At 42.5% G+C, this 144,179-nt stretch overlaps 1 protein-coding gene across 1 annotated transcript; it reads left to right on the top strand.

The window, feature by feature from the left end:
* Window positions 1–48,711: 48,711 nt before the first annotated feature.
* LOC126161937 (SPRY domain-containing protein 7-like) lies at window positions 48,712–139,124 on the top strand. Its single transcript, XM_049918110.1, has 5 exons — window positions 48,712–49,096; window positions 49,174–49,290; window positions 110,776–110,936; window positions 111,017–111,119; window positions 138,761–139,124. The coding sequence occupies exons 1-5, from the start codon at window positions 48,985–48,987 to the stop codon at window positions 138,856–138,858; spliced, it is 591 nt and encodes a 196-aa protein (XP_049774067.1). The 5' UTR covers window positions 48,712–48,984; the 3' UTR covers window positions 138,859–139,124.
* Window positions 139,125–144,179: the final 5,055 nt, after the last annotated feature.

Below are 144,179 nucleotides of genomic sequence, written 5' to 3'. Positions count from 1 at the left end.
CTAGGCCAGACCCAGTGTATAAATACAAATAATATTCACAAAACAAACCAACATAAATGCATAAATATATATACAAACAGTAAAACAATTACAATATATAAAGAGACAGAAATGTCATATCTTCAGGTGACAAAATAAGGCAAAAAATTTGCAGTGCAATAGATGGAAACAGGAGGACATGCATTTCCGGCGTTACACAGCCACATTCTGTTGTGGTGTCCTACTTTGGCTGCCGTGTGACATAATCTTATTTACCGTACTTGTTACCATTAGTTTCAGCTGAACTAGTTTTACGTTTTATACGTGAGGGTGGTTTTATCTTTCTATTTAAGTTTTTGCGCAAGTCCTTTGTCACCCTGTGTTCTCTACCCTAGTGCTTTTAGGCCGGAGGTTTTAATGTGTTGCAGAATGGCGTATCCTTTTTTATTCTCGTGATCAGCCAGCCACGGTCATCTGTTCTCTTGTTTTAATCCTTTCTACCTGTTACTTGCCTCTCTGTGGTTTTCTTGTCCTATTTTGTCCATTGTAGTGTTTGCTGCCCTTCTGTCGTTCTTGTGGTTTTCTTTTCTTGCGGTTTTGTGCAGAATGTCTCATTTGTTTTATTCTTTCCGCTCGTGGACTTGTTTTAGAGGAACAAGGGACTGATGACCAAGCAGTTCGATCCCTCCCCTCTACTCCTTAAAACAACCGACCCCCCGACCGAGTGTGAATTATAGCACAAGAGCTGAAACCTCTGGCAGCAACCATGGCTCTAACCTACCTGGGCATCTAGTTGAACTGAGCTTTTATCACCTCGTTTACATGCGACACATCTTCCGAAAGACAAAAACCGAATTTCAGAAACCGTTTTTCGGTGTTGTGTTTACATGTTACAAGTCTCAAGCAGATTTGCTAGCCCAATTAAATATTGCACCTGGAAAATAGCGGTTACTGTTTTTCATTTGGTCGGCACAATCGCTATTTGTGTTCAGTTAGACGATGTGTAAACAGCTTCTGTCTAATATTTCTACTTATCCTTCACTGTACGAAAAGGCTCTCTGCCCATATTAAGCAATTTTTTTTATAAACAGGTCGAAATCTGACAGCCCATCCATATTTCAAAACCGATTTCATTTACATGGGAGCGAAAATCGATTGCGGAATAGGAAAACCAACAACCAGAGGCGGATTTGCAGAATCGATTTTGAAGTGTTTACGGGACCAATCAGAAGCGGCATTGGGAAACCGACTTACGAAATACAGTTTTGGGAGCTCCATGTAAATGGGGTGTATAACATACAGATTTGGTAAACCTATTTCCCAATACTGCTTCTGGGTGCTCAAGTAAACACTTAAAAATTGGTTCTGGAAATCCGTTTCTAGTTGCCCATGCATTTTCCAATTCCACAATCGATTTTCTTTCCCATGTAAACGCAACCAGTTTTGAAATATGCTTGGATTGCCAAGTTACATCTTGTTTTCAGACTTTTCGTTTAATATGAACTTATTGTGCAGGGAAGAAAAAGCAGAAACATTAGAGTCAGCATGTAGCTATATGTAATATTGAAGTGAAGAGAAAAAACGATTGTGTTGCCTGAAGCAGAAACTGTATCAGCTGTTTTCCAGACGCCGACAGCAATATGTGTCAAAGGTTTTAGGACGAAGACTAGGCAATACTACATGACAAGAAGCTGCTTTCAATGAACAAATGTCACAACTGTTTACATTTCTAACAGGTCACAGAAAAATATTGCAAATGATGGTTTGAGAAGTGTTACTTTCAAAGTAAATTTCCCGTTACGCAAGATGATAATGTTACATGTGAGAATGTGCAATAAATTTCGTAAATCATGGAGCCATTGAATCTCATTCAGAAGTTATTACACTTTGAGGACCAGCCTGTTAGAAAAAGTTTGGGCCCAAAAGCCCAGCCTTTACGCTATTATTTAAATATTTACTGGCACATTTGTGTCTGATATGTCTTAAAGGGTAACACACTCTAAAAAATAACAAGTTTAGTTTTTCATATTTATTTTAGTCGTTTCAAGGATTATAAAGTGTAAACCACGCAATGTTTGGCACACAGCAGTGAGGTTTATAACATTACTTGTTAGAAATATTCAGTGCTGGAATTTGAACCGTCCCTTTGCACCCTGCCTAACCACACCCTCAGATATTTTTTTTTTTTGCGACCAATATTACACGTGAAAGCTTAGCTTTGTTTTGTAGCTGTACTGTATGCTTACTAATTTAAACCACTAACTTTTCCTATGTGTGTGTTCGTGCTACTTAACAATGATGTTGCTGTTTGCTGACTACATCAGTCATATGCTCTGAATATCTGCTGTCATTGGCTGATGAGATCACAACATGAGCTATGATTGGCTGACGAAAGCGTCTCGATTTCAATGCTTCAGAATCTACCATCCTGTATTTGGTGTAATTTGTATTTATACTTTCGCAATATACAAATATTCAGTGTTCATTTTGCAGTGCCTCAAAGATGTTTTCAAAATGCGGTGTTTCTTACTGGGTTTCGTTTTAAAGTACTGGGAAGTTCTTCACTGGTGTGTAAAATATTTACCATTCAAAGGATAGGTAAGTTTCACAGCTCCAAGGGAAAATACACTCCTGGAAATTGAAATAAGAACACCGTGAATTCATTGTCCCAGGAAGGGGAAACTTTATTGACACATTCCTGGGGTCAGATACATTACATGATCACACTGACAGAACCACAGGCACATAGACACAACCAACAGAGCATGCACAATGTCGGCACTAGTACAGTGTATATCCACCTTTCGCAGCAATGCAGGCTGCTATTCTCCCATGGAGACGATCGTAGAGATGCTGGATGTAGTCCTGTGGAATGGCTTGCTATGCCATTTCCACCTGGCGCCTCAGTTGGACCAGCGTTCGTTCTGGACGTGCAGACCGCGTGAGACGACGCTTCATCCAGTCCCAAACATGCTCAATGGGGGACAGATCCGGAGATCTTGCTGGCCAGGGTAGTTGACTTACACCTTCTAGAGCACGTTGGGTGGCACGGGATACATGCGGACGTGCATTGTCCTGTTGGAACAGCAAGTTCCCTTGCCGGTCTAGGATTGGTAGAACGATGGGTTCGATGACGGTTTGGATGTACCGTGCACTATTCAGTGTCCCCTCGACGATCACCAGTGGTGTACGGCCAGTGTAGGAGATCGCTCCCCACACCATGATGCCGGGTGTTGGCCCTGTGTGCCTTGGTCGTATGCAGTCCTGATTGTGGCGCTCACCTGCACGGCGCCAGACACGCATACGACCATCATTGGCACCTAGGCAGAAGCGACTCTCATCGCTGAAGACGACACGTCTCCATTCGTCCCTCCATTCACGCCTGTCGCGACACCACTGGAGGCGGGCTGCACGATGTTGGGGCGTGAGCGGAAGACGGCCTAACGGTGTGCGGGACCGTAGCCCAGCTTCATGGAGACGGTTGCGAATGGTCCTCGCCGATACCCCAGGAGCAACAGTGTCCCTAATTTGCTGGGAAGTGGCGGTGCGGTCCCCTACGGCACTGCGTAGGATCCTATGGTCTTGGCGTGCATCCGTGCGTCGCTGCGGTCCGGTCCCAGGTCGACGGGCACGTGCACCTTCCGCCGACCACTGGCGAAAACATCGATGTACTGTGGAGACCTCACGCCCCACGTGTTGAGCAATTCGGCGGTACGTCCACCCGGCCTCCCGCATGCCCACTATACGCCCTCGCTGAAAGTCCGTCAACTGCACATACGGTTCACGTCCACGCTGTCGCAGCATGCTACCAGTGTTAAAGACTGCGATGGAGCTCCATATGCCACGGCAAACCGGCTGACACTGACGGCGGCGGTGCACAAATGCTGCGCAGCTAGCGCCATTCGACGGCCAACACCGCGGTTCCTGGTGTGTCCGCTGTGCCGTGCGTGTGATCATTGCTTGTACAGCCCTCTCGCAGTGTCCGGAGCAAGTATGGTGGGTCTGACACACCGGTGTCAATGTGTTCTTTTTTCCATTTCCAGGAGTGTATATTGTCACTTAACACGGGAAAAAACGTACTTTTACTCGGGGTATAGTGTGTTTTATACCTAGGAAAAAGTGTATTGCCAACCAGGAAAACATGTAACTTTTAACAGGGAAATCTGGGCAAAATGCGGGATTTTTTTCCTTGCCCATATATACACTCTGTAGTGACGAGTGAGTGGTGGTGTGCCAGTCATTTGACAACATATGGGCAGATATTTTCAGTGGATAAGAGATCAGGACAACATGGTGACTAGGGCAACAGTCAAACATTTGCTTTAACGAGGTATGTCAGGACCCCACAGGAAACGTGCTGTCTTGTGTTATTTTGTTGACAATTAAAACTATGCAGACCTAGAAGACACAGCACAGCCACTGGCCCAGACACACCAGAAATGTAATTCCTGCTGTTGAAAGCACTTCGTTATAGAGACTGAATCAGGAGGAAAGGTACATGCTTTGGGAGGGATGGGGGGGGGGGGGTGATAATATTGGCGATTCTGAACAAAAGTCTTTAAATGAACGTATGTCCTTTTCTTAACTGTATCCAGCATACTGAAAATCACAGGTGTCAGTTGTATGTCCTTTTTCACCAGCAGTTACATGCAAATACAACCAAAAGTGACATAATGCTACATAATGGTGGCTTTAGTTACCTTGATGTAGTCCCTGAACATTTATATGGTTTGCGACTCGATACTTCACTGAAATGTATCCTGGGCATTTGTTAGGTCACCATGGAGTCATTTCTAGGTCACCCAATCTTACTCCATTAGATTACTGTTTGTGTGGTTGGCTTAACAACGAAGATTACAAGTGCAGAGTGGATACAAAAGAGGAACATCTCACTTTTATTTTACAAGTGTGCACTTAATTAAAGGACTGTATGGATTAGCTCAGATCAGCAACAAAGCAGCTGTCTACAAGAGCAGGAAAATGCATTGCAGTTGGCAGTGAACTTTTGTAAATACACTGTGAAGAAATGTACACAAACAAACAAAACTTTGGAGTATTGGGGCAAGGGGGTTTCTGGCACACTGCATTGTTGCCAGATGTATCCAAGATGCCAGCTGTGACATCATCCAAGATGGCAGATTTTGGTGGGAGGTTTGAATTTTGGTGGGAAGGTGGAGCAATTGGGCAGTTGGCCAGTTGCATCTCGTTTTGAGGCTATGTTTGTCTATAGCCATCATAAAGGTCCGAAATTGAGTCATGTTGTGGGGTCTGAATACATGGGGCTATCACAGACATTTGTACAAAAGAGAGTAACACATTATATATATTGGTTAAAAACATGGGTGACTTTGAAAAACATGGCTGCATTGTGTGTTATAATAAAAAACGTAATAATAATACATATGAATGGAAAAAGATTTAAAGGAGCATACAATTGCATTATTAGAAATGTTGTGCTTGTACGAGTTTCGGCTAATCGGACTTCCTCTCTTAAATTTCAATTGTAGATCCAGACAGCAGACTTCCAGGACACCTGTGCATGTCAAAAATAAGAAAATACTCCTTACTTGGTCCCATTTCACTTCAATAAAACATACTTAATGCTGATATAAAATCATCTCTTATTTCCCAACATATATGATACAAAACACTCGTAGCCTGTCATTCTACGAGCCACACATCTTACCTGAAACTTCTACATACAAGAGAGTCAGAAAATAAAACCATGTAAAAAAATGAATGATGTTTTTTTTCATTTGTCTGCACCTTACCACACATTCATAACTAACGTCTTTGCCATCGCTTATGGTCGATTGGTGTTTCATTTTTTGTTTTTAATAAATTTTAACTATATGATATCCTGGAGGTCTTTCACCATGTACCTACACAATTGCCCCCACACTGTACTTTGACATGGTATGGAGATGTACAATGTTTTCTGCTTGTACATGTTTACATTTGCCGATAGGGGTCAATGCCATTTATTCGTCAGCTTATGGATATGCCAGCTTATCCTATGTATTTTAAAGTTCTTCAAGAACATATACATAATATGATAGTCCATTACATACTTCAATTTAGCCCACTGACAATAATGTTCAGCTTGCTTCGCCCTCACTGCCAGGTTTTGCACTTGCACACTATCAGATTTGGCGGCTAAGAACTAGTCGCTAACGGTCAACATGTTAGATGCTACTGTCGCACTTGCGTGCATTCGCATTCTGGTGTTGATTTCACATTGAGTGCCACACTTTCACCTGCATATTACATACTGAAGAATTGTTGTGGCGTTTGTCTTCATTCTGGGTGCAATGAGTGTTTGTTTATTTTTATTGCACAAAAATCCGACGCTATGGCAGAAGATCTCCATTTTTACGGAATGGGCGTCATTATTACCTGTCATATTCGCAATTTCAAAAGAGAGAACCCTGGCCAACAGCATCCATTGACGAGGAAAGTACTGGCTCGAACAACTATAGTTCACTTATTAATGTGTCAAGTGTTGTGAGCCACGATACTCAGAAATTATTGCGTTGCACACGCATGTTAATGTTACCACACTTGACCATCCACTTGTAGAAAGACATATATAGCCATCCTAAACATTGAATGACTTGCTTGTCTTTAAAGTTCATTTCTTCACATGTAGTTTGGTTTCCAGTGCATATGCATACAAGTATTGAGTTACAACAATATACATAACATGATAGCTTATATCTACCGCTGACATTCCACCCATCACTTATAGTACAAACATAAATTTCTGAAGTTTTAAAATGTCTTAAAATTTTCATTAACTAGGTTCTGTTACTACAGTGTTTGTTAGTTTCCTCGTTCACATCAAATATACAAATTAATTACATAACACATTATTATGATACAATACAAGAATATGATACATTTATGCTTCATTTTATAAATAGGCTTCTATCACCTATGGGAGCTCATTTCTTCCTTACGTAGAGTAGGAAGAAAAACAGTGGAAATAGGACTAAAACACTACGCATTGCTGGCCTAACTACGCTTGGTGCCGCCTCCTTTGTCTAGAAGAGAAGAAGGATTATGAGAAAATGTTACTCGTACAGCCATGGACTAGTTGTGAAGGAACTATTATTTCATGGAAATAATGTGTACTGACTAATCATTCTCGTAGTATCTTGTTGTTTCTTCATGAGCTAGTGCTGTTTACTTCAATTCACGTGCAGATTAGTGTGAAATATGAAGTTTTAACAATCGAAGACTTATCTTTCTCGAATACCGTACCTGGAATTTCATTGTTCAAGCTTTCATGTGGCTCGATAAAAATTAACTCGTGTTCGTAAAATAATGTTTATGTGCACTCTGCAGCAAATAGGTGTTGGTAAATGCCACAGAGATATACTGCGACAACGCATATTTTTATTTGTCTTATGACCTTTGTATAAATATCGTTATAACTACTCGAGGTGCGGCCTGTTTCTTCATTTGTTACCTACTACTCTCGACATAATTCTCTTCTTCTGCGTCGTGACGGTGCACTGGTCGCTGAAAGAACAGAACTTAAAACTAATTGCATTACGTAGCTCAGTGGCCACTGATACATTTGGCAATTTCATCCATCCGCAGATATTTCCATACTTCGTTTAAATTCATAGACATTCGCTTATTCTGTTACCCATATGATTATTCACCCTGCAAAGAAAATTATTTGACATTTCTTACAGTATTTTGTTGTTTCTCCTTAGCTTACACGTCTCGTATATTTTTTCGTAATGCATCCTTCTGCTAATAAATATGTTGTATAGAACTTAGTATTTAATTAAATCTCTACGTACATATATCAATCGGTTCCTTAGTTCTTAGACAGTAGATGCAATTGTGAAGTATTTCCGTTTACTTTGTATTGGAGTTAAGTACATGTACATATCGCATTCCTAATTCGTTGCGCTTTCTGCTAGACTGTAGCGCGTGTGCACAGGTCAATGCCTCCTCTCCTCCTACAGACGTCAGCGCATATTGTTGAGTGAGGACAGCTGAGTCATAAGCTAATTTTGTTTATACTTTCGCTTCACATGAGGCGGTGTATTACTTCTCATTGCTGTTAATTTTGTGCTTACGTGTACAAATCATAAGATTTACTTATGCCTATACACATTAATTTATCTTAAAATACACTCCAGAAGAAAAATTACACTTAGAGTTATGTACACTATGTACAATTATCTTGTGATAGAAAGAAAAAATGCTAACTAGCTTCATCAAAAGCTTTTATATCTTTGTGAGGGTGGAGACCCTTGTCTCTCCCTGTTTTCTCGTAGATTAACCTGTATGTCCCAGGATATGGTATTTTGGAAATTATGTACAGGTTGTACATAAAGTCCGGAAACACTTTCAATTATTTATTGCACAAGAACCGATATTTGGGAGCTCCAACGTTAGGCGCGTTATGGGGCCCTGTAGGACTTGGCTGACAAGAAAACCAATGTGCACTCCGTGTGCACACCGGGTGGAGTCATTCCGGATGTGGAAAGGGTCGTCCCGGATGCCATGAAGAGCACAGGGCGCAGCCAACTGCAGGTGGTTGCTCACGTCGGTACCAATGATGTGTGTCACTTTGGATCAGAAGAGATTCTCTCTGGTTTTGAGCGGCTAATAGAAGTGGTAAAGACTGCCAGTCTTGCTTGCAAGATGAAAGCAGAACTGACCATTTGCATGCATACTCGACAGGACCAATTGCTGACCTCTTGTACTCAACCGAGTGGAGAGTCTGAATCAGAGGCTCAGAGTGTTCTGCGACCGTGTAGGCTGCAGATTCCTCGACTTGCGCCAAAAGGTGATTGGGCTTCGGGTTCTGCTGAATAGGTCACGTGTCCACAATACGCAGGAGGCAGCTACACGGGTAGCAGGGGCTGTGTGGCGTGGACTGGGCGGTTTTTTAGGTTAGAAGTTCTCAGGAAAACACAAGAAGGGCTTCATTCACAAAGGGTGCAGGCTGAACACAGGAAGAACGTAGATACAGGAACCGTTGGTATGTTGTTGTTGTTGTGGTCTTCAGTCCTGAGACTGGTTTGATGCAGCTCTCCATGCTACTCTATCCTGTGCAAGCTTCTTCATCTCCCAGTACCTACTGCAACCTACATCTTTCTGAATCTGCTTAATGTATTCATCTCTTGGTCTCCCCCTACGATTTTTACCCTCCACGCTGCCCTCCAATACTAAATTGGTGATCCCTTGATGCCTCAGAACATGTCCTACCAACCGATCCCTTCTTCTGGTCAAGTTGTGCCACAAACTTCTCTTCTCCCCAATCCTATTCAATACTTCCTCATTAGTTATGTGATCTACCCATCTAATCTTCAGCATTCTTCTGTAGCACCACATTTCGAAAGCTTCTATTCTCTTCTTGTCCAAACTATTTACTGTCCATGTTTCACTTCCATACATGGCTACACTCCATACAAATACTTTCAGAAATGACTTCCTGACACTTAAATCTATACTCGATGTTAACAAATTTCTCTTCTTGAGAAACGCTTTCCTTGCCATTGCCAGTCTACATTTTATATCCTCTCTACTTCGACCATCATCAGTTATTTTGCTCCCCAAATAGCAAAACTCCTTTACTACTTTAAGTGTCTCATTTCCTAACCTAATACCCTCAACATCACCTGACTTAATTCGACTACATTCCATTATCCTCGTTTTGCTTTTGTTGATGTTCATCTTATATCCTCCCTTCAAGACCCTATCCATTCCCTTCAACTGCTCTTCAAAGTCCTTTGCTGTCTCTGACAGAATTACAATGTCATCGGCGAACCTCAACGTTTTTATTTCTTCTCCATGGATTTTAATACCTACACCGAATTTTTCTTTTGTTTCCTTTACTGCTTGCTCAATATACAGATTGAATAGCATCAGGGAGAGGCTACAACCCTGTCTTACTCCCTTCCCAACCACTGCTTCTCTTTCATGCCCCTCGACTCTTATAACTGCCATCTGGTTTCTATACAAATTGTAAATAGCCTTTCGCTCCCTGTATTTTACCCCTGCCACCTTTAGAATTTGAAAGAGAGTATTCCAGTCAACATTCTCAAAAGCTTTCTCTAAGTCTACAAATGCTAGGAACGTAGGTTTGCCTTTCCTTAATCTTTCTTCTAAGATAAGTCGTAAGGTCAGTATTGCCTCACGTGTTCCAGTATTTCTACGGAATCCAAACTGATCTTCCCCGAGGTCGGCTTCTACTAGTTTTTCCATTCGTCTGTAAAGAATTCGTGTTAGTATTTTGCAGCTGTGGCTTATTAAACTGATTGTTCGGTAATTTTCACATCTGTCCACACCTGCTTTCTTTGGGATTGGAATTATTATATTCTTCTTGAAGTCTGAGGATATTTCGCCTGTTTCATACATCTTGCTCACCAGATGGTAGAGTTTTGTCAGGACTGGCTCTCCCAAGGCTGTCAGTAGTTCCAATGGAATGTTGTCTACTCCGGGGGCCTTGTTTCGACTCAGGTCTTTCAGTGCTCTGTGAAACTCTACACGCAGTATCGTATCTCCCATTTCATCTTCATCTACATCCTCTTCCATTTCCATTTTCATAATATTGTCCTCAAGTGCATCGCCCTTGTATAGACCCTCTATATACTCCTTCCACCTTTCTGCTTTCCCTTCTTTGCTTAGAACTGGGTTTCCATCTGAGCTCTTGATGTTCATACAAGTGGTTCTCTTATCTCCAAAGGTCTCTTTAATTTTCCTGTAAGCAGTATCTATCTTACCCCTAGTGAGATAAGCCTCCACATCCTTACATTTGTCCTCTAGCCATGCCTGCTTAGCCATTTTGCACTTCCTGTCGATCTCATTTTTGAGACGTTTGTATTCCTTTTTGTCTGCTTCACTTACTGCATTTTTATATTCTCTCCTTTCATCAATTAAATTCAATATTTCTTCTGTTACCCAAGGATTTCTACTAGCCCTCTTCTTTTTACCTACTTGATCCTCTGCTGCCTTCACTACTTCATCCCTCAAAGCTACCCATTCTTCTTCTACTGTATTTCTTTCCCCCATTCCTGTCAATTGTTCCCTTACGCTCTCCCTGAAACTCTGTACAACCTCTGGTTCTTTCAGTTTATCCAGGTCCCATCTCCTTAAATTGCCACCTTTTTGCAGTTTCTTCAGTTTTAATCTACAGGTCATAACCAATAAATGGTGGTCAGAGTCCACATTTGCCCCTGGAAATGTCTTACAATTTAAAACCTGGTTCCTAAATCTCTGTCTTACCATTATATAATCTATCTGATACCTTTTAGTATCTCCAGGGTTCTTCCATGTATACAACCTTCTATCATGATTCTTAAACCAAGTATTAGCTATGATTAAGTTGTGCTCCGTGCAAAGTTCTACCAGGCGGCTTCCTCTTTCATTTCTTAGCCTCAGTCCATATTCACCTACTACGTTTCCTTCTCTCCCTTTTCCTACACTCGAATTCCAGTCACCCATGACTATTAAATTTTCGTCTCCCTTCACTATCTGAATAATTTCTTTTATTTCATCATACATTTCTTCAATGTCTTCGTCATCTGCAGAGCTAGTTGGCATATAAACTTGTGCTACTGTAGTAGGTGTGGGCTTCGTATCTATCTTGGCCACAATAATGCGTTCACTATGCTGTTTGTAGTAGCTTACCCGCATTCCTATTTTCCTATTCATTATTAAACCTACTCCTGCATTACCCCTATTTGACTTTGTGTTTATAACCCTGTAGTCACCTGACCAGAAGTCTTGTTCCTCCTGCCACCGAACTTCACTAATTCCCACTATATCTAACTTTAACCTATCCATTTCCCTTTTTAAATTTTCTAACCTACCTGCCCGATTAAGGGATCTGACATTCCACGCTCCGATCCGTAGAATGCCAGTTTTCTTTCTCCTGATAACGGCATCCTCTTGAGTAGTCCCCGCCCGGAGATCCGAATGGGGGACTATTTTACCTCCGGAATATTTTACCCAAGAGGACGGCATCATCATTTAATCATACAGTAAAGCTGCATGCCCTCGGGAAAAATTACGGCCGTAGTTTCCCCTTGCTTTCAGCCGTTCGCAGTACCATCACAGCAAGGCCGTTGGTATAACAGTTGTAAACTCTCGTAGCTGTGTTGGGAAAGTACCAGAGCTCCTAGCGCTGATAGAAAGCACTGATGCTCAAATCGTTATAGGCACTGAAAGCTGGCTAAAGCCGGATATAAGCTCAGCCGAAATTTTTGCGAAGAACCTAACGGTGTCCCAAAAGAATAGGCTAAACAGGATTGGTGGTGGCGTGTTTGTTGCTGTCAGAGAGGTCACAGTCCGTTTAATTGACAGAAAGTCATCGAGTAAAACAGAAGTGATTTCTGGGTTCCCCAAGGCAGAGTTATAGGCCCTTTGCTGTTCCTTATCTACATAAACGATTTGGGAGACAAACTGAGCAGCCGTCTTCGGTTTTTTGCAGATGACGCTGTCGTTTATCGACTAATAAAGTCATCGGAAGAACAAAACAAACTGCAAAACGATTTAGAAGAAATATCGGAATGGAGCGAAAAGTGGCAGTTGAACCTAAATAACGAAAAGTGTGAGGTCATCCACATGAGTGCTAAAAGGTACTCGTTAAACTTAGGTTACACGATAAATCAGTCTAATCTAAAAGCTGTAAATTCAACTAAGTACCTAGGTATTACAATTACGAACAACTTAAATTGGAAGGACTACATAGAAAATGTTGTGGGAAAGGCTAACCAAAGACTGAGTTTTATTAGTAGGACACTTAGAAAATGTAACAGACCTACTAAGGAGACTGCCTGCACTACGCTTGTCCGTCCTCTTCTAGAATACTGCTGTGTGGTGTAGGATCCTTACCAGGTAGGACTGACAGAGTACATCGAAGAAGTTCAAAGAAAGGCAGCACAGCACGTTTTGTTTGGTTCAGATGCCTCTGAGCACTATGGGAATTAACATCCGAGGTCATCAGTCCCCTAGAACTTAGAACTACGTAAACCTAACTAACCTAAGGACGCACACACATCCATGCCCGAGGCAGGATTCAAACCTGCGACCGTAGCGGTCGCGCGGTTCCAGACTGAAGCGCCTAGAAACGCTCGCTCACACTGGCCGGCAGCACGTTTTGTATTATCGCGAAATATGGGAGAGAGTGTCACAGAAACGATACCGGAATTGGCCTGGAACTTATTAAAAGGAAGGCGTTTTTCGTTGCGACGAAATCTTCTCACGAAATTCCAATCACCAACTTTTTCCTCGGAATTCGAAAATATTTTGTTGACACCAACCTGCATAGGGAGGAACGATCACCACGATAAAATAAGGGAAATCAGAGCTCGTACGGAAACATATATGTGTTCATTCTTTCCGCGCGCTATACGAGACTGGAATAATAGAGAATTGTGAATGTGGTTCGATGAACCCTCTGCCAGGCACTTAAATGTGATTTGCAGAGTATCCATGCAGATGTAGATCATACATATGTCATTTTGAAGAGAAACGCTGAAAGTTTTTTGTCATGTGTACCGCCACAGTGTAGTTCGGTAATTTGCCGATAGTCAGCGCTAGTCACAAACATGACGAGTTCAAGTGCGGAGTGAGCTTTCTGTGTGTTGGGAGTTCGACAAAAACAAGTGTGCTATGGCTGTTCAACGAATATTTAGAACCAAGTACGGTAAGAAGCCACCAGCAAGGAAGACCATTTACCACTGGTTCAAAATGGCTCTGAGCACTATGGGACTTAACATCTATGGTCATCAGTCCCCTAGAACTTAGAACTACTTAAACCTAACTAATCTAAGAACAGCACACAACACCCAGCCATCACGAGGCAGAGAAAATCCCTGACCCCGCCGGGAATCGAACCCGGGAACCCGGGCGTGGGAAGCGAGAACGCTACTGCACGACCACGAGATGCGGGCATTTACCACTGGCACAACAAATTCGTTATGACGGGTTGCTTGTGCCCGGCAAAGAGAAATGGACGTCCCAGGATGAGTGTAGTGAATATGAAGCATGTACGAGAGACATTCATAAGGCGTCCAAAGCAATCGGTGTGTCATGCATCCTGTGAACTCGAAATGGCTCCAGTGACAGTGTTGAAAGTCCTGCAACAGAAGCTGTCTATGAAACCATTCAAATTGGAGTTAGTGCAGAAGCTCAATCACGACAACAAAGAGAAGCATTTTGAGTTTTGTTGGTAGTTGCAACAATTGAATGAAGATGGGGATGGCATTGTTGATCGCTTAATTTTTAGCGACGAAGCCACTTTTCACACTAATGGGAAAGTGAACAGGCATAATTGTTGAATCTGGGGTACAAAGCATCCACACGAATGCATTGAATTTGAGCGTGATTACCCAAAGGTAAATGTTTCTTGTGCCTTGTCACGTCGAAAATTGCACAGGCCATTCGTCTTCGCTGAGAGCACTGTCACTAGATATTCCTACTTGAACATGTTGCAGCAATGGCTGATGTCTCAAATGCAATCCGACTCTTCGTTCATCTTTCAGCAGGATGAGGCTCCACCCCATTTTCATTGTGAAGTTCGCGGGTACCTGAACACGGAGATGCTGCATCGATGGATCGGCCGTGCTACAGAATGGGACAACTGTTTCATGAAATAGACTCCCCGGTCATCACATTTCACTCCGTGAGACTTTTTTCTGTGGGGACACATTAAAGATCTGATGTATGTACCGTCTCTACCACGTGATGTAACAGAGCTCCGGGAGCGAATACAGGAAGCGACTGCCACAGTCGACGATACCATGCTGGGATGGGTATGGCAAGAATTCGATTACCATATTGACGTCTGCCACGTCACCCATGGTTCACAAATCGAATGTTTGTAAAAAAAACTTTCAGAATTTCTCTTCAAAATGCAATATGTATGACATCTGCACAATGTTTACTTCTTGTGCAATGAATAATTAAGGGTGTTCCCGGACTTTATGTACACCCTATATGGCCCTGAATAGAGTAATTGCCATTTTTTATTCTGTTTGCTAAATTTTGTCGATTTAGGGTGCGTCCTTAAGAGGACTCGTTGCCCTTCAAATTGTCTTGTAGTGTCATATCTGTGTCCGCAGCTCGTGGTCGTGCGGTAGCGTTCTCGCTTCCCACGCCCGGGTTCCCGGGTTCGATTCCCGGCAGGGTCAGGGATTTTCTCTGCCTCGTGATGACTGGGTGTTGTGTGATGTCCTTAGGTTAGCTAGGTTTAAGTAGTTCTAAGTTGTAGGGAACTGATGACCATAGATGTTAAGTCCCATAGTGCTCAGAGCCATTTGAACCATTTGTCATATCTGTAGTGGATACCTTTGGTAAGGGCAATTGCCACTCTTTCATTTGTTTTGTCCAGAACATCAATTCGTTAGGTGGGAAACCTGTTGAAAAATGTGGAAGGTTATTGACAACTTGCATGAAACGAGTTACGTATTCTATCCATGGGGTGTGTTTGTGAGGGGTGTATATCCTAATGAACCGGTTAAATTCCTCAAAAACTCGTTCTACTGGGCCTGCTTCTGGGTGAAAAAAGCTTTATGCCCTGTGAGGTCATAAATTGTTTCCACTTTTACCCAACGAAATAAGAAGCATTATGAGTTAGTAGTACCTTTGGTTTGCCTACTCTTGTCAAATAGTCTCCCTCAATTCTTTTTCTGATATTTGAAGCTGTTGCATTTTTAATGGCATACATTTTGACATGTTTCGAGAAAATATCGTGTAGTGCTACTACGTATCTTACTCCTGCTTTACTTCTTGGATATGGACCAGCTATGTCCAGGGATACTACATCTAGAGGGTTTTTTGTGAGAATTCGGTGTAGCTCAGTATATTTTGACACATTGGACTGTTTTGATTTTTGACATATTGCACGTTTTTTTAATACCTGCAGGACTCACCTTCTCAAATTTGGAAAAAAACGAAGTGTTGCAATTTTTTCAGTACATTTGCTTACTCCTTAATGTCCTCATACTTCAAGTGTTTGTCTTATAAATTCGTTGATATAGTCTTCAGGAATACACACACACCATTGATGAGATTTTTCATGTTTCCTATGAAAAAAAAAAGACCTTGTACTCCTGATAGCATTTACTTACCTTTCCACTTTAATTTTGCTTAAGGTTTTGCATGAGTTTACTTCATCTGCAATCTTGTTGTTGTGTAATTTTCATTTGCTTCAAAACTTATGGTAATCAGACTGTTTTGTTGTACCTTGCATTAACAACGTTTTGATTTCTGCATCTTGCTCTATAAATTCACCAAATTACTCTAAACCTTGTGGTATCCTAGACAAGGCGTCTGCAATAACATTATGACTTCGTTTAGTATAAATGCTCTCGCAATTGAATTCTTGTAAATATAGACACCACCTAACTAATCTACAGTCCAATAGTTTACATGTTAAAAGAAATGGCATTGACTGATGGTCACAGTAAACTTTGGAATTCTTACTCCACAAAAAATTTTCAGACTTTTTAAGTGTCCATATTACAGCTGAACTTCCCCATTCTGAATAGAGTAAGATCTTTCTGCTTCTGGTAATGTGCGACTAGTACTTGGATACTTCTTTACCTCCTTCTCGCAACTGTCCCCAGGCCTTGAGATGAGATATCACTGCATACACAAGAATCTTTGGACATATGAGGCTGGCCAAGAATGTTTGCATTGACTAATGCCTGCTTAATGTTATTAAAGTCCTCCTGACACTTATCGTCCGAAAACCAAGACCTATTTTTTTGTAACAAGTTGAGCTATGCATCATTGTTCATCAGTTACTGTGTTACGAATTTACGAAAAAAAAAATGGTAGTCCTAAAACAGCTTTTAGTTGTTTTGTATTCCTTGGCGCTGGACAGTTGAGTATGGCATCAAGTTTTTTCGGTTCAAGTAACATACCTTCTTCTGACACATGTCCTAAAAATTTGACCTGCTCCCTACCAAAAGCAGACTTTTTAAAATTGGCTGTTACTCCATAATCTGCAAGTCGTTGAAGCACCTGTTCAATTAGCCTGATATGTTCTAACAAAATGGGTGTGGCCATTAGCATGTTATCTACGTAAGCAGTGACTTTGCTAAGCAATTCTGATCCTAAAACCTTGTCCAATGCAGCTATAAACATGCCTGAGCTAATGTTCAGTCCAAAAGGCAGAACAAGGAATTCGCAACTTCTGCCACTACAAACAAATGCTGTGTATTTTCGACTTTCTTCATGGAGCTTTATTTGCCAGTAGGACATCTTCAGACTACTGAAATATTTTGTATTGTAAAGCTTTAGAAGCTGTTCGTCCTACTTGTCTGGTCTTATGCATACTGGTACAATAATCATATTGATACATCTAGCATCGAGAACTAATCTTTCAGAACCATCCAGTTTACTTACGGTAATATAGGACTACAACAGGGTGAAAATGAAAGTTGTATAATTCTCCATTTAATCATATGATTGATCTCTTCCCTTACCGCCTCTCGTTTTGCCCATGGAATAGGATATGACATTACACAAAATGTTTCGTGTGTATAGACTTAAAATTTATATTGATACTCTTTGATTACTTCTGGCTCCTTACTGAAAACATTTTCATACTTAAATAATAAATTAGAAAGTTCTTGTCATTGCCTATCATTTAGTATGTGTGATTCACTTAGTTTCTGCTCTACCATTTAGTAACTAACCTCAGTGGTTGCTTCTTGTTCAGTATCCTATTTGTTTGTGAAATATACAGTTGGAAATGAATATTGTACTATTGCATTTGACTCAGGTTCGTATTTATTACTTTCATCAGGTGTTTTGACCAAATCAATAGAAAAAAATCTGCTCCTTTACATAAAAGTGACATTTACCATTCGCTATGTCAATCTGTGTTTCGTATGTTCCAAACGTGTCCATGCCAATAAGACAATTAACAATAAGTTTGTCAATTATAAGAAAAATACACTTCACTGTAAAATGTTCAGTTTGTAATGGAATAAATTCCTGATGCTTAACCAATTTAGTCTTACTGCCTGTAGCAATTTGCATCTTGCAATTTTGGACAGGAAATGTTGGGAATTTGCCTCACTTATTCAATTCACAGAAAAATGCATTTGACATTACGTTGGTAGTTGAACCTGTATCTAAAATTAACTGCATGCCAATATTAAATATTTTCGCGTTAATGATTGCTTGTATTTGCTCCTCCTGGATATCATTTGTTGTATCTAACTCATATGGATACAGATCATCCTTGCTGTCACTTTGTTTATCAAACCTTATGAAACATGTTTGTAGTTTTGCCTTGCCCCCACGCCCAGAGAGGTCAATAGCTTGGGGCTTAACTACGACCGGTTGGTGTTTTCCGACGGCGTAGTATGACTTAATTCATTACCTGGAGCAATTTCAGTTAGTTGCACTGTGAGGGTACTTCGCCAATTTGTGTCGTTAGCTGCTGTGTCGTTATTTGGCTGTCGAAAGGTCGGCTGCAGTACAGCGTAAGGCATGGCATTGTTGCTGTGGCTGACTGTTTCTGTTTATGTTCGGCACAGGGCCTTTTGAGTGTGGATTGTAATTCGCTCTTGCATTGAAATTGCCCCTGTTGTTTTGGAAATTTCTTTTAAATCGTTTTTTTTTTCGTTCCCGTTACCGTACTCGTTACCTCTGGGTAAGTAGTATTGCTGTTGTGTGTACCATCCTTGCTGTGTGTTTAGATCACGTTTTACTGACTGATTTACGTTACTGTGTTGTTGCTGTGCCTGATTTTCTGTTGCTATATTGGGTACAGGACTTTCCTCATAGATTAAGTCGATAGAATCAAGCACTGACAGAAAATATTCATTGTCATTCTCTGGCGTTGTGATTAATTTTTCTCTAATGTGCAATGGTAAACGACTTTTCAAAATTTTTAACACGTTTACTTGTGATATTGGGTTCGTTTAGCAGCGTGTCTTGTTCAGGTATTTTTCAAAGTATCCACGTAGTCTACCGTATTTGCTTGCCAATGAATGCTGCGGGGTTGAAAACCTCGCTTCTGAGTTTTTCTTGCACTGCCTCAGACCAGTATTTGTCGAGGAAAGCTCGTTCACAGTGGCTATAAGTGCGGCAACGTTCGGGCACTTCGGTTGCCCATAAAAGAAAGTTACCTTGTATATATCCCACGACAAATCTGATTTTCTGTGCTTCCGTCCAGTTGCGTGGAAATACATGACGAAAAGCACCGATAAATACTACTGGATTCATTCTTTTACCTTCGCTAGTGATATAGGAAACTGTCGATGTAGATGATAGACACGTGGCATTTTCGTTCGTATTTATGTTGTTATTGTAGTTATCTGTAATTCCTGTTGGTAATTGCTCAGTTACTGGCGTTGTGGGAATGTTTACATTTTGCACTCAAGAACTGTCACCGGTACCTGCTGTGGGACTCGTGACAATTTAGGGATAAATACCAACAGGTTGTGGTTTGTTCACTGTAGCCTATGTATTATTTACGTACATATTTCGAGATCCGGTAATATTTTCTTCTAAAAGATTGCGGATCCTATTTTCCGCGACTTGTAGGTTAATGTTTACCTTGTTCACTATTTCACTGTATTTTTTCTGACTAGCCTTTTGTACTACATCTGTGTATCACTTACAATCTGTTACTAACTTCTCTGCAATGGTATTACCCTTATCTAACGTACCTATACTCCATTCACCGAAACAAGAGACGTACTGTAAACACGGCAAGGCGCGTGACCACAGCGCTGCCGTCGAGGGGTGTACAAGGCAGGAGCGTCACAAATGAAAAAAATGAAAGTCCAGTTTTTGATAATTTGTCACCTGAACGTGATAAAGTGATCCAAGAACTACCTTCTGACACATATTTTTCATTACATTAAAATTTATTGTCACTTAAAAAGAGAAATATTTAAGCTTTCAGGAAAAGTTGTTTTTCGCATTACTCTATATTTATCACGTCGTAACTCCTAAACTGTGTGTCGTGCAGCAAAATGATTTTATAATTGCCTTCAGTACAATATGTTGATGACGTCTGCAAATTGTCTACCCAATAGAGTCACTAATAGTGAAGTAATAAATTAAAATCTCACATCTGATGCAGAACTTTTACCAAATCGTCATCCGAAATATAGTAAGCGACTAACTTTTCCCCTTTAAATTTTTTTGTGGGGGTGTACGCGAGAAAAGTTTCAGAAAGGTTTGAATTTAATTTTGTAGTTTGTTCGAATGCGATGGGTGCAACCGTTTGCCCTTTATGAGGGATGCATTGTGCGGTTCGCAGGCGCGGCGCTCAGTCAGTGTGGCCGTCTCAGTTGCAGGTGTGAGCTCGTTAGCGGGTGTTGTACAGTGTCGATTTCAGGATATCCTAACTTCATCTGTAAAGACGCTTGAAAGACTATTTGTTGATTATTAGAGTAAGTATATGTGTTTGTAGTTACGCTGAACATTCACTGTTTATGTGCGCATCCAATAGCATCGCATGGTTTCTTATTTTATATATTCACTTATTTCATTAGCATCACATACGGCTGTCCTCATTATGTCAGCCACGGATTCAGCAAGCGAGGTCGACGTGTCAGTTCTGAGTCCACCAAAGAAGCGAGCACAGAAGAAATCATTAAGTTCTTCTGAGAAGCACATGGTGCTTAATGTGTATAAAACGGAACTGTTACATCCAGAGCAGTCGATGAGTGACATTCTTTCGAAAACAGATGCAGCTACAGGTGTTGGACGTTGTTCAGTGTATCGTGTGATAAGTGAGTACAAGGCCACACTCTTTGAAGTCTCCCAAGAAAGGATTATTACGACAGAAACTTTCTGAAAGTGTTGATGACTTCGATAGAAATGCGATACGAAGGAAAGTACAGGAATTTTTTTCGTAACGAATTGCCAACAATTGACAAAGTGCTTACAGTCGTGAACGAAGATGCAGATCTGGGCAATTTTCGGAGAACTACATTTTGTAAGTTATTGAGAGAAATGAATTTCAAATATGTCCGGCGTTGGTGCGATAGCATGCTAATAGACAGGGATGACATCGTTTTATGGAGGTGGTGTTATCTTCGAACCATTAAATGGTTGAGAGATAAAGACAGACCCATTTACTATTTGGACGAGACGTGGGTGAACGCAGGACATACCCGAAGTTACGTCTGGGTAAATGACTATAAATTCCTCAAAACAAGCGTCTCCGTCCGGATTATCCACCGGAAGCAAGGGCCCATCAGGTAAAGGGAAACGTCTGATTATCGCACACATTGGCAGCAAAGAAGGGTTCGTTGAAGGATGTTTGTGGACTTTCGAATCCAAGAAAAGTGAATATTATCATGAGGAGATGTGCGCCGAAACCTTCGAGATGTGTTTTCAAGATGTTCTTCTTCGGCTTCAGGAAAATGCAGTTATTGTTCTTGATAACGCGCCGTACCATTCTCAGAGAAAAGAAAAAGTTCCCAATGCGAATTCCGATAAGCACGAAATATTAGAGTGGCTAAAATTTAAAAACATTGATTTTGAAGACGGTATGTCGAAGAAAGTACTTTAAGATATAGTTAAAAATCACAGAACAGCGCACAACGAATACGCAATAGATGTAATGGCGAAGAATGCAGGGAAAACTGTTCTCAGAATTCCTCCGTACCACTGTAAATTAAACGCCATCGAGTTAGTGTGGGTCAGAATCAAAGGCTACGTTGCAGCGAAAAACAAAACATACAAAATGCCGGAAGTTAAAGTACTGCTAGAAGTAGCAGTAAGAACAGTGACTGCAGAGGATTGGAACAAGTGCATCCTCCACGTCGTAGAAAAAGTGGAAACTCAAATGTGGAAATTAGACTGCATTATAGAGGAGAGAGAGGAGCGGTTTGTTATAAACATCAATGAAAACAGTTCAGGTTCGACAGTGTGAACCTTGTTTCGTCCTTTATCATTGTTATTATTACTGGTATTATTGTTAAAATTAACAATTAATGATGTTTGAATGGAGCGTTTTGTTAGCAACCTGAATGAAAGAAATCTGCTTCGACAGAATGAACTCAGTTTAACATTATTTTAACATTATTGTTAAATTTATTTCGTACATTGTTGCCCAGGTTTCTCAAGGTCCGCTGTCACAGCTCGGCAGCCAGCCGAACGCCGCCAGCTGCAAAACGTGCGCCAAGGATTTTCCACACCCCTACGTATCACGTGAACACCGAATGCTTTCTCTGGAAACGAGCGTAGTCGCTCACGTGACATTGTTTATATTTCGTCCCAGCTCTCGGTGAATAGACTATACTTCAGCTTGACTAATGATATCACTCAGATTTTCTTTGATCTTCCCTCTCTCCTTCTAGGCATATACTGAGTCAACTACCTTTAAGTAAGCTATTCTGCAGCTAGAGGTACACCTTCATAATCTTTATTTAGTTTGTTAACGACAGTGGTTACCTTTTTTACTGTTTTGTGTGGCTTCAATATTTGTGTTTGCTTCTGTGATTTTTTTTATCTGTTGATCTACTAGATCATGATGGTCGTTAAAAGAATCTAACTTCTGTTTTAACTCTGTAATGTTACTGTTCTCTTCAGAAAGTACTTCATGCTTTACTTGTTTTTTCATATCATTTAAATTTTCGTCAATTTTAGTGCGAAAATTTTTGGCTAAACCATCGAACTTCTGTGAGACCGTCTTTTGCAAATCCTAGAATACTTGTTTTTGTTCTTGTTTCATTGTATTAAGATCTTGTGTACCAGTTTTTTCTTGCTGTCTTATTTCATACCATGTTCATATCTTGTTTCTTATCAGTGAAATTTGTGTTGATACTATCTATTTTCGTGTTTATGTTAGATAATAACTGCCATAGCAGTGTGTCAGTTGTACTACAGTGGTTGCTGTCAGCTATACTTTAGAAGTTAAAGTTTGTGTTGCGCCCAAATGGTGATCGTAACGTCTTGTCGAAATTCATATTGGAATCGCTCTCCAATGAGCGGTATGTCACTCTGAAAGATGCGTGACATTGTATCGTCAATTGTAAACATTGTGTCATCAAGATTATTCTGCTGTGGACCATCACTTTCATTTGTCACACCTGCGACACTTCTCTCTGACCTACTTTTTCTGCAGTTGGTATGCATGGCGCTTTGAACTTCTATTGTTCGATCGTGCAATTTTACGCCATTCTGGCTGATTGCTTTTCGCTATCGCTGTCAACAATGGATATTTTTTTTCGGCCATGTTGTATGAATAGGCAAAAATAAAAATTTCACAAAAATGTTAAAATTTCATACGCTAATTATTACACTTGATAACTGTAATTTACATGATGGCAAAGCCTGTTTTACGTCTATTACTATGCGCAAACTATTGTGTTACAGTTTTTGATGTTTTACTGATCATGCATATCACAAAGAAAATGTCCTGTAATTTTCCACCATAAATTTCAAGGAAGGGAATAATGAGGAAAAGGTTTCTATCTACATCAAAAGAGACGCTATCAAGTGTAACTATGCAAACAACTTGCGTAGCCGTCCTACCTTTGCTGCACCGAGCAAAACAGTTTACTGTGGAAACTTTTAGGTAACTTGTGTCCAATTCTTATTCCTTTCAAAATTTTCTCCTCAATTTTTTTTCTTTTTGCGTTACTTGCTCCTGCTGTGATTCATACAAACAGAAAATAACGATAATTAGTTTTTATGAGTAATAACAATGTCATATAAATTTCTTACTATAGCAATAGTTAACAAACCCTACTCACAACTGGTGCCCAGAAGTCCTGGCACTCAGGTCGCCAGTTGTGTTACAATAATAAAAAATAATAATAAATACATATGACTGAAAAAATTAAGTTTAAGTATAACACAATTGCATTATTAGAAATGTTGTGCTTGTAACGATTTTCGGCTAATCTGACTTCGTCTCTTACATTTCAATTGTAGATGTAGGCAGCAGACTTCCAGGGCAGCAGTGCATGTCAAAAATAAGAAAATCCTCCTTACTTGGTCCCATTTCACTTCAATAAAAAATACTTAATGCTGATATGAAATCATCTCTTATTTCCCAACATATATGATACAAAACACTCGTAGCCTGTCATTCTATGAGCCACACATCTTACCTGAAACTTCTACATACAAGAGAGTCAGAAAATAAAACCATGTACAAAGAAAAATGAATGATGTTTTTTTTCATTTGTCTGCACCTTACCGCACATTCATAACTAACGTCTTTGCCATCGCTTATGGCCGATCAGTGTCTCATTATTTGGTTTCAATAAATTTTTACTTTACGATAACCTGGGGGTCTTTCACCATGTACCTACACAACTGGTAAAGTGACTCCAAAGGAGAAAAAAATTATTATTAACCCTTTTTTTCGGAAACCTATTGTTAACATTATATCAAGTGCATGCAAAATTAACTTTTAAATAGCTGTCAATGCAAATTTGACGCATTTGTAGATCTCTTCCAGATGACTACATGGAAAGTTTGGCTTCAAGCGTGTCTCGGAAATGCCACACAATTATCAACACTGCTGGTGACTGGACATAGGTCATATATGATGTATGTGTATGTTTTAGTTTTTTTGTCAAATACTTTTTTCTGCTGATTAGCCTGCCCATGAGCTAATCTTAGGAGATTGTATGTGTCCCATCTGCATGATCTTCAACAGCTGTGTGCACAGTATGTGTCCCATGCAGCCATTGAGAACCTGCAAGACATTAAATATGGGCCTTGTGCATGTATCGGTCCCGTATTTGCAAGACAGTCATGGGATACCAATACGAGTAGCAATATCATGGAATGATACACTTGGTAGGTGATGATTATGTTGCTGTTGAATTCAAACATGCTGGCGGACATTTCTCCATTCACAAATAGTAACCCAATTGTCTCACAAATGACCAATGTCCAAAAGCAGTTTTTAAATGCGAAAAACACTGTGTGATATTCCCTTATATATAGAATGTAGGGGGCATTACTCTTCCCTACATTGCACAATGGTCCTGAAATACTACAATTTGCATATGCATAGCAAAACTTATTCTCCTGCAATGTATCTCAAGTTACTTGTGCACCCTGTTGTAACCTGGTTGGTGGCAGCCAGGAGGTGCAAGCATAAGGCCATCCTTGTTGTTCATATTGTCAGGATATTTAAGTGGCTTTTCTGAATTTGTGTTGCAGATCATCAGGTTTCGTCAGATTTTATTTTCTTACTGCAATCTTTCTGATGTTTCCCCACTAGCTACTTTGTGCCCTCCAAATCTTATGTTGTATTGTTGATTCTGGATGTCTGTTGATACCATTCTGCCAGTTTCACCAATTTTGACTTTCTGACACTCACAATCCACCTTGCACACATTAGCAGCATTTACAGCAGTGGTCTTTAAACTTGTTCAACATCCAACACTGACACCTCGGGATGCATATGCACCAATCTTATTATTGATTGGTAACCTACATAAATTAGTATGAGCAGCAGATAGACTAGCTGTAGAATGGACTTGATAAGTTGGTGGCCAGGATCCAAGTACTGATCATCTGAAGTCGGCACAATTCGGAAGACTTCTCTGTTACAGAATGCTGCCACTGTCAGAGGCCCCAAAGTGGCCTGTTGAAGTGCTGTTGTGTTGTGGGAGCAGATAATTAACTGATTAATAATATTAATTGAACTTACATATGGGCTAGTGTTAAAATCTGGAGAGTTTGGTGGCCAGGGGTGTGTGGTAAACTCATCCTGGTGTTCTTCAAACCAAACACATGCAGTATGAGCTGTGTGATATGTTGCGTTGTACTGTTGATAAATGCCATTGTGTCGAGGGAAAAAAATACTGCATGTAGGGATGGAAGTGGTCCACAAATAAAGGTAGATGCATACTTGTGTCGATCCATTGTACCTTCCAGAATGTCAGGATCACCCAGATCAGCGACAAAAACATTTCCCAGTCCATAACTCTCCCTCCTCTGGCCTGTACCCTTCTGACAATTGTTGCAGGGCCTTACACTCAAAGGCTATCTATCCAATGGAGCACAAAACGTGATTAATCTGAAAAGGCCACATGTCACCACTCATTGGGCATCTAGTTGTTGTATTAGCGTGCAGATTCCAGCCTTTGTAGCCAATGAACAACAGTCAGCATGGCTGCATAAAATAGGTGCCTACTGCAGATTCCCATATGCAGGAACTTTTGCTGAACAGTCCTTGAGGAGACGCTGTTGGTAGACCCTTGGTCCATCTAGGCAGTCACTTGCTCAATAGTTTCACGTCTTTTCATCCACACACATCTCCGCAGCCATCGTTAACCATTGTTAACTATAGCCTGTAGTGCAACACAATCACCTCAGCATCAGTTTTGGTAAGCATCATTTTGCCATGTGCAGATACTTTAGCCACAGCGGCTTGCGAACAGCTTACAAATTGTGCCATGTTGGAAATGCTTCCACTCATGGCCAAAAAGCCAGTGATAATTCCCTTTTGGATGTCAGATAATCTCTGTGTGTCTGCATTACTACAATTGCACTGTTTGCCATGTCTCCCAACACGTTTTATATACAGGGTGATTCACGAAGATATGCATATATTTTTATATGTTATTCTACAAGTAAAACTAAAGAAAAAAGTTCATATACACATAGGTCCGCAGATGTTTAGTTATGGAGTTACGGCTAATAAAAGATTTTGCCTGAAATTTAGCAACTTCACTAATATGAAGACATCGCAAAACTGTACGAGGTTAATGTAAAGCACGATTTCCATGTATTTTGTTGTTATTGGTCTGATGAATTTAATAAAACATGTCCCAGACGTGATCTGCAGTAGTTTTCCAGAACATCCAGAGAAACAAAGATTATTACACAAGTTAAATTTGTTTACTTTCCGTTAACAATGTAGAAACGTTTATGTCGTTGTTGTCAACCGTTAGTGAGTTGTTTCAATCGTTTCTTTACATTGAAGCAAGTTAGTTTTCTGCATTGTTCAGTGAACGAACATAATAACAACAGTGTATTTAAGTGAAACCACATAGTAGCTGTTGTAGTTTGCATATAATTTATGAAATAGGGATGCCTTTCAAATTTACGACAGAGGAATACACCGATATGGTGCTTATTTATGACAAATGTGATGGTAATGCTACGGCTGCAGTTAATGAATATTGCATATGTTGTTCAACTTTGAGAATTCCAAATGTACAATAGATTAGTGGAGTGTTTCGAATGTTATGGGATACACATGCTCTACCTAGCGTTCGTAACTAGTAAGAGTGCTCAATACGTAAAGAAGTTGATGAGGATATAATGGGTGGTATTCAACATAGCTCATGTACCATTACATGACGTATCTCTCAACGATTAGGCGTTTCACAATATATGTTATGGCGTACACTGAAGTACAATAAACTGTTCCTTACCATAAACAGAAGGTGCACCACGTACATCTGTGATATCCTGCCCTTTCTCTTGGAGTTGTGCAACTGGTTAAATACTAATCGGCAATGAAGCAAATACATTTTATTTACTGATAAGGCACAGTTTACTCGAGATGGTATAAACAATTTACATAACAAACATGTGTGGCCTGAAGTAAACCCACATGCAACAGTGCAACGCAATTTCCAGCAGCGACTTTGCATAAATGTGTGGTGTGGTATAATCAACACACACTTTATTGGATCATTCAGTTTCCCAGAATGTCTAACTGGTGAGACCTACTTACAGTTCCTTAAAATCAAAACGCCCCACTTGCTGAAAGATGTTCCACTTGCTACATGATTGCAGATGTATTTTCAACATGACAGCGCGCCTCCACATTTCACCAACGCCGTTACTACACATTTAAATTAACATTTTCCCCAAAAATGGATTGGCCGTGGTGCTACATGTCTGTGGCCACCCAGAATCCCCACTTTAACACCAGTGGATTTTTGTGTATGGGGATGGATGAACAATATAGTTTTTGATCACAAAGTCAATACAGGAGAGGCATTACTTGCTCGCATTATGAATGCAACAGACGAAATTAAGAACAACCCTGTGAAACTGAAACGAGCAACAAAATCTGTTCATGCACATTCTGCTAAATGCATTGAACTTGGAGGACACATTTTTAAACATTTATTGTGAATGTATTGTGAAATTGTATGTACACTGTACAACTTCCTTAACACTGAGCTTTGTTTTTTTTTCAAAATTAAATTGCCAACAACTTCTGTTGAAAACTTTGTGGATTTGTCTGGAATTTTAAAAAACAAATTGGGCCAAGTAGTTAGTAAATTAAAAATATTACGATATTACTTCTTTGTTTCTCTGGATGTTCTAGAAAACTGCTGCAGATACATGTCTGGGACATAATTTAGTAGATTCATCAGATCAGTAGCAACAAAATAAATCGAAATGGTGCTTTACTTTAGCCTCATACAGTTTGGTAATGCTTCATATTAGCAAAGTTGCTAAATTTCAGGCAAAATCTTTTACTAGCCTTAACTCCGTAACTAAACTTTTGCGGATCTATTTTTATATGAACTTTTTTCTTTAGTTTTACTTGTACAGTAACATATTAAAATAATTTCATGAATCATCCTGTATACATGCAACACTCCTAGTGCTGTGCCTGCCATCTTTGAGTGGTTATTGACATGAAACATAGGCCATGATATGTGGGACCAATCCAATGGGGCTGTTCATGCCATGGAACCTTCACTTACTGCAGCTGGCCATGCCCATGAGTTGTCAGCAGTGAAAGATAAACAATAAAACATCCCGCTCTCTTATACTCTAACCCCACAGTGAGCACACTACATATCTCTCTGGCCATGATGTAAGTGGCCAAATTGACATGGCTCATGGCTGAATTCACCGGCATCAATTAAAATTAAGCACAGCTTAAACTATGTGGGGGGTGCAGTCAAATAGAAAACGAATGTCCACCACACTGGGACTGTTGATTGGTTCCATTCAAAAGACATGTGTTAAGACATTTATTCCACTGGGAGACAATACGAGGACTTCTTCTTGTATAGAACACAGTCAACCACTGATGGATCCACAACCACACACACTCTTGCTCTTCCTCATGTGACCGAAACAAACATGATGCATGTATTTTTTTCCTATCAATAAAGATATGAATATGACACAGTGAAAGATCAAAGCTGTAGGGAGGATGCTGCAGTGTTTCCCAACCCAGCTGCTGAAGTATACCCTTCATCCAATGGGCAGTGGGAGGTGGGGGTGGGGGATTGGGGCAGGTGTTATCGTGCAACTGGATGATTCTGACCTATGGCATTCCTGGGCATTTTGAATTTAGAATGCATCATAGTTTGTGGTGCTACAGAAGAATGTTGAAGATTAGGTGGGTAGATAGCGTAACTAATGAGGAGGTATTGAATAGGATTGGGGAGAAGAGAAGTTTGTGGCACAACTTGACTATAAGAAGGGATCGGTTGGTAGGACATGTCCTGAGGCATCGAGGGATCACAAATTTAGCATTGGAGGGCAGTGTGGAGGGTAAAAATCGTAGAGGGAGACCAAGAGATGAATATACTAAACAGATTCAGAAGGATGTAGGTTACAGTAGGTACTGGGAGATGAAGGAGCTTGCACAGGATAGATTAGCATGGAGAGCTGCATCAAACCAGTCTCAAGACTGAAGACCACAACAACAACAACATAGTTTGTGCAAAGTGCCTTCTTCATAGAACTGTGCATTGACTGTGGTTCCAAATTCAAGCAATTCAGCGAGCAGAGGGACCCTTCAGTCAAAAAAGAAGGTCATCATGACCCTACATGGTGCTACAATTTCAAACCCAAGGGCAAATGGCAGAGACAACAGTGGAAACATCTGATATCTCCCCCAAGAAAGCAATCCAAAGCTGTTCGCACAAGTTTTGGTAAGTTTCATGATAACACCAATCACCACACCGCCAATTGGATGAAGGTTACACTGTAGCAATTTGGGTGGGAAACACTGCAACATCCTATGTACAGCCAAGATCTTTCACCATGTGATTATTGCATCTTTGGTGCCCTGAAAAAGATGTGCATGAATGTCGGTTTCATTCGGATAAGTGAGTGCAAGAGTGGGTCCATCAATGGCTAGCAGTGTTCTACAAAACTGTAATTGATCATCTCATCTCCCAGAGGAATAAATATTTTAATGTGTGGTGGTACTCTTCAATCGACCCATTCCATGGTCCCTAATGTTTTTTGGATTTGACTGGTAATTGCTAGATGCATAGTATTGTAAAACATGGAGCTGAGAGCAAAGAGGCAACACAGATACTTGATCCAAAAGAAGGCCCCAGTAACCAGAGTCGAAACTTTGGTTCTATCCAGTGGTACTAAATGCACACTTAACAATGAGCAACTAGAGACTGTTGCATCCTTCGCCTACCTAGAGAGTAAAATTACAGAAGGTGGAAGATCAAAGAAGGACATTGTAAGCCAAATCTACCAGGCAAAGGCTGCTTTTAACAAGCAAAGAAAACTTTTCTTATCCAGTTGCATACACAAACATTTCCAGAAAACTCTCATAAAGACAGTTTTTTGAGGTCTGCTGCTGAGGTGTACAGTGCAAAAATTAATTGCACAGAAAAACGCAAAATAAAAGCATTTGAGATGTGGTGCTACTGTAGAAAAAATTGTACAGCTAGACAAGGTATCAAATGAAGAGGTGCTCCACAGAGAGGAGGATGAGAAGGCCTTTCTTTGGAAACTTGTCCAATAGAGAGACACATGGGTTGGCAATCTGTTGAAACGTGATGGTGCCATTAAAATACTGAAAGGACTATAGATGGGAGGAACACGAGAGGCAGACTGAAACTGAAACACATCAGCCACATCATGAAAGATATCAGCTACAAAAAAAGGTTCAAATGGCTCTGAGCACTATGGGACTCAACATCTTAGGTCATAAGTCCCCTAGAACTTAGAACTACTTAAACCTAACTAACCTAAGGACATCATACACACCCATGCCCGAGGCAGGATTCGAACCTGCGACCGTAGCAGTCCCGCGGTTCCGGACTGCAGCGCCAGAACCGCTAGACCACCGCGGCCGGCTATCAGCTACACCATCTGTACCCAAGGCCAGTCTGTGAACATACACTGATAAAAAAAAATTGCAATTCCAAATAGGAGTTGTGTGACATAACAAAAGATTCCATTTCAATTTCACATCACGTGAAAGGTGATGTCCATTCAAATGTTGCATCAGTCGCATAAGAGTTGCGCAAGTAGCGCCATTATGAGGATGTAAATCAAGCTTGCTTTGAATAGACGCTGTAACGGTCGTGAGCATTAGTTACCTTTGAGATTGGATGTGGTGAGTCGATGTTAGTCAAGAATGCCTTTAAAGTGACAAAGATACCATTATCAGCACCTCACTGAGATTGAACAAGGTCATGTAGTATGTCTATGAGAAGCTGGATGTTCCTTGCAAAAAAGACTTGACAGGGAAGTAGCCACTGTACATGACTGCTGGCAGTGGTGGTCACGAGAATTTACAGTTGCAAGAATACCAGGCTCCAGATGGCCATGTGGCAGTACTGAGAGGGAAGACCATCGTATTTGGCATATGGCTCTGGCGTATCATATTGCGTCTGCAGCAGCAACTGTAGCAGCAGTTGGCACCACAGTGACATCACTAACTGGTACAAATCAGCTGTTTCAAGGACAGCCTGAGCCACACTCTCAGTAGCATGCATTCCAGTGACTCCAAACCTCCGCCACTTGTGACTCAGTGGTGTAAAGCGAGAGCTCATTGGAGGGCGAGGAGGAGGTCTGTTGCGTTTTTTTTTTTACTGATGAAAGCTGATTCTGCCTTGGTGCCAGTGCTAGCCATTTGTTAGTTAGGAGGAGGTCAATTGAAAAGCTGCAGCCAACCTGTCTGCATTCTAGACATTCTGTACGATCACCTGGAGTTATGGTCTGGGGTGTGATTTCATATGTTAGCAGGAGCTTCTTGACTGCAAATTTGTATGACAGCCTCGTTATTCTGTTGTGCTGCCATTCATGAACAGCATTCCAGACAGTGTTCTCCAACAGGATAACACTCCCCCAAATACTGCTGTTATAACCCAATGTGCTTTACAGAGTGTTGACATATTGCCTTGGCCTTCTTGATCATCAGACCTGTCTCCAATCAAGCACATATGGGACATCATCGGATGACAGCTCGAGTATCATCCATAATCATCATTAACTGTCCCTGTATTGCCTGACTAAGCACATTAGGCATGGAACTCCATCCCACAAACAGACATCTGGCATCTGTACAGCACAATGTGTGCATCTTTGGATGTTTGTATTCAACATTCTGGTGCTTACTCTGGTTATTAATATAAGAGCCTTTCACACTTGTAATGGCTTATCTCGTGCTTACATTAACCTGTGATCTTGCAATGTTAAGCACTGAACTATGTTACCTAGACAAACGTATTCTCAAAATTTCATTTAACACCTCTCCATTTTTCCATGAAACTGACAAATCATCTGGCATCTCCTTCCCTCATTAATTAATTACCATTCCATCAGGTATTGATAGTACCTTTAAAAATAAACCTAAATCAGGCAAGTGTGGAAATGTTCGTTTCACTACTAATTATGATACAACCTGTGTAAAAATTTGGCACTATGGACGATTTTGGAGCCTCTCTCAGCTTCGCTCGCCAAGCGACCACTTAAGTTGCTTGGGCCTTAAGGCATCCCTATCTATACCGCTCCCAAGAAGAAGGCCACAGACTAGCATGGTTTGCCAATCGCCATATTCGTTAAGAACCTAAGAAGAAGAAGAAGTTAAATTACACCCTATGACATAGTGTGATCCACAGAAAATTTTTATGTAAGCTGATTCTGGCCACCAAAGCCTACACAATTATATCAGCAAGCTATGTGGGCATGAATCGTTCGAAAAAATAAATTGTTCACAATACCTTTCAAACTAATCTACCTGGTGTAGTGTCAGTACAATATCATATATAAATACCTGCAGCTTAAACTGAACATAGACGCCAGCAGAGTAAGAAGAACTTACAGTGTAGCTCCTTTGAAGGAGTGAATTCAGCAGGTGTGAAGAGAATTCGATATCTACAATAGAAGGTTTGTGGGTTTTACGTGGCGTAGAACCATAATAACACACTTTTAGAGTCAAAACGGACATTTATCTCGGCGGTGAATAGATGGCTGTCGAACATAGCGCTAGAACACAGATAAGTGGCAAAGTAAAAAAAATAGCCCAAAGAGATGGCGCTTCGCGCCAGAGACGCGACAGAGCCCCCCACTCCCGGCAGTGTGGAGCACGGCGGAGCGAGCTAGCTTACGTCGACAAAAAATTCCTAGTGCCAGCATGGCGGGCAAAGGTGGCATCCAGTGCGCGAATTGTGCGCCTCGGAAGTGGCGCTGTCAGAGTCCCGCGAATCAGCAGTGGTGTGTCGAAGGAGGCCACGATGGTGGCATCAGTGGGTGAGATGTCGGTGGAGGCAGGCCAGCCGGGGGCGACGGGAAATGGCTCTGTGAGTGACCAAGCAGGCTTCAATCGTTGAACCAAAACCGTACTCACTCGTAGCAATTTCGAAGCATTAAGACATTGAGCTTTGCAATGTACGGGGTTGCTGTCTGTGGTGCGGATTCGGTGACAGGTGCTGTTGCTGATTGCTGAGACCTGTGAAGAGAGGCACGTGTGAGAGGGCGAGAGGGAGTGCACAAGCGGTGGTGGTTGAGTTGACTGACCATGGCGTGCCAGGATGACGTGTGCAGAGCGTCAACAGCATGCAGCAACTGAGGACGCGGCGTGGTAGCCACAAAATGCGAGGGATCCAGCGAAGCGAGAACATGAGCGTCTGTGTTGGACCGGAGTGAACTGGGCAGGGCGTCGGCGGCAGACGACGACAGAGGGCGTGGCGCAGTGGCCACACGATGTGAAGGGTCCTGCGAAGTGAGAACAGGAGCATCCTGCAGGTCCATCTGCATCCGCGTGGAACCGGCAGCAGGGAAAAGGCAGCTCGACACAGGAGTGAAGCAGAGTGAAGACGAGGTTGGAGAGGAAGGTGGTGTCAATAGAAGTGGCTCTGTAGAGAGGCTGCTTAAGGTATTCTGTGTGTGAGCCAATTCAGTGGAGGCGATAGCAATGTGGGAGTGTAACTGCGCATTATGTGTGTGGAGCCCGTCAATCTGTTTGTGGACATCCATAAATAGGAGAGATGTGGCGTAATACATCTGAGCTGAGATGTACATGTGGAAAGCATAGCCAAGGAGGCGGGAGCAGAGACGTGCCGAGTTCGTTTGAGCATGGAATGGTAGAAGCAGACGCGTGGCGGAACATAGTGGCCTGCAGGTCTAGCGAAAGTTCGTAATGGTGTAGAAAGTCTAACCCAATTACAGGTTCGTCCACGTCGGCGACGTGGAAATCCAAGGAAAGATGGCGACTGGTGATAGGCGAAGCGACGTCTTGATGGAGCCAAGGACCGCGATAGGAGAGTGATCTGCAGCGATCAAACCGAGTTTAGCAGGAAAAAACATGTTGCCCACGTGCTTCGCCGGAATAACGTTAACGTCGGAGCTAGTATCGACGAGAAAGCGGTTGCCTGATGACAAGTCAGTGACATAGAGGCGTCGCACCAGTGTGGCAAGTGGTGCGGCATCTGACGTTAGGCGCTGTGAAGGATCGTGGCGGGACATTGCTTAAGTGTGCCCGCCGGTCTCAGTTGCGAAAGGCGTGAGACATGCGTCAGTTGCGGGCGGCATCCCCATATGCAACGTGGAAGCAGCACAGCACAGCTGACTGTATCGTGGCCAGAAGCCGATTGGGTTGTAGCTTGGGTGAGATCGGCAGCTGTTGGGGGGGGGGGGGGGGGGCACAGGCAGAATCTTCTGTAGGCCGCTAGGTGGCAGCTCCTGATAGGCAGCTACGCTGCTGAGGCATGCGCGCTGGTCTCTGTTGGCAGAGCATGGAACTGCAGGTGCAGGCATGTCAGCTGATGACGACGGGGATGTCATCTGTGACAGGCGATGTCAGTGACGAATGACTGCATATGTCCAATTGGCCAAGTGTAGGCGAACCTCAAGAGGGTCAGTGATGTGAGATAGCAGGTGAAGTTGCAGGTCCAAAGGCAGTTTGACCAACCACAAAGTCCAAAGAATGGCATCTGGTAGTGTATGATCATCAATCGATGCACAAAGGCATTGACAAAGCTGCAAAAGTGTGTGGTCGTCGAGGTGCTCTCATTGATGGTGTGGTGGATAGCCTCTGCTGAAGGGAGACAAAGGCCTTCGATAAATAATGTTTTTGCCATTAAATACTTGGGCAAGGAGGGCAGTGAGAGTAGCAGATCACTGATGAGGTCTGGATGAGCATGCAGGTGGTTCACCATGCAGACAAAACGTGCGTCATCGTCCGAAATCCTGTGGATATCCAGTATGTGATCCACCAACGCGAACTAAGTCCTATGGATGTCCATTTGCAAACCAGGCAGCTTAGTAAACCTGCTGGGTGACACATGTTGATGCAGCACTGGGAGGCGAAGATCTGAGTGTGTGGGCTAGGAAGCCCACGACGCTGGGAGTGCAGTAGCGGCGGGCGGTGCGTCGCCCGAGGTCTATGTGAGGGCGTGGCCGCAAACAGCACACAATGTAGAGTGAGCCAGTGCAACTGACAGTGCGATATGTCCCAATTGCAGACTTGAAGGCGAACGCAGCAGGGGTGTGACGGCTGGTGCCATTCCAACAGCGGGCGGAAGGCCGTCATGGAGCAGCCATATGGGAGCTGATCTGGTAACCAGCGCGGGTGGAATGTCCAGTGCCGTTACGAAAGCGGGTGAAAGACGATCATGGTGCGACCATGGAGCGATGGGCGCGGAAACCGGCGCTGTCGAGGCGACCAGCATCGCCAAGACGACGTATGGGAGGGTGTTGTGACGTTACACATATAAGAATGTGCGACCCTGAGCACTTGATTGTTCGAGTTACGATTCTCGAACGTCGGCACCACATCAAACCAAACCGAAGGAGACTGCATGCCGAGGGGTGAAACACAACGTTCTTCACTTGATTATCGTTCACACTGTCACTAAGCGGCGTGCACTGTCCATGAAACAGCCCTTGTTGCGTAGTTGCACTCGATGGTGGCCATGTTGGGCTGGTAATGGTTATGTGGCCTCCAGAATAGCTGGGCATAGGTAATTGTTCTCTTTTAAGCAGACACACATTAGTTACACTTGTATATTTGTCATCCGAAGTAAAGTCAATTAGGTCTGCTACGCTTGCACTGGAAGACACTGGTAGATCCATTGTTCCGAAGACAAGGTGGACTGGTACACGAAGTTCTATAATGATGAAAAGAAGCAAAAAATAATTCCTGAACGCACGATGATGATGTCGGTGTCACCACTGTGGGTTTTATGTGGTGTAGAACCATAATAACACAATTTTAGAGTCAACACGAACATTTATTTCGGCACTGAACAGAGCAAATACAGAAAGATGGCTGTCAAACATAGCGCTAGAACACAAAGACAAGTTTCAAAGTAAAAAAAATAGTCAAAAGAGATGGCGCTTCACTCGAGAGACGCCACAAGTTGTTATAAACACATTGTCTACTGTCATCTACCCAGTCATCGACAAATTGAGAAATGTCGACAGAATCATTTACTTTTTTCTGTTAGAAGTATGGGAAATGCATTGAATGTCATTGTCGCACCTGAGCAGAGCCCCAAAGAAGAAATCATCAGGTCCATGGAGGCAGCACTGCATCACACATCTATGATTGAAACTGAGAAAATAGGCAGAAACTGTTCAAATTTCACTGTGTGTCAAGCCACCAAAGTACAGACTTAGCTGTGAGGAAAGGAGAGCTATTACAGAACTAAAGAAGCACAATGAACTTATGGTATAACAAGCAGATGAAGCAACGCTAATGTCATGTTGGATACCGTGCATTATGAAGATAAGATGAACCCTACAGCTAAGATAGTCTGAAAGATACAGGACTTTATCAAAGCTCATGTCCATAACTCCAGTTCTACTCAGGAGTTATGGAGTGCCAAAAATACACAAAGAAAGTGATCCTTCGAAGTCGATAGTAAATGGGATCAATTCGCCTACATACAACTTGTCAAATTATCTAGACTACAAGTCAGTTGCTGCTATGCTGAATGCCTGAACACCTACAACCATCAAAAAGAAATGCAAGGTATATCTATTTTAAAAAGCTGATAATAATGCTGTTAACGCAGTTTTAAGGGACAGTCTTCACTCCTTCCGATCTGATCATGTGAGTGTAGAAAAGTTGTGGAATGATTTCAAAGACGTAGTATCGACAGCAATTGAGAGACATATACCACATAAATTAATAAGTGATAGTACTGATCCCCCATGGCATATAAAACGGGTCAGATCGCTGTTGCAGAAGCCGCGAAAAAAGCATGCCAAATTTAAAAAAACGCAAAATTCCCAAGACTGGCCAAGTTCTACAGAAGTTCGAAATATAGCGCTTAGTTCAATGCGAGATGCTTTTAATAATTTCTATAACGAAACTCTGTCTCGAAATCTGGCATAAACCCAAAGAGATTCTGGTCATGCATAAAGCACACCAGTGGCAAGACGCAATCAATACCTTCACTGCGTGATAACAATGATGAAGTCACTGATGACAGTGCCACTAAAGCAGAGTTATTAAACACGGTTCTCCGAAACTCCTTCACCAAAGAAGACGAAGTAAATATTCCTGAATTCCAATCAAGAACCACTGCCAAGACGAATAACATAGAAGTAGATATCCGCGGTGTCGCAAAGCAGCTTAAATCACTTAATAAAGGCAAGGATTCTGGTTCAGATTGTATACCAGTCACTTTCCTCTCAGGGTATGCTGATATAATAGCTCCATATTTAAAAATTATATACAACCGCTCGCTCACAGAAAGATCCGTACCTAAAGACTGGGAAATTGCTCAAGTCACAAACGTCGATTTGCAGTAGAGTTTTGCAGCATATACTGTATTCGAACAGAATGCAGTACCTCGAAGAAAATGATCTATTAACACATTGCATGGTTTCAGAAAACACAACTAGCTCTTTATACTCATGAAGTAATGAGTGCTATCGACAGGGGAAGTCAAAGTGATCCCACATTTTTAGATTTTCAGATGGCTTTCGATACCGTTCCTCACAAGCGCCTTTTAACCAAACAGCATGCCTATGGAATATCGCCTCAGTTGTGCTACTGGATTCGTGATTTCTGTCAGAAAGGTCACAGTTCGTAGTAATAGACGGAAAGTCATCGAGTGAAAGAGAAGTAATATCCGGCTTTCCCCCAGAAAGTGATATAGGTCCTATATTGTTCCTGATTTATATTAATGATATAGGAGACAATCTTAGTAGCCATCTTAGCTTGTTTGAAGATGATGCTGTCATTTATCGTCTTGTAAAGTCATCAGATGACCAAAACAAATTGCAAAATGTTTTAGATAAGATATCTGTATGGTGCGAAAAGTGGCAATTGACCCTGAGTAAAGAAAAGTGTGAAGTTATTCACGTGAGTACTAAAAGAAATCCACTAAATTTCGATTACTTGATAAGTCCCACAAATCTGAAGGCTGTAAATTCAACTAAATAAATTACAATTGCAAATAACCTAAATTGGAACGATCACATAGATAATGTTGTGGGTAGAGCAAATCAAAGACTGTGATTCATTGGCAGAACACTTAGAAGGTGCAACAGGTCTACTAAAGAGACTGCCTACACCACGCTTGTCCTCCCTATTCTGGAGTATTGCTGTGCAGTGTGGGATCCACATCAGGTGGGACTGGTGGATGACATCGAAAAAGTACAAAGAAGGGAGGCTCGTTTTGTACTAACGCGAAATAGGGGAAATAGTGCCATAGACATGATATGTGAATTGGAGTGCCAATCATTAAAAAAAAGGCGTTTTTCGTTGCAACGGGATCTTCTCATGAAATTTCAATCGCCAGTTTTCTCCTCCAATTGCGAAAACATTCTGTTGGCGCCCACCTACATAGGGAGAAATGATCATCACAATAAAATAAGAGAAATCAGGAGTTGCACAGAAAAATTTAAGTGTTCGAATTTTCCCCCACGAGAGTGGAACAGTAGAGAGACAGCTTGAAGGTGGTTCATTGAAACCTCTGCCAGGCACTTTATTGTGAGTACCAGTGTAATCACGTAGATGTAGATGTAGATGCAGAATCCTCCATCTGCAAGTAATGTTGATAAACACGCCTTGACAAACACGCCGCGCTGTCAGTGACAGGCCGGCCGGAGTGGCCGTGCGGTTCTAGGCGCTACAGTCTGGAACCGGGCGACCGCTACAGTAGCAGGTTCGAATCCTGCCTCGGGCATGGATGTGTGTGATGTCCTTAGGTTAGTTAGGTTTAATTAGTTCTAAGTTCCAGGCGACTGATGACCTCAGAAGTTAAGTCGCATAGTGCTCAGAGCCATTTGAACCATTTTTTGTCAGTGACAGGGAGGGGTGTTCATGTTCATATGTGGCATAGCGCTTGCTTGACGGGTACAGCTGCCGGCAAATGTTATTGCGTTCTGCAACCGTCGTTATTTTCCTTTGACAGGCTAGCCACGTACTGTGGATAACCAGTGAATGTATCTAACTTCTCTAAAAGATGGGATTGTTTTCTGTCAAATGTTGTTTTGGAATGTCAGTAGTTTTAGCAATACTGCCTAGTAACCTTTCCACTGCTTACTTTAAACCTGAATTTATTTTAGCTATACATTGACTTTCTTTTTCTTTTAAAGCTTCTTCTACTGTATCTACATAAATCTTGCACTCTAATACTACCTTTTCACTTAGGGTGCTGCCCTTATCCAGCATCCCGGTTTAAGCTTTTTTCAGTCTTTTCCTTTCCATCTGCACATATCTTATATCTCTGTTTTATGGCAAATTTTGATTCTAAACATAACTGGTCTACTCTTATACTTAACTTTTTTACTCCTGAAGGTAAGTTTTTGCAGACGTCTTGCAGCTCGCTGCCTGTGTCCGTCACATTTTTTACTGATGCATCCACTTGGGATTTCATCTCCTGAATTTGAGGATATGCTTCACTAAGGTTTTGTAGCTCACCTGCAAGTTGTTCCTGTTTATCGTCTACAGATGGTACTTTTTCCGTTAAAGTATTTATATTGCGGGATATGTCGGTAATTATCTCTTGTTTTAGTTGTTTACTTAGCTTTGTCAACTTCCCAGATAATCCAGTGTGTATAGTATTGCTCACCTCACTGAACTATTGACTAATACCATTCTTCAAATCGTTGAATGCCTGTTGTAAACTGTTGTCCTATATTTTCCTGATGTTTTCTGAACTGCTGTGTCATACCCTTTGTTCAGGCGCAAAATCAAGTGCTGGCACGCTGGGCGGGAAAGTTAGAGCAGAGAGGGCTGTGAGACAACGTCAGCCAATTGCACACTGACCGACCCCGCTCCAGTGCACCTCCAACCTTCGCCAAAAAATGTGCTTAATAACTTATGGCATTACCACAGTCTAATATAACAGTCGCAACACTCACTGCTGTAAAAGAATATGTGAATTATTTTTTTGCTTCCAAGAGTGTGTGTAATAACAGAAGAAATAGATGTTTCTAAAAATGATTCTAAAATGAACCATGGACCTTGCTGTTGGTGGGGAGGCTTGCATGCCTAAATGATACAGATAGCCATACCGTAGGTGCAACCACAATGGAGGGGTATCTGTTGAGAGGCCAGACAAACATGTGGTTCCTGAACAGGGACAGCAGCCTTTTCAGTAGTTGCAGGGGCAACAGTCTGGGTGATTGACTGATCTGGCCCTGTAACACTAACCAAAACGGCCTTATTGTTGTGGTACTGTGAACGGCTGAAAGCAAGGGGAAATTACAGCCGTAATTTTTCCCGAGGGCATGCAGCTTTACTGTATGATTAAATGATGATGGCGTCCTCTTGGATAAAATATTCTGGAGGTAAAATAGTCCCCCATTCGGATCTCCGGGCGGGGACTACTAAGAGGATGTCGTTATCAGGAGAAAGAAAACTGGCGTTCTACGGGTCGGAGTGTGGAATGTCAGATCCCTTAATCGGGCAGGTAGGTTAGAAAATTTAAAAAGGGAAATGGATAGGTTAAAATTAGATATTTCACTAGAAGAAGGGATCGGTTGGTAGGATATGTTCTGAGGCATCAAGGGATAACCAATGTAGTACTGGAGGGCAGCGTGGAGGTTAAAAATCGTAGAGGGAGACCAAGAGATGAATACACTAAGCAGATTCAGAAGGATGTAGGCTGCAGTAGGTACTGGGAGATGATGAAGCTTGCACAGGATAGAGTAACATGGAGAGTTGCATCAAACCAGTCTCAGGACTGAAGACCACAACAAACAACAAACAACATAACAGTCACAACACTCACTGCCGCTAAAGAATATGTGAATTATTTTTTTGCTTCCAAGAGTGTGTGTAATAACAGAAGACATAGATGTTTCTAAAAATGATTCTAAAATAAGCGCAAGTAGGGATAAAAATCATGAATCCAGTGGCAAAGTACAGCACATTCATGGAGAAACACTTGCGGCATTGGATAGAACTGCAGCTTACTGCGTTGGTATCAAAAGAATATAAACACACAGATTCACACATAAGAAGCACAGACATGTACCTCTATCTGCAAAAGGGATGACGCCCCATTTGTCATTCCATAGGCCTACTGTGTCATTTTAGTCATTGTTGTCTGTTGTCAAATTTATATTATTCTAAGTGGGACAAGCAACTGCCAAATAGTGGGAGAAGTATACTGTGGGTGTTATCCCCAACTCCTCAAAGCCAATAACACTTCAGAATTGCTGTCAAGTTAAATTTGCCATTAGAGACATTTTATCCAATGACATATTCAAATGGTTTAAATGGCTCTGAGCACTATGGGACTTAACATCTATGGTCATCAGTCCCCTAGAACTTAGAACTACTTAAACCTAACTAACCTAAGGACAGCACACAACACCCAGTCATCACGAGGCAGAGAAAATCCCTGACCCCGCCGGGAATCGAACCCGGGAACCTGGGCGTGGGAAGCGAGAACGCTACCGCACGACCACGAGCTGCAGGCAATGACATATTCACTAGCTCATCAGTAGCAGAGAAATGCTGTAACTTCTGTTTTAAAAGGTGGAATATATTGTCAGATATCCCACATTTTATTTGTATGCCTGCCACATCCATCTGTAATGTACGCACTGATGGAAGCATAAAACATTCTGACAAAACCTGTACGCTTGAGTGCTGCAATACGGGGTGTACAAAAAGGATGGCGCAAACTTACACAGCTGAAAGTACACGATAATAGAAGCACAAATGTCCCAGTAAACATGGGTCCACAAACGAGCCACTTGCGAGATAATCACGACTGTATGGTTTCACGCCACCACTGTTGTAAACATCATCTTAGTTAGTACACATTAGCCTGCCCAGTTAGCCATGTGGTGTAACACACTGCTTTCCAGGTTGGAAGGCAAGCTGTTCCCCAGCACGAATCCGCCTGGCGGATTAGTGTCAAGGTCCAGTGTGCCAGCCAGTCTGTGGATGGTTTTTATGGCATTCTTCCACTTGCCTCAGTGAATGCGGGCTGGTTCGCCTTATTCCGCCTCAGTTACACTATGTCGGCGATTGCTGCGCAGACACTTTATCCATGTCCTCGTACACCATCATTACTGTGATGGGGACGAGGCCTCTCCGTCGTTTCTAGGTTCCCAGTTCCATACACTAGAATAGTACACATTAATTTGAAATTTAGACTTTACTATTGCATTGTACATCGCAATTAGTTCACATTTCATGTATGGGGTACCTGTTAAAAGAGGTGTTTGAAGTGTTTTCCTTGCATCTGGATGCAATGCTGTGTTTGTCTCTGCAATGAATTTTGAATCCTTTTGAAAACCCCTGGATCATTCCGGAATTCTTGACGAGCATCTACGACTCTCTGCACCAGTTCTTCAACCGTGTTAACAGTTGTCCTGTACACATTGCTTTTGAGGTTACCCCAGACACAAAAATCCGAAGAATTTAGATCAGCTGATCTTGGACCATATCAGCGTGTTAGATGCCGTCTCACACTAACACGAAATGTGCCGGAGCTCCATCATTCATGTACCACATACGCTGATGTTGCTGAAGGGGAACATCCTCAAGCAATCCTGGAAGACGACACTGCAGAAAGCTAAGGATCTCTGTCCATTAAGTTGTGGTGGAAGAATGTGTAGCCAAATGAGTTGATCGCCTAGTACTCCTAACCACACATTTGGTGAGAAACGTTGCTGATGTGGTGACTCATGAACAGCTTGTAGGTTTATTTCACACCACAAATGTGTATTATGATAGTTAAACACACCACTGCATGTGAATCCTGCTCGGTCTGTAAATAAAATGTTGCATGCAAAACGAGGGTCGACTACAGCCTGCTGTTGCAGCCACTGATAAAACATCACTCTAGGAACAAAGTCCGCATCATTGAGACACTGAGCTCATTGGAGGTGGTAAGGGTATAGTAAATTGTAATGTAAAATTGTTCATACACTACTGTGGCTTAGTAAGGGCACTTGTGTGGCAATTCTTCTCATCAAGGTTCCTGGAGAGCACAGTACTGTTTCTAACACCATATAGTCAACCTCAGGCGGAATGCGAGCAGGCCTACCTCCTGGTCTGTCATGTGCAAAAACCCTGTGTTCTCTCAGGCGCTGATGGACCCTTGTAAATATATAACTTTTGGGATGTCTTCGATCAGGATATGTTTCTTGGTACAAGCATGCAGCCTCCCATGCATTGCCATTAGCCCTGCCATACATGAAATGCATATCCGCATTCTCTTTGTTACTGTGTGGTTCCATTGTAACTACAACACAGCACATATGCACCCCTCAGATGCGACCAATGCCCTTTGAGACTGTGTACTGCATCCGTCCTGTAAATTCTGCATGTATGGTGTGATCCCAACTCAACCTCTCGGCAATGTTCCGTTGTGTAAACAGCTAACATAGGATGGCCTCTAGTGCACAAGGGGGAAACTGGACGATGTTACAAACAATGCCGTCAGTGGCGGTGTGGAATCATACAGTCATGATTCTCTCGCAGGTGGCTCGTTTGTGGACCCATGTTTACTGGGATATTTGTGCTTCTATTATCGTGTACTTTCAGCTCTGTAAGTTTGCGCCATCCTTTTTGATACACCCTGTATAATAAATTTAGAGCAAACAGCTTATTTTCGTCTTTCCATCTTGCAGCACGTTTCTCCTTCAATGGCATTCTAATCTGACTTAACAAGTCAAGGGCATCTTTTTTTTAATATCGGGATTCTATCATCTTCAAAATTTGTTTGCCTTTCTTCACTTGATCCTTCTGATACAGTTTCTGTTGCTATTTGCACCTAATATGATAGGCACTTTCCTTGTCCCATAACAGTTCTGCACGAAGTCGAGCAATCTGCACGATCTGACACTTCACTGTCAAAGCAGGTCCGTGTTGACGATTCAGATGAATCTGGCACTGATATATGGAGACTTGACCTAGCTGCTTCTGTGCCATACGATTGTTTTACAACTTTAGACGAAATATCGAAACTTTCTGGCAGTATCCCCTTCATCATCAGTTCTGGATGTCAAACAGTGTAGGTACTGCATTCCATATGAGTTTATTATTGTCGCATTCATGAACTGGTTTGGTTCGAAGTGTAGTGAACAAAAGTTTATTATAAAGGTAAATAGGGTCTTTTTCTCGTCTGCTATTCACTAGCCATTTTCTGCTCCTAAAATAAAACATTAATCATTTATGCACATGTAGTTTGCAATCCTGAGGCTACAGTTTAGTAATATTATGGTATATACCTCTCAGGGTCCTTACAAAACGTAAAAAAAGATATTTGAAATCTTTTTCCTGTTTTTGCTGCAATTTATTACGCTACAGACTCTCCTGTTTGTAAAATCCATTGTAGAAACCAAAATAAAGAACTATCATTCGCTTTCGCTTTCACGATAACGCTGAATTCGACAGTTTTACCTACCGGCCGCTTGACGCGCTGCTGGCGCAGTGTGTCCCGACCGTGACGTCAGAATGTGGCATTACTGTGAGACAAAACACTGTGATTTATCTCGTGTATAGTACAGAAAGGCATGAAGTATTGTAAAGAATATGCAACATTTTAAGTTTTTTAGAGATTTTACACTCACTGAAGTATTTGAATATTATAGGTGGTCTGAAATGGAAAGTAGTTGAATGAGTGCAAAGAACTTGTGTGATTTGGTGATACTTTGCTTTTGGCATTACTAAGCGAAAAACGAGTTTTCTCAATTTAGACACACCCATTACACAAGGGATTTTTTTACGTAATTAGTCTTTGGCCACTGACTTCGAAACATTTTCTACAAAGTATTAAGCACATGAGTTTTATACAGGAAAATTGTACAATGGAATATTTACAAATTAGACATTTCATGAAGGCGTATTTGGAATGAATACAAGTATTTACAATAATAATCATGTCAGATATTTGTCAGTGGTATTTAAATAAAAGTATAGATTTACTTGCATTAGGGCCTACTAATGCTTGCTCATACTGCAAACATACTTGAATAATATATGCTTTTTTGCTTTCAAAGAGCTCAAGACAGTTCACTTTCTACTATTTTATCTAACACTGAAAAATTTTTTGCCAGTTGCGCTCATTAATATGTTGAGGTTTCATTGTATACAAAACTTAGCCCTTTATTTTGAGTGCTCATCTGTCTTATTCATGAAATAACCTGTTATATATTTAGACAGTCAACTGTCACGATATTAAACTACAAAAAGAAAGAAAATAATCAAAGCAGGCAGGTGACATTGAAAGATGATGCATATTGGAAAGGGTGGATGTTATTGCCTTATATATTTGATCAAATGTGTAGTCTACCATCAATTTAAGTTAAAGAAAATGCAAAACATGAAATCGAGAGGTGCAGTATTCCTCAGGAGAGGAAATTTTGTTGTTGAGAAATTTCTGAGAACTTGCTGCAAATTTGTATTCCCCACATCAACAGTATTAATTCAGAATCTCACAGTCTGGATACCCAAGGAAGAATTAGATGGTAAAAGGATATAGTAATGACACATGGCGTGTTAAAATACGTTACTCATATGATGTTAACACAACCAATCATCCACCGGAATTCTGCATGCAATAAGAGATAGACAACAAGTTGAAGACATGAAGAAATTCAATTAGTCATTCTCCCACCAAACAATTAAGACCATCTCGGAAGCTGAAGAAATCGAGCAGTTTTCCAGGTCTCATAAAGCTTACATCAAATGGATCATCTTGCACAGGAGTAAATGAATGTCACATTGCATATACTTTTGTGTTGGATTACAAGGCAGTACACTTATTCCATTAGGTGACCAGTACCAGAAACGAAGCTTCGAATTTTACTTACAATATTCAGTTTACATATTAGTTCATACTTGAAAAAGCGCGTTTTTAACATTTCCCTTTAACAATGCTGTAGCAAAGTTCTGTGTAGTTTCTGTTGAGCTGCGAGGATAATATTTCTAATAGCGACTGGTAACCTGTATACATACTATATGAAACACTAGTAACTGTTCGAACATCAGTTGAAATGTACTGGAGGTTATGGCTATAATTATGCCATTTCGCACTACTCACAATTATACTAACAAACAAAACTGCTGGATTCCACCTAGTTATTTAAATGTAACCACGTCTGGAGAATTTGGCAGTGAAAAATAACTGACGTCGTTTGTAATGGTTAAAAATAACCATGGAGATAAAGAAGAGGGACAGTGATGCTACAGTTTTACGCTGTACATTTTTTTCAAGCCAGAGTGGGTGAGGTAAGCGCCATTTTAAGTAGCTCAAAAAATTGGCAGACAACTATTTACGTGTGCTTCTTGTTCATTACTTCTGTTTTGTGCACGCAATGCCAAATATTATAGAGCTTACATGAATAACATAATGTCAAGAAGGCAGTTTTAAACGTGTGGCACCTTAACTTCAGGGTTTTACCTGCCTGCCTCCCTGGTTGCTCCAGCATCCTTTTAGACTTGTCAGAGTACCGGAGGAGCTGCACTCCTGTGTTTGTTTTTACCTCCTTATTTTACGATATTTTAAACCAGTATCCCGACCATGTACCAGTATTTATGGATGGCTCTAAACAAGGGGACTCTGTTGGTTGTGCTGTTGTTTTCTCTGATCGAGTCGTCAACTTACAGCTTCCTGCAGCGTTTACCGTCTTTGATGCCAAACTGTTTGCGATCTTGCGGGCATTGTAACAGATGAGATGTGTTCCCAGTCTTAAGTTTCTCATCTGTTCTGACTCCCTGAGTGCCCTTCAGACCATGCAACACTTGTACCCAGCGGATACGGTCGTCCAGAACATCCATGATGCCCTACTCCACCTGCAACGGCAGGGGAAGGAGGTTTCTTTCTGCTGGGTGCCGGGGCACGTTGGTATTAGGGGAAACGAACTGGCGGATGTGGCTGCCACAGATGCATGTTCCCTCCCTCACGTTGTTGAATGTGCCGTCCCCCTCCATGCTGTTACCTCCCTTCTGCGTTTTCGTGTTATGCGTCAATGGGAAGAGAAGTGACTGGCAGTCGGTGAAAATAAGCTGCGTCTGGTCAAGGCCACCACGCGGCCATGGCGTATGTCCTACCAGTCATGTAGGCGGGATAAGGTTCTCCTCACTCGCCTCTGCATCGGGCACAGTCCCTTAACGCATGGTTTTTTACTCCGGCGGGAGGACCCCCCAATCCGCAGTGCTTGTGGCATCCAGATTACTGTCTGCCACATTTTACTTGACTGTCTTTTATTCTCTGACCAGAGGGCGGTGGTTTCCTTGCCACCGGATTTGCCCTCTATTTTGCAAGACGACCCAACGACTGTGATTAAGGTCTTACGGTTTTGTGTCCTGTCCAATTTGTTGCCTCGGATTTTAGGGAGAGGATTTTAATGTGCTGCTGGGTGACTGGCTCACCCAGGTTTTAGGTAAGAGGTCCACCAGTCACGATTACCTACTTGTTTCACTTCGATTTCTGTTCTCTTTTCCTTGTGTTTCTTTTCCTTTTTAGTGCGTTTCTTCTCCTCTTGTTTTGCCTCTGTATGTGAGGATTTGGAACTGCGTCATGTCTGTGTCTTTTAGCCATTCTCCTTGTTCGCTGTCCGTCTTCGTCCCTTCATCGAATGTGTTCCTGTTTCTATGCGTTTGGGCGCTGATGACCACGCTGTTTAGCGCCCGAAAACCTCAAACCACACACACACACACACACACACACACACACATATATATATATATATATATATATATATATATATATATATATATATATACACCTAAACGTTTTTTATGTTCTTGAATGCATATTTGCAGTAGTAATACGACACAGTCAGAGTGACGTCACGGTGAGTGTCACCACGGTGAACTGTGGGGCCATGGGGATATGAATAAGCGGAACGTAATGTTTTAGTGTAGTTGAGATGGCGGACATCGGCTTCAAGTTTGTGATGTATGCCATCTCGCTTCTTTTTTCACTTCCATGAAAATAACTGATGTAAAAAATAACTGGAATCCTGATGACTGAAACTTCAAAATAACCGTTTGGCGCATCCCTACGCAACTCCAGTGTTAGTCAAAGTTCTTCCTTACAGTCTCATCAGAGGAATTCCCATCGTGGTTGAGGTCGATATCACCACTTATGTATATCTGTGGATAGCCACTCTTGAAATGTAAACTCGTTGTATGAAATGTTTTCACGAGTAACAACTTTGACAGGAGAGCTGTGCTGACAGTTATTGCTTATTGGCGACGAGGTTGGGATGTGATGGTGATGTGAGCAATTGGGTCGTAGAGCTAAACCTATGTTGTTTACTTAAATCGTTGATGAGTTTGCGTAATAATGTTTAGAAAAGTGTTAAGTTATACTGAATTAATGCAGCTACAGCTTTCCTAGACCCATTTCAATCAAGGAATGTGCTCAAAAGTCGCGTTGAAACGATGACAATGTTGATAGCCTGAAAGCGAGGATGGCGATTGTGTTCTGCTGTGTGAAAAACTGTTTTGATGGGATGGGATTTTCAGCAACACCAGCGCCTAGGCGAGAAACTAATCCCATCACGCTAGATACTAATCACATTGGTTAGTATTATAGCTGTAAAGATTGTTGCGACTGTTCCCAGCTGTAGAAACGATAAAATCTTGTTTCTTTCTTGTAGGTCATGAAGTTGTGATTGTTAAAAACGGTTTGCGAATATGTGGGAGTGGCGGTGCTATCACAAATGCACCACTAGTACAGAGCAAATCATACTTTGAAGTGAAAATTCAGCAGTCTGGTAACTATACTGTGCACATATTGATAGTTTATCATTTTATTGGAAAAGTACAGATTGCCACAGTACCAGTATTAACGGTACAAAATTGGATAATTTTATTATGTTCTGTTCATAGGTTGCGCGTTTTTCCATATCCTCCGTGTATATTTGTTTTTGATGTTACTGTTTTGTAGGATAGATTCGGTTTACGCTTCTCAGTGTTATTTGTTGCCCCAGTGGAAAGTCGCAATTTTTTTAAAATACCAAACTACTCCGTTACGTAATACAGAATTTCTGAATTTACTTTTTAGTTTATTTGCAGTGAACCGCACACAAAATTCTTTAAAAACTGCTTAATGGTGCTAGCCGTGCAATAAGCTGCATAACAGAAATTGCTAGCGGAGAGTCTTGATGGGAATGTCAGATACGGAAAACATGCTGCTTCCTCTGAGCAACAGTGGTGCCCAGGGTGGGGGAATACTGTGACTATTAAAAATGCTGACTAGTCTTCTAAGACATCTGTGTTTTTACGTTTATACATCAATTTCGAAATTTCCCAGTAAAGTTATGGAGAATAGAGTAGAATGAAAACTAGTCTTGAAACGGTCAAATATACTAGTAAATTAAAAGCCATGTCTAACACGGGATATTACCCAATATTATCCATTAGTTTGCCTGAGAGACTGTTCATGACATAGACTTGCCGCCTGACTGTCTCTGAAATATAGTTAATTTTTGTCCACTGATCAGTTTTACAATGATTTGACATATTATATCGCAAATTTGTACAGAAATAAACATTTCTTTTAAATTTGTAATTTGATACAATAAATAAGTCTATAGTAATGTTTGCTGATATTTTTACTCAGTGATATATCATAGCCTGTGTTGATTTATGTAGCAGTCTAGCGCGCGCGCACACACACACACACACACACACACACACACACACACACACACACACAGGGAAAGTCAACAATCTAATTGCCATACTGCTAATAATAATAATATAATACATGTAGAAGAACTGAAGACAATTTTTTTTTTAGTTTGTGTGTGTTAAACTCGCTGCATAGAAATATTAAGACATTTATACATTACTGCATCTTAGTCTGTATGTTTTCTTCTGTATTTTCATCACCATACTTTGTTTCCCTTTTCCTTCTTTCAAGAAAACTTGACATTCCAACTTACATTTGTCCTATGAATTTGCCAACAAGTACTACTTCACCTTATACCAGTATCCAGAGACGAGGTGTTTGTTTTTGTTTGAAGGTGCTCAGTTCCTTTATGCTCTTGATGCTAGATGGTAGTCTATTACAAAGTAAGCTTCCTGCAATTGTAGTGTCCTTGTCTGTCACTTTCAATCTTCTGCTGCAGATGTGGTAATTTTCTCTGGTTCGTGTGTAGTGGGGGGATTCCATTGTCACGGGTGGGACAGTTGCACTAAGTTTTTCAACAGTCAGATGCTGATATAACATAAAGTATAAATAGAAATAAAGTAAAAATTGACTGGTTGCCTTACAAATAATTGTTTTACCTTCCCTTTAAATCTGAATGTCAGAAGTTTACAAATTGAGCTGTTATTCATCTTTAAAACTTTGTCACGGGTGGGACAGCAAATAGACGTAGCATTGAATAACCACCAACATTTTAGAAGAATTCTGTGATTTATGCACTTATTTTCTTTTGAAAATATTGAATTCACATTAATAAAACAATTCTCTACATGACATAATATTAATAAATATTAGATTAGTAATACTTACTTACAATAATTGCAATCAAAGACTGTCACGGGTGGGACAAGGAATTGTCACGGGTGGGACTCGTGTGAAATACAATTTTTTTTTTTTTTTTGAAACTGATTTTATTATGTCAGTTAGCTATGAGTCAGTAGGTAACATATACTTAGAGGGCACTTTAAGTTTTAATAACTTTGTAGAACATTTTTGTTGCTTATAAATAATATAAATTTTGATATAGTATTAGTTTACAGTTCTGAGTACTTAATTATTTCACTTGACTAATGTACCACTTTGAAAAAATACACTTGACCTATCGCCCACTTTCAAAAATGTCTAAATTGCCGGGAAACTCATAATATAAGGTGTCCCTAACATGTTTGACATTTGGATTCGGGAGAATAGCAAGAACTTGTTTAAACTCTATGTAGGATACATCCTCCTCATCAGCTTTAAATACCTTTGCTGAGTCCCCAACAGATCGCATACACATAATCTGTATTTCCCCATTGTCTTCTACACTTCTCTGTGCAATTGCAGCATATCTGTATGTAGTGGATTTCTTTCTTGCAGTTTAGAACTCAACTAAAATAAATGTTCCTGACATGATTTGTTCCACAGCTGGTTCTGAACCTGTAACTTCTTGGGAATTGGGTGTCAACAGGACATCAGGATATGATTCCTCATCACTAATCTCAGAATCTGTGTAGATTAGTGAATATATGTTGGGTGAAAGTGGGAAAACCTCAACTTTCTCTAAATCTGATTTTAGGAAAGTTCTACCACATACTAGGTTACAGGTATTGTAACCGTTGAAGTAATGCTTGCTGTGAATATCTTTTATTTTTTTAACAGCTTTCCAGCGGCCATCCAGAAGGTCTGTTTTCATCAATATGATCTTTTGTCAGAAGAAGAAAGTTTATTCCAGAAACAGATGATTTGGCACAGTCTAAAAATTCCTGTGCATTGCTGATGATGACTTTTCCTTTGCTTAACTTTATTCCAAACAACCCTTTTTGTTACAGCTCCAATGCCATCCACTGCACCTTTCCCATGTGATGTTGCAAAGAAAAACCATTCTCCAGACACTCCAAAGTCTTGCATCATGTAGCAGAGGTTAGAAATGGTGAATTTGTTCTTCAATTGACCTGTGCAACCATCAGAAAAAATTTGTATAGAGGTCAAATTGGGGAGCTCTTGTTTCAGCTTCCTTATTATACTCCTCAAACATGTATAAACTGAGTACTTGTCGTGGCACAGTTCATCGCTCAAAATTGCAAATGACTGTAGCCCTGTTTTCATCCCAAACACAAATAGTGATCACTGTAATCTGTGTATGACTCCAGTGGGCACTTTGTGTCTCATCTTGTGCCAGTGCTACATAGTTTTCTGCAAAATCTATTTGCAATATCACTTCATCATCATTAACTGATGCTTTCATAGTCTTGAAAGCTCCAGATTGCATCCTTTTGACAAAGAAGTGCTCCTTGAATGTTTTTAGTTGAGACTGAAGTTCAGAGAGAGCTTCACAAAGTGTTCCACTGGTAGCAGTCTGTTTAGGGTGACACTCATGTTCGGTCCATTTTCTCCAAGATATTATGTCACACAAATCAAACTTTCCATCTATTAATGTGTGTAAATTCATGATGTATTTCTTGCATTGACTTGTCATGCATATTTCACTTTCTACATCACAGCAAACAAGATTCATAAGGTGAGTGTTAGTAGCAGGGAAACTAGCTATTTCTTTGTGAATGGCTTCAATGATGAAGCTGATGTTAGCATGATATCTGCACACACTACATTGTGAGGCATTTAAGACGTTAGAACAACATTTTTAGGCCGCAACTCGTAGAATTTTGAAATCTTGATATCAGTATCTGGATTGTCTTGCTTAAAAAGAAAAATGCTTCCTTAACTGTCATATTCATGTGACGTTTCTGCAAGCTAACTCTTTTCCCAGTTTCATGGTCTACAATATACTTTACATCCTTTATACCAGATGTCTGCCTGCTGATTTCATCATTTGTGAAAAAATTTTGTATTTTGAGCCGATTATCACCTGTAAGTTTATGAGATGTTTTCTTCACTACTGGGAAAATCTGCTTTACTACCTTTTTAGGTAAGCTTTCACTTACAAGCTTTTTTATTACTGCTGATTTTTTTGAGGGGCTTGAAGGAAGCACCTTCATTACCCAAGAAACAGCTTTGCCAAGGGACTGAGGACATTTATATGATCCTAACTGGGAAATACAGGTCTCAGACTGATCTTCAATTAAAATGGATTTTAGTTTAAGTCTGTACTTCCTTTTTCTTTCAGCTTCCTTCTTTTGATATTCCAATAAAGATTTTTCACTGGAGGATACCTTCATCTTCATATTTTCCCTTCTTTTATCCCGCTCCTTTTTCTTTATGGACATTGTACTTGCTGGTATCTTTCTTCAGTTTTTCTCGAAGTTTTCTCATACGCTCTGCTGATGTTGTTTTCCCCATTTTCAGAATAAACAGTAAGTTTTTATTTAGTGTAAACCATCAAAGCACTTGTTATATCAGCCAATTTAACTTAACAATAACAAGAAGTGTTAAATGGTTTAGATTTGAGTAACATCCAAAAAACTGTCACGGGTGGGACACAATTTCTTTTAACATTTATAGATGATCATTTACAACTTGGAAGGTGCCTTATGGTTCATTGGATGTTTTTATTTGTTTTTCTTACTTCTAACCTAAAATATATAGAATTACTATAATTGCTGAATTAGAAGGTAAACTTTTTCATGTTTTTTGTCACGGGTGGGACACTAAATACATAGTGACTTTTGTGCATTAGCTGCATACTTAATAACTTACCTTTCTTTAAAAACTGAAGTTTGTCAGAAAGATAAGATTCTGCTCTTGAAATTTAACAATTAAAACATCAACAATTGCTGCAACCCAAATTTAAACAGCAGCCAACACAAAAAGCAAACCTTTTGTTTTCCATCCTCATCTGTAGAATCGCCAACTTTAACTGTATTTCCTCAGCTAATTATGTAATTTTTATAATTTTTTCAGGACAATAAAATTCAACTTTTGTAGATTCGAAAAACTATAACATTGTTAAATTTGGCATTTTTTCCAAAAATAAGCCTCAGGCTCAGTTTGGCATGGAATGACCCAGTGGCTATGAAAGAATCTAAGAGGTGCTGTACAATTTACCATTAGAAGCAGTATTGTCTCATATATGTACAGACTTGGTACAGTTAGTGTTTTAAATTCCTTGAATTTGTTTTAGTAGGATTCCCAAAGTGTTAGTTTAGTTATGCATCTAATGGCTTTCTTTTCAAGTTTTAGGATTCTTTGTACATGTACATCTGCTGCACGATTCCCTGTTGGGATACAGTACAATATGCCGGAAAATGTCTGTAGTACATTTTAAACAAGGTTTCTGTGTTCACTGTATAGCACATTTTTTCATTAAAAATATATTTCTTATTTTGGAACATATCCTGTCAATGTGGTTTCCTCATGTTACAAATTTGTCCGTGTCTATACCCAGAAACCTATTACAGTCAACTGGTTCAAAGTGCACATCCCAATACAGAGAGTAAATATCTCCACTCGGTTGGTTCTGTTTTTCAAAATTTGTACACAATGTTCTTCATGTTGATCAATGTTATTTGCTGTAAAATACCTTTCTGCCATTTGCAAGTTCTCACTGCCTCTTTTTTCCAACTTGTTCATTGAGTCAGTATATACTAGTAAAGTTATCAGCATACACGATCATTTTTTCATTTACAGCAGTGGGCATATCATTTATATACAAGCTAAAGAGCAGAGGTCCTAGTACTGAACCCTGAGCAACTCCATATTTTACCTGCATACAGTGAGTAGACATTTTTGTATTACAGGTTTGTTTTATTTCAAAACCCTGTTGTCTGCTTTCAACAAAGATTTTTATAATATCAGCAGCTTTCCATCTTACGCCACAGTAGTCCCATTTCTGTAGAAAGGTTTTATGGCAGGCACAGTCAACAGCTTTTGAAAGATCTAAATAGAACTTCTGGATACTTTCTTTTGATGATGCAATGCCTCACTGATGTGTGTGTCCCTCAGGGGACTCGCCACTCTTTCGGTGGGTTTGTGCTTGGCTGTCACGGGGCCCCAGCCTTTGCAGCACTTTTTCCCTTCTGTGCTGTATGTCCCTCCTCTTGCTATTCTTTCTTCCCCTCCCTTGGTGAACATGTGTGGGCTATTATTGGGAATGTTCTGCATTCTGTAGCTGACGTGCAAACAGTCTCAACTTTCTCTGTGGCTCCCTTTTCTTTTCTTTCTTTCTTTCCCTTCTCTCGTTCTTCCGCTTCAGCGTTTGAGGATCCTCTTTCTTCTTCCTCCCTGTGCACTCCTGAAGGCCGGCCCATGCATCTGACGCATAAAAGGTGACTTCGGTAATGCGTAATTCCCAGCCCCGGGTCGATAGGTAGTGTTCGCACGTACCCCCTGGTACAGGCCAGGCCCGGGGAGGGGTGATTGCCTGAGCTGTAACCTTCCCAAATTGTGGATTGGTCCCTATGTCAGGTGTTCGGGAGGTGTGACCTGAGGTGTGGACAATCACCTAAGGTGGGTGTGCCCCCTTTGTGAAAGGGGCCCCCCAGTTGGAAGGAGCGCACCATCGGAGATGTTGGCAATCATGGGGATTTTCTCGCAATGTGTCTATCATCCTCCCCATTGACGTTGATGAAACGTAAACGTAATGAGGCTACTGATTCGAAGATTCTTCCTGCTGCATCACAGTTCCTTGTGGTATCACATACTGAAGATGGTCAGACCTTTGCCATGGTCAGCTCGTTTATTATTCAGAAAGGTGTTGATGCCACTGCTTGCCCTGTGAAATCCTGCTCTCATTTACGGAATTGCACTTTGCTTTTGGAGACAGCTTCTGATTCTCAAGCACAACTATTTGCTGCTTCGCTTCTCCACGGCTACCCTGTCCGTGTCGAGGCACATAGAACTTAGTTCTTCCCATGGTGTAATTTACAACAGGCTGCTTGACGAGCTAACTGAGGCTGAAATACAATGTTGCCTCTCTGATCAGGGTGTCATTGCTGTCCATTGTGTAATGAAAAAGGTCGATTCCTCCTTGGTGCCCACCCGCACTTTTACTCACTTTCGATAGGGTGGTGGTGCCATCCATGATTAAAGCAGGCTATAAAATCATCACAGTCCTTGCCCCCCTTCTCCTTGCCCCCCTTCTCCTTGCCCCCCTTCTCCTTGCCCCAGGTTGCGTAATGGTACCTTGTTAATAGAAACTGAGAGCGCCTTCAGGCGCACAAACTGCTTAGAGCCACACACCTGTACATGTTCCTTGTCCGGGTGGAGGCTCACCGAACATTGAATTCGTCTCGTGGTGTGGTATATACTAGATCACTAGACGGATTGACTGACGAGGAGATTCAGTCTTTCCTCGCTGAGCAGGGTGTGACGGCTGTCCATAGCGTCATGAAAAAGGTCAACAATGACCTTGTACCGACCCGGACACTTTTCTTGACCTTTGATAGTGTTCAGCTGCCATCGCGCATCAAAGTGGGCTACGAGGTTATTTCTGTTCGTCCCTCTATCCCGACACCTACGCGCTGCTACCAGTGTCAGCGTTTTAATCACACTCGCCAGTCTTGTTCCAATGCGGTTAAATGTGTCACTTGTGGCAGGGATGCCCATGAGGGTGACTGTCCACCTCCGTCCCCTCGTTGTGTGAACTGTCAGGGTGACCATGCAGCGTCCTCCCGTGACTGTCCCACCTATAAGGAAGAACGCTGTATCCAAGAAATTCGTGTCAAAGAGAAAGTGTCCACCTCGGCTGCTTGCAAGCTATTTGCTAGTAGGAAGCCCACGCTGCTCCCAGCGGGTAAATACAGTACTGTCCTCGCCTCTCCTCGGACTACCAGGGAGGTAGCAACCCAGACATGCGATCTGACCTCCAGCACCACGGTCGACCGTTGGGCCAGTGCTAAAAGATCGTGCAGTCTAGGTCTCCTCTTCCTCCCGTCACCCCACAGACACAAGCCCCTTCATCAGCTTCTGCCAAGACGAAGACCCAGAAGTCAATTGCACGGGCCTTCAAGAAGGAACCGTCCCGTGCAGACTTCTTATGTACCTTGAACTCCCAGCCATCGACCAGTACTTCCACCAAACGACCTTCCAAGAAGGCTCACAAGAAGCACAGTTCTCCTTCTCCGCCATGGCGCATTTCTCCTGCGCCACCCAGCGGTTGCCGCCCCAGGCCGTCATCCGTTTCGCCTGGCCACACCACTGGTAGCCGAACATCTGGCCGTTCACCGGTGGAGGAAGCTCCCCCTCCCGGCCATCTTACCAAGATGGCCGATGAACCTATAGAAACAATGGACGATGACTGTCCGCCTACTGATAGCGGCGGCAGTGCTCGCTCGAAGCCAGGTCCTCAGCGGCCTTCGAGGTGACCCCTTCTTTCATCTTCCTTATCTTCTTAAGATGGCACTTATTCACTGGAATATTCGCAGCATTCGCTCCAACCGAGAGGACTTGGAAGTTGCTGCTCCGCTTGCACCGTCCGCTCGTCGTAGCCCTCCAGGAAACGAAGCTACGCCCATGTGATCAAATTGCCTTGGCACACTACACCTCTGTGCGTTTTGACCTACCTCCTGTGGTAGGTATTCCGGCTCATGGAGGGGTTATGTTGCTGGTCCGGGATGATATTTACTACGATCCCATCACATTGCACACCGGCCTGCAGGCAGTTGCCATCCGAATTACTCTCCCCACTTTTACATTTTCCATTTGTACCGTTTACACTCCATCATCGTCTGCTGTTACCAGGGCAGACATGATGCAAATTATTGCTCAGCTACCTGCACCACTTTTGTTAACTGGAGACTTCAATGCCCACCATCCCCTGTGGGGCTCTCCAGCGTCTTGCCCGAGGGGCTCCCTGTTAGCAGACCTTTTCAACCATCTCAATCTTGTCTGCCTCAATACTGGCGCCCCTACTTTTCGTTCGGACACATCTCACACCTATTCCCATTTAGACCTCTCTCTATGTACTACCCAACTTGCACGCCGGTTTGAGTGGTATGCACTCTGATACATATTCGAGCGACCACTTCCTGTGTGTTATCCATCTCCTGCAGCATACCCCCTCTCCGTGCTCATCTAGTTCGACCATCTCCAAAGCAGACTGGGGGCTCTTCTCTTCCAGGGCGTCCTTTCAGGATCAAACCTTCACAAGCTGCGATCGTCAGGTTGCACACCTCACGGAAGTCATTTTCACTGCTGCTGAATATTCCATCCCTCACCCTACTTCTTCTCCATGTCGCGTACCGGCCCCTGGTGGACCGCAGCATGTAGAGACGCTTTACGCGCTCGTCGACGTGCTTTACGTACCTTTAAACGCCACCCTACAGTGGCGAATTGTATCAATTATAAACGATTACGTGCACAGTGTCGTCGTATTATTAAAGAAAGCAAGAAAGCCAGCTGGGCTGCTTTCACAAGCACCTTCAACAGTTTTACTCCTCCTGTTGTCTGGGGTAGCCTGCGCCGGCTATCTGGCACTAAGGTCCACTCACCAGTTTCTGGCTTGACGCTCGCGAATGACGTCCTTGTAGCCCCTGAGGATGTCTCCAATACCTTCGGCTGCTTTTTCGCAGAGGTTTCGAGCTCCGCTCATTACCACCCTGCCTTCCTCCCCTGAAAACAGGCAGAGGAGAAGAGGCCACCTAACTTCCGCTCCTCGAATCGTGGAAGTTATAATGCTCCATTCACCGTGTGGGAAATCGAAAACGCACTTGCCCGGTCACGGTCCTCCACTCCAGGGCCTGATTCTATTCATATTCAGATGCTGAAGAACCTTTCTCCTGAGGGTAAAGGTTTCCTTCTTCGTACTTACAATCGCATCTGGATTGAGGGACTTGTTCCCGCATGCTGGCGCGAGTCTATTGTTGTCCCGATTCCTAAGCCGGGGAAGGACAAGCACTTGCCTTCCAGTTATTGACCCATCTCGCTTACCAGCTGTGTCTGTAATGTGATGGAGCGAATGGTTAACTCTCGTTTGGTTTGGCTGCTCGAGTCTCGACGCCTACTTACCAATGTACAATGTGGATTTCGTAGGCGCCACTCTGCTGTTGACCATCTGGTTACCTTGCCGACCTTCATTATGAATAACTTCTTGCGGAAGCGCCCGACCACAGCTGTGTTCTTTGATTTGGAGAAGACTTAAGACACCTGTTGGAGGGCGGGAGGGCGGGCATTCTCCGCACCATGCATACATGGGGCCTTCGCGGTCGCCTCCCTCTTTTTATTCATTCCTTTTTAATGGATCGACAGTTCAGGGTACGTGTGGGTTCTGTCCTGTCACACATTTCGCCAGGAGAATGGGGTGCCACAGGGCTCAGTTTTAAGCATCGCTCTCTTCGCCATAGCGATCAATCCAATAATGGATTGCCTCCCAGCTGATGTATCAGGCTCCCTTTTCGTGGACGATTTTACCATCTATTGCAGCGCGCAGCGTACATATTTCCTGGAGCGCTGTCTTCAGCGTTCTCTTGACCATCTTTACTCCTGGAGTGTCTCCAATGGCTTCCGTTTTTCTACCGAGAAGACGGTCTGTATTAACTTCTGGCGCTACAAAGTGTTTCTCCCACCGTCCTTATGACTCGGTCCCATTGCTCTCCCATTCGTGGAGACAACAAAATTTTTAGGTCTTACATTTGACAGGAAACTTGGCTGGTCTCCACATGTCATATTTGGCTGCCCGTTGTACCCGTTCTCTAAATGTCCTCAGTGTTCTCAGTGGTATGTCGTGGGGAGCAGATCGAATCGTCCTACTTCGTCTATATCGATCGATCATCCGCTCCAAGCTGGATTATGGGAGCTTCGTATACTCCTCTGCATGGCCATCCATCTTAAACCGCCTCAACTCCATACAACATCGGGGTTTACGTCTTGCGATCGGAGCGTTTTATACTAGTCCCATCGAGAGTCTTCATGCTGAAGCTGGTGAATTGCCACTCACCTACCGGCGCGATATACTGCTTTGTCGGTATGCCTGTCGGCTACTGTCAATGCCCGACCACCCGTCTTATTGTTCCTTTTTTGACGACTCTCTCGACCGTCAATACTGGTTGTATGTCTCTGCCCTGCTACCCACTGGAGTTCGCTTTCGTCGCCTCCTTCAACACCTTAATTTTTCACTCCCTGCAACCTTTCGAGTGGGCGAGAGCCACACGCCACCTTGGCTCCAGGCTCAGGTTCGCGTTCACCTTGACCTCAGCTCACTCCCAAAGTAGGTTACCCCCGGTTTGGTCTACCACTCCCGTTTTGTCGAACTTCAAATGAAGTTCTTTAATATGACCTTCATTTATACAGATGGCTCTAAGACCAATGACGGGGTCGGGTGTTCTTTTATTGTCGGGGCACAAAGTTTCAAATACCGGCTCCATGGCCATTGTTCGGTCTTCACAGCTGAGCTCTTTGCCCTCTAGCAGGCTGTTCTTTACATCTGCCGCCACCGACATTCTGCTTATGTCATCTGCTCCGATTCCCTGAGCGCCATCCAGAGCCTCAGTGATCCGTATCCGGTTCACCCTTTCATGCACCGGATCCAACGCTCTCTTCGGCAGCTGGTGGACATCGGTTCTCCGGTTCGCTTTATGTGGGTCCCTGGCCATGTCGGTATCCCTGGGAACGAAGCTGCAGATGCCGCGGCCAAGGCTGCGGTCCTCCAGCCTCGGACAGCTTCTTATTGTGTCCCTTCATCAGATTGTAGCAGAGTCATTTGTCGGTGCATTTTATTGCTGTGGCATGCCGATTGGGCTGCACTTATGGACAACAAGCTTCGGGCCTTGAAACCTCTTCCCGCAGCTTGGACGTTCTCCCGCCCTTCTCGGTGGGAGGAGGTCGTTTTGGCCCGGTTACGAATTGATTGGACACTGCCGGTTCAGCCATCGCCATCTGCTGACGGCTGCGCCGGTGCCGTTCTGCCCATGTGGGCAATTGCTGACGGTCCGCCACATTTTAACGTCCTGTCCGGATTTTAACACACTGCGTCTTGATCTTGGCCTGCCATGTACTCTAGATGCCATTTTAGCGGATGACCCACGAGCAGCTGCTTGCGTTCTTCGTTTTATCAACTTGACAAACCTCTCTAAGGACATTTGATTATGCTGTTTTTTAATCCTCTGCCTGTCAGTCTCTTCTATCGTGTTTTTCCTTTTAGTTGCTGTTTTAACCTTGTGCCTCGCGGTGCATTCCTAACGTAGTTTGGGCGCTAATGACCATCGAAGTTGTGCGCCCTAAAACCACCAAAAAAAAAGTCTGTCCTTTCTCTCTCTTTTTTTCCTATTCTTCTTTCGTGCCCAAAAACGGAAACTTAATCAGCCACCAGTGACAAAAGTATTACCGCCTGCCTCAAAGTTCCTAGTAGTTTCTAGATCTGAGGACAGAAAGGAGTTTCCATCTGTCAACCCTTTCGTTATTCAGAAGGGCGTAGATGCCGTAGCCGGACTGGTCAAGTCTTGTACCAGGATGCGTAACGGTACCTTGTTGTTGGAAACTGAGAGCGCCTTTCAAGCACAAAAACTGCTTTGGGCCACACTCCTGTATATGTTCCCTCTCCGGGTTGAAGCTCACCGCACTTTGAATTCATCACGTGGTGTGGTATATACTAGATCACGCGACAGATTGACTGATGAGGAGATTCAGTTTTTCCTCGCTGAGCATGTCGTGACGGCTGTCCATAGGGTCATGAAAAAGGTCAACAATGACCTTGTACTGCCCCGGACACTTTTTTTTACCTTTGATAGTGTTCAGCTGCCATCGCACATCAAAGCAGGCTATGAGGTTATCTCTGTTCGCCCCTATGTCCCGACACCTACGCGCTGCTACCAGTGTCAGCGTTTTAATCACACTCGCCAGTCTGGTTCTAATGCGGCTAAATGCGTCACTTGTGGCAGGGACGCCCATGAGGGTGACTGTCCACCTACGTCTCCTTGTTGTGTGAACTGCCAAGGTGACCATGCAGCACCCTCCCGTGACTGTCCCATCTAAAAGGACGAACGCTGTATACAGGAAATTCGGGTCAAAGAGAAAATGTCCACCTCGGCTGCTCACAAGCTATTTGCTAGTACGAAGGCCACGCTGTTCCCAGTGGGGAAATATAGTACTGTCCTCGCCTCTCCTCGGACTACCAGGGAGGTGTTGTCGCAGACATGCGATCTGACCTTTAGCGCTACGGTCATCCATTCGGCCAGTGCTAAGATCGCCCAGTCAACGTCTCCTCTTCCTCCCGTCACCCATAAGACAGAAGCGCCTTCATCAGCTTCTGTCAAGACTAAGACCCAGAAGACAGATGCACAGGCCTTCAAGAAGGAACCGTCCCATGAAGACTTCCTACATATCCAAAACTCCCAGCCATTGACCAGTACTTCAACTAAACAACCTTCCAAGAAGGCTAATAGAAAGCAAAGTTCTCCTTCTCCACCACGGTGCGTTTCTTCTCCTGCGCCACCCAGCGGTTGCCGCCCCAGGCCGTCGTCAGTTTCATCTGGCCGCAGCACTGGTAGCTGAACATCTGGCCGTTCACCGGTGGAGGAAGCTCCCCCTCTTGGCCATCTTAACAAGATGGCCGACGAACCTATTGAATAAATGGACGATGACTCTCCACCTATTGATAGCGGCAGCAGTGTTCGCTCGAAGCCAGGTCCTCAGCGGCCTTCGAGGTGACCCCTTCTTGCTTCTCCTTTCTCTTTTTCTTCTCACAATGGCACTTCATTGGAATATTCGCGGCATTCGCTCCAACCGAGAGGACTTAAAGTTGCTGCTACGCTTGCACTGTCCGCTCGTCATAGCTCTCCAGGAAACGAAGCTACGCCCATGCGATCAAATTGACTTCGTACACTATGCCTCTGTGCCTTTTGACCTGCCCCCTGTGGCAGGTATTCCGGATCATGGAGGGGTTATGTTGCTGGTCTGGGGTGATATCTACTACGATCCCGTCACATTGCACACTGACTTGCAGGCAGTTGCTGTCCGAATTACTCTCCCCACTTTTACGTTTTCCATTTGTACTGTTTACACTCCATCGTCGTCTGCCGTTACTAGGGCAGACATGATGCAAATTATTACTCAACTACCTGCACCATTTTTGTTGACTGGAGACTTCAATGCCCACCATCCCCTTTGGGGCTCTCCAGCATCCTGCCCAAGAGGCTCCCTGTTAACAGACCTTTTCAACCACCTCAATCTTATCTGCCTCAATACTGGTGCCCCCACTTTTCTTTCGGACACAACTCACACCTATTCCCATTTAGACACCTCTATATGTACTACTCAACTTGCACGCCGGTTTGAGTGGTACGCACTTCCTGATACGTATTTGAGCGACCACTTCCTTTGTGTTATCCATCTCCTGCGTCATACCCCATCTCTAGTTGGAACATCTCCAACATGTACTCAAGTGACCATTTCCCATGTGCTCTGTCTGCTGACTCCTCCAACCATATGCATACTCAAATGGTAGCTTACTAAGGCTAACTGGCAGCTTTACTCCTTCCTGGCAACCTTCACAGAACAAGATTTCCTCAGTTGTGATGACCAGGTGGACTATCTCACAGACGTTATCCTTACTGATGCAGAACGTTCCATTCCTCGCACTTCCTCTTTACCACATCATGTCCCAGTCCCTTGGTGGACTGAGCCATGCCGCGACACAATTCACACACAGAGATGTGCTCTCTGCATTTTTAACCGCCACCCTATGCTGGAAAAGTGCATTCATTATAAACAGGTGGGTGTGCAGTGTTGTTGAGTTCTTTGGTATAGCAAAAAAGCTAGTTGGATTTCACTCACTGGTTCTTTCAACAGTTCCACTCCTTCCTCTGTCATGTGGGCCAACTTCCGACGGCTCTCAGGAACCGAGATCCACTCCCCCATTTCCGGCCTGACAGTAGGTGCCGATATCATGGATCCTGTTGCTATCTCCAACACCTTGGGCTGCCATTTTGCAGAAGTTTTGAGCTCTTCGCACTATCACCCTGCCTTCATACATTGGAAACGAGTGGAGGCGGCTCGGGTGATACCCTTCTCTTGTCCGAATTGTGGGTGCTATGATGCTGCCTTCACTATGAGGGAGCTAGATCATGCGTTCAGTTCATCCCAGTCCTCCCACCCAGGGCCAGATACTAACCACGTTCAGATGGTGCAGCACCTCTCTTGTGGGCAAGCACTTTCTCCTTTACACATAGAACCGTATCTGGCCTGAGGGCACATTTCCTGGACTCTAGCGTGAATCCACTGTCATACCTATACCTAAGCCTAGTAAGGACAAAAACCTTCCTTCTAGCTACCACCCCATCTCCCTATCAGCTGCATTTGCGAGGTGATGGAACGTATGATTCGAGCCCAGCTAGTATGGTGGCTCGAGTCTCACCATTTACTCATGAATGCACAGTGTGGATTTCGATTAAGGCGTTCTACAGTTGACCGTCTCGTTACCTTGTCCACTCACGTCATGAATGGTTTTCTGCAGACTGTGACCGTGTGTTTTGATTTGGAGAAGGCCTAAGACACGTGCTGGAGAACTGGTATCCTCCGTACTCTTTACACCTGGGGCTTCCCCCCTGCGGGTCCGGGGATTAGAATAGGCCCGAGGTATTCCTGCCTGTCGTAAGAGGCGACTAAAAGGAGTCCATCCCCCTCGCGGGGGTAGTTAGCGCCTGCGTCCGGAGACGGATGGTTCCACGACCTATAATTGTGGTCTTTTTATTTTTTCCCTTCTTGTTTCTTCCTTCCTTTGGTTGGTTCCTTTCTTTGCTCTTCTCCACCTCAGTCTTCCTTACTCTTTCCCTTGACTTCTTCTCCTTGCCTCCTCATTACCTTCTTCTCCTTGCCTTCTTCTCCTTGCCTTCTTCTCCTTGCCTTCTTCTCCTTGCCTTCTTCTCCTTGCCTTCTTCTCCTTGCCTTCTCCTCCTTGCCTTCTCCTCCTTGCCTTCTCCTCCTTGCCTTCTCCTCCTTGCCTTCTCCTCCTTGCCTTCTCCTCCTTGCCTTCTCCTCCTTGCCTTCTCCTCCTTGCCTTCTCCTCCTTGCCTTCTCCTCCTTGCCTTCTCCTCCTTGCCTTCTCCTCCTTGCCTTCTCCTCCTTGCCTTCTCCTCCTTGCCTTCTCCTCCTTGCCTTCTCCTCCTTGCCTTCTCCTCCTTGCCTTCTCCTCCTTGCCTTCTCCTCCTTGCCTTCTCCTCCTTGCCTTCTCCTCCTTGCCTTCTCCTCCTTGCCTTCTCCTCCTTGCCTTCTCCTCCTTGCCTTCTCCTCCTTGCCTTCTCCTCCTTGCCTTCTCCTCCTTGCCTTCTCCTCCTTGCCTTCTCCTCCTTGCCTTCTCCTCCTTGCCTTCTCCTCCTTGCCTTCTCCTCCTTGCCTTCTCCTCCTTGCCTTCTCCTCCTTGCCTTCTCCTCCTTGCCTTCTCCTCCTTGCCTTCTCCTCCTTGCCTTCTCCTCCTTGCCTTCTCCTCCTTGCCTTCTCCTCCTTGCCTTCTCCTCCTTGCCTTCTCCTCCTTGCCTTCTCCTCCTTGCCTTCTCCTCCTTGCCTTCTCCTCCTTGCCTTCTCCTCCTTGCCTTCTCCTCCTTGCCTTCTCCTCCTTGCCTTCTCCTCCTTGCCTTCTCCTCCTTGCCTTCTCCTCCTTGCCTTCTCCTCCTTGCCTTCTCCTCCTTGCCTTCTCCTCCTTGCCTTCTCCTCCTTGCCTTCTCCTCCTTGCCTTCTCCTCCTTGCCTTCTCCTCCTTGCCTTCTCCTCCTTGCCTTCTCTGGTCTCCGCCTCGGCGTTTGAGACAGTCTGTCATCTTTCTCCCTCTCTCTCTTCTTTTTCCTGTTCTTCCTTCCTCCCTGTGCGTGCCTGAAGGCCGACCCACGCATAGCCGGTGACGGGGTAACGCGTAATTCCCCGCCCTGGGTAGACATGTAAGGCACGCGCGTACCCCCTGGTAAAGGCCAGGCCCGGGGAGGGGTGATTGCCTGAGCTGATACCTTCTGACCATGCCGATTGGTCCCTCCGTCTGTTTCTCGGGAGGTTTGACCTGAGGTGTAAACATTTACCTAAGGCGGGAGTGCCCTCTGAGAGGGTCCCCACAAGGAAGGAGCGTGCCATCGGAGACGCTGGCAATCATGGGGCATTCCTCCGCAATGGATTTCACTCCATCTCTCTCGACTTCTGCCCAAAAACGGAAACGTGACCAGCCACCAGTGACAAAAGTACTACCGCCTGCCCCACAGTTCCTCGTCGTTTCTCGATCTGAACACGGAAAGGATTTTTCCTCTGTCAACCCTTTCGTTATCCAGAAGGGAATAGATGCCATAGCCGGATCTGTCAAATCTTGTACCAGGTTGCGTAACGGTACCTTATTACTAGAAACTGAGAGCGCCTTTCAGGCACAAAAACTGCTTCGGGCCACACTCCTGTACACGTTCCCTGTCCGGGTGGAGGCCCACCGAACTTTGAATTCGTCTCGTGGTGTAGTCTATACTAGCTCCCTCGACGAATTGACTGGCGAGGAGATTCAATCTTTCCTCGCTGAGCAGGGCGTGACGGCTGTCCATAGGGTCATGAAAAAGGTCAACAATGACCTTGTACCGACCCGGACACTTTTCTTGACCTTCGATAGTGTTAAGCTGCCATCGTGCATCAAGGCGGGCTACGAGGTTATTTCTGTTTGCCCCTATGTCCCGACACCTACGTGCTGCTACCAGTGTCAGCGTTTCAATCACACTCGACAGTCTTGTTCCAATGCGGCTAAATGTGTCACTTCTATCAGGAATGCCCATGAGGGTGACTGTCCACCTCCGTCTCCTCGTTGTGTGAACTGTCAGGGTGACCATGCCGCATCCTCCCGCGACTGTCCTGTCTATAAGGAAGAACGCTGTATCCAAGAAATTCGGGTCAAAGAGAAAGTATCCACCTCGGCTGCTCGCAAGCTATTGGCTAGTAGGAAGCCCACGCTGCTCCCAGCGGGGAAATACAGTACTGTCCTCGCCTCTCCTCGGACTACCCGGGAGGTGGCAACCCAGACATGCGATCTGACCTTCAGCACCACGGTCGTCCGTTCGGCCAGTGCTAAGATCGCGTGGTCGACGTCTCCTCTTCCTCCCATCACCCCACAGACACCAGCCCGTTCATCAGCTTCTGCTAAGACGAAGACCCAGAAGTCAGATGCATGGGCCTTCAAGAAGGAACCGTCCCGTGCAGACTTCCTACGTACCTCGACCTCCCAGCCTTCGACCGGTACTTCCACCAAACGTCCTTTCAAGAAGGCTCATAGGAAGCACCGTTCTCCTTCTCCGCCACGGCGCATTTCTTCTCCTGCGCCACCCAGCGGTTGCTGCCCCAGGCCGTCATCCGTTTCGCCTGGCCGCACTGCTGGTAGCCGAACATCTGGCCGTTCACCGGTGGAGGAAGCTCCCCCTCCCGGCCATCCTCTCAAGATGGCCGATGAACCTATAGACCCAATGGACGATGACTGTCCGCCTACTGATAGCGGCGGCAGTGCTCGCTCGAAGCCAGGTCCTCAGCGACCTTCGAGGTGACCCCTTCTTTCATCTTCCCTTTCTTACGATGGCACTTATTCACTGGAATATTCGCAGCATTCGCTCCAACCGAGAGGACTTGAAGTTGCTGCTCCGATTGCACCGTCCGCTCGTCGTAGCCCTCCAGGAAACGAAGCTACGCCCATGCGATCAAATTGCCTTGGCACACTACACTTCTGTGCGTTTTGACCTACCCCCTGTGGTAGGTATCCCAGCTCATGGAGGGGTTATGTTGCTGGTCCAGGATGATATTTACTACGATCCCATCACATTGCACACCGGCCTGCAGGCAGTTACCGTCCGCATTACTCTCCCCACTTTTACATTTTCCATTTGTACCGTTTACACTCCATCGTCATCTGCCGTTACCAGGGCAGACAAGATGCAACTTATTGCTCAGCTACCTGCACTATTTTTGTTAACTGGAGACTTCAATGCCCACCATCCCCTTTGGGGCTCTCCAGCATCCTGCCCGAGGGGCTCCCTGTTCGCAGACCTTTTCAACCATCTCAATCTTGTCTGCCGCAATACTGGCACCCCTACTTTTCTTTCTGACACATCTCACACCTATTCCCATTTAGACCTCTCTATCTGTACTCCCCAACTTGCACGCCGGTTTGAGTGGTATGCACTCTGATACATATTCGAGCGACCACTTCCCGTGTGTTATCCATCTCCTGCAGCATACCCCCTCTCCGTGCTCCTCTAGTTGGACCATCTCCAAGGCAGACTGGGGGCTCTTCTCTTCCAGGGCGACCTTTCAGGATCAAACCTTCACCATCTGCGATCGTCAGGTCGCACACCTCACGGAACTCATTCTCGCTGCTGCTGAATATTCCATCCCTCACCCTACTTCTTCTCCACGTCGCGTACTGGTCCCCTGGTGGACCGCAGCATGTATAGATGCTTTCTGTGCTTGTCGACGTGCTTTACGCACCTTTAAACGCCACCCTACAGTGGCGAATTGTATCAATTATAAACGATTACGTGCTCAGTGTCGTCATATTATTAAAGAAAGCCAGCTGGGCTGCTTTCACAAGCACCTTCAACAGTTTTACTCCTCCTGTTGTCTGGGGTAGCCTGCGCCGGCTATCTGGCACTAAGGTCCACTCACCAGTTTCTGGTTTGACGATCGCGAATGACGTCCTTGTAGACCCTGAGGATGTCTCCAATGCCTTCGGCCACTTTTTCGCAGAGGTTTCGAGCTCCGCTCATTACCACCCTGCCTTCCTCCCCCGCAAACAGGCAGAGGCGGCTAGGCCACCTAACTTCCGCTCCTCGAATTGTGAAAGTTATAATGCCCCATTCACCATGCGGGAACTCGAAAACGCACTTGGCCGATCACGGTCCTCCGCTCCAGGGCCTGATTCTATTCATATTCAGATGCTGAAGAACCTTTCTCCTGCGGGTAAAGGTTTTCTCCTTCGTACATACAATCGCATCTGGATTGAGGGACTTGTTCCCGCATGCTGGCGCGAGTCTATTGTTGTCCCGATTCCTAAGCCGGGGAAGGACAAGCACTTGCCTTCCAGTTATCGACCTTCGCTTACCAGCTGTGTCTGTAAAGTGATGGAGCGAATGGTTAACTCTCGATTGGTTTGGCTGCTCGAGTCTCGACGCCTACTTACCAATGTACAATGTGGATTTCGTAGGTGCCGCTCTGCTGTTGACCATCTGGTTACCTTGTCGACCTTCATTATGAAAAACTTCTTGCAGAAGCGCCCGACTGCGGCTGTGTTCTTTGATTTGGAAAAGGCTTAAGACACCTGTTGGAGGGCGGGCATTCTCCGCACCATGTATACATGGGGCCTTCGCGGTCGCCTCCCTCTTTTTATTCGTTCCTTTTCAATGGATCGACAGTTCAGGGTACGTGTGGGTTCTGTCCTGTCAGACACCTTTCGCCAGGAGAATGGGGTGCCACAGGGCTCAGTTTTGAGCGTCGCTCTCTTCGCCATCGCGATCAATCCAATAATGGATTGCCTCCCAGCTGATGTATCAGGCTCCCTTTTCGTGGACGATTTTACCATCTATTGCAGCGTGCAGTGTACACGTGTCCAGGAGCGCTGTCTTCAGCGTTCTCTTGACCGTCTTTACTCCTGGAGTGTCGCCAATGGCTTCCGTTTTTCTGCAGAGAAGACGGTCTGTATTAACTTCTGGCGCTACAAAGAGTTTCTCCCACCGTCCTTACGACTTGGTTCCGTTGCTCTCCCAATCGTGGAGACAACCAAATTTTTAGGCCTTACATTTGACAGGAAACTTAGCTGGTCTCCACATGTGTCATATTTGGCCGCCCGTTGTACCCGTTCTTTAAATGTCCTCCGTGTTCTCAGTGGTATGTCGTGGGGAGCGGATCGAACCGTTCTACTTCGTCTATATCGGTCGATCGTCCGCTCCAAGCTGGATTATGGGAGCTTCGTATACTCCTCTGCACGGCCATCCATCTTACGCCGCCTCAACTCCATACAACATCAGGGTTTACGACTTGCGATCGGAGCATTTTATACTAGTCCCGTAGGGAGTCTTCATGCTGACGCTGGCGAATTGCCACTCACCTACCGGCGCGATATACTGCTTTGTCGGTATGCCTGTTGGCTACTGTCAATGCCCGACCACCCGTCTAATCGTTCCTTTTTTAACGACTCTCTCGACCGTCAATACGGGTTGTATGTCTCTGCCCTGCTACCCCCTGGAGTTCGCTTTCGTCGCCTCCTTCAACACCTTAATTTTTCACTCCCTGCAACTTTTCGAGTGGGTGAGAGCCACACGCCACCTTGGCTCCAGGCTTAGGTTCGCGTCCACCTTGACCTCAGCTCGCTCCCAAAAGAGGTTACCCCCGGTTCGGTCTACCACTCCCGTTTTGTGGAACTTCGTTCGAAGTTCATCCATATGACTTTCATTTATACAGATGGCTCTAAGACCAATGACGGGGTCGGGTGTTCTTTTATTGTCGGGGCACAAAGTTTCAAATACCGGCTCCATGGCCATTGTTCGGTCTCCACAGCTGAGCTCTTTGCCCTCTAGCAGGCTGTTCTTTACATCTGCCGCCACCGACATTCTGCTTATGTCATCTGCTCAGATTCCCTGAGCGCCATCCAGAGCCTCAGGGATCCGTATCCGGTTCACCCTTTCGTGCACCGGATCCAACGCTCTCTTCGGCAGCTGGTGGACGTCGGTTCTCCGGTTCGCTTTATGTGGGTCCCTGGCCATGTCGGTATCCTTGGGAACGAAGCTGCAGATGCCGCGGCCAAGGCTGCGGTCCTCCAGCCTCGGACAGCTTCTTATTGTGTGCCTTCATCAGATTGTAGCAGAGTCATTTGTCGGTGCATTTTATTGCTGTGGCATGCCGATTGGGCTGCACTTATGGACAACAAGCTTCAGGCCTTGAAACCTCTTCCTGTGGCTTGGAGGTCCTCCTCACGCCCTTCTCGGTGGGAGGAGGTAGTTTTGGCCCGGTTAAGAATTGGACACTGCCGGTTCAGCCGTTGCCATCTGCTGACGGCTGCTCCGGCGCCGTTCTGCCCATGTGGGCAATTGCTGACGGTCCGCCACATTTTAATGTCCTGCCCGGATTTTAACGCACTGCGTCTCGATCTTAACCTGCCATGTACTTTAGATGCCGTTTTAGTGGATGACCCACGAGCAGCTGCTCGTGTTCTTCATTTTATCGATTTGACAAACCTCACTAAGGACATTTGATGATGCTGTTTTTTAATCCTATGCCTGTCAGTCTGTCTTTTATCGTGTTTTCCCTTTTAGTTTTTGTTTTAAACTTGTGCCTCGCGGTGCATTCTTAACGTAGTCAGGGCGCTAATGACCATTGAAGTTGTGCGCCCTAAAACCACAAAAAAACCTGGGGCTTCCATGGGCACCTGCCCTGTTTTCTTCAGGCATTTTTACAAGACCGAGTTTTCGTGGTGCGTGTGGGTTCTGGCTTGTCGGCCACCTTTATTCAGGCAAATGGTGTGCCTCAGAATACCGTCCTGAGTGTCATCCTCTTTGCTATCGCCACTAACCCTATAATGGCCTGTCTCCTGCAGGGTGTCTGTGGCTCCCTTATTGTCAATGATTTTGCCATCTATTGCAGTTCTCCATGGACCTGTCTCACTGAGCAGCGTCTTCAGTGCTGTCTTTGTCTGCACTCTTGGAGCATCACCAGTGGTTTTCACTTTTCCACTTACAAAACCATGTGTATGAATTTCTGGAGGCACAAATGGTTTCTCCTACCATCTCTGCATCTTGGGCCTGTTGCCCTTTCGTTCATTGACACTACAAAATTCCTGGGGCTCATGCTCGATAGGAAACACTCTCGGTCCTCTCATGTCTCTTACCTGGCAGCCCACTGTACGCAGTCCCTCAGTGTCCTACGTGTCCTCAATGGTACTTCCTGGGGTGCCAATTGAACCACTGTCCTCAATGTCCTCAATGGTACTTGCTGGGGTGCCAATCAAAACACTGTCCTCCGTGTCCTCAATAGTACTTCCTGGGGTGCCAATCGAACCACTGTCCTCCATTTTTACCGGTCCCTTGTCTGTTTGAAACTAGACTATGGGTGCTTCGTTTATGCATCTGCATGCCCATCCCTTTTACGCCGTCTCAACACTAGCCATCATCATGGCATCTGTGTGGCCACAGGCGCCTTTTACAGCATCCCAGTTGAGTCTGCATGCTGAAACTGCTTAACTACCACTGTCATACTGCCGTGTCTTTCTCCTCGGCAGTTATGCATGCTGTTTGTCTGCACTTTGTGGTCACCCCTCCTATGCGTCCTTTTTTGATGAATCCATAGATTGTCAGTATAGGGCTTTGTCCCTCTTCTGTTACCTCCTGGAGTACCCTTTTGCGACTTGCTACAACGGCTTAACGTCACACTACCTGCAACTTTTGGGTGGGTGTGAACCATTCACCACCTTGGCTTCGTGAAGTGGTCCGTGTTAACTTTGGCCTTCATTTGCTTCCCAAGGACAGTACTCAATCCTTGGTCTATTGCCTTCACTGACCAAGGGGTCAGGTGTGCCTTTGTCATTGGCACCCATGTCTTTCGATATCAGCTTCTGGCACACTCCTCACCATTTACAGCTGATCTTTTCACCTTGTATCAGACCAGTGAATACATCTGGTGACACAGCCTTCCCAATTCTGTCCTCTGCTCACTCACTCAGTGCCCTTCAAAGTCTCTGAGCACTGTACACTGCTCATCCGCTCAGTGGCACTGCCCCACCATGTTGTACCCATTGCACCCAAATTTTAACTGTCCGCCACTTCCTGCCAGAATGCCCTTTATTTATCAATTTACATTTCAGCTTGGGTTTACCATCTGATTTATCAGCCGTTTTAGCGAATGATGTGTGGGCTGTCAACCGTGTTTTACTTTTTATCAGCCGAAGCAATATGACGAAGGCCATTTAATTTTTGGTTTTGGACCTCCATTTTTGTATGGTGTTTTTTAGCCCTTTTTCCACATGCCTTGTTTAGCTGTCTCCTATTCTGTCCATTGGGACTGAATATAACAGTTTCCCTCATCTCTCTGTTTGTGTTCTTTAGTTTTGACTTTGGCACGTATGACCCCCTGTTGTTTTTTCCGCCCTAAAACAAAACAAAAAACTGACATGTGTTATGAAGTTTCTCACGGTGGTCTTGGTGGATCTTCCCTTTCTACATACATGTTGTGCTTCATTTAGAATTTTATGCTTCTCTATGAAGTTTATAAATCTGTATTTAATTACTGCTTCTACTATTGTGGACAGAACAGGTGTGGTTGTTAAGGGCATAGTTTCCAGGGTCTCCTTTATCTGCTCCTTTGAAAACTGGCCCAACTTAACTCATCTTTAAATATTTCAGGAATACTCCTTGCTTCATTACTAAATTTATTATGAATGTTAGAGGTGTAGCAAGATATCTGGCACAGTGTTTGTTTTTGCTGAGATACCACCCAGTTTTTTTAAGAACTTCTGATTCATCTGTAGGCAGGAGATACAAACTCTTGGCCACCTTTTTAGGACTTTCCAGTCGTTTTGGTACTAATATGTTTCGTTTTAAAAGTTTCTCATTTCTCTGGTTGAAAATATTGCTCACTTGTTGCAGATCGGTCACTTCTTTCCCTTCCCTTGTCAGTGCTATATTTGTCTTTCAAGGTATGTGATTCTTCTCTGATTTCATTTGTGTAGTTCCAAACTGTCTCAGGAATGTTAGAAGAAGACAATATTTCAGGTTTTTGGTGGCTGGCCTTTGCTTCTCTTATTGTAGTGTATGCTTTCTTCTTACACCTGTAAGCCTCATGACTGACCTGAACTTTTCCGTTCTGATATGTTTCAAAGACCAATCAGTTTATCATTTGCTTTTTTAGTTTTTGTGGTGAAGATTTTTGTTTGGTTTGCCCATGATAGTTCTGCATATTTTAGGACACTCTGTATCTATGTGGTGTCTTAATACACCACAGAAAGATTCCCAGCTCTTTTCTACACTGTCCTCTATGTGCATATCATCTCACTTGTCTTCATTTAGCAAAAATTCTAGCCTGCTCAAATTTCTAAGGTTAGTTTGTCTGAATTCAATCACTACATTATTCTCAGTTTTGCAGTTCAGTTGTTTGTCCAAAATGGTCTGCAACAATGGTATTTATAACATATACTTTTTGTCTGTCTGTCTGATGTATTTGATCGAACATGGTCTTTTAATGTGCTAGTTGTTTCTGTGTTACATGAAACCGGAGACACTATGTCCTTATAATGTCATGAAAACTTCATGTGTAGCTACTGACTTTCAGCATATCTAGATTTGTCACAAGCTATTGCTCTTTCACAGGGTAACTATGGCTTCTGCCAACAATAAGCTCTGTACACTCTGTGTGTTACACAAGTAGAACTGGCAATTCACAGTATATCAAGCCAGACAGAAACCATAAGACTCTCCATGAAGAAAAAAACTAGTAACAAAGACTGGCTTTCTTAAATGTAGATGGGAATGAATGAAAGTAGCTGCATTTCCTATGTTTGTGCATAGACTTCAGACCTGTGTTTACTATTGCACAGACTAATGAAATACTGATAATGGTGAATGCACACTTAGACTTCATAGAGCATGTCCCAAGAAAATAATTAGGGGCATGACAGGAACAATCATTCAAAGTAAAAAGACTAGTAAACATGGGCTCTAAAATGCATATCTGAAGAGCTATGAACACTTCTTGAAACAGTGAAAAAATATCTTCTACTGCAAGCTCTTTGTTTTTCTTACTTTGAGAGAAGGTAATGTGGGCCTGAACAAGAAAAAAAAATTGTCTAGTGAACATAGGCTGTAAAATGCATATGTTACGAGCTATGAACACTTGTTTAGCAGGAGGTGTTTCAGACTAGTGAAGATGAAAAAGTGCTCTTAGCTCTTAAGGTATGCATCTTAAAACCAATGTTTATTAGACTTCTTTGATTCAAATGATTATTCCTGTCATGCACCTGAATATTGACCATTCCTCCTGAGATACCCTGTATCTTGTAAGTTAAGACATTGTCAAAATTGTGTTTGTCACTATCAGTTTTTATTCGGTTGTATGATACGTAAACTTCTCAGATTTTCTGACAAACTCTTTTTTAATTATGTATTTCTGTGAACAGCAGTTTCTTAAGAGCTGTATTACAGTAATGTAAAAAATATCACTCTAAACAAATTATTGTTATTCTTTTACTTTTGTAATTAAAATCACAGGCTTCTGTAGCACATTGAATATTGGGGTGACAGTGAGTTATATGTGTAAGGTGAGAGGAGGGGGCACAGTGGAGCCAGTAGCAAAATGTGATGCCCTTCTTCCCAAAACCACTCCTTGGGTCCACAGCTGTTCTGATTCAACATTTTTAATTTCAGTTATTGCCTATTTTATGCTTAATGAATTGATATATTATTACCTAATTACCAAAGTTACTTTTTTGTTTTCAAAGTTTTAAGAAATGAGTATTTGTTCTACAATAGTATGCCAGTAATTTAAAATAATTATAAAAATAGAGTAATTCAAATATTGGGATTACAGGAAGTTCCCTCTTCCTATCTACTTTCACACATGGCATCATCAAGCTGGCAGACACCCATATTTCTAGCAACCACACCATCACTCATTACACCTGCGAGCTAACGTAAATAACATGCAAAATATTTAACTCAAACAATAAAATTAAATTCGTGGGACAGCTACGGGAAGTTGATAGTTCTGGGCAGGTAAACTAAATATATGATAGTAAGTCATACTAAAACAAATATTAACTGAAAAATGACATACGTGAATTCGTTGGTCAGCAGAACTAAGAAATTCAAGAAAAACACTGTTGGTATTGTATGTTTAGCGTAATCTGTGTATCTCAACAAAGCCAGTGATGCGATCATCCCACATACAACTCGGTGCTAACCCCCAAACTATGCTCCCTCAGTCATTCCCAATCAATGCCCAACCCCAACAAAAACCAACATAAATTATTGGGTACACTTTTCCTCCAACAATACCAGTCAGAATGAGATTGTACGGTTGAAGTGTGCCTCTTCCCTCTCCCTATAACAGACTTACCAGCCCCCCCCCCCCCCCCCCCCCCCAAATAATCCCCTGCAGTATTAGTGCAAGCCCCTGTTGAATAATCCTTGAACTCTACGCTACAGTTCAGTCGGATGGTGAAAATCTCTTAAGTCCAAATCCCCATCAGGAGGACAATCGGAAATCAGTTAAGGTAACCCCCCCCCGTCCACACACACACACACACACACACACACACACACACACACACACACACACACACACACACACACACACACACACACACCTCTATTAACTCCTTGCATCTGCCCACCATCCTAAAAACCACATAAAATACCCACCCCCAGAAACAAGCCTCCCTCACCTATGTTCCCATAGGATGATCTACAGACACATTCTTAGCATTTCTAACCTAAGAGTCATCAGTTTTTACAGCTATCATCAGCTCACCCAAAGAGCTATACTTAACAAACTTGGCACACACTTAATGACAAAAAAACTGGTTCAACACACCTTTTGCTCATACCAGTCTCATGTGCACACAGCCAAATAGGATAACACCAACAGTATGTCAGCAGCACAGTATCCCAGAAAGCCAGCCAGAATTGCTCGAACCAGGAACCTCTCCTATTTGATCTCGAAACATATTGACAGCTGCACATATACACTGGGATGACAAGTCATGGGATAGTGATATGCTCGTATGCAGATGACAGTATTGTGTGCACAAGGTGTGACCTGAGGTGTGGATAGCCGCCCAAGATGGGAGTGCTCTCGGGGAGATGGCCCCCTCTAGGAAGGAGCGTGCCATTGAAGATGCCGGTAATCATTGGGGATGGGGGTAAATTCGCAATTGTTTCTTCTACTTCAGCTTCTGTGAACAAGAGCAATCTAGATGAGCCTCAGCCACAGAAAAGTCTTCCATCAGTGCCAAAGTTCTTGGTTGTTTCTTGGTCTGACGAAGGTAAAGATTTCTCAACAATAAACCTTTTCATTATTCAGGAAGGTGTTGACGCAATGGCAGGTCCCGTAAAGTCTAGTTCCAGGTTACAAAATGGCACCTTGTTGTTAGAAACACAGTACCCTCCAGACACACAAATTGCTTCGAAGTACACTGCTACAAAACTCCCCTGTCTGGGTGGAAGTGCATCGTACTTTACTCATTGCACGGGCTGGTTTATACAAGATCACTAGATGGATTATCAAATGAGGACATTCAAAATTACCTGTCTGATCAGGAGTAACGGCCGTACATCGAGTAATGAAGAGGGTTTGAAAAGGCATTGGTATCGACCCACTCTCTCTTCTTGATGTTTGACAGAGTTCAACTTTCATCGAACATTAAAGCAGGCTAAGAGATAACTTCAGTTTGCCCTTACATCCCCAATGCTACACGTTGCTATCAGTGTCAGAGGTTTAATCATACCCGTCAGTCGTGTTCCAATCCAGCCAAATGCGTTACCTGTGGCAGGGATGCCCATGAGGGTGATTGTTCACCCCCATCCCCTGTTTGCATCAACTGTATGGGCGACCACGCTACTTCCTCTACAGATTGCCCTATTTTTAAAGATAAACGAATTATTCAGGAAATCCAGGTGAAGGAAAAGGTTTCTACCTTTGCTGCAAAGAAGTTATTCGCCAATAGAAAGCCAACTGTGCTGCCAGTGAGTAAATATAGCACTGTCCTTGCCTCTCCTCGACCTACTAAGGTGGCCATGCAGATTTGTGCTGTCATCGCCACGGTTGCCAGATTGGCCAGCCCAAAGATCGCCTGTTCAGCCTCCCCAATTCCACCCACTCACTCTAATGATCAACCTTCATTGGCTCCTGCTAAATCAAGGGCCCCAAAATCGGATGCCTGGACTTCCAAAAAAGAGCCTACTCGTGAAGATTTTTTACGTCCCCCAGACCTCACAACAGTCAACTCCTCCATCTCAACATTCTGCTTCCAAGAAGGTTCATAAGAAACACCACCTCTCCTTTGCCACAGCATGTCCCTTCTACAGTGCCACCCAGCGGTAGCCACCCTCATCCATCTTCCATGTCACAGACGCACTGCGGCCTATCAACCAGCCGATCACTGGTGGCAGGAGCTACCCCCAAACAACCTATGGATAGGGATCTTCTGCCTCTGGCTGAATGGTATTCCTCACCATCGGCCGCCGGCTCTCAGTGGTCACCGAGTTGATGGCAACTGTGGTGAGATTTTTCCTTTTTGTTCACCCAATGTCTGTTATCCATTTGAATATCCGCAGAATTCACTCCAGTTGAGATGAACAGTATCCTACTCCCTGGTCTTCTTCTGTCTTCAGGAAACAAAACTATGTCCCTATGATCACTTTGTCTTTCCTCATTTCCAATCAGTCCGGTTTGATCTCCCCTCTGTTGCTTGCATTCCGGTACGTGGGGGCTTAAAATTCTTCTCCGTGACCAGTCCATTTTCACCGAATCCACTTACATTGTTTCTTCCACACTGTCGCTATATGTCTTTCCCTTTCTGGATTCACCTTCTCTCTTTGTACGATATACATTCCATCATCCACACCAATGGCAAAAGCCGTGGTCAGCTCCCACCCTCCTATTAGCTGGTTGGAGACTACATGGCCGACCACCCACTTTGGGAATCCACACATCCTTATCTGAGAGGCTCCCTATTGCTTTACCTGTGCCACCAAGTGGGTTTTGTTTGTCTCAGCACGGGGGAAACTACATTTATTGGTTGCCTCCAAGTCAGCCTACTCTCACTTGGACTTTTCGGTCAGCACTGTTCGGGATAGCTCAGTGCTTTGAATGGTTCACTCTTACCGATACACACTTGAGTGACCATTTTCCATGTGTCCTTAGAGTACAGCTACGACTGCCATCTACGTGCTCAAGATGCTTTGTTTTCTCAAGACGATTGGATACTTTTCTCCTCTCTAGCAACACTGATTGCTCATCAGTTTCCTGGCATCAACGATCATGTCACTCATGTTACGGAGTTTATTCTTACAGTCGCAGAACGTTCAGTACCTCATACCTCCCCTTTGCCCTGGTGCTCCCCAGTTCCTTGGTGGAATGAGGCATGCCATGACGCGATACATGAGTGGAGACATGCTCTTCACGTTTTCCGTCACCATCCTACAGTTGCCAACTGTATCCACTATAAACAGTTATGTGCACTATGCCATTGCGTCACACATGAAAGCAAGAAGGCAAGCTGGGATTTCTTTACCAGCTCCTTTAATACCTTCACTCCCTCATCAGTTGTTTGGGGTTGAATCCAACAGATATCTGGCACGTCTAGTTTTCCCCTGACCTCTGGGCTAACTCTCATGCAGGAAACCTTAGTGGATCCATTCGGAATCTTTAACTCATTGGGTCGACACTTCGCTGAGATATCGAGCTCTTCCAGTTACCCACCAGCCTTTCTCGTGAAGAAACGGGTAGTGGGAATAGCAACCTCTTGCTTTTTCCTCCCAAAATTGCGAAAGCTATAATGCCGTCTTTCCTATGCAGGAACTCAAACAAGCACTCTCCTCCTCTTGCCCTTCTGCTCTGGGACTGGGTGGTATCCATGTCCAAATGTTGTTGCATCTATCATACCCTAATCTGTGCTACCTCCATTGCCTTTACAGTTGACTTTGGGTCGACAGTACCTTTCCCAGAAGATGGAAGGAAACTATCATCTTTCCTGTTCTGAAACCTGGAAAGGACAAAAATCTCCCCTCGAGCTATCGCTCAATCTCTTTCACATGTAATGTTTGTAAGGTTTTGGAGTGTATGGTAAATTGCTGTTTAGGCTGGTGGCTGGAATCCCGAAACCTTGTAACAACTGCCCAATATGGTTTCCGAAAGTGTTGTTTGCAGTTCACCACCTTGTTGCTCTATTCACTTATGTCATGAGCAGTTTTCTCAGGAAATGCCAAATGGTAGCTATATTTTTTGATATGGATAGGGCATACGATACTTGGAGGACAGGCATCCTCCGCACACTGTTTCCTTGGGGCTTTTGAGGTTGGCTGCCCCTTTCCATCAATGAATTTGACAATGCACACATTTAAGGTGTGGTTGAACACTGCTCTATCCCGCACTTTCTCCGAAGAAAATGAGGTGCCCCAGGGCTCCAAGCTAAGTGTTGTACTTTTTGCCATCACCATAAATCCAATTATGGATTGTCTCCTTCCAGGTGTCTCGGGCTCGCTCTTTGTTGATTTTACAATCTACTACAACTCTCAATGGGCCAGCTTTCTTGAACGAAGTCTTTCAAGGATGTCTTGATCGCCTCCACTCATGGAGCATCGAAACCGGATTCAGATTTTCTCCCAGTAAGACCATCCGTGTTTTATCTACCTTCCTACATCTAGGCCCTGTTGACCTTCCATTTGTGGATGTCGCCAAATTCTTGAGACTTATGTTTGACGGAAAACTGCTGGTCTTCCCACATTTCATATATTTCGGTTAGCTATTTGCAATCCCTCAACACTCTCCGTGTTCTGAGTGGTACCTCCTGGGGAACGGACTGAGTGGTCCTCCTCCTCCTATATCGTGCTTTAGTGTGCTCGAAATAGGACTATGGAAGCATAAGTTACTCTCCTGCATGGCTGTCTATTCCTCGATGTATAGTGTCTGTCTGGCACAGTGGATTGCGCTTAGCATCTAGAGCATTTTACACTAGCCTCGTGGAGAGCCTTTATGCTGAGACTGCTTAACCTCCACTATCCAGTAGGCGAGCTGTCCTGAGTTAAGAAAAAAGTGGTCCAACTAAAACATTCATATTTCTTTACGTACTACATGAATACATAATAAAAATGGGGATTCCTATTAAAAAAAAAACGCTGTTGATATCCATATGACCTATGGCAGCGCCATCTAGCGGGCCAACCATAGTGCCATCTTGTTTCCCCCTTAAAGCTAGAAAAGTTTTGTTCTTTGTTCTTTGTACTTTTTTCATTTGGCGCTTATTTCGTGAGATATTTGGCCTGGTCACGATCAATGGACCACCCTGTATATGCCCCACCTTGAATAAATTTCCTCTCCATTATAAAATGTACAAATCTACATAACCATTAGAAGAATATAATAGAGGGAAACATTCCACGTGGGAAAAATATATCTAAAAACAAAGATGATGTGACTTACCAAATGAAAGCGCTGGCACACCGATAAACACACAAACAAACACAAACATACACACACAATTCTAGCTTTCGCAACCAACGGTTGCCGCGCTCACACACACACACACACACACACACACACACACACACACACACACACACACATACATACAGACACAAGCAGACATATACAGAGGCAAATTAGATGAATATATCTAAAAACAAAGATGATGTGACTTACCAAACAAAAGCGCTGGCAGGTTGATAGACACACAAACACATACACACAAAATTCAAGCTTTCGCAACCAACGGTTGCTTCATCAGAAAAGAGGGAAGGAGAGGGAAAGACGAAAGGATGTGGGTTTTAAGGGAGAGGGTAAGGAGTCATTCCAATCCCAGGAGCGGAAAGACTTACCTTAGGGGCAAAAAAAGGACAGGTATACGCGCGCGCGCACACACACACACACACACACACACACACACACACACACACACACACACACACACACACACACACACACACCTATATCCAACCGCACATACACAGACACAAGCAGACATTTGTAAAGGCAAAGAGTTTCGGCAGAGATGTCTGCCTCTGTACTTCTGCCTCAACTGACACCTCTGCCGAAACTCTTTTCCTTTACAAATGTCTGCTTGTGTCTGTGTATGTGCGGTTGGATATGGGTGTGTGTGCGCGAGTGTATACCTGTCCTTTTTTCCCCCTAAGGTAAGTCTTTCCACTCCCGGGATTGGAATAACTCCTTACCCTCTCTTAAAACCCACATCCTTTCGTCTTTCCCTCTCCTTCCCTCTTTCCTGATGAAGCAACCGTTGGTTGCGAAAGCTTGAATTTTGTGTGTATGTTTGTGTTTGTGTGTCTATCGACCTGCCAGCGCTGTAGTTTGGTAAGTCACATCATCTTTGTTTTTAGATATATTTTTCCCACATGGAATGTTTCCCTCTATTATAACCATTAGATGAACAATTCTTGTCGGAAAATTCTTAATTAATCCATTACACATGTTTGTTAAATTTTAGTTCATGCATTCATATGTATAATGACTGTTTCTGATTATATGTGTGGCACAATGAGCTTAAGCTATTTAGGTTTTTTCAGTCCTCGAACTGATTTCATCTTAAACTAACCTCCACTACAAACAAGTCATGGTGTTTTTAAAATACAGACGAATAAAAATTTGGTACAAAATTTCCTTACAAATGCACAATATGCTACTTGACCACAAAGCCACATAAAACTTTACACTAGAATGAAGGTAGATTTCTCTTTGTTTGCCATCATCCAGTAACTATAAGTCATGCATTTCGGTACACACTCTTATGCCGTCAGCCGGTTTCAATCCCTTAGACACTGAACCCAAGGAGTTGCATGCTTCTAACCAACCACCACCACTTGTTGCCCTACTTGCCAAATTCCGCTTCTGACATTATTACTAGTACACACAAGGCTCATATCATTCATGGAGTAGGCCCACCTGGACTTACAGGTGAACTACAAAAATCAGTAAAATGCATTTATACCTCGCAATTTGGGAGTCAAACGAATTGTTGGCAGCCTAATTCTATAGACATCAGCAATACACTGCCTTCAACAGAAGGCAAACTCCTACATCCTTATATAAATGCCGGACACAGATAGTGTCCTGATACATATTCTTTACACATACTCTCCTTTTAGTTTGTGTCACCTATTGCTTATGGTTCCCCCATACACTCAATCCTTCCTGCCCTGCCCAATATTTTATCCTCCACTACCTTAAATGCTGTTTTAATTGACTCACTCCTGTAGCTCAAATTATATTTCACGGACAGAAATTCCCCTGCACTCCTGTGATCTTATCCATTCTATCCATTGTTCCTGTTTATTACTTCTATGCGTCATCTGTTGTAGATATTAGTACTTTATTCTCATATTTTTAATCATTCAGATGTTAGCCTGTCAGCTCAGCAAGGGTTTCCCTGCTTTCCAAACTACATTAAATAAATTTTCTTCAGCAGTTGATGATCATCGTTCATAAATACCCTGTGCAGCTTTAACAGAGAGGTTTGTTACACTGTAATCATTGGGAAAAGATGGACTGCAGGTGTGTCATAAGTACTAAAATTTTATTGTACAGTGTGGCTCAGTAGTTAAGAATCTCATTTGGGAGAAGTGGGTTTCAAATACCTACTCAGCTATTTATAGTTAGGTTTTCACCAGTAACAGCCCCCCCACCCCTCTTTCTTTAAAGAATTGAACTCTCAGGTATTTATAAATCTTACTGCTTTACAACGTAGTTATGTGTTAAATATTTGATATTAAGTTTGTAAGAAAGAAAAGGTTCAAAATTATGTTTAAAGTTTTAGAATGAGATTTTCACTCTGCAGCGGAGTGTGTGCTGATATGAAACTTTCTCGCAGATTAAAACTGTGTGCTAGACCGAGACTCGAACTCGGGACCAGAGTTAGAGTTTCAGTCCGGCACACAGTTTTAATCTGCCAGAAAGTTTCATGTTTAAAGTTTGTTGGTAGTTGCAAAATGATATCATTCTCAAATACTGGATGAATATAATATTGGAAATTTGTGCAACCTGAGTTATGCTGCCTCTAGGCATGCACACTGTTTCTGACTGTAATAGTTATCTTACTGTGTTAAACCTTTAACATAACATTATACGTCTTAACGAGCAAGTTAGGACAGCATTTTAAATATTATTCAGTTATTATTCAGTAATTGTATGAAATATTCAAATCAAATTTTTTTTACCCCCTGGAAACTGTTAGATAAGCAGTCTGCAATTTGGACTGAGTACGAGATTAGTCATAAGTAATATAAAAGATTGCTTAAGTAGTTTCAAGTGAATGCTGGGATGGCTTTCTTTAAAAGAAGAGCCTGTTTGAGTTTGGGCTCTATCATCTAGTGAAGTCATCATTGATGGGACATTAAACTCTGACTTCCTTCCTTCCTGATTATTTGTTTACTCCCAAATTGAGGATGCATGTTGCATCTTGGGCGTGCCCAACATCTTATTCAAAAATCTTTAATTCAGTGGTGATGAAGCAAGCACAGTTGTACCACTCTTAGGACAAGCTCTACCCAAGCATATGTGTAGGATCCAGTGAGAAATTTCTTAAATAACTGGTGGAAGGTTATCATCAAGAAATGCAGATTAAAAACTAACTGGCCACATAGTCTCCCCAGTTGTCTCCCGGTTGTTTTTGCAGACTTTCCAAACCATAGAGTTGCTACTACTCCCATCAACTAGTACCTCTATTGGTATCACGAGGCTGAGTGCACTCCGTATCAAAGGAAACACCCTTAGCAATACCAGGAATTGAACCCAGGTTCTAAGCTCCAGCCATCTGTGCTGAACACACAGCTGCAGAGGTGGGCTGTGCTGTCAGAATGCTTTCCATTATTTTTTCAGTATGCATCTTGACTGTTCAATGGTACAGCATGATGACCTCAAGCATGGGCACTTTTTATGCAGTGTTGTGATTTTACCAGATAAAATCATAAGAATACATCTGCCTAGGGGGATTCACTGTATTTGATGCGTAGTTATGAGTGAGAACTTTCAAGGAGATAAAATTTTGCATCAACTTGGATTCTCTGAGTGTTCTTCAAAGTATCTGGCACAATTACCAGGAGAAAAATCTGTTCAGGATACCTTCTCCCTTGTAAAAGGATAGTGTTATCACTTTGCATGGTACTGGGCATATCAAATTTATGGTAACAAGATAGCAACTAATGAGGTCTGTAAGGGAAGTGTCATGGATGAATATGGTTTTCCCTTTCATTCAGTAATAGGCATATGTCTGTCTTGAAAATGATAGTTGTTGATTTTAGAGAAAGAGATTGGCTGTTATTATACTATTACACTAACTAAATGATCATGGCATGCCTCCATTTACTCATGCAGATGGTACAAGGTAAGTCTAGATCACATTTGTATAGGGCACATCTTGCTCGTCTGTCTAAAGGTGCCACCAGTGCTTGATGTGTGTGCCGCATTTTGGTTAGTAGACAAAAAGTACATTAGCTGGTGGTACTCCCTTTATTTCTAGTCTTTCATTGGCTTGCTCTCTGGTAGATGATATTGCAGCAGAAAAATTTTCCAAAACAACTTAAATGTGTAATTTTAATCTTAATTATGTTGCCGATGTGGCCTGTCAGTAGTAGTTTGCTTCTAGCCTGCCATAGCCAGTCAGTTACTTCCTTGATTACTCTGAACTACCATTATTTCCTTTCATGTTTCAATGTACCAGGAAGCAAAAGGATAATGGGTGCATGACTCAATTACAACGCAGACCTGCTTGTTGGTACTGCATCTTCAAAGTCCATATGCAAATCTTCGTCCTCTTAAAGTTACCTGCCCTGACCTTTAGTGCAGTTGCTAGTACGCTTTGCTTCTTAACATGACCAAGGAAGTAGTTGGTACACTCCTAAATGAGTAGCCAACAAATCTGGTAAATTCTGAACATATTGTTGAGGTTGTGTCCAATTTGCTCAGTATACATTCATTACGTCAGTTGTGCAAAATTAAAAGTGCATTTATCAGAAATTGAGCTCACTCACCAGTAGCTACCTGCAGTCAACTCGGCACTACCCCCATTGAATGAAACAGTTGCTCGTGTATGAATTAAAATTCTAAACTACCACAGCATTGCTGTGCTCTGTGGCATATGTTATACGCTCTCTGCCATGTGGGACTTAACACCACGTCAGGATGCTTCAGGATCTACTGGCAATCAATAATAATTCTCAGAGACACAAAAATAATCTTAACCCAAGAAAGAGGTCATCAGTGACAAAATAATCACAACATTCAAACATTAAACTACTAGACAGGCCACATCACCCCACCTACTGACATCAGTTGGTGTGATGGTGTATCACACGGCATAAGTTTTGCTCAGTTTATCATTGTCTGTGTAGATTGTCCCAAACCAAAATATATTGCATCAACACCAACCATATTCACTTCAGATATGACTGTACTCGGACATTGTTAACTTGGCATGAGTGAAAATGAAGCTGCTTATGCCACAGAGGTGAATCTGCAATCTGTTACATATCCAACCTCTTCCAACATCTGACATTTTCTCTCTGAACAGTGGCTTTCCACGCCTGTTAGCAGTTCTGGTCTGCAGTGACATCAGTAAATCCTCTTTGAGGAGTGTTGGTGCTGTTTGTAATGTATTGGCTTAACCCAATGGCTCGAATAGTCTCCGAATGACATGTGGTATAATTTGTCCTACATCTAACTCTTGACAGTACATAATTTTATGATGGATTGTTTTTCCTCCCTTTTGCACTAGGTAGGACTGTTAAAACATGTCGCAGCTGGAAGCTGTCCACCCTTGCACCCTGTACCTTATTTTTATTTTCGGTCCTGTTAGTATTCTTACACCAGGCCTCTGGGCACAGTGCTTTCAGCACCCATTGTGCTGACGTGCATTTTTTATGCCTACCTAAGCCATCTTACATGGCAATGGCTTCACATATCCGATGCTGGCTACCGTGAATTTTGTTTACTATGCTGTCAATCAACCTTCAAATACCTCGTGATTCGAAGTTTGGACCATGATGTGATTTTTAGCAGTCTCACTTCAATAAAAATTCACATCCATGTATAAGGTGCAGTCAGAAGATAGACATGGATGGAAATCAAGCAAGTCAACTGTTTATTATTTCAAAAGTAATTTACACAGCTGTTAATATGTTTATCCCAGTGACCAGTGAGACAAGACAGTCAATGCCTTAATTAAAAAAATGTTTGTGGTTGTCTACGGAACCATGGTTGTACAAAAATATGGAAATCATATGGGGGAGAGATCAGTATTCTATTCAGGATGTGTAAGGGCTTTCATGCGAAACTTCTGCAGCATAGGCGAAACAACCTTGGCAACTTGTGAACCCTTTTTGTCTGCAGCCATCACCAGAATCTCTCACAAACACAAGTGAGAAATAATTTCTGTAAGAATTTCAATATTCCATTTATAGAAGAAGCTGATGACATACCCCATTTAAATCTTGATACACTGTTCATTTCACATGGGTTCTTCTAGTGTGACCAATACTGTTGAGTGAGGCAGACTATATTAAATAACAAGCTGTGGCCATTAGGTGGTGTTAATTTAATTGGACTTCTCATGTTAAGGTTCCATTTAATGTCTACAAATTGAGCATACAGTAGTTTCATGTGAAAATGGTCTACAAAAATAATGAATTTTACTCGTGTTAAAAATTCAAAATATTATCTACTAAATCATACAGTAGTTTAATAAACTGTACTCTATAAAATGGACAATTGTGTTGGTAAAAGCACATTTAACTTGTGGATTTAAAATTTTACAAGACAGATATTAAAGTAATGTGACCTGTACTGTAAGGTGAGCAAGCTGTATTGCTATCTCTCTTTTTGTAAAATGAAGATATAAAACATTGATTGTATTATTAAAATTCATAGCAAGGACTGTACAGAGTCCTAAAAAACAGGGAGCTCTTTTGTTCTGGAAAACTCGGAGAATTTTTGCGTTTGGCTAAAAACTCTGGAACAGGCATGACAACTGATTTGATTTTTGGCAGAGGCATTTGTTTGCCTTGTGCATGGCTTGATGCAGTGCTGTGATCACTGTTCACTCTCACCTCACTTGTCTGACCACCTACAACTGGTGTTTTAGCATCTCCTATCCTCTCTCCCTTGCTGAATCTAACGCAGTGGCCGGGCAGCCAGCCAGCCAGCCCTGGCTGTGCTTGCCTAGTTTGTTGTAGTGCCATAGGTATGTTAAGTTTTTGATGTGTTGTGATCAGCAAGGACTATGGAGAGTTTGATGTGTTTACATTTACATCTGTTCAGATGTAAGTGTTGCCTTGTTTGCTAACACAATGTGATCTGACATGTGCTTTTAGGCGGATTTCAGGGTGTATATGACCTGGGACAACCGGGAGATCCGGGAGAAACTCGGAAATTTTTTCATCCAGGAGAAAACCGGGAATTGTTTAGAATTCCGGGAATTTTTCATTTGTTTGTTTTCAGTTAAATTTTTGTAATTTTGACTGGTAAGAACCATTACTCTAACAAAGAATATGGTAAGAACCATTACTCTAACAAAGAATATTACTGTATCCTGCTACTGCAGAATAATACTGCAGCATTAAAACATGAATGAGAGAAAAAAAATGAAAATAAAACTTAAATTTCAAAGGAAATGTGCCATTTAAAGTAACACAATGCTTGAACACGCAGTCTGCCAACAGCAAAATGTGTCAAAGGGTTTCAGAAGACTATGCAATGCTTCATAACAAACTGCCTTCGATGAGCGTGTCGTCACAACTGTTTATATTAGACTCATTTAAGCAGTTAAGAGTGGGCTCATGCACACGTGCAGTTGAGTCACGTATTAGTAGTACCTTCTCCTGCTTCTGGCTACAGAAATGTGGCTGTTGGCTGTGTAAGAAGCAGCAGCAGCAGCAACCAGCCACATGGTACCCGGAAAAATTTTACTGGTGTGCCCAAGCTGCCAGATTCACGCGTGTGCAGCAGGCCCGGATCTAGTGGGGAGTGAGGGCAAACCGGGGTATCTGAACCGGGTGGCAATTTTGGTGGAGGGGGCAAATTCATATTCTTGAGAAGAAAAAAAACCTTGTTTCACAAAGCAGCTAGCATCCAGCACACGTTGGTCTGTCAATTACACTGGTCAACACTCATTTTCTTGCCAAGGATATTTGAGTGGCTTTAGGATGGGTTAGTGGTGCTGAAGACGAATATAGCAACCATTTATGCAGTTTGGCTCTAGTTTTTGAGATAAAGCATGATTTATTCAAAAAATTAGAAAAAATTGCTAATACTGAACTCGAGCGCTACAAACTACAATGAAAAAAGAAAATAATCTTTATAAATAGCTTCTATGAAAACCTGATAGGCATTTGTCCACGTATAAAACATAATTGAAAAGTTTCTCTATAAGTATATCATTTTCCGTCCATGACGAACTGCTTCCTGCATGCTTTCCTTTTATAGGTCTCTTCAGAACAGTCACGTTGCAGATTCCAGCAATAATCTGCCATCATATGCCTGTCCCATCTTCCTTTATATCTTTCCTCTATTCCTTTCATATCTTGATGGAACCGCTCTCCTTGTTCCTCACTGAAATCACCTAGATTACGAGGAAATCGATCCAAGTGGCTGTGAAGGAAGTGCAATTTTATGCTCATGTTAGCTCCTAAGTTTTGAAAGTTAGTGAGCATGTTTTTGACCAGTTCCTCGTAATTGGGAGCTTTATGATTGCTCAAAAAACATTTTACAACAGCGACAAAACTGTTCCAGGCCGATGCTTCAGTGACAGTCATGACACTTGTAAAATTGGTATTGTTGATGAGCCTGCGAATTTGAGGACCATCAAATATTTCTGCCTTAAGTTTTTCACTACTGAGTCCAGGGAATGTATTGCAGATGTATGTGAAGCAATTACCATTTCTGTCTAAAGCTTTGGTGAATTGCTTCATTAGTCCTAACTTAATATGTAATGGTGGAAGAACAATCTTGTCCCTACTAACCAGAGGTTCATTAATGATGTTTGCTTCACCAACAGCCATATGTTCCCTTGGAGGCCATGTTTTCTGCTTCCAATGTTCGTGCTTTGCCCTACAATCCCACATGCAGATAAAACATGGGTGCTTTGTGTATCCACTTTGTTGTCCAAGCAAGAAGTTCACCATTTTCAAATCAACACAAATCAACCACTGGTGCTGCATATACTGAATTTTCTGCAGAACCATCTTGATGTTAGCATATGCTTCACAAAGTTTTGTTGAGTGGGCAATTGGAATAGATGCGTAACGATTGCCATTGTGTAGGAGAACACATTTTAAACTTCTAGTGGAACTGTCTATGAAGAGACGCCAGTCCTCTGGTCTATATTCCGGCAGCCCCAATTCAAGTAAAAGTCCAGGTATATTGCTGCAATACACTATAACCTCTTCTTGGTTGAAGTATGGAAGAAGGTTTTCTTCTCTCGTCCGGTAAGCTGTTATTTTAACACTTGGATGAAGACAGTTCTTTTCCTTAAGCCTGGATGCTAAGAGTTCTGATGCTTGCTTTGAAAGATTGAGTTCTCGTATCAAGTCACTAAGCTGCTCCTGGTCGAACTGCTGGGGTTGTCTCACGTCCTTCATATTCCGAACCACTACTTGTACATTCCTCGCCGTGCACCTCGTCATCTGATGATGTTAGCGTGGGTAATGTTGTGAAGGTTGGTACAGGAACATCGTTGCTGTACACCACCGGTCTTCTTGCTGACTCCAAATCGGGATATTCCCACTTTCGTTTTTTGAACCTATTAAAACCTTTCACATTAACAATGCAAAAATAGCAATCATCTGTATGGTTCTTCTGCTCTCGCCATACCATAGGCACTCCGAAGTTCAAGCTTTTCCTTTTTCGTTTTGTCCACTGCCGTAAGCACTCCACACAGCATTTACAAACTTTATGGGGTGCCCACGCCTTGTCTTGATCTCCAAGTTTAATTCCGAAATATGCCAGATACGCTTCCTTCACAAAAGGAGTGATATTCTTCCTGTTCTTTTGAAGAACGTATTCACCACAAATGTAGCAGAACTCATCTGGATGGTTCACGCAAAGACGGCGTGAAGAACTCATGTTTTCCTAAAACAAAATTGCACAAATACTACATATTATGCAGAACTTTCTTGTATTTGCGTACAAATATACTCGGAATGAGTATCATAACAATATCCCATTTTCGTTCAAACTTCCCTGGCACCGAAAAAAAAATTTAATTTTGTAGAGCTGTGTTATTCATGTGATTTTTAAACGCACCCCTGCTGGTTTTTGAAAACATTCTAAGTTGATTTCTAAATGGATTATAAGTTTATTTTTGAATGCATGCATAGTGTACGTGATGTCTCTGCCAGGGGAATCCTCGTCACAACTAAAATAAAGTTTCCTGCAGACAAAACTGGGTGGGGCTATGAGCTGAGCGGAATAAAGCCAAACCGGTGAATGCCAAGTACTGCTTGTTCGTGGTTGATTCGGTTTGTGAATGTTCAGCGTTGTTATAATTCCTAGCGAAATCCATAGATTCAGACTACTAGAGTGGAAATAAATGACTAACAGGTAAGAAAGACTACGTATTATCTTCTCAGTTTATCCAAGAAAGTGAAATTTTGCTAGAAATTTTTTGGCCAGATCGCTACATGAGACAGGGCCAGTTGTAGTCCCCGGCTAGCAGCCGCTTAATTTCCTTTCTGGGAGTAGCGTGGAAAATGCATTGTACGAACATGTAATAATGCCAAACCGGTGAATAATCGCTAGATAACTAAACCGGTAATTGTGGCAGGGTTAGTGAAGTTAACTGGAGAATGACAGTGGTAGGAATGGTTACAGAATTAGTAATGACAAGACTGTTTGTTAGAAAGAGGAAGGAGAAGAAACAGGGACATCACACAAATTATGGAAGAATATGACGATTCCAAATTTATACACGTGGCCCGTTTTTACATTTAGAGTTTTGCTGTTTCCTCTTCGTTGACTGCTCTGATGTCAAATGAAAACAAGACGGATTTATGTGGCTGGGAGCTATCAAGTGAATTAAAATACTTTCACATAATTATGGAAGGGTAAACTGTTACTAGTTTCAGATTTTATTTTATTTCCTCGTTTCTGACAGTCAAGCATTAATCGCCTTGCAGAACAATGAAGTTATTTTTGTCGGTTTGATAAACAAATTTGGCTTTTCTTAAGCTTTCCTGCTGAGGCAGTCAATTTATTCCACACGATTGGCTAGTTTCAACTGTTCACTGCATTTCAGGTGCACATTGTCATCTTCTAGCACGTACGGCATTATGCCATAATAAAGAAGCAAACATGAGATAATACAGTACTGGTACTCCAAGAAAATTTACACCCCAAAAACCACACAGAAAAGCTTCATATCTGGTCGAGGCCTAAGTCATTGAGAATCTGGACATACGAATGTGCACTGTAAGGCGAACTATGCATTTTAGTATGGTTCACGAAATTCTGACACTGTAGGAGTATCCTCTGATGACTTGTTTCTTTTATGACATGACGTAAGATTTTTTAATGTTTTACAGGTATGAACATACGGACTTCCTACATCACCGTAACTGCTTAAGTGCGATGACTCCTTTTACCTGGTACTCTGACAACTGCTGAAATGAATCTATTTCTAACAGGTCACGGGAAAATATTGCTAATTGTGGTTCATGGTGTGGGATCCTGTAGTCATGTCCTAGTTCATGAACCACGGGCAATGTGTGAGTGGCCAAGTAAGTGGTCCCGACAGTCGGGATACCAGTTACTTTGGAATAAGGCTGGGCATTTCGGACATATTCTGAGTCGTGGTCACCTTTGTGCTCATACGGCAAAGACTACCAAATCCACTGGTTAGTCCCTCAACCGTTAGGGGTAAAACCCAATGGGACTCGGGGCAAGTAAGGCTGGCAACCTGCTTCCCCGGTACTTTAAGTATGATGCTGGCAACAATCAGAGCAAAATGCCTCGGACCTTTGGAGGTGATGGAGTCCCACCTCTGACAAACCAGGGACTCCTAAGATACGACTTGGCAAACAAATGGGAATGAGATGGGGAGCTATTAATATCAGTGGGGGCTACTCTGGGAAGAAGGTAGAGCTGGCAGAGGCTGCAAGTAAGATGGGGCTGGACGTTTTAGCTGTTAGCGACATTCGGGTAAGGGGTGAGAAAGAAGAGGAAGTGGGAGAATACGAGGTCTACCTTTCAGGAGTCAAAGCAGGAATAGCACAATGGGGTGTAGGGCTTTACATCAGGAAAGAAATGGAACCCAGCGTAGTTGCAATAAGGTATGTAAACGAACGACTGATGTGGATAGATTTGACAGTGTCTAGCAAGAAAATTAGGATTGTGTCAGTATATTCGCATTGTGAAGGGACAGATCAAGATAAGATGAATAGTTTTTATGAGGCACTCAGTGATGTAGTTGTTAGAGTAAAGGACAAGGACAGTGTTCTGCTCATGGGTGATTTTTAATGCCAGGATTGTAAATCGAACAGAAGGGTATGAAAAGGTTATGGGTAAATTTGGAGAGGATATGGAGGCCAACAGGAACGGGAAACAACTCTTGGATTTCTGTGCCAGTATGGGCTTAGTAATCACAAACTCCTTTTTTAAACATAAGAACATTCACCGGTATACTTGGGAAGGCAGGGGAACCAGATCTGTCATTGACTACATAATAACAGATCAGGAATTCAGGGAGGCTGTGAGGGACACACGTGTATTCAGGGGATTCTTTGATGACACTGATCATTATTTAATCTGCAGTGAAATTGGGATTGTGAGGCCGAAAGTGCAGGAGGTCAGGTCCATATGTAGGAGGATAAGAGTGGAGAAACTTCAGGATAAGGAAATCAGGCACAAGTACATAACAGCGATCTCAGAAAGGTACCAGTTAGTTGAATGTAGTCAATTACAGTCATTGGAAAAGGAATGGACAAGGTACAGGGACACAATACAAGAAGTGGCTAAAGAATGTCTTGGAACAGTAGTGTGTAAAAGTAGGATGAAGCAAACAGCTTGGTGGAATGACACAGTCAAGGCAGCCTGTAAAAGGAAAAAGAAGGCGTATCAAAAATGGCTACATACTAGAACTCATGTAGACAGAGAAAGTTATGTTGAAGAAAGAAACAAAGCCAAACAGATAATTGCAGCATCCAAGAAGAAATCTTGGGAAGACCTTGGAAACAGGTTGGAGACTATGGGTCAAGCTGCTGGAAAACCATTCTGGAGTGTAATTAGCAGTCTTCGAAAGGGAGGTAAGAAGGAAACAAGTATTTTGGACAGGTCAGGAAAACTGCTGGTGAATCCTGTGGATGCCTTGGGCAGATGGAGGGAATATTTTGAAGAGTTGCTCAATGTAGGTGAAAATATGGTCAGTAATGTATCAGATTTCGAGGTAGAATGGGATAGGAATGATGATGGAAATAGGATCACATTTGAGGAAGTGGAGAAAATGGTCAATAGATTGCAGTGCAATAAAGCAGCTGGGGTGGATGAAATTAAGTCAGAACTCATCAAATACAGTGGAATGTCAGGTCTTAAATGGCTACACAGGATAATTGAAATGGCCTGGGAGTCGGGACAGGTTCCATCAGACTGGACAAAAGCAGTAATCACACCCATCTTTAAACATGGAAACAGAAAAGATTGTAACAACTACAGAGGTATCTCTTTAATCAGCGTTGTGGGTAAAATCTTCTCAGGTATTGTTGAAAGGAAAGTGCGTGTATTAGTTGAGGACCAATTGGATGAAAATCGGTGTGGGTTTAGGCCTCTTAGAGGTTGTCAGGACCAGATCTTTAGCTTACGGCAAGTAATGGAGAAGTGTTATGAGTGGAATAGGGAATTGTATCTATGCTTTATAGATCTAGAAAAGGCATATGACCGGGTTCCTAGGAGGAAGTTATTGTCTATTCTGTGAGATTATGGAATAGGAGGCAAACTTTTGCAAGCAATTAAAGGTCTTACATGGATAGTCAGGCAGCAGTTAGAGTTGACGGTAAATTGAGTTCATGGTTCAGAGTAGTTTCAGGGGTAAGACAAGGTTGCAACTTGTCGCCACTGTTGTTCATATTATTTATGGATCATATGTTGAAAACAATAGACTGGCTGGGTGAGATTAAGATATGTGAACACAAAATAAGCAGTCTTGCATATGCGGATGACAGTTGTGATGGCAGATTCGATTGAGTTTGCAAAGTAATATTTCAGAGCTAGATCAGAAATGTAAGGACTATGGTATGAAGATTAGCATCTCCAAAACGAAAGTAATGTCAGTGGGAAAGAGATATAAACGGATTGAGTGCCAAATAGGAGGAACAAAGTTAGAACAGGTGGATGGTTTCAAGTACTTAGTATGCATATTCTCACAGGATGGCAACATAGTGAAAGAACTGGAAGCGAGGTGTAGCAAAGCTAATGCAGTGAGCGCTCAGCTACGATCTACTCTCTTCTGCAAGAAGGTCAGTACCAAGACTAAGTTATCTGTGCATCGTTCAATCTTTCGACCAACTTTGTTGTATGGGAGCGAAAGCTGGGTGGATTCAGGTTACCTTATCAACAAAGTTGAGGTTACGGCTATGAAAGTAGCTAGGATGGTTGCAGGTACTAGTTGATGGGAACAGTGGCAGGAGGGTGTCCACAATGAGGAAATCAAAGAAAAACTGGGAATGAACTCTATAGATGTAGCAGTCAGGGCGAACAGGCTTAGATGGTGGGGTCATGTTACACGCATGGGAGAAGCAAGGTTACCCAAGAGACTCATGGGTTCAGCAGTAGAGGGTAGGAGGAGTTGGGGCAGACCAAGAAGGTACCTGGATTCGGTTAAGAGTGATTTTGAAGTAATAGGCTTAACATCAGAAGAGGCACCAATGTTAGCACTGAATAGGGGATCGTGGATGAATTTTATAAGGGGGCTATGCTCCAGACTAAAAAGGCATAATCAGTCTGTGATGATGATGGTGGTGGTGGTGGTGGTGGTGGTGGTGGTGGTGGTGGTGGTGGTGGGAAGTGTTATTTTCAAAGTAAATTTCCTTTTACGCAAGATGAACTATGTGTGAGAATGTGTGATGGATTTCTTAATTCGCAGTGTGTTTGGTCTCTTTTTAAAAATCAAATCTATGATGATGACGAGCCATTTAGAATAATTTCGAGCCCAGAAGATCAGAGATTTAGGTTGGTATTAAAAATTTTGTTGGCATATTTGTGTGATGTATCGTAAAGTGTAACATGCGCTAAACAGATCAAAATTATAAGTGAAAGCTTAGCTTCTCTTGTAGCTTATTAATCTTGGAGACGAATATTATATGCGAAAGATTTTCTTTTCTTGTAGCAACACTATGTATATTAATTTAAACCATCAACTTTTCCTGTGGGTGGAATTCGAATTTATACTTTCATAATATGAAAATATGCAGTGTACATGTTGCTGCACATCAAAGATCTTTCCAAAACATGGTTTTTCCCCCGAGTATCGTTTCCTAAAGTGCCGAGATATTCTACACTGCTGTATAAAACCATATCCTATCAAAGGATAAGTTTTACAGTTCAGAGGGAAAGTATACTGTCCCTTAACATTGCAAAAGCGTATTTTCACCCAGGAGAAAAATTTCTAACCGGGAGATCCGGGAAAAATACAAGAACTTTTTCTCCTTGTTCATATATTCACCCTGGATTTATGACCTATTCAAATCCATTTGGTTTGAACCAGGGATACTAGGGCTTGGTAGGTTTCACATTATAAGTTTTTTTTCCAGTTGTGGCATGCCAGCAGTTATCGATCTGATTGCTGTTGTGTACAAATAACATTGATTATAAACCTTTAGGGGTAGGCGTAAAAGAGCATATTTGAATATTAATGAGCAGTCATTGGGATTTTGGTGTGTGGTTGTTGGTTTGGTTAATCATGAACTAGATCCTGCAATGGGAACAGTGCAACACAGGTATGCAAGGGTGAGTGGGGACTGTGACCTGGGCCACTGTTGCTGTGGCTCTTAGTCACAAACAAGGAAGAATTTATTGCCTTCCTTTGGGCCCTGTCAAGGAGGGATATAGATTAAGGAGTGGGGTGGAAGTTGCTTTCATAAGAAATAAAGAAGCCCAGGTTGAGAGTTTTTTAATGGCTTTCTGACCTTGTGAACTTTTGGCTACATCTCACACTGTCGTTTCAGTGTGCTGCTGTCTAATGCTTATGATAACTGGGGGATCATTTGACTAACTGGAAGTGTGCATTCAACCATTGCTGAACTGAGAATACAGAATTTTGATGCATTGTAGAGCACACATTGGAAAAATTCATTGCTCACTTCCTACTCTGTAAAACGAGCTTCGTGCTCAGCAGTATAGGCAAATAAGTCTTGTCCAGTCATCCAACAGAGCTCACACTGGGTTTAAGGCTACTAGGTAGGTTAACTGTCTATATCCGTGGTAATTGCCACAAAAAGCCAAGGCTTCAATGCTACTGTATCAAACTTAGCCTGTGTGGTGCTGCTTGCCAACACTGGACTCACTTTGTTGAAGTTGACACTCAGCTAAGTCCTGACATCCCTTCAATTTGGTAAGTGCACTGAAAAATAAAATTATCAACTTCAGTGAAAAAAGTAGTGTTATGAGTCTCTATGTATTTTTAGTCTTCTGAGTGCAGGCAGGGAGTGTCATGAAGTTGTGTGTCGCAGCAACTAGTTTCAACTCTTAGGCAGTTTCATCAGGCACGGACTGCAAGAACATGTGGATGATAGCCAATGATGCTAGATTACATGCAGAGGGCTGCTGTGGCAAAGACAGATCCATTTGTTTCTGACTGATGCAAGACACCAGTCTTTAGGAGATTTGCCGCCTTGTTTACCTCTTGTAGGATGTGTTTTCAGATAGTAACATTGCTTCCACAGTTCAGCTTCAAAAGTAAATTATAGCATTGTGTCTGGACTAGACTTCGGAACATGTGGCCTATATACAGTGCATGGTGCCTTTAAGGTGGCTTATACTAGCAGTGGTTGAAACTTCGTTCAGTTTCTGAGAGCTTTATGCAATCTATTTAAAAATGTTCTCTCCTCCCAAGCTGACTCCAGTAATATAACAAGCACCTCTATTTTCCCCACAAGTTTTACACTGGTTGGTGGGTGGAAAGTAATCAGTCTGGGCTCAGCAAATATTAATGGTTGTGTAAAAGTATGTAAAGGAAGTAGAAAGGGTAAAGAAGGAACAGGAGGTGGTAAAACTGAAACCTAAGTTCACTACTGGGCTTCCCAAGAGTCATAGCTACCAAATTCCTTCAGTTGTGCTTACTAAAATACCTGAGTAACACACTTGACAATGTGTGTCATGAAGTACTCGTAAATAAGCTAGTGTTATGGTATCAGGGATAAGGAACTGGCACTAGTTAGATAGTACTTGACTAACAGAACTTGTATAGTTACAGTAAGTAACCATCAGTCAAGTGCCCTATCAGTTGTTAGGATTGTACCACAAGGTGTGGTGCTTGGATCGTGGTTTTTTTTTTTTGGTCTAGGTGAAATCAAACAATGGAAACTCGAAGTAGGAATAACAAGAGTGTAGGCGATGATTATGGTGATAGGTGGATTCAGGCCTGAGAGGTGTGAGTTGGTGGTCTTGTGTGCACAAGGTGTGCTTGCTTGTGTGTTTGAAAGGTGTGCACCTCTCTTTTACTGATGAAGGCTGTGACTAAAAGCTTTATGTAAGTTTTATTGTGCCTGTTTTCTTTACAGTAAGCAACAATTTGTCTAAATACCTTTTCAGTGATTAGCATTGCAAGATCATAAGTTAATGTGAGTGAGATATGTAAGCCATTGCAAATGTGAAATGATCACAGATTGATGACTGGTGTAACCACTAGAATATTGAATTTAAGCATGCAAACATGCATGCATTGTCCTACAGAAGTTGGATGTCAGTTTGTGGGGTGGAGTTCCATGCCTGTTGCCATTTGTCAGTCAATATAGGGATGCTTACTGCTAATTGTGGAGGATGCTGGAGTAGTCATCTGATGTCCCATATGTGTTCTGTTGGAGACAGATTGGGTAATTGAGCAGCCTGAGGCAATGTATCGAGACACTGTAGAGTATCTTTGGTTACAACAGTGGTATATGGGCTAGCATTATCCTGTTGGAAAACACCCTGTGGAATGCAGTTCATTAATGTCAGCTAAACAGGATGAGTCACCAGGTTGATATAAAATTTTGCAGTCAGGGTGTGTGGGATAATGCCAAAGTGCTACTATTGTCATACAAAATTGTGCTTCAGGCTATAACTCCAAATGTTGGTCCCCAGTGTGTCTAGGCTAGAAACAGGTTGGCTACAGACAATTACCAGGCCGCCTCCTAACCAACACACAGTCATCACTAGCACTGAGGCAGAACCAGCTTTCATTAGAAAATACAACAAACCTCCACCCTGCCCTCTAATGAGCTCTCAATTGACACCAGTGAAGTCTCAAATGGTGGTGGTTCGGGGTCAGTGGAATGCATGCTATAGGGCATCTGGCTCAGAGCTCTCCTTGAAGTAACAAGTCTGTAACAGTTCGTCACTGGTGCCAACTGCTGCAAAATTACTACCGCAGATGCAGTATGATGTGCCAGAGCCATATACCGAACATGACTGTCTTTCCTCTCGCTAGTGCCACGTAGCTGCCCAGAGTCCTGTCTTCTTGCGACCGTACATTCTCATGACCACTGCTGCCAGCAGTCATGTATAGTGGCTGCATTCCTACCAAGTCTTTCTGAAATATTGCAGAAGAAACATTCAGCTTTTTGTAGCCCTATTACACGACCTCATTGAAACTCGCTGAGCTGTTGATAATGGCATCATTATTATTTTGGATGCATTCTTGACTAATGTCAACGGTCTAATCTCAAAGATAACTAATGCTCATAACCATTGCAACATTATTTAAAGCAAACCTGATTTGCATTATCAAATTGATGGCGCTGTACCAGTGCCACCCTCGTGAAATGTGAATAGACACAATCTTTCGGATGTAGAAACATGCCTACCAACTTCAGTTTGTCACACAACTCCTTTGTGGTGTTGATGCTGATACACTACCCTGATTACCTCAAAGGTGAGGAAAAAACAAAAGCAATGCTTCGAAAAGTGTCATACATCTTAATAATGACAAAATCAAGACAGAAACTATGTACTCTTCCTGCACAAATTAAATGAAAAAGTGAGTATGACTCAGTTAGACTTCTTGAAAGCTACCTAGATCCCAAACTGACTTGGAACAGTCATACCAAACAGATATGCACTAAATTACTGTGTGTGATCAATAAGTAGTAGAACTGAATTAATTTAAATTTTTATTGAACTAACAGGTACAAATCCTTAGTATTCCTTGAAGTAGCACCCTTGTGCTTTGACAAATTACTTACAATGAGATTCCCATTACATGTATGTCTTCTGGAACTTTTTCCTTTATCTTCTTTAGAGACGCCATCATGGTGTTTTGAATGTCTTCTACGGAGCCGAATCGGTGTCCAAGGAAAGAGGAAGTCCACCAGTAACAGATATGGACTCTCGGGAGGGTGAGGTAACGTGGCAAACCTGTACTTCGCCAGGTGTTCCAACACCCGCAGCACACAGTGGTGGTGTCATAGCACAGCTTCTAACAAGTGGTGATGTCTGGCCGCACTTGGAGGATGCGTTTGCACAACCTTTCAGACTTTCATGTAAAATTTAGCATTCACAGTTTGTCCAGGGGGCACAAACTCCCTTGAAGCATGCCACAACAGTCAGAAAAGGCAGATGAGCATGGTTTTGACCCTTGACTTGATTATTTTGGCTTTCTTTGGACGTGGTGAATTTGCAGTTTGCCACACAGTGCTCTGGCGTTTGGTCTGTCATACTCAAAAGACCACGATTTGTCACCAGTAATCAATGTGAAGAAAATTTGGGTTTCCTTAAGCATAGTTCCAAATTTCCTGGGAAATTTGCACACAATTTGGTTTTTGTTTGTCACTCAGGATTTTAGGAACAAACATGGTGCACACCTTTTGCATGGCCAAATCCTGGATAAAAATTTTTTGCATGGTACCATATGAAATCCCCAATTCATCAACTATCAGACGAATGTTTAAGCACCGGTTGGAGTACCTTCACTTTGGCCAGATTTTCATCAATCCTTGAAGTTTATGGGCAACCAGTGCCCTGGTTGTCATCGACAAGCTCCAGCCCCTCCTCGAACAGCTTGTGCCACTCGAACAGAGCAGCTTGTGCCACTCGAACAGAGCAGCTTGTGCCACTCGAACAGAGCAGCTTGTGCCACTCGAACAGAGCAGCTTGTGCCACTCGAACAGAGCAGCTTGTGCCACTCGAACAGAGCAGCTTGTGCCACTCGAACAGAGCAGCTTGTGCCACTCGAACAGAGCAGCTTGTGCCACTCGAACAGAGCAGCTTGTGCCACTCGAACAGAGCAGCTTGTGCCACTCGAACAGAGCAGCTTGTGCCACTCGAACAGAGCAGCTTGTGCCACTCGAACAGAGCAGCTTGTGCCACTCGAACAGAGCAGCTTGTGCCACTCGAACAGAGCAGCTTGTGCCACTCGAACAGAGCAGCTTGTGCCACTCGAACAGAGCAGCTTGTGCCACTCGAACAGAGCAGCTTGTGCCACTCGAACAGAGCAGCTTGTGCCACTCGAACAGAGCAGCTTGTGCCACTCGAACAGAGCAGCTTGTGCCACTCGAACAGAGCAGCTTGTGCCACTCGAACAGAGCAGCTTGTGCCACTCGAACAGAGCAGCTTGTGCCACTCGAACAGAGCAGCTTGTGCCACTCGAACAGAGCAGCTTGTGCCACTCGAACAGAGCAGCTTGTGCCACTCGAACAGAGCAGCTTGTGCCACTCGAACAGAGCAGCTTGTGCCACTCGAACAGAGCAGCTTGTGCCACTCGAACAGAGCAGCTTGTGCCACTCGAACAGAGCAGCTTGTGCCACTCGAACAGAGCAGCTTGTGCCACTCGAACAGAGCAGCTTGTGCCACTCGAACAGAGCAGCTTGTGCCACTCGAACAGAGCAGCTTGTGCCACTCGAACAGAGCAGCTTGTGCCACTCGAACAGAGCAGCTTGTGCCACTCGAACAGAGCAGCTTGTGCCACTCGAACAGAGCAGCTTGTGCCACTCGAACAGAGCAGCTTGTGCCACTCGAACAGAGCAGCTTGTGCCACTCGAACAGAGCAGCTTGTGCCACTCGAACAGAGCAGCTTGTGCCACTCGAACAGAGCAGCTTGTGCCACTCGAACAGAGCAGCTTGTGCCACTCGAACAGAGCAGCTTGTGCCACTCGAACAGAGCAGCTTGTGCCACTCGAACAGAGCAGCTTGTGCCACTCGAACAGAGCAGCTTGTGCCACTCGAACAGAGCAGCTTGTGCCACTCGAACAGAGCAGCTTGTGCCACTCGAACAGAGCAGCTTGTGCCACTCGAACAGAGCAGCTTGTGCCACTCGAACAGAGCAGCTTGTGCCACTCGAACAGAGCAGCTTGTGCCACTCGAACAGAGCAGCTTGTGCCACTCGAACAGAGCAGCTTGTGCCACTCGAACAGAGCAGCTTGTGCCACTCGAACAGAGCAGCTTGTGCCACTCGAACAGAGCAGCTTGTGCCACTCGAACAGAGCAGCTTGTGCCACTCGAACAGAGCAGCTTGTGCCACTCGAACAGAGCAGCTTGTGCCACTCGAACAGAGCAGCTTGTGCCACTCGAACAGAGCAGCTTGTGCCACTCGAACAGAGCAGCTTGTGCCACTCGAACAGAGCAGCTTGTGCCACTCGAACAGAGCAGCTTGTGCCACTCGAACAGAGCAGCTTGTGCCACTCGAACAGAGCAGCTTGTGCCACTCGAACAGAGCAGCTTGTGCCACTCGAACAGAGCAGCTTGTGCCACTCGAACAGAGCAGCTTGTGCCACTCGAACAGAGCAGCTTGTGCCACTCGAACAGAGCAGCTTGTGCCACTCGAACAGAGCAGCTTGTGCCACTCGAACAGAGCAGCTTGTGCCACTCGAACAGAGCAGCTTGTGCCACTCGAACAGAGCAGCTTGTGCCACTCGAACAGAGCAGCTTGTGCCACTCGAACAGAGCAGCTTGTGCCACTCGAACAGAGCAGCTTGTGCCACTCGAACAGAGCAGCTTGTGCCACTCGAACAGAGCAGCTTGTGCCACTCGAACAGAGCAGCTTGTGCCACTCGAACAGAGCAGCTTGTGCCACTCACACTGTTGAGCAGCTCGGGGCAGCGTCTCCGTAGGAGTCCTTAATCATTCCAGGGGGCTCCATTGCAGTTTTCCTGAGCTTCACACAGAATTTGATGGCCTAGCGCTGCTGGAGATTTTTCTTCATCTTGAAATGCAACTGCTCTACTGAATGGTAGACCTCAAAAATAGACATTCTCTCTCTCCACTTCCCTGCAGGTGAATGGAAAAAATATCAGTACTCCGGAAGACTCCTCACTATCGTGCCCAGGCGGTCCGACCCCCTCCACCACTCCGTTCGTGTAACAGAAATTAAGTCCTACTACTTAATGATCACACCCTCTGTCTAGAGCTGTCATTTTTGTTTAGTGAATTAAAAAAAGTTATTAAACTACTACTGTCTTCTTACTATGTGATTTTTTTTTCAATCTAATCTGCAACATGCAATAAAACTACATGGCAACTCTCCTGGTACTCTGACTGTGCCCCTGTGGCCGACGAAAGCTACAGTATAACATCAATCACAAGAATTGAAAGGTGATAATCTTGTTGAAAGTGTTTTAAAGACCTAAACTTCTTGATTGTACCTTCCCTTTATATTAAAAAGTCTTCTTTCAACAAAAAAGAAGAAAATACTTTACCTTGCAGAACAGCTATCCATCCCCATGAAACTAGAACAGGAAATAAACTAGACGTAGAATTTGCAAGACTAGTTTCAAATACACAAGAATGAGGCTATATAATAAGCTACCCACCTTCAATGAGAGATTGACCTATCGGTCTCTGGATGACAGGAGAGACAGCTTGGTACTGGAGTGCAGGACTCTCTCATCTCTCACAGTTGACTCACGTACTGTGTGCAGCCGATCTTCGTCTCGGGTCAGATGGCTGCGTCAATCGTCACAAACTCTAGCTGGTTAAGGGAATTTCAAAATGACTTCTTTTCTACTCTTGAAATGATTCTGTACTCTCAGGGTACTTTTGTTCAACTCTGTTGTATTTCATCTCCACAATAAAACAACTTCATAAGATTCACACAAGCATTCAACTCCTGTGAGTCAACCCCATCTTGGACCTTTAGAAACTAACAGATACAATTATAATGTGTTTGGTTTGATAACTCCAATAAAACCAGTTCTTGCTTCTCGTAAGTCCATCACCCAAAAGTCAAATGAAAAAACCTTTTTTCAATACATAATTCATTTGTTCACAACAATACAGTAGTTGCATCATCAAGGAATACAGCATGCTTGCTCATTGTACTGGACATATAGCTTCTCATGCGCGCACTGCAAACACTTGTCCGTGCCGATCGACTGTCACTATTGTCGTATTCTCCTGATACACATCCATCCTGCACACACAGAAACCGGCGGCAAGGTAGACACATCTCTACTATCTCACCCTAGTACTTAAAATATCTGGTGTTTGAGATGGTGGAAAGTCGAGTGTCCTAGAATTTACTCTGAAATTTTCGAGGCACTACAAGCTAATGATACGTTAGAGAAGGATCTTCATAAATTGTTAGTTAAGTGTATTTACAATGTTAAGGAATTCAATTGTACACAGTAAATCTGCTCATCCCCATGTATTGTTCAAACTCATCACTTACTGTATAATTAAGCTAAGAAGAAAATAAAATTTAAATACTTTTTATTTCTCAGAATGTGTATGCAAAAAAACTTGAGTTGTAAAACATAGTGTGTATAGTGCAGTTCCAAGTGCACATCAATAATTTGACAATACTAAGCAAATTTCTCACAATAAAATGTGAAACATTAAATGTGATGTAAAATTGTCTATTTCAACATGCACCACATGATCAAAAGCATCTGGACACCTTGCTGGAAATGAGTTAAGCTCGCAGCGCCCTACATTGGTAATACTGGAATTCAGTATGGTGTTGGCCCATCCGTGGCCTTGATGATAGCTTCCACTCTTGCCGGTATATGGTCAATTAGGTGCTGGAAGGTTTCTTGTGGGATGGCAGCCCATTCTTCACGGAATACTGCACTGAAGAAAGGTATTGATGTAGGTCAGTGAGGCCTGGCATGAAGTCAGTGTTCCAAAACACCCCAAAGGTGTTCTATAGGATTCAGGTCAGGACAGTCTGCTGGGCAGTCCATTACAGGGGTGTTATTGTTGTGTAACCACGCAGCCATGGGCCATGCATTATGAACACGTGCTAGATTATGTTGAAAGATGCAATAAAAGCCATCCTCAAATTGCTCTTCAACAATGGGAAGCAAGAAGCTGCTTAAAACATCAATGTACACCTGTGCTGTGATAGTGCCACGCAAAACCAGTGGTGCAAGTCCCCTCCTTGAAAAACACTACCACCACCACCAAATTTTACTGTTGGTACTACACACGTTGGCAGATGACGTTCACTGGGCATTCGCCGTACCCACACCCTGCCATCGGATCGCCACATTGTGTACCTTGATCCGCCACTCTACACAACAGTTTTTTCACTGTTCAGTCGTCCAATGTTTACGCTCCTTACACCAAGCGAGGTGTCGTTTGGCATTTAGCAGCGTGATGTGTGGCTGGTGAGCAGCCGCTCAACCATGAAATCCAAGTTTTCCCACCTATGTGTCATAGTACTTGCAGTGGATCCTGATGCAGTTTAGAATTCCTGTGTGATGGTGTGGATAGATGTCTGCCTATTATCCATTACGACCCTCTTAAACTGTCAGCTGTCTGTCAGTCAGCAGACGAGGTCGACTTGTACATTTTTATGCTGTAGATGTCCCTTTACGTTTCCACTTTTCTCACATCGGAAACAGTAGACCTAGGGATCTTTAGGAGTGTGGAAATCTTGCATACAGATGTATGACACAAGTGACACTAATCACCTGACCATGTTTGAAGTCCATGAGCTCCGCAGAGCCCCCATATCTCTCACGAGGTCTAATAACTACTGAGGTTACTGATATGGAGTATCTGGTAGTAGGTGGCAGCACACTGCACCTAATACGAAAAAAATGTACGTTTTTGGGGTTGTCCGGATACTTTTGATCACATAGTATATGTTGGGAACGACAAATAAATAAAAATAAAAATAAAAAACAGTTGAGTCTCTGAGGAAAGGCTGCAGAGAGCTCATATTGCCCTTTTTGAGACTGGCTGCTCAGTTTGTTATTTCTGATTAAATTTCAGACAAATGCAAGTTTGACTGCTTTCATCTACACTTCTCTCCCATCTGTGGTCATAGAATTAATGAGAAAATTTGTCAAATGGGGAGTTTTATAGAAACAAATTGCGTTTAAAATAGGTGTGAATGACCTTCAGAATAGGTCTGAATGACTATCTAAATCTGTTGCAACCTCAGAAAGTGGACAACAGGTAAAGAACAAAAACGCTCTGGATCAATGTGACATAAGAGAGAAAGATATTGGGGTTTCTGGAATGAGTTCCTTAAATTACGAAGAGCATTGGCACATCTCACTACCTTAGGTTGTTTTGGTGGTAATGAGGCTGATGCCATTGCCTGTGAGCTCCAAAATCTAGTAGAAATCAGGCCAGTTAAGGAAATACTGAAGCAATTTGTTGGGGATCGTGTTCACATCAATCAATACTGGATGATGGTCATTGGGGTTAATAATGTACATAAAAATTGTCTTCCATGACAATGTCATCCTTGAAAAGGGTTCCTCCGAGAACTCCATTCTGGTAAATAATAATAATTCGAAACCTCCCTCGTAGCCCTTTGTATCATTCAGGATACGATCATGGTTGCTGGGGTGTTGGATCTGCAAATATCTGATGGACAAACCAGTGTTGATGCTGAAGCATAGAGTGAGTGGCAGTCGTTGTCAATAATGGTTTGGTTAAGTGTGTGTGTGTGTGTGTGTGTGTGTGTGTGTGTGTGTGTGTGTGTGTGTGTGTGTGTGTGAGAGAGAGAGAGAGAGAGAGAGAGAGAAGTCATGAAAACAAAGTTCACAAAAGAATGCTTTGCAATGAGCTTCCACAAATTTCAAAAACTGTGTAGCATGAGATTGTCACAAATCATTAAATTTCCACAAATTGTTTCCTTTGGGTTCCACAAATGGATACAGATGCCCACAAAAGGAAGCAACTTGACAGTGCCTTGAAAGTTTTTGCTCATACAGTGATGTGGGAGATGAAACAGAATTGTCACCAGTGATAAAACTAGGGTTTGTTATGTCACTCCAGACTCAAAGCATTTGATGAAGTGGAGGCACTCATGAGCCCCAGAAAAGCAAAAATTCAAAACAGCATTGCCAGCACAATCTATCATGTGCACTATGTTCTTGGACCGACAGAACAGCCTGCCTGTTGACCTCTTTCCCAGAGGTGAAACTGTCAGTGCGTTAAGATTCTGTGAAACATTAAGAAAACTTCGGCACACAATTCAAAAGAAAAGGTGTGGAATGTTCAATCAGGGCATTGTGTTGCTTCATAACAGTGCACATCTCCTCCAGCTTGTCTTTTAAAAGCTTTATAGAGTTTGGTTGGGAGCATTTTGATCAGCTCGATTTTTGGAGGAAGGTGTTTTGACGACAGTGATAGCACAGAAACCAGTGTTCCGCTGTGAATGTTCTCACTGGTGTCATGTTTCTGTGAAGAGGGCATAAAAAAGTTGATTCCCTGATGTGACAAATATCTGAACAGTGTTGTCAACTATGTAGAGAAAAAATGTAAGAAATGCTCTTTCTTGTGAAAATAAGTTTTGGTTTGAAAATGTTTTTGAGTTTTTTTCCAAAATGGTACTTGCTTTTCAAACATGCCGTGCAGTTTACTGACGATATCTTTCTATTGTTTTAGTTAAGCAGAGTTCTTTCATGATTTCATAATTTTCAAGTGGAAGCTGAAGTATAATATGGATTGCTTATCTACACTAAGCCCACTTATATCTACTTGGATGTCTAGAGCTGATATTTATAAATGTATCTGCATTCGTTGGTTTTCTAGACACTTGAAATAAATGTTTGGCACCTTTTTGGCCCCCAATAAGATTGAGAAAATTGGTAGTATCTTCTTTTTTTGACTGTATCCTGAATGTAATTTTTGGATTGATTATGCTCATCTTTTCAGCTATATTGCAAACCTTGTCCTTATCACCTTTATAGAGCCATATGGCATAATCGACACGTCTTCCATAATAAATAACTTTGTCAAAAATGTCAGGATTTGAATAAAAAAATCTGTTCTCCAGTTTGTTAATAAAAATAGGTGCAATATAAATGGACCTGTTTTAGATCATTAATCCTCAATATCCTTCAGATTTCACTTGAAAATGACGAAACTGTGAAAGAATTTAGAGATTTTATCAAGCAATAGAAGGGGTGAGAGCTGAAAGATATAAAAAGAATAATGTGAAGAAAATATTCAATAAGCACAGGGAAAAAGGGAACCCAATGATTGCAGAAAAGGTGCACACTTGGAACAAATCGTGCACAGTTCTAAACATAGGCTTTTGCAACAAAGGAACCTTAGGAGCAAGACTAAACCATAGAATCCATGACAAACATTATGCATTCATGGTTTTAAGTGTTTCAAATTAAATTGGCAATTCAGCATTTTCCAAAACTTGAAACTGTAGCAGTGCAGTGAGTGGGGAGGGCTGGGCCAAAGATAAAGCTTGCCTGTCATCCTTTGTGTGCGCATTGGCTGCAGGCAGCAGCAGATATGGCCACATTTACAGTGCCAACACCAGAAGTAAACACAAGTCACTAGATGGAAAGGATACCAGAGCGTACAGTTCTTTTTATCTTCAAATGTTAATGTCCTCCTTCTGCACTATAATATCATTGTTATATTCTCATTTTACAAAAAGAAAGAGGTTGATGTATAGCCTTACATGGCTGGCAGTGAAGTTAAGCAAAGCTCTGCCTTCAATAATTTTAAAGCCACCTGTAAAATATTTTCAGTCTCATTTGTTCATTTTATTATTTTTATAGATTTTGTCTTACAAAATAGCTGTTATAGGTCATTTCAATTTTTAACATAAGCCCAATCCATTTTAGTAGATTATTTTACATAAAATAACTGTATGCTCAGTTTGTAAATGTTAATTTGAATTTTAGCATAAGAGTTCCAGTTTATTATTTTTATATATTTTATGAAATGGCTATATGCTCATTTTGTATACATGAATTTGCATTTCAACTTGACAAGTCCAAACGCATTAACACCATATTGTTGCTGGAGTTCATCTGTGTTAGTCAGCTGCATTAGTCACGGTACAAGTGTACATGTGAACTGAGGAGATACTGTGTATCAAGATTTAAATGTGGTATGTCATTGGTTTGTTGTGTAAATGTATTAGTGTAATAATTGTAGCAATTGTGTATCATTTATCCTGTTTGTGACAGATTTTGATGGTGATTGTGGCTGAAATCCATTAGTGTATAAGCGTACTTATAAAAAATGTAACTGGCGACCAGGACAGACAATTACTTTGACTGGATTTCCCGAGCCATTTTTTAGCATTATTCCTCCCTATTTGTGTGTGTGTGTGTGTGTGTGTGTGTGTGTGTGTGTGTGTGTGTGTGTTTGTTTTGGTATATATTTAAATTAATTTGCTTGTCAGTTTCTCTCTAAATATTAGTTTTTTCTTTCGGTAATTCCAAATTAGTGTTTTCATTTTTAATTCATTTGAGTTTACTTAAGCAAATAGTTGAATGAGATTTGTTCTAAACTTCATAAATAGGGGAGCCTTTACACTGTGATGCTCATTGTCACATTGTACTGCTTTGTAATCCCTCAGCGGGTGACTAACAGTTGAGGTGATGTTGGGGTACATTATCACCCTGTGTGGACGGTGATGGATGCTCTCCTTGTTCTTTCTCGTCACCAGACTGTCTCGGAGGTCAAAATGTGTGTGTGTGTGTGTGTGTGTGTGTGTGTGTGTGTGTGTGTGTGTGTGTGTGTTTCCTAATACTGATAACACTTGACTGGTGTGAATTTTACTTAGTGTACTGATGAAATATCCTGTATGATTATTTTTTTTTTTTTTTTTCATCATGCATGGAAAAGGAAGTTTACAACCAGCATCTTACCAGTTTTGACTATGACCATCTAACGCAAAACTGTTTACTGTGTTCGGGTGCTGCTACAGTCTATGACCAAGGATTGTTCACCTGTAGTTGAGTTGGCAGAAGTTGATTCACCTGGGTATGTCAGCTTTGTGCATCTGCATCAACCAATTGCGTAACTTGGTTCTTTAAATCTGTCTATGGCAGTGCCTCAGTGTTATCACAGCTCTATAGATGGCTACTGTGTTTGCCCTCATCAGTTAGTACATTGTAGTTGAAAGCTGGCATTAGTTCTTTTAGCTGTCGGGAAAGTTCGTACACCAACTTGACTATAGCAATAACAAGATGCTTGATGGGAATTACTAGTAAGATTGGAAAACAAACAAATGGGCCAGACTTTTGCGTAGATAACATTAGAAAATATACAGGAGCAACATGGGTGTTAATTCTAAGAACTATTTTTGTAATATTAGGGATTGTTTTCATTTCTTTGCAAATGCGTGTCAAATAAATGCATAAAATGTTTGCTTTCCTTTCCAATCCATTCCATTCCTTTGTTTGTCATCGTATCCCAGTAGCCTGTAGTGCAGCTTCCTTTGCCGCACTGTGAGACTTATTTATTATTTTTTAATTTCTCTTGTCTGTGTTGTTGCTGTTAGCATACACATTATTTCCGCATTTAGTAGGTGTTCTGAGTTAATTTATACTTCAGTTTCTGTGGTAGCCTTTGTTGTATTGAGAGATTGTTTTAAAAAAATGCTTGGTTATTCATACAATAATAAATTTTACTCCCCCTAGGTGTATGGGGAGTAGGGTTGGCAACTCTCAACACTGACTTAAACAGGTCACCTGGAGGAATGGATGCAGGATCATGGGTATTTTGTTGGGATGGAGTATTCAGACATAACAACACTGAAATACAAAAAGCTCTGGAGCATGCTAATGAAGGTGATATTCTGGTGAGCTGGCAGTATTAATTAGTTAATTATTCATTAGTCATGAATTTGTTATGTACATTATAACCAGCAATTGTTTTCAGGGTGTCTCGTATGATCATGTGGAACTCAACTTTTATCTGAATGGAAAAAATATGGACAGTCCTGTAACAGGGGTCAAAGGACATGTTTTTCCAGTATTATTTGGTGAGTTAAGTCTTACTGTACTATTAAAAAAAACTGACAGTTAAATTAATGTAAAGGACAATACCTATTCACTCACAATGTGAGTTACTAAAGAACAAAGTTAAAAATATTGCCATTTAATCCTGTGGAAAGTGATTTTCATTTAACAAAATTTCCTGTTGTATTTTATTTCATCTTGTTGTAAAATAAAAACCTTTTAGATTTGTAAATATGTTGATTTTTTAAATGGTAAATCAATTGTGGCTTTTATTTAGAAGCTCTGGGGATGAGCCACTCAAAGATATTTTTCAATAAGTTGCAACAGAAGTTAAATTATCAGGAAGCAGTCCATTACATTTACACAGTTTTAACATTGACAGTCAATTTTCTAGAACTGTTAATATTGAGGGGTGTTTTTTAAATGGGTGGTAGCTAGACTTTAGTGGAGTAGAGCTCGTAAGGGCTCTCAGAAGGCTTGGTGAGCTGAACTTAAGAGAATCACGACAACTTTCACACAATTTTCATATTTTTTGCTTACAATGTTCAACAGAGCAGCACATCATCTCTGTCAAACTCTTGCCTCTGTCTCCATGTTATGTTTTGATGTGTCATTGACATTTAATATAACTGTTTTGATAGTGTTAAAGATACTTTTTTGTTTCTAGTCTTTGGAGTTCTGTCCACCTGTCCACTGTAGCAAAGCCATGCTAAATTTTTTACTGTTCGCTAGAGTGCATGAGAATACAGTAATTTGTTACCACCTAGTAAGATTTCATGAATGAATATGAAACAATGTCACAAAACATATTAAATTACTTCAAATAGTTAACACTATCCTTTTTTGCTAAAAAAGTGTGGTGTCCTTTTTGTGCATTTGATGGTTTTCGCAATGTGTGCATTGGATGGAACTGCCAGAAACATTTATTTTGAGACCAAAAATCAAGACGATAATCTGCCACTTGAGGATTTGACCACATTGCCAAGAGATTTGTAGCCTTGTCTGGTATAGAAACTGAGACACCTCTGAATTCTATCATACTGATGTATATGTGGCCAAGAGACTAAGTTGGAATCAAAGATAACTTAGCATTTTTTTGAAGAGCAGGATCATGTGAAAGTACAGGAGAATTTATCCAAAGTTATTGAGGCTATATAAAGCAAAGACATTTGAAGAACTTACTTGGTGTAGGTGAATAAATACTTGAATGAGGAACACACTTCTGTAGTGAGTAGGGTCTCTCGATGACTAAAACTTGTCATAGTATACTCAGTTGAAACATTCCTCATTGTCTGTCACCTTGGACCTCCTGTAGCATCTGAAGTCGTGTTGTGGCCACGGCTAGAGTTTGTGAACTCTTAGTGCTGTGCAGTGCACAAGACGAATCGTGATGTATTGCTCGCTAGACTTCCACTCAAATGTTTGTCGGCAGACCTGGATAATTTGTAGCCCATGCTACACCTATGCTATAAAGCCGAATACGGGTTGCCAGAATCAATATTATGAAAACAAATGTTGCTCTTCACCGTACAGCAGATATGCTTAGTCACAAATAGGCACAACAAAGTCTGTCATAATTAAAGCTTTTGGCCATTGGCATTTGTCAATGATGCTCATGCTCACACTCGGCTGCAGTCTCAGACAACTGAGTGTGGTTTCAGTTGTGTGTGCACGGTATTGTTGACAAAGGCCATCAGCCGAAAGCTTTGCGAGTCTCTCTTCGTTGTGCCTATCTGCGGCTCAGCATCTCCTCTATATGGTGAGTTGCAACTTTCTTTTCATAATGTTCTTACATTTCATCCTGGATCTTCCATTGTTTGATGGTTGCCAGCATCACTTAGACCCACGAGACAGGGTTAAGAGTCACTTCCACTATACCACTATTCTGTGCCCTGAAGCCATCTGAGCACCTTCAGAAGTTCGCAAGTCTGACGAAGAGATTGGACAACAAGCACTGCAGTCGGTCACCATACTGCCACCAGCCAATTCCTCCCATGTTTTGTGCAAACAACACAGTCTAAAGTCAGAGGATAAGGACGTACACAAGAACTCCACACTTCAAATTTATATTGGAACAAAATTAAATTTATTCTTCTTCGAATAACCCTCACAAAGTCTGCTTCATTCGTTACACGTCTCCAGCTAGCCACTTGCTCAACTCACTGTTAGGTAGTCTCTTATGTAAGTCATTGTACGCTCTTTGACATCAACACATACCTCAAAAACCAGCAATAGGTTAAGACATTTCTCACACATGCTAAAGAGAACATACCTCTGAACACTTTCAAATTTTTCACAGCCTTACTCATTTTTGGCTAAGAATTCCAAAATGAGCCTCCACACCACCTCCATCCCAGAGGGCTCAACTTTGCTCCTCCACCCTACCACTGCTGCAGTCAGACTCTGTTTTGCAAGCTGCCCACAGCTCCACAATGTTATTACAAATGCTGACATATCAGCCAATCAGCCTCCAGAGCAGAAAGTAGTCACTGTGGTTGGCCATTTCCTGCTAACACTCAGTTCATCTGTAACATGCTGCTATTTGCGGACACTTTCAGAAATTTGTTTCCAAAAGATACTAGGGAACATCAACAATTCTATGAGAAAAACACCCGCCTTTGAAGACCACCCAGCTGGGCTAGGCCACCACACTTTAGCCAGATTAGTGGAACTGAGCCCATTACCTTCGGGCTGGAGAATAGTTGCAGTCAACAGGATTGGAAAACCAGTGCTTAAATGATGGATTACCCAGTATGGCAATACCTAAATATGTGATTTTATCCTATGGCAAGGTTTAAATGAGGTTTAAATAAGGTTTGAAGTTGTTCACATCCAGTTGATAGTTTCCAAGAGATACTGAATTGGTCAAGTGAATTTTGGAGTTAGAAAAACATCCTTGTATTGAGAGTTTCATATTGTTACTTGATGGTAAATAGGTAGGTCACTATCACGAAGCACTTAGCATATGTAGACCTAAATCTAAGTAAATGGCTGAAAATTCTCTAGAGATTAAAAATTATGACTACAATTACTGTGAGCCCAAAACAGTAGTGATGCATGGCACAACAGTTACCTTGCACAGCACGATACAATTAAAAAGTTTCAAATCGAGGATCGATTTAAGAAAATTCAGAACAGTTGAAGAGTCCAGGGGAAGAACCTGGTAAGCCAAAATTTTCATTTTATTCAGGGGACGAAACTGAAAGTTCAGAGACTCATAAAATTGCGGTTGTTGAAGTTACCTTTTATTTTTGTTTAAGGTGCTAACATATATTCCAGACAAATGGAACTGCTGAAATTATACAAATCTGATTAAGGTTTACAACTAAGATGATTTTTATCGTGAATACAGCTAGTACAGAAGAACAGTATGTCATGCCCATAACGTATTGCATGTAGCTACAAGATTTCAAAGACTTTACACTTACTTAAAATTTCATTATAACAGATTATCTAATCTTCCAATAATACACTATGAAATATTGTGACCTCTTTCAGTGAGTGTGACTAATGCTGAAGATGATAGAACTACACTTGCAATTCACTACAGAAAAATCTTAGTCCCATAGATATCTCTCTTTCTCAGTAGATGTTTAAGTTTGCCTGTAAAGCAATCAGAACACCTAAATTCAAATATTAATACACAAAAAAACTTACTTTAAGAACTAAAAATCCTACCAATACACCTTGTTGTAAAAGAATTGCCGTACCGTCATAACGAACATATGGGAGGTTGAATTCGTCTTCTTTTTCCTGGAAGAAGAAATGAAAGTTGCTTGTACACTCTATTGTAGCTGCTAAATCAAACCAGTGCTATCAATTCAGTATGGGAAATGCCATCCTTACAAAATCCAGTTTTTTTCTGTATGGACTATATGGTGAAGGCATCTGAACACAGTGGCATTCTTGTTTTGCACTATACAGGAGTCAGAAAAGATCTCCAGATGTCTGACTTACAGCTTTAGAAAATTGTGTACTAAATTAAGAAGAAATGATGAAACTTTGTCTGCTCCTTTTTGGCTGTGGTCTCTGGCTACATATAAAAAACAACTGTCCCCTGTTGTCAAAATGTAAACATTAAAAGTAAATACAGACAACTGCCATTTATAATAAACTCCAATTCTCTTTGTATTTGGACAAGGGAAATTTTTTCTGTACTCCATTGCTATTGTAACCTTTGATGGATTTTTTTACGTTCCTTCTTTGCTTTTTCCTTCCTGTTATAGAACACTTTTTGTTTTGTTAGATGCAGTTCATGAGCTGTTTAATTGGATCGAAGTTCAGAATGGAGCTTTTCTTTATTTTCAGCAGGCGATGTTAGTCAGTTTCTTCTGCAAATTTTTCTTCGTGGCTGGATACTCATTGCAGAAAGCACAAGTATCTTGAATATCTGAAACTTATAGTGAAATTTGAATTGAATATTTCTCCTTCAACATAGTAAACATAATTTTTTATATCGAGAGGCTCCAGTATGTAATTTTTTTTCACTTGTCATCAAACAGTGTGCCCTCTTATTTCATGTCTCTCATCCATTAAAGCCTGTGGGTGGGTTTTATGTTTCCCTCGGCCATCTCACAGAGATTGGTCTCCAGATTTGTTTCTTTAGTAAATGATCTACCTTGACCATCCTTATCCCATGTAATGACATAAATTCTTGCGTGAATATATGTATTTCTTTGACAGTACCATTAAGGGTAATACAAACACAGAATTTATAAGATGCATGACGAAACTGTGCCTCCTGTTCTTCTCTTCTAGAAAATCTGCGCTCTACAGGGACCACTTTGATTCCCCCCAGGGGCTCACCATTCTTAGGTGGGTTTGTGCTTGGCTACCATGGAGCCCCAGCCTTTGCAGCACTCTTTCCCTTCTATGCTGTATGTCTCATCTTGCTATTCTTCTTCCCCTCCCTTGGGGAACATGTGTGGGGTATTATTGGGAATGTTCTGCGTTCTGTCGCTGACGTGTGAACAGTCTCAACTTTCTTTTTGGCTCCATTTTCCTTTGTTTCCATTCTCCTCTCATTCCTCCGTTTCAGCGTTTGAGGACCCTCTTTTTCTCCTTCTTCCTCCCTGTGCACACCTGAAGGCCGGCCCATGCATCTGACGCATAAAAGGTGACTGGGTAATGCGTAATTCCCAGCCCCGGGTCAACAGGAAGGGTTTGCACGTACTCCCTGGTACAGGCTAGGCCCAGGGAGGGGTGATTACCTGAGCTGTAACCTTCCCAAATTGTGGATTGGTCCCTCCATCAGGTGTTCGGGAGGTTGTGACCTGAGGTGTGGCCAATCACCTAAGGTGGGTGCAACCCCTTGTGAAGGTGTCCCCAGTTGGAAGGAGCATACAGAGACGCTGGCAGTCATGGGGATTTCCTCAGTGTGTCAATCATCCTTTCCATTGACGTTGATGAAACATAAAGAGGTTACTGATTCGAAGACACTTCCTGCTGCACCGTGGTTCCTTGTGGTATCACATACTGAAGAGTCAGTCCTTTGCCAAGGTCAACCATTTATTATTTAGAAAAGTGTTTATGCCATTGCTGGCCCTGTGAAATCCTGCTCTCACTTACGGAAAGGCACTTTGCTTTTGGAGATGGCTTCTGATTCTCATGTACAACTGCTACTTGCTGCCTTGCTGCCTTGCTTCTCTGCGGCTACCCTGTCTGTGTTGAGGCACATAGCACTTAGAGTTCTTCCTGTGGTGTAATTTACACCAGGCTGCTTGATGGTCTAACCGAGGCTGAAATACAATCTCACCTCTGATCAGGGTGTCATTGTTGTCCATAATGTAATGAAAAAGGTCGATTCCTCCTTGGTGCCCACCCACTCTCTTTTACTCATCTTTGATATGGTGGTGCTGCCGTCCAAGATTAAAGCGGGCTATGAAATCATCACAGTCCGGCTGTACATTCTGAATCTGATATGCTGCTACCAGTGTCGTTGGTTCAGTCGCACTGGCTGTCTTGTCGACACCCAGCCACATGCGTAACCTGTGGCAGGGTTGCACATGAGGGCAAATGTCCACCTCCTCCTCCCTGCTGTATCACCTGCAATGGCGGCCATGCTTCCGCCTTCCAGGATTGTCCCGTGTATCTAGATGAGCGGGCTGTTCAAGAGATTCGGGTAAAGGAAAAAGTGCCTTACCCAGTAGCTCGAAAGTTACTGGCTAGTCTCAAACCCTGTTTTCTCCTGTCTGGCACCTATATTTTAGTTCTTGTTACCCCTCACTTCATGAAGGACATGCGACCTAAAATTTGGCTCTGAGGTTGTGAAGTCGAAGTCGCCCAGTGTCAAGAAAGCATTGCCATCCCCCCATCCCACTGTGCAACAAACTCTCGCCTAAAGGGGCGAAGTTACACACTACACAACTGGCAGCCAGGATAGGACAGGAGTAGTTCTCCCAAGAAGACTTCCTTCATCCCGCCAGCCAAACAACACCCAAGTCTTCCTCTAACCAGAAGGGCTCAAAGAAGTCCGCTAAAGACAAATGTTCTTCTCCTTTGCCAACTCAAAGATCCTGCTCAACAGTGTCGTCACTTGGCCTGGCCAGCCTCTGTCTCGTTGGTGCGCATCACCAACCATTCTTCAGCGTTGGACTCTACAGACTGGCCGCACAAGCATGCCAATGCTTCTGTGGTCCCCATGGAGCAGGATCCTCTTGCTTCCGTGCCCTATAGTATCGACTCTCCACTGGCTGTCCCTTGGTGGCCACCTAGTTGACACCCCTTCATCTCTTCCTTCTCAAGACTGTCCTCCAATGGAACATTCGTGGCCTTCAGTCCCACAAAGAGGATTTACAGCTGCTTCTAGCATTGCAGCATCCCCTTGTGCTGCACCTTCCGGAAACAAAATTGCACCCTCGAGACTGCTTTAAGCTTTCACATTATTTACCGTTTCGTTTTGACCTTCTCCCTAAGGTTGGCATCCCATCTCATGGGGGTGTCATGATGCTCATACGGGATGACCTTCATGGTCAACCCATGTTCACCTTTTCCTTCCCCACCTGACTTTCTCCTTCTGTACCATTTATGTACCTCCGTCCTACGATGTCACCAGGGCAGACTTGCTTCAGCTTATTGGGCAGCTATCTCTGCTGTTTTTAATACTCGGTGACCATAATGTGCATCATCTCCTTTGGGGTTCTCCCAGGACCTGCCAGATAGGTGCCCTCTTGGCTGACTTTCTTAACCAACTCAAGCCATTCTGCCTTAACACTGGAGCACCCACTTTCCTTTCTGACTCCTCGCACACATATTCCCATTTGGACCTATCCTTTTGCACAGCCCAGTTTGCCTGTCATCTTGAGTCGTCCGTTCTTTCTGACATGTACTCAAGCGAGCATTCCCATGTGCTCTCAGTCTGCTGACTGCCATCCCATCGACATGCGTGCCCAAATGGCTGCTTACTAAGGCTAACTGGCAGCTCTACTCCTTCCTGGCAACCTTCGCAGAACAAGATTTCCTCAGTGGTGATGACTAGGTGGACTATCTCACCGACGTTATCCTTACTGGTGCAGAACGTTCCATTCCTCGCACTTCCTCTTTACCACATCATGTCCCAGTCCCTTGGTGGACTGAGCCATGCCGCAACACAATTCACGCACAGAGATGTGCTCTCTGCATTTTTAACCGCCACCCTATGCTGGAAAACTGCATTCATTATAAACAGATGGGTGCATAGTGTTGTTGAGTTCTTTGGGATAGCAAAAAGCTAATTGGATTTCACTCACTGGTTCTTTCAACAGTTCCACTCCTTCCTCTGTCGTGTGGGCCAACTTCCGACGGCTCTCAGGAACCGAGATCCACTCCCCCATTTCCGGCCTGACAGTAGGTGCCTATATCATGGATCCTGTTGCTATCTCCAACACCTTGGGCTGCCATTTTGCAGAAGTTTTGAGCTCTTCGCACTATCACCCTGCCTTCATACATTGGAAACGAGTGGAGGCGGCTCGGGTGATACCCTTCTCTTCTCCGGATTGTGGGTGCTATGATGCTGCCTTCACTATGAGGGAGCTAGATCATGCGTTCAGTTCATCCCAGTCCTCCCACCCAGGGCCAGATACTAACCACGTTCAGATGGTGCAGCACCTCTCTTGTGGGCAAGCACTTTCTCCTTTACACATAGAACCGTATCTGGCCTGAGGGCACATTTCCTGGACTCTAGCGTGAATCCACTGTCATACCTATACCTAAGCCTAGTAAGGACAAAAACCTTCCTTCTAGCTACCACCCCATCTCCCTATCAGCTGCATTTGCGAGGTGATGGAACGTATGATTCGAGCCCAGCTAGTATGGTGGCTCAAGTCTCGCCATTTACTCATGAATGCACAGTGTGGATTTCGACCACGGCGTTCTACAGTTGACCGTCTCGTTACCTTGTCCACTCACGTCATGAATGGTTTTCTGCAGACTGTGGCCATGTGTTTTGATTTGGAGAAGGCCTAAGACACGTGCTGGAGAACTGGTATCCTCCGTACTCTTTACACCTGGGGCTTCCGTGGGCACTTGCCCTGTTTTCTTCAGGCATTTTTACAAGACCGAGTTTTCGTGGTGCGTGTGGGTTCTGTCTTGTCGGCCACCTTTATTCAGGAAAATGGTGTGTCTCAGGGTTCCATCCTGAGCATCATCTCCTTTGCTATCGCCATTAACCCTATAATGGCCTGTCTCCCGCAGGGTGTCTCTGGCTCCCTTTGTGGATGATTTTGCCACCTATTGCAATTCTCCATGGACCTCTCTCACTGAGCAGTGTCTTCAGCACTGTCTTGATTGTCTGCACTCCTGGAGTATCGCCAATGGCTTTTGCTTTTCCACTGACAAAACTGTTTGTATGAATTTCTGGTGGTGCAGATGGTTTCTCCCACCATCTCTACATCTTGGGCCTGTTGCCCTTCCATTTGTTGACACTGTGAAATTTCTAGTGCTCATGCTCGATAGGAAACTCTTGGTCCTCCCATGTCTCTTACCTGGCAGCCAACCCGCTGTACGCAGTGCCTCAATGTCCTATGTGTCCTCAACAGTACTTCTTGCAGTACCGATCAAACCACCCTCCTCCTGTTCATGCCATTTCAACACTATCCATCATCACGGCATTCAGTTGGCCATGGGTGCCTTTTACACCAGCCCGGGTGAGTGTCTGTATGTTGAAGCTGCTGAACTACCACTGTCCTACTGCTGTGACTTTCGCCTCAGCAGGTATTCATGCCATTTGTCTGCCATGCATGGCTGCCCCTCCTATGCCTCCTTCTTTGAAATTCCTTTGATCGTCAGTATGGGGCTCATTCCTCTTCTGTTACCTCCTGGAGTCAGCTTTTGCCATTTGCTACGGCGGCTTAACTTCACGCTACCTGCAACTTTTCCCATGGGTGAGAACCCTTCACCACCTTGGCTTCGTGAAGTGGCCCATGGTAACCTTGGCCTTCATTCATTTCCTAAGGACACTACTCCAGCCTTGGTCTATCGCCTTCAGTTTCACGACGTTTGCATGGAACTTAGCAATAGTACCTATGTATACACTGATGGCTCTCGTACTGACCGTGGGGTCGAGCGTGCCTTTGTTATTGGCACTCATGTCTTTCAGTATCAGCTTCCGGTACTCTTCTCAGTACTTACAGCCGAGCTTTTCGCCTTGTATCACACCAGAGAGTACATCCAGTGACACGGCCTTCCCAATTGTGCCCTCCAAAGTCTCTGTGTGCTGTACACTGCTCATCCCTTAGTGCAGCGGGTCCAGGAAAACTGTCACTTGCTCACTCTTGGTGGAGCCAATGTTGTGTTTCTGTGGGTCCCTGGACATGTTGGTCTGCCAGTAAACGAGGCTGCTGACGCTGCTGCCAAGGCTGCAGTCCTTGTACCTCAGCCCGCGAGTACCTCTATTCCCACCGGTGATCTCTGCGTTGCCATCTGTCAGGAGGTGGCGTCCCTTTATCGCCAGTGGTTCTCCCTTTATGGGAATAAACTTCGGCTTATTAAGTTTCTCCCGGCGCCTTGGACAACCTCTCAGCCCTCCTGCCAGGAGGAGATTATTTTAACTCGGCTGCATATTGGTCACTGTCTTTTTAGCAATCGTCATTTGCTCAGTGGTGCTGCCCCACCATGTTGTACGAATTGCGCCCAAAATTTAACTGTACTGTCCACCATTTCCTGCTGGATTTTTTTTTTTTTTTTTTTCAGCTTGGGTTTGCAATCTATCAGCCGTTTTAGTGAATGACGCGCGAGCTGTCGACCGCATTTTCCTTTTTATCCACAGAAGCAGTATGGCGAAGGCGATCTAATTTTAGGTTTGGACCTCCATCTTTGTGTGGTGTTTTTTAGGCATTTTTCCACGTGCCTTTTTTAGCTGTTCCTATTCTGTCCACTAGGACTGACATATAGTTGTTTCCCTTGCCTCTGTGTTTGTTCTATAGTTTTGACTTGGGCATGTATGACCCCAGTTGTTTTTTGCACCACAAAACAAAACAAACCACTTTGATTAAATCACTTAAATAGAGGTTTGTTTCATCATGATTTTCAAATTGGTTCAGATTATTTATAAAAGTTTTGCAACTACCTCGTGGTAACTGCGATACATTACACCCTTTATTTCAGGAAGAAGGTAATCCCCTGCTGCTGCAATATAATGAAAATTGACCCCCAAGGAATTGGAGGAAGAATGATCAGATGGGAGCATTACTGAGGTGAAGGAACATTTTGAAGAAACTAAATGCATCACAAAAAAAATGCAATGTCACATTGGAGTGAAATCCACTCACAGACATTGTGCAGTAACCTCAGAGTTGGAGAATGATCAACAATGAAGTGTTTCTTGGACAGCAACACAAATTGCAGAACGAGAATAATTTAGTGTTGTATCTTGAAATTCTGGCTTGCAGTTCCATTGGATTGTCAATAGGTGATGTCCTTGTTAAATGTGAAGTGGGCCAGGAGGAGGTCACACTCAAGGATCTCTGTCTTTCATTGGTTAGTTCTTCATCAGTCTCTAGCAGTAGGTTATGGTGGAGACTGAATCCTTGTACCATGTTGAGGGTCTTACAGGGTGTGATGGTAATAGGTACACCACTACCTATTTTACAAGAGAGTAACACTTGAGACAAATAGAATTTGCATGTTGATGTTCATAATTTACTAAGGGAAAAAAGTCTGAAAATTTGTTTGCAATATTCCCTGCAAAGAACATACATTTAGTAGAGAGATAGGACCCACCATTGGCTTGGGTGAACTGGTAACTAAGAAGAGTAACTATCCGCAAATCAGGATGAGATTTTCACTCTGCAGCGGAGTGTACGCTGATATGAAACTTCGTGCTGGACCGAGACTGGAACTCGGGACCTTTGCCTTTCACGGGCAAGTGCTCTACCAACTGAGCTACCCAAGCATGACTCACACCCTGTCCTCACAGCTTTACTTCTGAGACAGGGCGTGAGTCGTGCTTGTGTAGCTCAGTTGGTAGAGCACTTGCCCGTGAAAGGCAAAGGTCTCAAGTTTGAGTCTTGGTCCGGCACACAGTTTTAATCTGCCAGGAAGTTTCATATCAGCGTCCACTCCGCTGCAGAGTGAAAATCTTATTCTGGAAACATCCTCCAGGCTGTGGCTAAGCCATGTCTCTGCAATAACCGTTCTTTCAGGAGTGCTAGTTCTGCAAGGTTCGCAGGAGAGCTTCTGTAAAGTTTGGAAGGTAGGAGACGAGGTACTGGCAGAAGTAAAGCTGTGAGGACTGGGCATGAGTCGTGCTTGGGTAGCTCACTTGGTAGAGCACTTGCCCTTGAAAGGCAAAGGTCCCAAGTTCGAGTCTCGGTCCGGCACATAGTTTTAATCTGCCAGGAAGTTTCATATCTGCAAATCACTTTGTTTTGTTTTCCTTCCATGGCTTAGCCAAGGAGAGAAAGTTTTGTTGGCTCCTAAAGATCGTTCTGAATTTTGATTCATATGAAGAGTATGCCAAAACCTCGTGGCCATTGGTTGATAAAATTGGTCGTTTCATGACATGAAATATCTGCCATGATGATGCATGCTTCAAACAAGGGTACTCTCCGCAGGTGTCAACCAGCCAGAGAAAAAGCCACCTGGTCTGATGGCCAGTGTTCCCAAATGGATAGGTACCTACTCCATAGCATATGCAGGGAGGTGACAGCCCGGGTATCAATAATATGAATCCCCGAGTGGTCAGGAGGCTGTCACCATATGGGTATCTGATGACTTCTCCAAAAGGACCAGCTATAATGCTGGATATTAGGTGACCTTCCCCACATGGCCCACACACTGCAAAGTTTTGAATATGGAGGTAAAACTCGGATTTGAGGATGGAGCAGAATTGGACTGAAATACTGGCCAGTTATAATTAAACTATAACTACTTGAGTCATTGTAGATGGAAAACTATTTACCATATTGGTGCCCAACTATATAGGAATGATGTTCAGATTGTGGGCTGCAGGAACTGCATTGTTAATAGTGTTAGTGTCATGACGTGCTGTTAGCCACCGGTACTGTGATGTGGGATTGAAACACAACTACCAGTGTGCAGTACAGTTCCAGTCAGTCACCATGGGTCTGGACAAAGTGAGTAAAGCTGTTGTATTAAAACAACAATAATACTGTTGCTTTTCTTCACGATTATTGACACATTAATGGAGAATGGGGAGGTCCTGTTTACCCACTGGGGTTGAAGAACATGATTTGAAAGTTCAAATGGAACTGGCAATTTTGACATTCCTTTTGGGAGAAGCAGAGGAGAGAGAGACAGCAAACTGCACCACAAATTATTGAAGTTATTGCTGCTGTGGCTGAGAATGCTGGATGCAGAGTGCAGTCTTCTAGCAGTGCACAAACTTTATGTCAGCTGAACATTCCTTGGTCCACTATTGTTTCGAGCAACAGTAGAGCAATTTCTAGTGCGGTTCCAAGCTCTCATGGATGCAGATAGTCATTACATTGAGTAATGATGGTAACGTGGAATATAAACATGCTACACAGTTGACAAATGTTACCAACTCGTGCGGAAATTAAAATGTTTGTTTCAGTGGTTTATTCATTACTTCTCTTTCGCATGTTCTTACCAATGTTTCCATACAGTCTCATGGTCTTCCCTATCACTCACTTGTCATACCTGTAATTGGTGTAAAATAAAGGGAATAAAGGGAACAAAGTGGATGAAGCCAGAATTGATATCCTACAAATGAGCTTGGTTGTCAGCTGGAATCTGTCCTAGAGGAAAAAGTCGGAAAAAAGATATAGTCAAGGAGTAAATTTGCAGCACAAGAAAGGAAGAAATACTGCAATGGCTTGGGTCCCCATGTGCGCTGCACTCTACTCACAAAAGAATAACAAGGCTCTTAGGGGAATGACAAGAGGAAACAGCTTGCAAGATGAAGTCCCATGACTCCAGTGAATTATCACGACAAGCCTCCTTGGCTACTGGGTTGCAGTCTCTTTTACTCAAGATCTGAAGTGCCCCAGAATATAACAGAATGATATCTCGTGAACATTACTTCTATACAAAATGTCTGAACGAGAATCTGATGGATACATTATCTGGAAGCTGTAAAAGGCACTCTAGGGAGCATATTAGGAAGGTCTTTGTATGGGCATATCTCATCCATGGGCATATCTCATCCATGAGAGCCATCAAGATCGTATATAACATGTCAAAGATGCTGACATCTGTTGGCAGGCAAAACAATGGAACAGGAAACTAGATAACTTTCATTGGATGCATGTGTGTGGATCACTCTATTACAACACTAGTTTAGAATCTGCCATATTCATCTTGCATGCAAGTAATTTACATTTCGTCCTTCGTCTCTCTATCAGTCAAGATGACTGCTCCAAAATTGTGGGAGACTCTTGATACGTGCTATAATTGCAGTTGTCTGTTACAAAGTGTTGTGCCCAGATCCCAAATGGTTTTTTTGGTTTGTTTGCAGTTCAGAAATAATCTGTTAGAGGGTGAGCAATTTCAGTGGTCACAGGAAACTTTTTGACTGACTTAGATTTAGAAGCGTGTTATAGGTCAGGAATTGCTGTCTGATATTTAGTGCTTCCTTACTAACTTTGGCACAGTTATCTAAGCTCCTGTTGCCATTCGGATGGCTGCATGGTGTATTGTGTCCAACATCCTTAAATATGATATTCAGGTTGAACCATAAATGGTACACCCATGGTCTATAGAAATTGGAAAGATAACAATATTCTGAAGGATAGTGCTACTCGCCATGTAGAAGGGGTGTTGAGTTGTAGACTACTAAACATTTGAACTTTCAGCCAAAGGTGTTCTTCAGAATGTGTGTGTGTGTGTGTGTGTGTGTGTGTGCACTTTTTATTTCCCACAAAGGCCTTTTGGCTGAAAGTGTAAACATTTAGTACTCTGTGTGTCTGCGACTCAATGCCTGCTCTGTATGGTGAGTAGCAATCCACAATATTTTGTTATTTCCTCCAGGACTCTCAGCCTGCAAGATCTGGGCAGTCACAAAGAGTGGTATTATTGGTAGTTGGGAGCACAAATGTTAGGCTCGTTGTGGGCCCCCTTACGGTCATGGCTGCCAAGGATAAGAAGAAAGCCAATGTGCACTCCATATGCATACTGGGTGGAATTATTCCAGATGTGGAATGGGTCCTTCCAAAAGCCATGAAGAGCACAGAGTTTAGCCGACTGCAGGTGGCGGCTCACGCCAGTACCAATGATGTCACTTTATATCGGAAGAGATTCTCTCTGGTTTCGAGTGGCTAACAGAAGTAGTAAAGGCTGCTAGTCTTGCTTCAGAGATGATAGCAGAGCTGACCATTTGCAGCATAGTCAACAGGACTGGTTGCGGACCTCTGTTACAGAGCCAAGTGGAGGGTCTGAATCAGAGGCTCAGACAGTTATGTGACCGTGTAGGCTGGAGATTCCTCGAATTGCACCATAGGGTGGTTGGGTTTCGGGTTCCGCTGAGTTGGTCAGGAGTCCATTACACGCAGGGTGCGGCTATATGGGTAGCAGGGGCTGTGTGGTGTGGACTGGGCAGTTCTTTAGGTTAGAGGGTCTTGGGAAAACACAAAAAGGACTTCAGTCACAAAGGGTGCAGGCCAAACACAAGAAGAACTTCGATACAGGAACCATTGGTATAACAGTTGTAAAGTGTCATAGCTGTGTTGGGAAAGTACCAGAGCTCCAAGTGCTAATAGAAAGCACTCGTACTCAAATCGTTATCGGCACTGAAAGCTGGCTAAAGCCAGAGATAAGCTGAAATTTTTGTGAAGAACCTAACAGTGTTCCAAAGGGACAGACTGAACACTGTTGGTGGTGGCATGTTTGTTGCCATTAGTAATACTTTAGCTTGTCACAAAATTTAAGTAGATAGTTCCTATGAGATAGTAAGGGCAGAGGTCATTCGTGACAACGGGAATAAAATAATAATTGGATCCTTTTACCAACATCCTAATACTGATGACACAATTGCTGAACAGTTCAAAGAAAACAGGAGTTTGATTATAAACTTGTACCCGTCTCATACAATTACAGTTGGTGGTGACTTTAATTTACCCTTGATATGTTGGCAAAAATATGTTTAATTCCAGAGGTATGTATAAAACATTATCTGAAATTGTGCAAAACGTATACGCTGAAAATTATTTTGAGCAGTTAGTTCATGAGCCCACATGAATAGTAAAAAATTGTGAAAACACACTTGACCTCTTAGCCACAAAGAATCCTGAGCTAATAACGAGCATCAAAACAGATACAGGGATTAGTGACCACAGGGTCGTTGTAGCCAGATTGAATATCGTAAGTGCCAAATCCTCCAAAAATAAACAAAAAATACACCTATTCAAAAAGTAAGATAAAAATTCACTTGATGCCTTCCTGAGAGACAGTCTCCACTTCTTCTAAATTAACAATATAAGTGTAGACCAGATATTCTTGAAATCAAAGAAACACTATCGGCAGAAATTGAGAGATTTATACCAAATAAATTAACAGACAACTGAGCTTGTCCTCCTTGGTGCCCAAAATGGGTCAGAATACTGTTGCAGGAATACTGAAAGAAACATGCCAAATTCAAATGGATGGAAAATCTCCAAAATTCGCAGTCTTTTACATAAGCTCAAAATTTAATGTGGAACTTCAATACGAGATGCTTATAGTCTCCAAACCTAGCAGAAAATCCAAAGATATTCTGGTTGTATGTGAAGTATGCTAGCAACACGGCACAATCAGTGCCTTCTCTGCACGACTGCAATGGAAAGGCAGTGCTGCCAAAGCAGTGTTGCTAAACACAGCATTCCAAAATTCCTTCACCAAAGACGACGAAATAAATATTCCAGGATTCGAATCGAGAACAGCTGCCAACATGAGTAACATAGAAGTAGATATCAGAGTAGTGAAGCAACTTAAATCACTTAAAAAGCAAGCCTTCTGCTCCAGATTATATAAAAGTTATTTTCCCTTCAGAGTATGCTGATAAAATAGCTCCATATTTAACAATCATATACAACTGTTCGCTCAACAAAAGATACATACCCAAAGACTGGAAAGTTGCATAGGTCAGACCAATATTCAAGAAAGGCACTAGGAGTAATCTACTGAATTATAGGTCAATATCATTGTCAATATGCAGCAGTATTTTTTAAGTATATTGTGTTCAAACACTATGAATTATCTCAAAATGGTCTATTGACACACAGTCAACAAGGATTTAGATAACATCGTTCTTGTGAAACCCAACTAGCTCGTTACTCACACGAAGTGTTGAGTGCTATTGATGCGGGATTTCAGATTGATTCCATATTTATGAATTCCCAGAAGGCTTATGACACTGTACCACACAAGCGGTTTGTAGTGAAACTGCGTGCTTATGGAATATCGTCTGTTATGTTACTGGATTCGTCAATTCCTGTCAGAGAGGTCACAGCTTGTAGTAATTGACAGAGTCCTCAACTACACCAGAAGTGATTTCTGGCATTCCCAAAGGTAATGGTATAAGCCCTTTGCTGTTCCTTATCTATATAAATGATTTGAGACACTCTGAGCAGCCATCTTAGGTTGTCTGCAGATGATGCTGTCATTTATCAACTATTTAAGTAATCAGAAGATCAAAACAAATTGCAAAATGATTTAGAAAAGATGTTTATATGGTGCAAAAATTGGCAATTGACTCTAAGTAACAAAAAGTGTGAAGTCATCCACATGAGTGCTAAAAGGAATCCGTTAAACTTAAATTACATGATAAAACAATCAAGTCTAAAGGCTGTAAATTCAACTAAATACCTAGGAATTACAATTACGAACAACTTAAATTGGAAGGAACACAGAAAATGTTGTGGGAAAGGCTAACCAAAGATTGTGTTTTATTGGCAGGGCACTTAGAAAATGTAATAAATCTAATAAGGAGACTGCCGACACTAAACTTGTCTATTCTCTTTTAGAATAGTGCTGCATGGTTTGAGATCCTTACCAGATAGGATTGATGGAGTACATCGAGAAAGTTCAAAGACTGGCAGCACATTTTGTATTAGTGCAAAATAGGGGAATGTGTGTCATGGACAACATTAAAACAAAGGTGTTTTTCATTGCATTGGAATCTTCTCACGAAATTTCAATCACTAACTTTCTCCTCCAAATGCAAAAATATTTTGTTGATGCTGACCTATATAGGAAGAAACGATCACCATAATAAAATAAGGGAAATCAGAGCTCGTACAGAAAGACACAGGTGTTCATTTTTTCTACGTGCTGTATGAGATTGGAATAATAGACAACTAGTGTGAAGGTAGTTCGATGAACCATTTGCCCGACACTTAAATGTGGTTTGCAGAGTATTGATGTAGGTGTAGACTTTCCATAGTTTCAAATTGGCCAAATGCTCCATAAAATTGTTGTACATAGGACTTGGGTGTACCCGGGCCTTCCACTGAGATACTTTAAAATGCCTAAAACTTTTAAGTGCTTTCACTTCACACTTCCTGAAGTGTGGAAGCCAAGTGAACAACTGATCAAATGGCACTAAAAACCAAACTGACTAAGACTGAGAATGGTGCTATTAAAATTACAGTGGACATGATTGAGATGTATACACCCCATTTTACCTGTTGAAAATTTAAAGTCTGTGTTTTGTGCTCAATCCTCCAGTCTGTGAAGTTTGAACTGTAACTGAGTTGTGGATGGAAGACTAGTACAGAAACAGTAAATCACCATAAACATAGTAATCTGCTGTGTGTCATCTGTGCTGTCTTATAGAAAATCTTCATGTAGAACCAGCATTGCCAGGTTATCTAGAACAATACTTCCTGAACCCTCAATTAAATGGGTTTCTTTCTCTCGATATGAACATTAGATGTCAGTCTACAGTCTGCTCAAGAGTGTTTCCTACACAATTGCATGTAGAGGTACTGTTCGTCCCTAGTTTTAGGAGAGATATCATAAGGGATTACCTCCATGAATCTGGCTATAGACCCTGCGACCATTTGTAGTTATAGATTAAAGGAATTTCTTCTGATCCTTTATATAGCTAACATGTTACACATTATAGCATGTGCCACTAAGCCAGTATCCTTAGTACCTGAGAATGTTTTTCCCAATTCTCTCGCTGAGAAGGGTTGTCTGAAGTCCAGCTGTACCCTTCCTGCAGCTTCTTTCTGGTGTAGAAATGTGGGATCTGTGTAAGTTTTGCTGCAGGAGGAATTGGCCATTAAGCATGCTATGTCAACTGCAGAAGTCAAAATAATCATATAATTCATTACGGCAAAGGTGGGTGTCAGTGGGGGCATTAGAGACACACTCAGTTGATTATTATACTCTTGTGGCTTATGTTGAATGAATGATGGATTTCAGTAAACTCTGGTACAACGCTTTTCTACTGTTTGACATTATTTTCTCCTGTAATCCAAAAGTCTGCTAGGTTTTGAACCTTCACAGTGCCACCCACCAGTTGCTGATGGCAGTGCATCATTTATTGTTCCTTCAAGGAACAGAGCACCCCTCAGTGTTCAGAGATATTTGGTCTGGGTGTCGCATGTGCACAATGGACCACATTTTTAACATTAATCATAAAGTCGTAGGCATTTTCTTTCCACTCAAACCTAGCTGTGTAGAACCCACTTAGTGGGTTTCTTTTGAGCCCTTTTCTGTTGGGGAAGAGTACAAAAGACTGAAGTGGTTGCTTGAATATGGATCTGTATCCACTTCCCATGCTGTAACATCTGTGAGGTCAGTGAACAGATGGTAGGTCAATGGCCGACGACAAACCTGTGGCTGAGCTACAGTACATCAGTTGGCCTCTGATCAAATGAGAGATCTCTTCTGGTACAATGAGCCTCTTGAGAGCTCTATCCCTGGGACAGGTAGTGCTGGAATCGTAATGTGCATGGTGCGCATCATTAGGTGTGAGTCTCTTTACCAAGTGGGTCATGAGGTGGAGCATACACTGTGCGTACTGTGATTTTCAATGATACATGAATGAAAACAGCTGCTGCCTGCAAGCTGGTGATGAGAGGTGAGGCTGACCTGTGTTACTAACAAATACCATGACTCCACCTGTAGTCCTGTCACTGTGACAATCATCTTTCTTTTGGAGAGAGTACGTTGTAACACGAGGGTATCAGGAGTTTCCATGTGTGTCTTCTGAAGACACGTGCACAGTGGTTTTTACTGCACTAATAGTTTGAGCTTCTCCTTATGAGTTCTGAAAGCATTCATGTCCTTCCAGAATCCATTCACATTCCACTGAATTATGGGGAGCCATTGATTATTGAGTGTTTACGTTTTCCCCCTTTCCCACAACCTGCACTGTTGTGCAGCAGCAATAGGGGTAAAAAGTCATTGAAGTATTAGATTCTTCCATGAGGATGTCAATGGTGTCAACATTAACTCCATTAGAAAGTGACAGTTCTGGACAATCCAATGGGTTCAGTACTCTTTCCGGTGAACTTTTCTCTTTAGTTGTGGGTGGTGTAGTTTGTATGGACATGGATGCTGACTGTTTAGCTTTTTGGTACTGAATATTTTTGTTTACAAGATTAGTTTACTTCAGAGCACTGTAAGGTTTATGGTAAGCCTTCCCTTTGCAGGTACAGCTGCATGGACATATATTTGTGTCACTCTAATGAGTGAATTGACACTTTGCTTTTGGTAACATGTTTTTGAAGGGCTGTTGCAGAGAAGATGAAAATGCTTGAGGTTACAGCACCTTGAAAGTTCCCTTCAGTTTATTCATAATCACTAATATCTCTGTTCTACATGGGATGATCACCTGAGTAATTTCAACACTTGTGTGAAGATCTACACAAATCATTTGCTTCATGTGCCTTTGATCCAGTGATCATTGCTTTTGATGTTTATTTACTTCCAGGCTGAGCACTTACTTTTCTGAGGCTGTGACCACCTTCATACAACAACTCACCCCCCCCCCCTTTCACACTACAACTCACCCACCCACCCACCCACCCCCCCTTCACTTGTTTATCGTCGGGCATTTGCTGCTCTATGTGCACAAATGAAGGAAGCCACATTTATTTACACTGATGGCTCAAAAACATAGTTTGGTGTAGGGAGTGCCTATATTGTTGGCGACACCCCAAATCGATTTCGGCTTCCCGACCAGTGTTCGGTTTATACTGTGGAGCTTTACGCTGTTCTCCAGGCTGTCCAATACATCCGTCGCCATCAGCGGATACAGTATGTTATCTGTTCAGATTCTCTCAGCTCTCTCCTCAGTCTCCAAGCTCTCTACCCTGTCCACACCGTGGTTCACCGGATTCAGGACTGCCTACACTTGGGGGGCATCTCTGTGGCGTTCCTCTGGATCCCAGGACACATTGGTATCTGTGTCGATATAGCGGCCAAGGCTGCAGTCTCTCTCTTCAGCCAGCTATTCGCATGATTCCCTTCGCCGATCTACAGAGTGTTTTATGTCGTTGTGTTGCTCTTTTATGGCACGTACATTGATCGACACTTCCCAATAATAAATTGCAGGACGTGAAAGCTGTTCCTTGTGCCTGGACCTCTTCCTCCTGAACGCATCGTCGGGAGGAGGTAATTTTAACTAGACTCCAGATAGGGCACTGTCTTTTTAGCCATAGACATCTTTTAAGTGGTGATCCTCCCCCCACTCTGTCCCCACTGCTCTCAGCTGTGGACGGTAAGACACCTTTTACTTGAGTTCCCCTATTTTATTCCGTTACGCGCCAGTCTACAGCTGTCGCCTGATATATCTTCCATTTTCGCAGATGACACGCGCTCTGCCAATCGCGTTCTCGAGTTTATTAGTGCCAGTGAGATGACGTCAGTCATTTGAAGCTCTTTTGGGGACAACCAACCCCCTTCTATAGTGGTTTTTTAAGCTTTCCTTCTGTTTTTAGTTTCGTTCCCATTGCTGCTGGGTTCCAGTTTCGTTTTTTACCGTTTCCTAAGTCACAGGCCGGGTGCTAATGACCGTAGCAGTTTTGCGCCCTAAAACCATAACAAAAAAAAGCCTTCCCCTTTTTTCTCCTTCTTGGAAATTTAAGTGTGCACCAGCTCCTGTGGCAAAGTACCAATTCGTATGGTAAAGACTTATTGATTGACTAGTTTCTTACCAATCTTGATCTGTCCCTTCTCAGTAACAGTACTGCTGCCCACTTCTGTGCTGCCCATGGCACTATTTTGGCTATCTACCTTAAGATCCATTCACCCCAGCTACCATGTCGGGCTCTTCTAAGAGCCAGCTGACAATTTTATACCTCTGCTGTTAACTCCACTTCCTTTCAGCTTGAATTGGTAAGGTTGGTGGAGACCTCTCGGCCACAACCACCCAAGCCACTGGAACTGTTGTGCTGTTTTCTACAGGCACACTTCACTGCCCTGCAGGCGGGTTGCACTTCTAAGGGGAAACAAGAGTTTGAAGAAGAAATGCAGAAGCAGATGGGAAGGAAGAATGTGATAGTAATGGGGGATTTAAATGCACACGTTGAAAGAGAAAGACAAGGCTGCCAAAGTGTGCTTGGACCAGAGGGTTGGGGCTGCAGAAATGAGGAAGGTGAAAGACTATTGGAGTTCTGTCAAAGCAATGGCTTGATGGTTGGGAACTTTGGTTCAGGAAAAGGGAGAGCCACAAATTGACTGGTACAGTCAAGACTTAAAGAGAAAGTCAATAGTTGACTACTTCCTTTATGATAGTGAGATGTATTGGAACATCATTGACATTAAGGTATTACCATCAGAGGCCTTGGATAGCGACCACTGTTTGCTGTTAATGAACCTGAGATGGACTAAGGATAATAAAGGGACAGAAAACCAGGAAAGATGTATAAGGTTATGGAAGTTGGATTACAGGAAGAAAGCAGGCTAGAGTACCTACAAGTAGTAAGGGAATGCATCCCAAAGGATGAACCAAAAACGGTAGAAGAGGAATGGGGTAGATTCAAGGGAACATTAGTAAGTGCGGCAGAAGCAGTATGTGGGAGGACAAGCAACAGAAAGAGATGGAAAGAAACACCCTGGTGGAATGATAAAACAAAGGATATAGTACAAAAGAATAATACAGCCTTTAGTGTACGGTTCCAGAAGAGAGCAGTAGGGACAAGGGAAGAGTATCAGGCAAGAAAGAAAGAAGCAAAAAGAGTGGTGCCAGAGGAAAGAAGAAAGTGGATGGAACAGTGGACCAGAATGATGGAGGAAGATTGTGGAGGTTCAAAAAAGGTGTTATATGGAATGATTAAATGTAAGAGGAAGAACGGTATGACAGATTACGCTCGAATGGTGAACAAAAGTGGACAAGATGTAGAGAATAAGGAGGAACTCAAGAATATGTGGAAGGAGCATTTTGAAGAACTCCTGAACCTGAATGGGGACCTGGATGAGGAGGAAAAAGTTGAGGAGTAAAAAGAGGAGGCACAGCAAATAGAAAAAGACCTTACATTGGGAGAAGTGGAAGAGGCATTGGGCAAGATGAAGGGAGGGAAGTCACCAGGTCTGGATGAGCTAAGTGTAGAGATGGGGAGAGCAGTAGGAGAGGTTCGGATGGCTGTATCAAGTAATGACAATTGTGTGGAGACAGAAGATGATCCCAGAAGACTGGAAGAAGGGAATAATTGTCCCAGTCTTTAAGAAGGGAAATAGAAAAGAGTGCAATAATTATCGGGGGTAACATTGATGAGTCATTGTGCAAAGATTTTTGAGAATTTTGGAAGCACGAATTTGGACAAAATTAGAAGGAAGAATGAGAGAAGAGCAACATTGCTTCAGAACAGGAAGGTCTACGGTGAATCTAATTTTTGCTGTAAGACAACTGCAGGAACAGCACTATGAATGTGGAATAGATCTACTAATTGCTTTCCTGGAAATTGAAAAAGCATGTGATAATGTACGTAGAAGCAAAGTGTGGAAAGCCCTGGAGAACAGAGGAGCAGCAAGACATTATTTGGAGGATAAGGAAAATGTACCATGGAAGTATGAGCTATGTGAAAGTGGGAGGAGAGAGATCAGCTTGGATTGAACAGAAGAATGGCTTGAGGCAGGGATGTGCACTTTCACCATTACTCTTCATTGTAGTGATGGATGAAGTGAGTACAGTAGCACAAGTAATTGGTGAAAGGAAGATGAAAGCTATGGTATTTGGAGATGAGCTGCTGATTTGGGGGAATAAGAAGGAAGTAGCACAAGAGCAGTTGGATGTATGGGAACAAACAGTGCAAGAATATGGGATGAAATTTAGTATAAGTAAGAGTGACATGATCATAACAACAAAAGAGGAGGAGAGAGTAACAACTGCAATAACAGTTGGTGAGGAACGATTGAGGGGAGTGGAGAGTTTAAAGTACCTAGGAAGCCTGATACAGGAAGGTGGAAAAAATGACAGAGAAATAACCGAGTGGGGGAGAAAAGCAGAAGCATTTCGGAAGAGTGTCAGAAGCCTGATATGGAGCAAGTGCGTACCCCAAATCAGTAAAAAGGTTATATACCAGTCATATGTCCCAATCCTGACATATGCATCAGAAACTTGGGTTATGAAAGGAAGAGAGGAAAGCAAAGTACAAGCTAGTGAGATGAAATTCCTGGGAAACATTATTGGAGTGACAAAGATAGACAGGTTAAGAAATGAGAGGATCAGAGAGTTAATGAAGGTGGAACCATTATAGGAGGAGACAGAGAAATAAAGGCTGAGAATGGAGGAGAAGAGGATACCCAGAAGGATACACAAGATGAAACTGGAAGAAGAGAGACCAAGAGGAAGACCAAGAGACAGATGGCTGAAAGGAGTAGAGGAATGCATCCAGAAGAAAGGAGAAGACTGGACCAAGGTGAAGATGGAGAGATGGTGGCAAGACAGAAGACAATGGAGAGGCCTATGTTCCATACATACCCTGCCAGAGGCTGGAAACTCGATGATGATGATGATGATGATGATGATGATGATGATAATGATAACTTCACTACCAGCCAGTGCCATGATGGACCAAAGACATTGCAACAGCTGTTCAGAATTTTCAAAGATCCCTGCAATATCTCAACTGACATCCTTCACAGACCACCCTCTCATAACTTGTAAGTGGCTTTGCTCCAAGGCTGGCTAATGAAATGCAATAAGAAGGAAAGCTGAGTGCTTAGTCTCCCCATTGAAAACATACACATCTTAATCGCAGGTGTCTGCCAGGTTCTGTAGTGTTCTGAGCTGCCAAGAATCAACTGTCCCTTCATGGTGGTATTTGTACTGATGCATTGATCTTTGCTGAACATCTTGCGGCCCACTTTGTGACAACATTGGCACCTCTTCCTATCTGATTATCTTTCCGCAAGTTGAAGACATCTTCCCATTCTTCACACCTTCCCCAGCAAATCCAAATTATATAATGAACATTTCACTGATTGGGAAATGCTTCAGGCTCTTGACTGATCACACAGTACTGCCTAAGGCTCAGATTTGATTCAGTATCTGACAATTACTCAAAGATTTCGTCTACTAAGGGTCTTCAACTGTATGTGGCTAGAGGGTATTCACACTCCTTAGACCAATCTAAAACCCCACATCCATTCACAGTTACTGACCAGTTAGCTGCAACTTTGTGCTCTGCAACCTGCTTTAAAAGATGGTAGCCTGACTATTGTGCTAGGTTCTCAAATTATGACATCTTCCCCCCCCCCCCCCCCCCCCCCCCCCCCCCATTACTGTTGTTTCTGGGAGGGATGATCCAAATTGACTATCTGGTTAGGTCTGAATAAGCGATTCAACAGGCTTTTTCTAAAGGCAACACTTCGTTGCAGTATTTTTGACCTACATAAGGCATACAACACTGCTTGGTGCCACTACATTATACTTACTCTATGACTGGGGCTCTCAAGGTAACCTAACAGTTTTACAAGTTTTTGCCCCATTGGTTGCTTCCCATTAGAATTGGTACATTAATCATATCCCCATGGGTCCAAGAGGACAACACACTGTGGGACTCTTGTGTTGCATGTTACTCTCATCCTCATCAGCATCAATCAGCGAATGGCCTCAGTCAGATCACTGCTCATCCCCACACTGTGTGTCAAGGCTTTTCGCTTTTTGTATAGACCCCAGTCTATAGTCTGGACTGAATACCATACACAGGGCCTCTGCTTGTACCCCTTCCCCTTGCTTCCAGTTCTCCTCTGCGAAAACATGTCTATGCATTTCTGTTGCTGTACCACAATCCATTTTGACCAGATCCCTATCTGGGTACCCAGCACTTTGACATTGTTGCACAGGCCAGATTTTTGGGCCTTCTCTTTGATAGAAAGCTGACAATACTGACACATTTTTGTAGACTAAAGACCGTCTCAGTGTGAAAGCTAAACGTTCTGTTTCATTGCCCACACCTTTTGGGATGTCGATCCTGCTTCTCTCCCCCATATTTACTGAGCTCTGGTCTCATCCTGATTGGACTGTCGTTGCAAAGATTGTGGCTTACAGCTGCGTACAGCTTTGACAGTGTTGGGCCCAGTCCATCATTGTTGAGTAAGATTGGTCACTGTTGCCTTCTGGGCAAGTTCCATAGACAGTCCCCTTGTTGGAGTGAAGATCTTTTCTATTTGGTTGCAACAGTATCAACTGTTGCTTACTTATGCAATTGCCTTCAGACAGTTTCCTAATCATTCAACTTACCAAGTTCTTTTTGCATGCAGTTGCACAGTCTCCTGATGCCTGCTATCAGGTGGGATTGCCAGTTTATCCAGTTGGAATGTGCCTCAAGGTCCTCTGCTAGAACCTCAGTGTAACCTCATTAGAATACCATACCACCCCTGCCCCCCATCCCACCCCCTCCCCCCACCTGCCCTTTGTTAGTACCAATCTATTTCAAGGACTGAAAGTTTCAGTTGCATCTTTGACCTTTTGTTGTCTGTTCCTCACCATTCTTCAGGAGCATCAAGTTGCTACCATCATTTACACTGACTGCATTGGATAGCACAAGATACTTTTACATCTTCTGCTGGTCAGGAACAACTTCTGTTGCCAGTAATATGCCCCTATTTTCCGCATTTTAATATGTAGTGACTCTAAGCAGCTCCAAGAAGTTAAGTGTCACTCTTTTCACCCTGTGATATCTGCTATTTATGGCCTTTCCTGCTGCCTCATGAAGAGCCTCCAGAATGCATAACAGTGTTGCAGTGTGGCATGTTTAAGATGGATGTTGTTTGTATGCTGATGAGAGGAAGATTAAAGCTCTGATCAGACATGTTCCCTGTCTTCAGTGACAATTGTATGAGTGTAGCATAAGTTTTAAAATTTTGTGAAGACTCAGAATTTCTCGCTAAGATGTTAGGGAGCAGATTAATGTATGAATGGCTGACTACTCATTTTTTGTGTTTAATGCTAACAAGCTATATTTATTTCTAGGAAAGGTTTAGCGTCTTTTATCCAGATAACCTTAATCTCACAAAGCATTATTTTAAGACTGTCTAAAGTTTATGTAACTATGTGGTCATGTGCTTGAACACTAGTCAGTCATGCATATATTTGTTTTAATAAACTTTTACTTTAAGTTACAGCTTTAATTAACAAAATTTAATTTTTCAAGCATTTCTTTCCTATATAAAAAAGTAGTAAGAGTATGAGAGATCCATCATTTACTTTGGTAATGTCTTTAAAGTTTTGCAACCCCCTTATACAACAAAAATTACTCTTTTTGGTGTCACTCTCATGAATTTTTATTATATCCATCCTGTGCCTTTTCAGTGCCTTTCTTATTCTGTCTTTCAAATGAACAATCTGATGGTGCAAAACTATTAGTTCCATAGGCACTAACTTTTGCATTTGAGTCTATAATACCTTTTCATTTTCCGAAATTTGAGATGTTTGTGCCAAGTTACAGTCAACAGGCCAAGAAAGATCAAACAGCTAAGGTATTATAGCAATCTGGTAAAAGTTAAAAATATATATCCTCTTTAAAGAATGATTTGTGTTAAGTAGTCTTGTACACTGTGTAGTATGTCCTCCTCTCCCTTTTTGTCCTTTTTTCCCCACATAACGCTGGGTGAATCAAGATAATCTTCCTCAGTGTATTTAATAATTTGAGATAAGATTGCCAGATGCTGAAGTAATTAGGGACTTGCTTAAAATGAAAAGTTGTTACTTTTTAAAATTACATTCATTGTGGTTGTATATAAGATAATTTGATAGTGTGCATGAGTTGTTTCTGTTTGTCTGACATTAGAATTATAGTGCATTAAAATTAATATTTTGTCTGATGTTTTTCAGTTGATGATGGTGCCATTTTAGACATTGTGTTGGACAACTTCAATTATCCTCCGCCTCAAGGTTTTGAAAAAATTATGTTGGAGCAGTCCTTACTTTAGAGCACTTCTGGTGCCAGTGGTGGTCTTCAGAAGTGGCCATGAAGCACTGATACCTTTATTCATCATTTTTACACAGCAAATAAGACTTCATTGAGTTTAGAGAACTTTAATAAAGTGGAGAACACGATTCAAGCTTAAGTTTGTTTTTTACAGATACGAGAATCTCTTGAAATGCTCACTGCATTATCAAATAATATCAACAGTTTAAAGACTGGGAACTAGCTAAAGCTGTTAGAATGTGTGCCTGTGGGGGGTGGGGTGGGGGGGTGGGGGGGGAGGAGGAGATATACTTAACATAATACATCTTCCTTGAAGTTGAATAGAATCAGCTTAAACAAGCATTGTGATTCAAGATATAAGAGGAAAATTTATGCTAATAGAAACGTAAGGTTTCAGATAACTAAGTCTATGAACTTCTAAATATATTACATCATTTCATGGATATGAAACAAATAGGCTGATCATTGTAAGTAATGAGTTAAAAGAACTGAAACAAAAGAGCAAGAGAAAATAACAGGATGGTCAAAAAACCAAAATAATTTGTGAATAGAAAGTAGAGGAAAAAAGCCAGTGAAGCAGTTTTCAAACAAAATAGTGTTCTGTAGGTAAGTGCAGGGAGTCACCGTGATGAAGACCATATGTTACTGTACATTGTAACCTTAAGAGTGCAATGAACAAATATGGCATACCCATAACTAAGGAATGAAGACTGAGCCTACTATTTCTGGATGTGATGAGCAGTCAGTATTAACTAGAGAAACAGTTTTACAGGAAAGACACAATTTATTTTCCCCCTAAAATCCTGCAGCCTTTTGAGTGTTATTCTTTTAGTTTCATTTTTCACCTTTCCCTCCAGTCTCTCCCTCACTCATGCCATTCCAAACAGGTTCCTCAGCTAACAATTCGCATTGCTGTGTACTATAAAACAGTGTTAGTGTTTAATTCAGTTCTCACAGTGTTCATTATCTACATTGATATTATACAATTCTCTCTCTAACATAACATCTTTTCTTATCATCCCTGTTGTGAAATATTGTTCTTTCACTTTTATGGTTACAAATTTCCAAAGTAATTTATGTATCTATTTTTTAATTACCTTAATTTTACTTTCATTTAATTTTTTTCCATCTATGAACATGTTGGTGAATATCACTTCTTTTCATAATGTGTTGTTTTGGCTGGTTGTAAATGTGTGTATTTCTTCCAGATCTACTGCAGTGACCAACCCTTCTCCTATGTTTCACTCATTTCCTCTTTACGCAAAGATAGACCTCTTCAAGGTTTACTCTCTTTTTAACATTTTTCTGTGTGTATACATTCTATTAACATTGTTTGTTTTCAACACAGCATTTCTAAACCAAATCTTTCATCCTCTCTTACCATATGAGTTATTCCATTATAGTATTTTTTTTACATATTATTCCGTGTGTATTCTTAGGTTTGCACACTATGGCAGAACTTCATTCCAGTAGACTAGCTGTCTGTTATCTACAGATTAGTAACCAGGCAAAAGTGAATCTCTGCTTCTTTGTAAATGTATTATTTAAACAATAACTTAATTTGTATTTGTCAATGTGTAGCCATTGACTAGCTTTATCAGTCCAATTATTTATGGTCTATTAATTTCATTTTTATTTAAAAACAATGTACATTGTTTGTAACTTAGTTATGACAATTTATATAATCAGCTGTGTTATCTTTGTGTTTGTTATTTTTATTACCTTACAGCAATATTGATCCTTATTTTTATACAAATAATGTATTTAAAATCAAAATGACAAAGTCAATCTACTTCTTGATGTGTACTGTACAAATTAGGAGACAGTATTAGTTAATAATTATTATTTTCTGCTGAAATAGTACTTTTACTTAATTTTCAGTTGATTTTTCGTTTTATTTTGATTTATCTAACAGTTGGTACCTCTCCCTTATTTCCTTGTGTGGAGCAGTAGAAAGAAAACTGAAATACTTTTTGTACAACAATAAACTACCTCGTGTATGAAAGACGGAAAAGTTTCAAAATTCTCAAAAAAATTGTCGCCTTAAGCACAAAGCGCGCACACTGCCATAGCGGCACAACATAGGACCACACTTACAAACGTGTAAACACAGCACCAGCGGTTCGTGGCACAGTAGGTCTGTTTAGTGCTAACACAATATGACTACGACTGACTGACTATTAAGCACATACAGTGCTGGTGTGGCAGAAGATAACCAGATGGCCCATTAAACTAGCCAATAGGTACTTACATGAATACAAAACTATGCAAAGCAAATAATTAAAATGTGTACATGTAAAACATAAGAAGTCATGCAAATGGCATAAAGCCAAATATGGGTTAAGGTGCCCATATACGAGCAAAATAAAAAGTTAGAGATGGTAGCATGATACATAGCAAGTAAAGTATGTCATAAAGGCCCAGTTATGCACAATATATTGGATAAAATGTACAGCGCACACATTCAATAACCAACAAATACAATCATCAAGCACCAGAATCAGGAGTTTCAGGAAGAAGGTTCTATCCATAGCTGCTGAAAATAAAGAAATATACATTGATCATCCAGAACATTATAACCACCAATCTACTATTGATATAAACCCACCAGGCAATAGCAGAATCAGATGGTGAGGAGTGACTAAGTCACATGTGCAAGATGCATGCAGTATTAGTGATGTCTGTGTGTAGAATGGGGAAGGCACATGACCTATTTGAGTTTGACAGAGATCAGATTGTGATGGCTTGTAGGCTTGGCACAAGCATTTTGGGAACTCCACAATTTGTCGGGTGTTTGAGAAGTGCTACGGCAAGTGTCTATCATGTGGCAAAAGCAAGGCAAAACCACATCTAGGCGTCCTGAGACTGGGCGGTCACTCCTTGTTACAGATGTCAGACATCAGAGGCTGGGCAGACTGGTAAAACAGGACAGGTGGTGAACTGTGGCTGAAGTACCATCAGACTTTAATGGTGGGCAGAGTACAACTGTGTCTGAACACACAGTAACTGACCACCCCTAACGATGGGCCGGTGCAGCCGACAACCTATGCATGTGCCAGTGTAACACCACATCAGCAACTAAGACTCAAATGGGCACTTGACCATTGGCACTGGAGATTGGTGCAGTGGCAGTGTGTTGCATCTTCCGATGAATCCTGATATCTTCTACATTATGCTGATGAGAGGGCATGAATTCGTTGTCTTTCAGGGGAACAGCTCCTTGAGACTTGAACTGCAGGACGAAGACAAGCTGGCAGTGGCTCAATTATGCTCTGGCGAACATTGATGTGGGCATCCTTGTGTCCAGCAGAGCTTGTGCTAGGCAGCATGATGGCGAAAGGGTCTCGTACACTGGTTGCAGACCACATACACCCCTTCATGAGAATCATGTTTCCTGGGGTGGTTCATGGACCCTAGTGGCAAGCTCCAATTGATGTGCTGCCGCCCCCCCTCCCCCCCCCCCCCCCCCACCAACTCGCCAGACATGAACCCAATTGAACACATCTGGGATATGATTGAACGTGCCATTAGAACTCACCACCCTCCCCGGAATTTACGGGAACTAGGTTAGTTGTGTGTGCAAATATGGTGCCATCTCCCTCCAATGACCAGCAAGGCCACTGCTGCTGTTATCCATGCCAAAGGTGGATGTACCACCGGCTGTTAGGTAGGTGGTCATAATGTTCTGGCTGATCAGTGTAAAAAAGAAAATATCACATATGATAAAATAAATCCTTTAAAAGAACCAGAACTATCCTCCCCCAACTTCTATCACACCAAAAGGGCAATATTAAAATATCCTCTTATGAGATGACCTAAAACAGAAACCAGAAATCACCATTGCACCAACAGGGTAAAAAATTGGTAACAGGGAATCATTATAAACTCGATGTTTACTAATCAGTTGATCATTGAGCGAATTGTCCTTATCAACATCAGCACACTTACTTTCATTTTTTTTAATTTTATTTATTAGAAAGAAAGGGTGCTGATGTGCGTAATCCATTCTGTGGAGCATTTGCTACTCACAGGCCACCAACCAAAGGGACTTGATAAAGTTACTATCTTCCATAAACATAAGAAAGGTTATAGCTTTGATTTTCTTCGTGAACTGGAAATTTTTAAGTATTTGTCTGTTCTCAATAAACAACTAAAATTGCAAAATTTGTTTGTAGGTTTTAAACTATTTGCAACTACTTGACATTTTTTGGCTCGAGTCTCTATACACAGATATAAAACATTGTTTACTCCCTTTTCATTTTAAGCACTTTAATGCTATCTGCACTAGACGGATGGTGTGTAAAATTGCTGTTTCATTTTACAGCATTACCTGTGCATCTATACTTTCGTTATTAAGTTTGGTGTCCTGTTACAGCTATTTTCATTTATAATATAACTGTTTTCTTAATTTGAACCCTTTGTGCTATTCATGCCCCATAGGGGGGTGCACACTGTGCTTTCTCCACATAGCAGTGAAGTCAGTTGACAACCTTTTCAGTCTATCAGTCCAAGTGGCTTGCTGTACTCAAGGTTTTAATGCTGGCATTAAAAGGTAACATTTAATTATCTGCCTCAAGTGCTTGAACACACGTTTTTATTAAGTCTCCAACCAATGTGATTCTTTGTAACTAATACTATTTTGTTTTTAATTCTACTAGTTTTTCTTAAGGCTTTTGTTGTTGTTATTCTCATATGTTGTTTAAATAATTTATATAGCTGTCTGGAACTTAATCTGATGAAGATACATCAGTCATGTTAAAGATTTTAAATTCATGATGAGTGCCCTTGCAGTGATAAATATCCAGGATATTTGGTGTCTATAAATTGGAATGCAGTGCTTGTGAGATGACATGTGCCCCCCCCCCTTCCCCTCAGTTTCTGGAGGGTACTCCTTAGGTTATTTGGAACAGAAAATGTAAATAAAGTAATGGGATCAGATCCATAATTAAGGAGCTATGGTAACTGAAAAACTCAGGAAAAGGGCAGAAAAAACGAAGGCAGAGATTTGCACGGGAGTGAACTACGCGAGTAGCATTTAGTAATTTCACATGCTCGTTCCTTATTGACGTTGCGGCATCGAAAATGTGTTGCATCAATTCTTCTCGTGTTTCCACCTTAACTTCGTACACGATGTATTTCATCCACCTCCAGATGCAGTAATCTAGGGGTGTTAAATGTAGCAGGCCAGTTAATAGAGCCCCTGTGACCTATCCATCAATGTGGGAATTGCTGATTAAGATAAGGTGTTACCACATGGTGGAAGTGTGCAGGTGCCCCGTCATGTTGGACTTACATGTGGTCTTGTTTCCAGAGGAACATCTT

This window comes from Schistocerca cancellata, chromosome 2 (assembly GCF_023864275.1).
Source record: "Schistocerca cancellata isolate TAMUIC-IGC-003103 chromosome 2, iqSchCanc2.1, whole genome shotgun sequence".
NCBI classification, from domain to species: domain Eukaryota; kingdom Metazoa; phylum Arthropoda; class Insecta; order Orthoptera; family Acrididae; genus Schistocerca; species Schistocerca cancellata.
The sequence above is the reverse complement of the archived record's forward strand: the minus strand, read 5'-3'. Positions and strand labels throughout refer to the sequence as shown.

Bases quoted from the DNA above. Each gene is read 5' to 3' on its own strand.
- LOC126161937 (XM_049918110.1), top strand. From the start codon at position 48,985: ATGGCGATTGTGTTCTGCTGTGTGAAAAACTGTTTTGATGGGATGGGA. The intron at 49,291-110,775 runs GTAACTATACTG...TACTCCCCCTAG, and splicing joins AGTGAAAATTCAGCAGTCTG to GTGTATGGGGAGTAGGGTTG. The intron at 111,120-138,760 runs GTGAGTTAAGTC...GATGTTTTTCAG, and splicing joins TGTTTTTCCAGTATTATTTG to TTGATGATGGTGCCATTTTA.